The sequence below is a fragment of the Pristiophorus japonicus genome, chromosome 10, assembly GCF_044704955.1.
Source record: "Pristiophorus japonicus isolate sPriJap1 chromosome 10, sPriJap1.hap1, whole genome shotgun sequence".
Classification (NCBI taxonomy): Eukaryota; Metazoa; Chordata; class Chondrichthyes; family Pristiophoridae; genus Pristiophorus; species Pristiophorus japonicus.
Window position 1 is genome coordinate 91,526,159 of NC_091986.1, and position 144,179 is coordinate 91,670,337.

Consider the following 144,179-nt stretch of genomic DNA (forward strand, 5'->3'; position numbering starts at 1 on the left):
GGTACTTATCGCTGGAACTCTTGGGTTGATCCATTTTCAGGACTTTGAATTTTTTTCAAAGTCCTGCAGGAAATGGATTATAATGGGGACGGGCCTTAGACTCCAAACCAGGCTGACTGGCTGAAAATGGTTTGGAAGGCTTGCCCGCCGCTGTCAATCAGTGTGGTGACATCACAGCGTGTGTGCGTTAAAGGGGAGAGATGCTGGCTATTTTTTAACTTTGGTCACTGGGCCACCAGGCAGGGTTTCGGCCAGACCAGCAGCCTGGCACCCAAGAGCGGATTCCAGGCTGTCCATTGCTGGCCGATCGGCAAGTCGGCTGGCAAAAATTCCTGAACTGCGGCTGAGGCAGTGGGCCCTCCCCTTTAAAGGCCGCCGAGCTGACAGGCCCACAGTCATTCTGCAGAGCTGCATTGACAGAGAAATATGCCAGGGGCACCGCACAGCGGGGAAATCCACGGAGTGAGGTGAAAATCGCTCGGTAAGTATTTTTATTGTTGTTTTATTCATTTTATTGGTGGTGATAACACTTGGGCGATATGAGGTCCAGGCCCAAAAATCCCCGACCTGAATTTAGGTAGGGTCGGCCTGTTGACCCTTTGAGACCCTGAATTTCGGCCCCTTAATCTCTGTGTTGGGGTTTGACCCAGTACCTTTCAACTCAGAGGTGAGAGGGCTACTCATATGCCAATTGAGTCAAGGCTGATGCCTAAAGGCTATCTAGGAGCTATGGAGGAGCAAAAGGATTTGGTCCTCCATGTGCACAGATCATTAAATGCTAGTGCATAGGTACAAAATGTAGTCAAATAGGTTAATGGGATGTTGGCTTTTATGTCAAAGGGATTGCAAAACAAAAGTTAGAAAGTTCTGCTTTGGTTGCACAGAGCCTTAGTCGGACCCCATCTGGAGTAGTGCGTTTACTTTTGGGCACCGCACCTCAGGAAACATATAGTGGCCTTGTAGATAGTACAGCATAGATTCACCAGAATTATACCAGGGCTTAAAGGGTTAAATTGTGACGACGGATTGTATAAACTTGGTTTGTATTCCTTCGAGTTCAGGAGGTTGAAGTCTTTAAAATGGTAAAGGGATTTGAAAAGGTAGATACAGAGGCCACGATTTTGATGAGCTACAAGGCCCGTCTGTTTTTCAGCGGTCCCCGGCAGCACCTACCCTTTTGGCGCCCGCTGCCGCTGTGTCCCGCCGGGATCCATTTTCGTCTCGGTATTGTGGGCGGCAGCGCCAGCGGCAGGCAGAAGGAGTTGGCGGGCGGTCGTGGGCGTCAGCATCAGTGGGCTGGAGGTGCAGGCCTCTCGAATTGGAGAACTTTGGAGGCACTGCACCACGCATGCGCGAGGTCTGGGTTTTTTTGTCATTCTTTCAGCACACCAATGTCATTTTTGCTGCGATTGAGGCTGCAGAGATATCTGCGCATGCGCATAAATGTTGAACACTCTCTTGCTCTTGCCAATTGTCTAGAGGAGAGTGTAGGAGACACAGAGCTGCAAACTTTTCATTATCCATTCATTAAGTGATTTATCATGAGTGCAAAAAAGGCTTCAAAGAAGACTGTCAAGACCAGGCCTAGAGCTCCCTGGTTTAATGATGAGGAACTGGAGGAGCTTGTATCAGAGGTGGAGTGCAGGTATAAAGACCTCACCTGGGATGGTTGTGGCAAACCTCCACCACCCCAATACAGACGCATTTGGAGGGAGATTGGTGATGCGTGTCCTCAATGGTCAACATTGAGTGAGATGGAGACCAGTGTAGGAAACATTGGAATGATATGGTGGCATCAGCAAGAGTGAGTAAACATTTATGGGACCCCTCCCATGCAACTGCAAAAAGTTTTGGCCCATATGTGTGTGTGTGTGTGTGCGCATGTGTGTGGGGTGGTGGGGGCATGAGCAAAGTGGGTAAAGGCTGCAACGTTTCTTTCTGCAGAAGAAACAAACTTCCAAGGCAGCAAGCCTCAGTGCCATGGGAGGGGGCCCAGCAAAGGTGATAGAGTTGAGCAGCCTGGAGGAGCATGCCTTGGCATTGGTGGGTGACCGCCGCCATGCAAACACAAAGGGTGATGCAGATCCCTTGCTGGAGCATGGTAAGGATATAATAATTTCCGGTGTGAGTAACGCTCATGGCATGAAAGGTCATGCAATATTAAGGCAAATGCGTTTTAACGCACAATTTGCCGCCCATTATTGGTGTGCACATGTAGCGATGTAACTCTTTGATGGTGCATTGTGAGATGAGATGGCTCACATGTCAACTTCACCACCCCCCCCATAGACTGAAATGTTGTCCTCTACTTATAGATGGTGAGTCGGACAGCACCGATCAATGCACACCATCCACCTCTGGCACTCAAAGGAGGAATGCGACCCCTTTGTCTCCCACCCCAACATTGTCCCCATCCCAAGACATGTGCTCCTTCCTCCACCACCGCCCAACCCCCCCCAAGATCACCCATTTTCACCGCATCCACCCCTGCCACCCAGAGTCACGAAGACGAGGAGAGAAAGGACGGAGAAGGGTCCGTCTTTGAGCCCCTTGAGGTGGAGGAGCTGGAAGAGGATGACACCAGCCTCCTGCCATGTGTGCCACCTGTCCAGAGACCCTCGGCATCAGGCTCAGCAGTCATGGGATTTGAACCAGACACAACGTCTCCAAGCGCTACCAGGCGCAGAGGCCGTGGAGCTGACCCAACCAAGGTGCGTCAACCCACAACAACCCAACAAGCTGCTGAGGTTGCAGGACGGCTCTCAGCAATTCCTGAGGAGCTATCGAGGACGAGCATCAACCTAGATCGCCAGCTGCTGCAGACCATGGCTGGGATAGGTGCCAGCATCGAATCCCTTGTTCAACATCTTTCTGACTGAATGAACCGACTCATTCGTGCGGTGGAGCACAACACCCAGTCTGCTGAGGCGATGAGGCAGACAATTGCTTCTGGGTATGTCGTGCAAGCCCCCGACCCCACACCCTCAAGGCACACAGATCCAGAGGAGCCAGAGATGCCAGTGCCTTCAGTGATGCCCTCTACCTTCTCTCCAAGACGTACACGTCTGTAGAGATCCGGCTGCCCTCTGCACAAACTGCTCAAGCAGAGGCGGGGCGGGGGAGGGGTACAGGACACCATCTTCAAGGCGGGGCAAAGAAGAGGACGATGGGCCTCACATCAAGGGGGTGAAGAGAGGTGGTGATAGCAGGTAGAGGGGTGGGAGTTGGTGGTCAAGATGATCGTAGATTCTATAAGGTTATGTCACTTTTGTAATTATGCACTTTTAAATACAGTCATAATATTTACCCTCTCTTGGTCAGTGTCTCATTTCCACGTAATGTGTGATGCCTTGTGAGAAACACACAGCTGTCCCTCAGGTGTTCTGCTGCATCAGGAATATATTGCGCTCCACATATGATTGCACTGTATAATGTGTCCTGTCATCAAGACATCGTGGCACGACAAGTAAGGGCAACCAATGCAGAAAGGCTGCCATTCAATGAGTCACAGGGCATACATTAATGCTTGCAGGTCAAGCCACTTTTTATGACGCCAAACATGGGGGAGTGCCACCCCTGAGATGACATGTTCATCAGCTACAATGCAGTCCATTATATGTATTTTCCCCTCTTCCACACCTCATGTTATGATGTTCTCAGTATCAGTTGCAGCTATGTGCCGTTGCTTGGCATCTCACCCCCAGTCCTTTGATTGCTCCTCTGAGGTTCCCGATTCAAAGTTGAAGTCCCCGATCCCTACTTGCACCCCCCTCCCCCCACCAATCCTGAGAACCTAAACTTGGAGCATCTTCTTCCTCCTGCAATGCCGTTTTCATTATGATGAGGTCTGAGGACCAATATCTGAGGCTCCTCGGACCTTACCATTTGCATGTGGAGAAATAATGCTGAGTGGGGGTGCCCAAAAGTGGTCGGCCCCAAGTTTCACCCCAGTCTATTGCTTCTTTGGTATAGGTTAAATAATTAATAAACATACATTTTACTTCCCAGTTATCTATTAGTGAATAAAGTTTACAATTAACTTACAATTTTTTCACCACCAAATATCTTTCTTTCCTAGAAGATGTTGGCCATTGATGGGGTACAATACATTGCCCAACAATAATTATTAATGTGCGAACCTTTGCAGTGCACATTGGTAAACTATTCTCCACTGGGGGAGCATCACACAGAAATCTGATTCTGTCTTCATTCAATGTCCACAAATGCACATTTCCAATATGAAGCAGGAATAATCTTGACTGACTTTTGCCTCAATAACCCTGGGCTATTGAGGACTTTGTAGTTTCTGCACCATCACTAGCTAACTGAGCAAAGAGTGGGGATCAAACCTGTGACCTGCCTCGGTTGTATTGTTCAGCTGCTTTTTGAGCCACGAGGAAAGACACTTTAACACCCCTTTTATTTATTTAAAATACATCATATGCAGCTTCCTCTATTGCCATGTTTTTTTACTGACTGATAAACAAGAACAACAGTTGCACAAAATTCTGTAATTGTACTCCATCTATTTGTTTTAGACTGCAGATACTGAGCTGTACTTTGTTCCCCCGCATTAGAATACGTGGTACAGGTCGTATAACAGCCATACCCCTGGCACACTGCTGCTCAAATTGTCTCAGTACTCTCACTGCATCACTGGTATATTGGTAATGTTAGCAACTTGGCTTTGTAATAGCTGTCTTATTGCATGCGAACAAGGCAGTGTTTTTGTAATTACCATATATGTAGGATTATCTGCCAGAGGGAACATACCTACATTTAAGAGTAAATGAATGTCAGTCTGGGCAAGTACTTTTTAATGAGTTATATATCCATTTATTCTTACATCATTTCCCTCCCAATTAAAATGCAACCTATTGGTGTAAACTTTCTTTAGCAAGAAATGAATCATCAAGATATTAATTAAATAATTAACTGCCGAAAGATTTCCAGTCCCATCAAGAAATAATTTAGTTCATAGAGATTGACTGTGAAGATGAATTGCCTTTGTTTTTCATTTTCTTTTATTTTAGTGAATATTGCTTTTTCTTTGCCTGTCTCTCTTCATAGTGAAGCTAAGGAAATAACTCAAAGTGACTTGTACGATGCACAGGTTTGATATATTTAACTATCATTTTCAACATTGTTGAGAGGTTGATAACTTGATATTGTGATGATTTTGCCTTTTATAACAATTACAGAATGTGTTTATGAAATAGATTTGGTTTACTCTTTCATTCTTTCAAACAGAAATATATTAAACAGTTCTATACCTTAGGAGATGGCTCTGCAGGTCTCATAGAAAGTAAGGATTCCCTATCAAGAAAGATTAAAGAGGTACAACAATTCTATGGACTGCAGGTAACCGGGAAACTGGACCCTGAAACTGTGGAAACAATGGAAATGCCTCGATGTGGATTTCCTGATCTTGCTCAATATAGACTTTATCCAGGAAAACCTCAATGGAAGAAAGCAATCGTCACTTACAGGTGAATAATTCAAACGGTGTATTTGTTACTATTTTAATTTAAAAACATAAGTACAATGACATAAACCATATTTTTCCTTTCTAAAGAGTAATGAACTATGTACCTCAACTAAGCTACTTTGAGACAGACTATGCCATATGGAAGGCTGTGAATATTTGGCAAAAAGCAATCCCGGTGAATTTGGTCAGAGTTCACAATATTGGAGCTGATATCATGATTTCATTTGAAGGACGTGGTATGTTACTGTTTTTGAACTTATTGCTCATTAGCAAGGAAATATCTTACCTAATAGGTTTCTATTTTATTCATTTTCTTCAAAATTCACTTCACAGTGACAGACTGTTTAGTAGAACATATATGGTTTATGATTTAAATCTATTTGAAATTTAGATTGTGATAATTTAATAGTAGATGTTAATAATATAACAATTGACAGTGTGTACCCATATTCAGTGTTTGTCACGCTCACTTGAGTTGAATTTGAGTAAGTTGTGTCTTTAGAGAGAACTGGCAGCATTTACGAGAACAACAATGCTATTGGAAAGGCTAACTATAGACTCATTGGTGGCTCACCTTATATGATTGGAACAATTCCCCAAGCATAGTGCAGTATTTTCAAGGATCATTGTGATGATCTTGTTGGAAGAAATGGTAACTTTAGGAAAAAAACTCAGCTACCACAGGGAGATTTTCAATAATTAACTGACAATGGCAGTTTCTTAAAGAAGCATAGTCACTTCTGAAAAGTTGTTATGCTACCTTTGGGCCACTGTTTTGATGCTTTTACCGCATTTTTTCCAATTGCAATGACACCATTCACTTTGACATCACTTAATGACTAGAATGTTACCGTGTTGTTTGTAATATAACTGACAAAAATAATTTGCAGCTTCTTTAACCTATTTCCCTTCCTCAAATGATCATCTCTAAGGACATTTAAGCACCCTCATGAGTAATGATGACACCCTTTGAGGAGATGAGAGCAATCTTTGGCTCTGAGCATGTCAATAGTTGATAGACTTGAATGGCCCTGGTACTGTCAGAGGCTGCAAGTGACCTTTTGAAAATCACAGGCACAAAGTGATATTATACCATGTCATAAATCAATTCTGAAATTGAAATTGCCGTACAGTAGCATAATTTTTTGATATTTTCTAATTTTAGTTTCTTATAAGTGTCAGCTGTGGCTCAGTGGATAGCACACTTGCCTCTGAGTCAGAAGGTTGTGGGTTCAAGTCCCACTCCAGGAACTTGAGCACATAAATCTAGGCTGACACTCCAGTGCTGTACTATCGGAGGTGTTGACTTTCAGATGAGACATTAAATCAAGGCCCTGTCTGCCCTCTCAGGTGGACATAAAAGATCCCATGGCACTATTCCGAGGAAGAGTAGGGGTGTTATCCCAGGTATCCTACCCAATATTTATCCCTCAATCAACATCACTAAAACAGATTATCTGGTCATTATCATATTGCTGTTTGTGGGAGTTTGCTGTGTGTAACTTGGCTGCCGTGTTTCCCACATTACAACAGTGACTACACTTCAAAAAGTACTTCATTGGCTGTAAAGCACTTTGAGACATCCGGTGGTCATGAAAGGCACTATATAAATGCAAGTCTTTCTTTCTTTCAATAATAATAATAAAAACCTCAGGGTAGAGTTTCCGCTGGGTTGCGCTTTCACCCGAAATCGGCCAAACCTGCGTAAAAGATAACGGAATTTCAAGCTCAAGTTGCATTCAGTGCAACTCACGTTTCAGCGATCTTTTACATGGGTTTAAAAAAGATTGTGCTGGATGCTGGCCCCGCCCACAAAACTGGCCAAACCTCCAGCTCAGTTTAATGAGCAATTGTGCATATTTGTAGCCCTTCAAGAAGTTTCTTCATAACATAGCTGCTCTTTTAGGTACAAAGGCACATTTGAAAAAAAAAATTAACTGTTAAAGAATATTTAATTTTTAAAGAAATTTGCTAGGGTATACGTATGAAACTGTGGTTCTGTGTGGATTTGAATGTTATTTTCAGTAATTAACATTTTTTTGTGTGAAACCCAATTTCAGCTGTATTAATAAAAATGAACTAGACTACCACTCTTAAATACATCAAGGGATTTTTTTTAATTTGTTCCGGGGATGTGGTATCACTGGCAAGGCCAGTATTTATTGCCTATCCCTAATTGTCCTTTAGAAGGTGGTGGTGAGCCTCCTTCTTGAAGTGCTGCAGTCCTTGTGGTGAACGTACTCCCATAGTGCTTTTAGGGAGGGAGTTCCAGGATTTTGACCCAGTGACGATGAAGGAACGGTGATATATTTCCAATTTAGGATGGTGTGTGACTTGAAGAGGAAATTACAGGTGATGGTGTTCCCATGTACCTGCTGCCCATGTCCTTCTAGGTGGTAGAGGTCACGGCTTTTGGAGGTGCTGTCGAAGAAGCCTTGGCGAGTTGCTGCAGTGCATCTTGTAAATAGTACACACTGCAGCCACGGTGCGCGGTGGTGGAGGGAGTGAATGTTTAAGGTGGTGGATGGGCTGCCAATCAAGTGGGCTGCTTTGTCTTGGATGGTGTCAAGCTTCTTGTGTTGTTGGAGCTGCACGCATCCAGGCAAGTGGAGAGTATTCCATCACACTCCTGACTTGTGCCTTGTAGATGGTGGAAAGGCTTTGGGGATCAGGAAGTGAGACACTCATTGCAGAATACTCAACCTCTGACCTGCTCTTGTAGCCACAATATTTATGTGTCTGGTCCAGTTAAGTTTCTGGTCAATGGCAACCCCCAGGATGTGGATGGTGGGAGAATTCAGCGATGGTAAGGCTGTTCAATGTCAAGGGGCTGTGGTTAGACTCTTGCTTGTTGCTCGTTATTGCCTGGCACTTGTGTGGTGCCAATGTTACTTGCCACTTTTCAGCCCAAGCCTGAATGTCATCCAGGTCTTGCTGCATTCTGCTACATTATCTGAGGAATTGCGAAAGGATCTGAACACTGTGCAATCAGTGAACATCCCCACTTCTGACCTTTTGATGGAGGGAAGTTCATCTACGAAGCAACAGAAGATAGTTGAGCCTGGGACACTGGCCTGAGAAACTCTTGCAGCGATGTCCTGGGGCTGAGATGATTGACCTTCAACAACTACAACCATCTTCCTTTGTGCTAGGCATGACTCCAACCAGTGGAGAGTTTTCCACCTGATTCCCATTGACTTCAATTTTACTAGGGCTCCTTGATGCCACACTCGGTCAAATGCTGTCTTGATGCCAAGGCCTTTCTGACCGGGGGCAGGCGGATGGGCTGACCCATCCGAAATTGCACCGGCCGCGCGAACCCTTACCGCCCAGCGGCAACCCCTTTCTGCCCCACGAGCAAAATTGCCCCACAGGAGCGGAGCCACCGTCACGTTGTGTCCCCGACATGCTTTTCCCGGTGGGAAGCTGCTAGTGGCTGGGGAGGGTGCACCACCTCGGCCGACTCTTAGGTGAGCCTGACAATGGTGGCCACGGGTTCACCCTCTTGGGTGCAGGCCACTGTCCTGACCGAAGCCCTCCCCTGGTAGCCCAGTGGGCATCACTACAATGGCTGCAGATCTCGCAGTGGTCCTCCCCTTTAACTGAAGGGAAGGGACTTTTCTACGCGTCAGCGCGATGCGGTATGTCCGCGCGGCACTGCCCGCCTTCCGCCCCACTCCCAATGCACTTCCGCCCCTCAGCTGCCCCAAACATCGCCCCGACAAATTAAAAAAGTTAAAGAGGCCAATTTCCCTCTATTCTCCACCCCATGGATTTGGGTGGAGAATATTCATTTAATTGAATTCGGAGGGCAATTTCAGCCCCAAGTGCCTTTAGCTTTGACTTTTTTCTATTTTTCCCTGATATCACTTTAGTCACCGATGCTGTATTACCTTTGTTGCTCTTTCTGGTCCTTCCTGACCAACTCTGCTTATTCTTACCAAAAACTCTGCTGTGTTCTAGAGCCTTGGCATTTCTCTTACTGCATTTGAATTTACCCTCTCCTGCAACTTCCCTCCCTCCTACATTCATTTATAGCCCTGTCTACTGCCCTAGTTATTCGATTCGCCAGGACACTGATTAAGTGGAGCCCGTCCCAATGGATCAGCTCTCTTTTTCCCAGTACTGGGGCTGTGCCCCATGAATGAAAACCTCTGCCTCCCAGACCATTCTTTAAGCCACGCATTTAGCCTTCTAATCTTCTTGTCCCTATGCTAATTTTCACATGGTTCAGGTAACAATCCAGAGATTATGTGAAATTCTGCACTTTAATTTAGACCGTAGCTCGTCAATCTCTCTCAGCAGAACTCATTCATAGTTCTATCTCTGTTGTCGGTTCCTATGTTCCCCTTCTCACTCCAATTTCTTCTCCAGCCATGAGGAGATATCCTTTACGCTGGCATCGGGCAGGCAGCGCAGCCTTTGGAATTCCTAGTCACGGCTGCAGAGAACAGTATCATCCCCCTGACTATACTGCCCACTACCACAACTACATTAATTTTCACTCCCCCCTTTTGAATGGCCTCTTGCACCATGGTGCCATGGTCAACTTGCTCATCCACCCTGCAAACTTTGCCCGCAACCACTCAGGCAGCAAGAACTTCATATCTGTTGGGTAAGGGAAAAGTCAAGGCTCCTACTGCATTGATGGGTCCCCTTACCTGCCTGAATGACAGTCACATCCTGCTGTCCCTGACCACTATCCAGACCTGTACCACTATCTAACCTCAGGGCTGTGACTGCTTCTGGATCAAGGTGTCCAGGTTACTCTCCCCCTCCCTGATGCCCTGCAATGTCTGCATCTCAGACTCCAGTTCAACACCTCGGAGCTGAAGTTCCTCAAGATGCAGGCACGTATTGCAGATGATCCGTGATTGAGATGGTTGCCACAAACTCCCACTTGCTGCAGTTGTGGCACACCACCTGCACTGCCATCCCTATATAACTGTGTTTTATTTATTTAATTAATTAAAGTTTAAATATTTAATTAACTTAGCTTATAGTTTAGCTTTTTAAACTAATCACTTGATCTTGTTTAAGTTATAGGTCGAGTAAATATTTCATCATCATCACAGGCAGTCCCTTGGGATCGAGGAAGACTTGCTTCCACTCTTAGCATGAGTTGTTAGGTGGCTGTACAGTCCAATATGAGAACCACAGTTTCTGTCACAGGTGGGATAGATAGCCGTTGAGGGAAAGGGTGGGCATGGAGCCTGGTTTGCCGCACGCTCCTTCCGCTGCCTGCGCCTGATTTCTGCGTGCTCTCGGCGACGATGCTCGAGGAGCTCAGTGCCCTCCCGAATGCACTTCCTCCACTTAGGGCGGTCTATGGCCAAGGACTCCCAGGTGTCAGTGGGGATGTCGCACTTTATCAGGGAGGCTTTGAGGGTGTCCTTGGAACGTTTCCTCTGCCCGCCTTGGCTTGTTTGCCGTGAACAAGTTCCGAGTAGAGCGCTTGCTTTGGGAGTCTCGTGTCTGGCATGCGAACTATGTGGCCTGCCCAGTGAAGCTGATCAAGTGTGGTCAGTGCTTCAATGCTGGGGATGTTGGCCTGGATGACGACGCCAATGTTTGTGCATCTGTCCTCCCAGGGGATTTGCAGGATCTTGGGAGACATCGCTGGTAATCGATCTTACAAAGGTCTTTGACACTGTCAACCGCGAGGGTCTATGGAGCGGCCTCCTCCATTTCGGATGCCAAAAAAGTACGTCACCATCCTCCACCTGCTCCATGATGACATGCAAGCCGTGATCCTTACCAACGGATCCATCACCCCAGACCCAATTCATGTCCGGACTGGGGTCAAGCAGGGCTGCGTCATCGCCCCAACCCTCTTCTCAATCTTCCTCGCTGCCATGCTCCATCTCACAGTTGATAAGCTCCCTGCTGGAGTGGAGCTAAACTACAGAACCAGTGGGAAGCTATTCAACCTTCGCCATCTCCAGGCCATGTCCAAGACCACTCCAACCTCTGTCATCGAGCTACAGTATGCGGATGACGCCTGCATTTGTGCACACACAGAGGCTGAACTCCAGGACATAATTGATGTATTTACCGAGGCGTATGAAAGCATGGGCCTTACGCTAAACATTAGTAAGACAAAAGTCCTACACCAGCCTGTCCTCACCGCACAGCACTGCCCCCCAAACATCAAGATTCATGGTGTGGTCCTGGACAACGTGGACCACTTCCCCAATCTTGGGAGCCTCCTATCAACAAGAGCAGGCATTGATGATGAGATTCAACACCGCCTCCAGTGCGCCAGTGCAGCCTTCGGCCGCCTGAGGAAGAGTGTTTGAAGACCAGTCCCTCAAAACTGCCACGAAGCTGATGGTCTACAGGACTGTAGTAATACCTGCCCTCCTGTATGGCTCAGAGACGTGGACCATGTACAGTAGACACCAAGTCGCCGGAGAAATACCACCAGTAAATATTTACCTGTAACACAAACCACTACATTGGAGGCAAAAGCAGCACCTCATTCCCCATCTGCACCGAATTCTCACTTTCTCCAAATTCTCAACTTTTATACTCTGTTTAAGACCACTCTGTGCAGACCACCCTTGCCTTGCTACTTCTTTTACTCTGACATCTTCGTTTCTCAAGATTTTAAGAGGGTCCTCTTCATGATGCTGAGAAGGCAGACATTTGGGTCGCATCAATCTCTTTCTCAGCTAGCATGAGCTGTCTTGTCCTTGAAAATATTGCAAAAAGTGAGAATTAGCTTTGTTTAACATAAGATGCAGCAAAACATGCGGGCCAACGTATATTTGATGTGTGGAGTCAGAAATGACATTTCATGTGAGGTTTTTACTGAGTGAATGTGTGTCAGGTTGTGAGTGAAGAAACACTTCCAGACAAGGGTTTGGGTGTAAAGGCCTCCTGATAAGCAATTCAAGCACTGCAACACAGTGAGGGGATGGTCACAGAAATGACAGACGTGCTTATAACATTGCATTCTTGTGAGATATGGCTATTTTCTTTCACCTTTCTAGACATGGAAAAGTCATTCAACTTTTTCTGCCATTGAATACTATACGTGAAGTGTTTAATTTGGTACTGCCTTGGCCAACTCCTTCCATTGCTGCTATCCTTAGGGGCCTGCATCACTATGTGGCAAACAAGACCTCCCTCCTTTGCTTTACTTTACTCTGAAGCAATTTAACAGCTAGTCTGAGCACTAGGTGGTTCCTGCCCTACATTAGCCTGCCAGACATGCCAGCAACCTTCCTAATGTGCTTACAAGCCATTTATTTAGATCCATTAAGATGCTGCCGGCATTAAATCCCACAATAGCATTCGAGTTCCTACCCACCCCAAAGGGAAAGCTCTGAATCACTAACATTCTGAATGCTTGGATTTCATGCCAAATCTGTTATTAGTTTGACCCCAAATCAATTGTGGAGACAACCCACCTGATATTGGGCGGGTGCAAATTGTGGTGTACCTTTGCTTGGGACTCCACCCGAATGGAAAATCTAAGCTATTTTGTCCCTTTTGCAGTTGGCTATTGCCACATTTCTAAAGGAACAGACCAATTGAAATCCTGAAGGGGATGAATTTCCAAGAGGCCTCTCTTACCATAATTTCGACAGATGTGCAGAAGCCTCGGAGAAACGGCACAAACTCCACTTAGGTTGTTTCTCCAGGCTTTCCATGGATCTTCTACTGAAATGATATTGGATTAGCAGGAGAGAATACCCAGGGAAATTTGCCCCCAAAGTGCATAAGTTGGGGCAGATTTAACTATTTGATTAAATATCTAATTTGACTCATTAAGGCCGAAATTCAGTAGCCCAATAAAGCTGGCGCACCTAGGATTTTTTTAATGTACATACCGCAGGGATCCATGATGTGGTCGGATGAGTGATTTTCAGGACTTTGAAATGTTTTCCCTTTGCAGTTGGAGTCACCACGCTCTCTCCCCTCCATTAAAGGGGAGAGCATCTGTCACTTTTCTATCTTCGGCCACTGGGCCACCAAGGAGGGTTTCTGCTGGGTCAGCGGCCTGGCACCCAAGAGGGGGTGTCAGACAGCCCATTGGCGGCCCAGCTGAACCTAGGGGCACTATTTTTCCAGCTGATCGGGATGTTGGGCAGAAAAAATGAATACATCGCGGCCGCGGCAGTGGGCCCTCCCCTTGAAGGGCCGCTGCGCTGCCCGGCCACACTGAGTGTGAAAAGGTGCACCGACACAGAAAGCTATTGGGGACACATCGCAGCGTGGCAACGAGTTTTTGACCTGAATTTCGGTTGGTGCATTTTTAAGGTAAAGGAAAGCGCCGGTGCGCATTCTGATGACTCGCTTGTGGCGGTTTTCAGCATTGGCCGATTTTGGGTCTAGGCCAAAATATCCCCGACTTGAATTTGGGTCGGGTCAGCCAATTGACCCCCTAGCTGCGGCCATGGGATTCCGGCGAATCGCCGTCGCAAACGACAGTATCGGGTCTCTCTGAGACCCTGAATTTTGGCCCCACTAATTCTTGCATTTGGCTTGAATTGGCTTTTGGTTCAGGAAGTAAGGAATTTTGTTTCTATTTCTGTACAAGTAAAAATACAGTCGTTCCAAAATGTGGTTGTCTTTATGGAGTTTTTAATCAATAGATGCTGTCATCTAAAATTGCAGTTTCAAAAGGCTGGCACAGTTGCTGAAATTTAAAATGCTGTCAGCAATTTCAGAAACGTATGCAATACAGTGCACAGCAGGGTTTTCTTTTAAATTACTTAATGGTATCAGCCAAAGGACTCACAATTGGATACAATGCAGACGAGGGTGCAACAATAAATCAAAAGTGGCAATTGGAACTGTTGTGTATGCAATACCTTGTAACCAGCATTCTATCGCCACCAGAGGGCGGATCTTTTGGAGTACCAAGGAATCCCAGCATCCCTTGGGAGCACTGCATATAAGCAGGCCTCCCATGCTGTGCTGGCACTCTGGAGTCAGAATAAAGAGACTAAGATCACACTTACTCAAGTCTACAGTACTCAGTCAAATTGCTTTATTTGAGACATAACAACTGGTGACGAGTAATAGATAACGAACCATCACGTGAAAATGCAGAGAACTGTTGGTATCCTGGAGAAATTCTCAGGAGGTGATGATTGGGAAGCCTTCGTGGAGTGACTCGACCAATATGTCATGGCCAATGAGCTGGAAGGGAATGTGAACACTGCCAAACGAAGGGGGATCCTTCTTACCGTCTGCGGGGCAACAACCTATAGCCTCATGAAGAATCTTCTTGCTTCGGTGAAACCAACAACCAAATCATATGAAGAACTGTGTACGCTGGTCTGGGAGTACCTGAACCCGAAGGAGAGCATTCTGATGGCAAGTTATTCATTTTACACATGTCAATGGTCTGAAGGCCAGGAAGTGGTGAGCTATGTTGCCGAACTAAGGCACCTTGCAGGACATTGCGAATTTGAAGGATTCCTGGAGCAAATGCTAAGAGACTTCTTTGTGCTTGGCATTGGCCATGAGGTTATCCTTTGCAAACTATTGACTATTGAAACATCGAACCTGAGCAAAGCCATAACGATAGCCCAGGCATTCATGTCCACCAGCGATAACACCAAACAAATTTTGCAGCATAAAGATGCATCGGCAAGTACTGTACACAAAGTAATGTCATTTTCAGGCAGGAATGTACTTGGCAGAGCATACACGCCTGCAGCTGCACGACCTCAGATGACCCAGAGTCCACCATCAAGCGTAAATGCGAGGCAATTAACACCTTCTTGGTGCTGCAGAGGTGATCATCGAGCCCATCAATGCCGCTTCAAACACTGCGTGCAAAGGCTGTGGAACAATGGGACACCTCCAGCGAATCTGCAGACGAGCTGCAAACCCTGCAAACCAGCACGTTGCAGAGGAAGATCGGCCCATGGTGGATCAAACTGAATTAGAGATTCGAACCGAGGAGGCAGAAGTGTACGGGGTACACAACTTCACGACGAAATGTCCACCGATCATGTTAAAAGTTGAATTGAACGGAATTCCAGTATCCATGGAATTGGACACGGGTGCCAGTCAGTCTATCGTGAGAAAAAAGGCCTTCGTGAGGCTGTGGTGCAACAAGGCGCAAAGGCCCAAGCTGAGCCCTATTCAAGCGGAGAACTTACACTAAAGAGCTGATCTCTGTAATTGGCAGTGCAGCAGTAAAAGTCTCCTATGATGGAGCGGTGCACGAACTACCACTATGAATTGTACCAGGAGATGGCCCCACACCATTCGGCAGAAGCTGGCTGGGAAAAATCCGCTGGAACTGGGACGACATCCGAGCGCTTTTGTCCATCGACGACGCCTCATGTGCACAGGTTTTGAGCAAGTTCCCGTCATTATTTGAGCCAGGCATTGGCAATTTCTCTGGGGCGAAGGTGCAGATCCACTTGGTTCCCGGTACACAACCACAAGGCACGTGCTGTGCCATACATGATGCGAGAGAAAGTGGAGATCGAGCTGGACAGGCTGCAATGAGAGGGCATCATCGCGCCGGTTGAGTTCAACGAGTGGACCAGTCCGATTGTTCCGGTTCTCGAGGACGATGGCACGGTCAGCATTTGTGAGGACTATAAAGTAACGATTAACCGTTTTCTGCTGCATGATCAGTACCCGCTACCCAAGGCAGATGACCTATTTGCGACGCTGGCAGGAGGGAAGACGTTCACCACGTTGGACCTGACCTCGGCCTACATGATGCCGGGGCTGGCGGAATCTTCGAAAGGCCTCACCTGCATCAACACACACACATGTCTGTTCACCTACAATAGATGCCCATTTGGAATTCGATCGGCCGCGGCTATTTTTCAAAGGAACATGGAATGTCTGCTAAAGTCGGTTCCGCGCACCATGGCATTCCAGGATGATATATTGATCACCGGTTGGGACACCATCGAACACTTGCAAAACCTGGAAGAGGTTCTAAGTCGGCTAGATCGTGTGGGACTCAGGTTGAAATGCTCGAATTGTTTTTTCCTGGCACCAGAGATCGAGTTCTTAGGGAAAAGAATCACAGCAGATGGCACCAGACCCACCGATGCCAAGACAGAGGCCATCAAGAATGCGCCGAGACCACAGAACGTGACGGAGCTGGGGTCGTTCCTGGGACTCCTCAATTATTTTAGTAATTTCCTACCCGGGTTAAGCACCTTGCTAGAACCCCTACACATGTTGCTACACAAGGGAGATGACTAGGTATAGGGGAAATCACCAGAGATTGCTTTTGAGAAAGCCAGAGATCTGTTATGTTCCAACAAACTGCATGTTCTGTGTGACCCATGTAAACGTTTAGTGCTAGCTTGCGATGCGTCTTCGTACGGGGTCGGGTGTGTGTTACAACAAGCAAACGAATCGGGAACATTGCAACCGGTCGCTTATGCATCCAGGAGTTTGTCCAAGGCCGAAAGGGCCTACAACATGATTGAAAAAGAAGCTCTGGCATGCGTTTACGGGCTGAAAAAATTGCACCAGTATCTGTTTGGGCTTAAGTTTGATTTAGAAATTGACCATAAGCTGCTCATATCGCTATTTGCAGAGAGCAAAGGTATTAATACGAATGCCTCTGCTCGCTTCCAAAGATGGGCACTCACGCTGTCTGCATATAACTATGTAATTTACCACAGGCCAGGCACAGAGAACATCGCTGATGCTCTCAGTTGGCTACCATTGCCCACCACCGGGGTGGAAATGGCACAGACTGCAGACTTGCTCTTGGTGATGGATGCATTTGAAAACGAAAAGTCACCCGTTACGGCCCACCAGATCAGGACCTGGACCAGACAGGATCCTTTACTGTCCCTTGTAAAAAAAACTGTGTCCTCCATGGGAGCTGGTCCAGCATCCCAACGGAGATGCATGAAGAGATTAAGCCGTTCCAGCAGCACAATGACGAAATGTCCATACGGGTGGGCTGTCTTTTGTGGGGTAATCGCGTGGTATTGCCTAAGAAAGGCAGGGAAATGTTCATACGCGACCTACACAGTACCCACCCAGGCATAGTATTGATGAAAGCTATAGCCAGATCCCATGTGTGGTGGCCTGGCATCGACTCAGATTTGGAATCTTGCGTGCGCCAATGCAACACTTGCTCTCAACTGAGCAATGCACCCAGGGAGGCACCGCTAAGTTTGTAGTCATGGCCCTCCAAACCGTGGTCTAGGATCCACGTTGATTTCGCTGGCCTGTTTCAAAATGTTTTTGGTTGTTGTGGATGCTTATTCAAAATGGATTGAGTATGTAATAATGTCTGTAGGCACGTCCACTGCCACCATTGAAAGCCTACAAGCCATGTTTGCCACACACGGCCTGTCTGATGTCCTTGTCAACGACAATGGGCTGTGCTTCACCAGCGCTGAATTCAAAGAATTCATGACCCGCAATGGGATCAAGGCCAGCTGCACAGCAGCCCAGCGAAGGCCCAACCAACTCACCTGCACCTGTGTTCATACCGAGACGATCGACTAGGGAGCGGAAAGCCCCAGATCGTCTCGCCATGTAAATAAATGTACTATTGACTTTGGGGGGGGAGTGATGTTATGTATGCAACACCTTGTAACCATTATTCTACCGCCACCAGAGGACGCATCTGTTGGAGTCCCAAGGGATCCCAGCATCCCTTGGGAGCACTGCATATAAGCAGTGCTGGCACTCTGGAGTCAGAATAAAGAGACTAAGGTCACACTTACTCAAGTCTACAGTACTGAGTCATGTTGCTTTATTTGAGACATAACAGGAACATTGATAATAGAAAAAATGACAGGAATAGGAGGGAAATAAACAGAAGGGAGGAAAAGAGGAGAGTAAAGAGAAATAAACAAAAATGATATACATTTTATCTAGTCTAATGGTTTATAGAGCACTTATATCACATTGACTCTGAAAATCCATGGCTCTCTGCATCAGGGGTTCCTGAGATTTGGGCCCTATGCTCAGGCATATGATCGCCTGCCAAGAGATGGAAGTGGGTTGTAGCCTGGACTTCCGAAGGCGTTCAGGGATGGCAGGGGAGCATTGGAGATTCACAATGTAGCACGCTCAAGATGTATCCCTAATGACATGAGCAAACACTATTGGCAGAGAAACTGTCACTAACCCTGAAAGGTCAGCTGGGGCTAGCAGAGATTCCCAGTGGACATATCTTGGCACTTGCACTGAAATGTGGCAATCGTAGATTTTCAGGGCCATTATCTTTTACGCTGCTCATTAATGTTCACTTAATGCAGCAAACTCTACCGTTAGATGAAGTCCTTACTACTCGGGGGATCAAGGGTTATGGCGAGAAAGCAGGAAGGGGGTACTGAAGTTTCATGTTCAGCCATGAACTCATTGAATGGCGGAGCAGGCTAGAAGGGCTGAATGGCCTGCTCCTGCACCTATTTTCTATGTTTCTATGTTTCTAATCTATTTCCGTTTAACACTCTTGTGTAGCCAGTTCAGAGCCTAGACCAAGTCTGAAAGCATTACTGTGAATCATGAGTTATTTCCAAATGTTTTCGCATTCTATTCACACTTCTGTAGACGTGGAAAAATAGACAGAAAATACAGGATAAAATTGACAGGTTGTGATACAGGATTTATCATTGATCAAGCATTTTCACCAAATTCTCATTTCAGTCATATATCAGGCACCTGATTGTAACTATTAATCTCATAACTGTACTCAAAATGCTGTTTAGTCCACATTTTAACTCTATAATGAGGTCGCCTGAGGAAAAGAGTTTGAAGCCCATGACCTCAAACCCGGCACCAAGCTCATGGTCTACAGAGCAGTAGTGATACCCGCCCTCCTATATGCTTCGGAGGCATGGACTATGTACTGCAGGCACCTTTAAAGCACTGGAGAAGTACCACTAACGCTGCCTCCGCAAGATCCTGCAAATCCATTGGCAGGATAGGCGCACCAACGTCAGTGTTCTCGCTCAGACCAACATCCCCAGCATCGAAGCACTGACCACGCTCAATCAGCTCCGCTGGATGGGACACATCACCCGCATGCCCGATACTACACTCCCAAAACAAGCGCTCTACTCAGAGCCCCGACACGGCAAGCGAGTCCCAGGTGGGCAGAGGAAACGCTTCAAGGGCACCCTCAAGCATCCTTGAAAAAGTGCAACATCCCCATCGATACCTGGGAATCCCTGGCCCAAGATTGCTCAAAGTGGAGGAGAAGTATCCGGGAAGGCGCTGAACACCTCGAGTCTCTGCAGCAACCCAAGCACCCCATCCACCCATCCCTTCAACCACCATCTGCCCCACCTGTGACAGAGACTGTAGGTCCCACATTGGACTCAGCTGAGAACTCATATTAAAGTGGAAGCAAGTCATCCTTGACTCCGAGGGACTGTCTAAGAAGAGAGAATGAAAGGGAAAATAAATGTGGAGCAATTTGAAAGCTATTCAGACCAAAAATGTGTATTATATACAACTGGGGATGAAATTCCAGGAGTCACGCGGTAGAAGTGCGGCAGAGTGGGGCTCCCATCCACCCAGATGCTACAATACAGACCCTGTCCCAAATACCACGATGGGGTCATATGCAAACTCAGGATGGGTCACTGGCACATGTGTGGCATTTGTCTTAATGGAAGCTTGGAAAATCATTCTGCTCCAATGGCGGGAGAAAGGCCCAGGAAGGGCCCATAATCCAGGTTGATTTTTTCTTTTTTAACTTTCAATAGAACTAGTGGCACTTCTGGTCAGGGTAATTGATTCCTTCCAAGATAATGGCGCAAAATTTGCGGCCGAAGGCTTCCCATGGGCGGCTGCCTCCGACATGAAAAAAATCAACGAATTTACCTGGTGGTCCAGCTAGTTCATAGATTCACAGTCCTGGGCCTCTCGGGGTAACCGGGGGTAGAGGCCCACATATCCTAGGGGTACAAGCAGTTTGCAAGCATCCCTGGGATCATGTGGGCTTGCCCAACCAATAAAAGAAGGGAATCCCCATTCATACTTATGGGGATTCCATTTGTATGGAATTCCCATAAGTATGAATGGGGATCACTTAAAAAATTCACCAGCACATGAAATAAATTTTTTAAAAAACATTACATTTAAAATTAATTAAAATGCCATTTAATTCATTATTTTAAACAAAATTTTAATTTTTTGAAAAATAATTTATTTAAACGGCTAAAAATTCAGTATAGCCCGGTTTGAGGCGGTGATACCGCCTGGTTGCTAACTTTAGCGCCTGGCGATGTTTACCGCCTCCAACCCGGATATTCACTTTTAGCGCCCCAAGAGGGCACTAACCCTGATTTTTGGGGTGCTATCGTAGGAGCGTTATTGAAGTTCTGTGCTAGGAAACTGAAAGAGGAGATAAGCTGGACTATCCAAAAAGTTAAAGAAAAGCCAAGGCAGCTAAACAATAGTGTCCAGCATCTAGGAGAGATGCATTAGTGGGGAAATAATTTTAACTGCCCACCTGCTCCCTCTTGGACATATTGCCGCGGCAGCTTTTCCCTGATGCCTGCTTTCCCTGTCAGAAGTAGTGCCAGGTGCTATGGCAGGCGAAAGCCGTCAACTTTGCGACTGCGGTGCTAAGGGGGCGTTGCACACTAGGTGACATCACCAAGTGGGTGGCGCTAGAGTGCACAGCACTAACTCTTAGCACCACTGGTAGACCTCCACTGTAGGTCGTGGGAAGCACTGCCAGTGCGGCACTCAGTAGGTAAGAGCTTAGCAGTCCATTAGCATCGCCCTCGGGTGCAAACGGGTGGTGTTAAGCAACCAAATATGTTTTATTGGGGCTAAAAATGAACTTATCTTATTGGACAGGGTTGTTAATGTATAAATGAGTAATAACATTTTATTTATCCATTTTTTAAAACTATTTCACTGGTAACAGGAGGCCTTATGTAAATAGCCCAACTGTCCACCCACAGAGGCCAATTTCTTTCGGATTCGTACGAGATTGCAAGATCTGGGTTTTTGCACACACACTTCACATGCCTAAACCCAGAACTGACACAGCCCCTATGGGCACGGGCACACTTCATACACACACATAGGGGCTGCAAATTACACCCTAATTTACTTTTTCATGCTGAGCAAATTGGTACTCATGCCAATTCTCAGCTGACGAGATCTGTTGAGGTTTACCAAGGGCATACTGGGTTGAATTTCAGGGGGAGCCTGGGAACTTCCTCATCATGACCCCTAGACATCGGGAGATGAACAGAAGATATATCCACTCCCTCTCCCACTAGAATTTCTGCTACAGGTGCAAATAGGGAAGAATCCCAACCAAACCGAGATCCACCCCATTTTCCCGTTCTCCAACCAGAGATCTGCTCCATTAACATGTTGGATCTCATCAGAATTTTGGGGTTGTTAGAATTATTCAAAGAAACATTTTCAACTTACAGCTCTAACTAAGTGCATAATACTGCAATGCAAGCATCACAGCTGAAGATCAACCTCACATTAAACTTATTCCTAAGCATTTTGGCTCTGCTAAGTCAGATTTGGCATCAAATATAATAGAACAATGCTGTGTGAAGTTGAATAAACTCAATGCAATAGCAATACTCACTGTGTTCTTCTTTCACTTCTTTATTAGCTCATGGTGACAATTTTCCATTTGATGGGCGTGGAGGGATTTTGGCTCATGCATTTTCACCTGGACCGGGTATTGGAGGGGATATTCACTTTGATCGGGAGGAAAACTGGACAGTGAGACGCTATGGTAAAGAGTACTGAATACTCACTAAATGCAGATGAAATCTAAGACTTATGTTGAAGGCTGTCCAACTTGCACAGGTATAGATTGGCCTAATTGATTCTGCTAATCTATTTAGGTCTTCTTTAATATAGGCACCTCCACAATGAAACTTGAATTTATCCCTGGCCTAGATGAGTAGATAGTTTCTTTCTTGGAAGCACTATTAAGTGTTAGAAGAAATTTTAATTCACTGCCTCCTTCAATCTGTGATTACCCTGAGGGCATTACTCTAAAATTCAAGGAAAATATACTTTAATGTCCAATTTGAAAATCTTTTAATTGGGTTTGGCCCAGTTAGGAGCAAATTCCTGTTAATTTAGAAAACTTACAGTTTTACACTGCAGTCTTTTTCATGAGCGCTAATTGGGGTAGGTGTCATGTTTAGCGGGAGAAATAAAGAAGAAAAATGAGAAAGCTAGTGAAAATTCCAAGGCGTAGCTGTATGACAATACAATCCATGTCGCATATTAAACATGATGCAAATAAAGTTACAGCATGAACAAAACATAAATTTTACTATTAGAACTCGCTACCAGAAGGGGTAATTGAGACAAATAGTAGAAGGATATGTTGATGGGGATGGATGAAGAAGGATGGAGGGGAGGTTTGTGTGGGGCATAAACACTGGCATGGACCTGTTGGGCCAACTGACCTGTTTCTGTACTGAAAATACTATATAAGACTATGTAAGAAAATACCATACACGCTTAGGTTTTTGTTAGGATTTAATTTTCATAAAATGTGAGTTGCAAGAATTTATTTTACATATTTTTAATTGTCAGATAGTGCCAAAATTAAACATTAGTCATTCTACTTCAACAATAGGAATAGCATTATTTCTTAAATAATTAAATTATCTACATTATTTAACTTTAAATGATGATCGTATACTATTTAAATAAATGACTGTGGAGTGGCGTGTTTTAAAAATTAGTTTTTTTCCTTGTTAAAGGCATCTTTAAAAATGTGTACTCTAATTATCAACTCACTAGCCTAGAAATTACAACCAGCATAATTGGACTAAATCTATTTCAAAGAAATGCTTGTGTTAAAATAGCAGAGAAACTTCGTATGATATGTTCAACGGCTGATATTGGCAGTAGCAACGTCTAGGCTATTACTTCTTAGCTACATTTATCTATTTTAAATTTGTTCGTAACCCAATTAACAATTTTCTTTGCAGGTGTCAACTTATTTCGTGTTGCTGTCCATGAATTTGGTCATGCATTGGGACTTGGTCATTCCAGTGATCGATCGGCTGTGATGTATCCCACATATTCATACCATCAATCAAATATAGTCTCTCTTTCATGGGATGATATTAGAGCAATACAAAATCTGTATGGTATGTCTAAATATTTTATGATATAACAAATAGAGAAGGTATGACACTGGTTAATTGAACAGCTTTTTCAAAACTATAAAGTAGATTTTCCCATTGTTATTGCCCGATTTTATATATTAAGTAGGAATAACTAATTGGGAAACTGGATGGACACTAGTTACAATAGATCCCTACTGATTTTTCATCTCGTCCAAACTTACTAACAACATTTTCATGATTCCAGGAAGCATGCTGTATGCTTTGCATATGTTCCCTATTTGTGGAGAGATGCAAGTAAGTGAGGTGAAAATAACATCACAATATCATGGACTCTATTTCTGTCATTTTGCTTGGTTAGTAAAATGGCAGAATTCAGCATCTAGAAACCTGAATGTTCCATTTATTTGGGTGAGTAATGTTTCCATTAGATGCTGAATTGTATATGAAAGTAAGTTTAAAGAAGCCCAGTGAGAAGACTGTTAAATTGCCAGGTTATATCTCAACTGTTTTTCTTGCATTTTTTTTCTGGATACATTTGTGGCAATTGTTGTGGTGCTGGCTTTTCCTCAGTTGCTTCAATAGAGCCAAAATGCACTTTCACATGGGAATCCCCTTATGTCTGTGCTTTTTAGAGGAGTAAAATTAGGATCAAGGGAGGGATGCTAGGCAGGTCAGTTTATATCAGTACGGTTTTTCACCCCTCAACAAAGTTCCTCATAACAGAACCTACAGGCAGAAGAGCACTTTTGTTAGAGGAATGGTGCTTGTGGAAACTGTGATTTACAAGGGATACCAAAATGGAGTTATATCACATGCTCCAATCAGATCTGCAGCTAAATTATTCCACAGCCAAGGCACTGTCAATGGCTATCAAGGTCTGAACCATGTTGTACTTTTAAGCTTTCGGATCATTTCAGATTGCCATTAAGAATATCAGCAATATAATCCAATCGGCTGTTCACAGATATGTAAAACAAGTGTCTGATTCTTTGTTTGCTCGAGCAAGCATTTTCATTTCCTTCCTCATGGATATCCAACAGCATCATGAGTGTGCTGTGCAGTGTTATAGAGTGATTGGGCTCCTGACGGACGAGAGGTTATAGAATGCATCCACGTGGAACTAATGAACAATGCCACTACCTACGTGAATAGGAAAGGATTACATGTCACAATATGCAGCCATTTGTTTCCGTCAGCACCTGATTGTGCAAATCCATGCTCACATCTCAGACAATTCTCACAATTCCTTCATCTTAAGGCAGGCCACCATCCCAGAAGGGCAAATATCAGGGTAGCTCCTGGGTGATCAAGGCTATCAGGGCCATGGATCATAGCACCTGTGTGGTATTCCAGGACACCAGCTGAAGACAGCTTTAATGAGATGCTGACCTCTATCAGAGCGCTCACCGAGCATACAATTGGCATGTTGAAGCACTCCATGTGCCTCAGTAGAATTGGGAAAAAACTTCAATACAGCTGGGCAAAGGTTTCAAGAATTGTGATTGTTTGCTGCATGCTGTACAACTTCATCTTGCAAAGAGACTTCATCATGGAAACCCCAGAGGTACATCAAGAGAACTGCCTAGATGTGGTGTCTCTGCACCTTGTTACAAACACTCACAAGGCATGGATATATCAGACACGGTCACTCTGTGACCTTCACTTTATTCCCAGGACTAAAGAGTGCTGATCCTGGGTGGGACTTCCCCTTTTATATCTGGAAGCCCAGGTGAGGAGCTCACTCCCTGTGGTCAGGGTGTGCATTACAAGGCTACAGGTACAGTATGCATGAATTACAGTTACATACTTAGTCATTGCAAGATGGTGAAATACATAACACTAGAGAAGCAGAAGGAGTGTGAAGATGTTGCAGAGCCGAAACCATTGTCACTACAAGAACCATTTGGGAATTCCTCAGACTGAAGATCATGTCTTAGTTTGCCAATATGACCACTATATTAATAGTCCTATCTGCATCTTACTCATGCTCTCAACAAATCTGTGTTCACCTGCAGTGCCTTAATTCTTTCCAGGCAACTTACAAATAACACATTTATGCCACCTGATGAAACTTGCACAAAATGTTTTGCATGGACAATCTCTTCACACAGCTTTGGGCTATGAGATTTTTAAAAAGATTTACTGCCATATCAGATGTGACATAGCTGCTCTTAACCATAGCCTAGCTGCATCTGCATCCAGCTGCTGTCTTTGCAGCAGGAATATATGAACTGGCTGGCTACTCTATTGTGCAGAGGTGTATTTTGGAGAACTCCCAGCAACTAAGTCCTGAGATGGCTACAGGCTACACCTCTTCCACTATTGCATGGAAAGCTTTATTGTGTGTGGTTAAGGCACGTGTAGAGGCATCAGAAGGGACTGATGGGAGAACCCAGATGCGCTGACATCCTTAGAGATAGTGCCATTGTTGTGTTGCTGGGCAACTAATCAAAGTGACAGCAAACCTGGGGCTAGAAGTTGCATAGTGCCCCGGGTGCTACACAATTCAATCGGGTGCGAACTTCCAGTTTAGCGCTCCAGGAAGAAAGTGCAGCACTAAATCAAGGGCTACCACTTCCCTTGGAGCGCTAAACGGAGCAAGAAGAGCCGTAGCGGCAGAGCGCTGCCCAATGTCCAATGCAACACTGCCGAATTTACAGGCTCCTTCCCTCCCTTAAAGGGAAGAGCCAATGCTGAGGTTGTTTAAAGGTAAGGCTTCAACCGGTCGGCAGCAGCACCTGCGATCCGCGAAGATCAGCCCCAAGCACTCTAACAGTTCAATCGCGACATGGGAAAAATTCAAAATGCAGCACAATGGGGTGAAAATAAAGTTTTGGCCTATCTGGCGACCAATGCCTTTAATTACTGCTCCCTAAACCGCCATCCAAGCTCACAATTGCTCCTGCAGCTGCCGTTGTTGAAGACCGGTGATGCTGCAGGGGGCAGAAGCGAATTTAAGATCCGGGGCGATAATACACACTGGATAACATCAGCTATCTCCGGAGCGCAGGAGATCGAGGTGGTAAAGTATACCGCACGCGTTAACCCACAAGGGAAGTTCACCACGCCTGGTCGATAAGCCGTTAGCATCCCGTTATCGTCCACTAGAGGTGTGAATGGGAGGTGCAAAGCAAGACCATTTCTCCCCCTAATGTTATCAGTTAGATTTTTGAGTCCCTAACTCATTGTTCTTTTTAAGAAATCCAAAGGCCTATAAAAGAGACAGCCCATTCCACAATGGAACCTCTGATCTCTGTGGTATTATGAGCTCTGGCATGGAAGGGCTCTGCTGCAGATATTCCTGTCGTTGACATGTGCTGCATGGTGGGCTGCAGTACTGAGAATGCAAAGCCACACATGTGTGGCTAGTGGGCCCCTCCACCCAAGCCACTGTCTGCTGTACATTGCTTGATATGGTTCGTACTGACTGCACCAAAATGTGTTTCTCAGAAATCATTCTTTTGATAACAAGTTCAGTAAAGTCCAGATTCCCAGGCTCATCACTGGGACAGAAGTTGGCCCTTCAGACAGCATGTTTCTCCTTCTCCTCTACCACCGCCATCTGCTGTTGTTCAATCATGATATGTGACTCACCCCTCTAGCTAAATCTCTTAATTTCTAGGATGGATATATCTCAGCTGGTACTTGGAGTGAAAGAGTGAGTGATAGTGTGTGCTGTGAAGTACTGGCAGACCTGGATGTGCTGAGAACTGGCTTGCTTTTCTCTGACACATCTAGAAAAAGAAAAGAGGAAGATATTTTACAGTTGTGTCCTGATGAGCAACCTTCACATATAGCTTTTTGTAGAAGAAGTGATGTGGTAAAGAGTTTTAGTATATTCTTTCCTGGCAGTTAATTAATGAGAGAATAGGATGACAAGATAAAGCAGCAGAATTTGGTATTAAAGCCCAACTTGGCAGCAAACCTCTTATTTTCCTATATCTTTCTACCTTCCACTTCACTTCCAGTGAGAAAGAAAGAATTTAAGAGAAGGATGAACCATCCGTGGCTGCAAAGGAAGTAAAGGATGGTATCAAATTGAAAACAAAGGCATACAATGTTGTGAAGAACAGTGGAAGGCCAGTGGATTAGGAATTTTTTAGAAACCAGTAAAGGACAACTAAAAAAATGATAATGAGAGAGAAGGTAGCTTATGAAAGTAAACTAGCAAGAAATATAAAAACAGACAGTAAGAGCTTCTATAGGTATATAAAAAGGAAGCGAGTAGCTAAAGTAAACATTGGTCTCTTAGAGGATGGGACTGGGAAATTAATCATGGGAAACAGAGAAATGGTGGAGACTTTGAACAAATATTTTGTATCGGTTTTCACGGTAGAAGACACTAAAAGCATCCCAATAATTGATAATCAAGAGGGCTATGGGGGGAGGGGGGGATTTAAAACAATCACTATCACCAGAGAAAAAGTACTAAGCAAACTAATGGAACTAAAGGTGGACAAGTCCCCTGGACCTGATGGCCTGCATCCTAGGGTTTTAAAGGAGGTGGCTGCAGAGATAGTGGATGCATTGGTTGTACTCTACCAAAATTCCTTTGATTCTGGAGAGATCTCAGTGCACTGGAAAAACACAAATGTTTAAGAAATGAGGGAGACAGAAAGCAGGAAACTATAGACCAGTTAACCTAACATCTGTCATTGGGAAAATGCTGGAGTTCATCATTAAGGAAGTAGTAGTAGGACATTTAGAAAATCATAATGCATTCAAGCAGATTCAGCATGGTTTTATGAAAGGGAAATCATGTTTGACAAATTTTGCTGGAGTTACATAAGAACATAAGAACATAAGAAATAGGAGTAGGAGTAGGCCATACGGCCCCTCGAGCCTTCTCCGCCGTTTAATACGATCATGGCTGATCCAATCATGGACTCAGGTCCACTTCCCTGCCCGCTCTCCATAACCCCTTATTCCCTAATCATTTAAGAAACTGTCTATTTCTGTCTTCAATTTATTCAATGTACCAGCTTCCACAGGCAATGAATTCCACAGATCCACAATCCTCTGAGAAGAAATTTCTCCTCAGTTTTAAATGGGCGATTCCTTATTCTAAGATTATGCCCTCGAGTTCTAGTTTCCCCTATCAGTGGAAACATCCTCTCTGCATCCACATTGTCAGGCCCCCTCATAATCTTATACATTTCGATAAGATCACCTCTCATTCTTCTGAATTCCAATGAATAGAGGCCCAACCTACTCAACCTTTCCTCATAAGTCAACTCCTCATCTCCGGAATCAACCTTGTGAATCTTCTCTGAACTGCCTCCAAAACAAGTATATCCTTTCGTAAATATGGAAACCAAAACGGCACGCAGTACTCCAGGTGTGGCCTCACCAATACCTTGTACAACTGTAGCAAGACTTCCCTGCTTTTATACTCCATCCCCTTTGCAATAAAGGCCAAGATTCCATTGGCCTTCCTGATCACTTGCTGTACCTGCATACTAACCTTTTGTGTTTCATGCACAAGAGGCTTTCCCAGATCCTGTTACACTCGGTCCCTTCTTCCAAGTCGTCAATATAGATTGTAAATAATTGGGATCCCAGCACTGATCTCTGCGGCACCCCATTGGTTATTGGTTGCCAACCCGAGAATGAACCGACTCTCTGGTTCTGTTCGTTAGCCAATCCTCTATCCATGCTAATATATTACCCCCAACCCCATGAACGTTTACCTTGTGCAGTAACCTTTTATGTGGCACCTTGTCAGATGCCTTCTGGAAGTCCAAATACACCACATCCACTGGTTCCCCTTTATCCACCCTGTTCGTTAGATCCTCAAAGAGTTCCAGCAAATTTGTCAAACATGACTTCCCCTTCATAAATCCATGCTGACTCTGCCTGACCAAATTTTGCTTTTCCAAATGTCCTGCTACTGCTTCTTTAATAATGGACTTCAACATTTTCCCAACCACAGATGTTAGGCTAACTGGTCTATAGTTTCCTGCTTTTAGTCTGCCTCCTTTTTTAAATAGGGGCATTACATTTGCAGATTTCCAATCTGCTGGGACCTCCCCAGAATCCAGGGAATTTTGGTAAATTACAACCAATGCATCCACAATCCCTGCCGCTACTTCTCTAAAGACCCTAGGATGCAAGCCATCAGGTCCAGGGGATTTATCTGCCTTTAGTGCCATTATCTTACTGAGTGATTGCAATTGTGTTAAGTTCCTCCCCCCCCTATATAGCCCCTTGACACTCCACTGTTGGAATATTGTTAGTGTCCTCTACCGTAAAGACTGATACGAAATATTTGTTCTTTGAGGATGTAATGAGCAGGGTGGATAAAGGGGAACAGTAGATTATTTGGATTACCAGAAATCATTTTATAAAGTGCCACATAAAAGGTTACTGCACAAGGTAAGAGCTCACAGGTTTGGAGGTAATATATTAGCATGTATAGAGGATTGGCCAGCTGACAGAAAGCAGAGAGTCGGGATAAATGGGTCATTTTTAGGTTGGCAAACTGTAACTAGTGGGGAGCCTTGGATGAAGGCTCTAAATGTAATGTAGCCAAATTTGCTGATGATACAAAGATAGTTGGGAAAGCAAGTTGTGAGGAGGACACAAATAATCTACAAAGGGATATCGATAGACTAAGTGAGGGGCCAAAAATTTGGCAAATGTAGTATAATATGAGAAAATGTGAGGTTATCTACTTTGGTAGGAAAAATAAAAAAGCTAATTATTATTTAAATGGGGGAGATGACAAAATGTGGTGGTACAGAGGGATACATAAAACACAAAAAGTTAGCATGCAGGTACAGCTATTAGTTAGGAAGGCAAATGGAATGTTGGCCTTTATTGCAAAGGAGATGGAGTATAAAAGTAGGGAAGTCCTGCTTTAATTATACATGGCATTGGTAAGACCACACCTGGAGTACTGCATACAGTTTTGGTCTCATTATTTAAGGAAGGATAGACTTGCATTGGAGGCAGTTCAGAGAAGGTTCACTCTCAGTTGATTCCGGAGATGACGGGTTTTTATATGAATATAGGTTGAGCAGGTTGTGCCTATATTCATTGGAGCTTAAAAGACTTAGAAGACTTAGAGGTGATCTTATTGAAATGTATAAGATTCTGAGGTAGCTTGACAGGGTAGATGCAGAGAGGATGTTTCCCCTCATGGGGGAATCTAGAACTAGGGGGCATAATTTCAGAATAAGGGGTCACCCATTTAAAACGGAAATGAGGAGGATTTTCTTCTCTGAGCTTCGTGAATCTTTGGAATTCTCTACCCCAGGGAGCTGTGGAGGCTGGGTCATTGAATGTATTCAAGGTGGAGATAGACAGATTTTGAAAGATAAGGGAGTCAAGGGTTATGGGGAGTGGGTGGGGAAGCTACTCCTGCTCCTATTTGTTATGTTCTTATGTTATGTTCTGTTAAAGAACTTCTTTCTCATAAGGATTTAATGTTCTAAAGTTAGGGGGTCTGCCTCCTTTAGAGTCTGTCATGGTTGTTGTGGGATGTCTATTCCCAATTGTTAAGATCGCATGTAATAATAACTAAGCATCAGCATACAGTCTAGAATGGCTGTGCTGACATATGCATGCATCTCTTGGTTATATTAGGTGCGAGTCATTTTTTAAATATTTGTTCTCGGAACATGAGTGATGTTGACAAGACCACATTTATTGCTCATCTTTAGTTGCCCTGAGAAAATGGTGATGGGCCTTGTTGAACTGCTGCAGTCCTTATGGTGATGATCCTCACATAATGGTGTTGGTAGGGAATTCCTGGATATTGACCCAGTGACAATGAAGGAATGGCGATATATGTCCAAGTCATGTATGGCTTGAAGGATAACTGTTAGATGATGATATTCCCATAACATTGCTGCTCTTGTTCTTCTCGGTGGTAGTAGTCGCAAGGCTGAGAGGTGCTGTCAAAGGAAGCCTGGTGATTTGTTGTAGTCCATTCTGTAAATAGTATATACTGTAGCCAAAGTGCACCAGTGATGGATAGGGTGGATATTGAGTCTACTGGCAGTGACATTGATGGAGTGAACTGCTCTGTTCTGGATGATGTTGAGTTCCTGAGTATTTTTGTGATCCACCATCCAGTTGAGTATTCCATAACACTCCTGTTGAGGTCAGGAGCAAATGGTTCTTGTGGAACCCAAACTGAACATTGGGTAGTAAGTCATTGGTGAGAAGCTGTTGTTTAGTGTCATTATTGATGACTCCTTCCATCACTTTATTAATGATTGAGAGGAGGCTGATAAGGTGGTAATTGGCCAGGTTAGATTTATTGGCCCTGAAATTCTGGCCTTTATGTGTGCACGCGCCCGAAGAGGCCCCACATGTTCTGGGTTTAGGTGTACGAAGTGCCTGCGCCTGAACCCGCTACTTGCGATCCGGATCGCTCGCATCTCCGGGAGAAGGGCCTTCGCGGGCAGAGCCCAGCGAATGTCCTTCAATATCTTATGCCTGATAAAAATACATTTTTCTCAATTTAATTTAATGCAATTTCTATTAATTTAAAAAAAGTGAAGTGTTTCTTTAATTTTGTTTGTGTTTTATTTGTTTTTAGGGGTATTCTCATTGATAGTAATGGGAGCTCAGACCTTGAGGAGATTACAGAGATAGGGAGGGGTGAAGCCATTGAGGGATTTGAAAATAAGGATGAGAATTTTGAAATTGAGACGTTGCTTAACCGAAAGCCAATGTAGGCCAGCAAGCACAGGGGTGATGGGTGAATGGGACTTGGTGCGAGTTAAGACATTGGCAGCTGAGTTTTGGATCACCTCTAGTTTATGTAGGATAGATTGTGAGAGTGTGTTGGAATAGACACGTCTAGGGATAACAAAGCCATGGATGAGGGCTTCAGCAGCGGATGAGCTTAGGCAAGGGCGGAGACGGGCGAAGTTACAGAGGTCAAAATAGGTGATCTTAGTTATGCTGCAGACATGTGGTCGAAAGCTAATTTCTGGGTCAAGTATGACACCAAGGTTGCAAACAGTCTGGTTCAACATCATAGAAGTTGGGGAGAGGGATGGAGTCAGTGGCTCGGGAATGGAGTTTGTGGCGGGGACCGAAAACAATGGATTCGGTCTTCCCAATATTCAATTGGAGAAAATTTCTGCTCATCAGACAATCAGTCTGACAATTTAGAGACCATGGAGGGGTTGAGAGAAGTAGTATTGAGGTTAGAGCTGGGTGTCATCACTGTACATGTGCAAACTATCATGTTTTCAGATGATGTCGCCAAGGGGCAATATATAGATGAGAAATAGGAGGGGATCAAGCATAGATCCTTGGGGGACACCAGAGGTAATAATGCGGAGGCAGGAAGAAAAGTAATTGTAGGTGCTTCTCTGGCTACGATTAGATAGGTAAGAATGGAATCAGGCAAATGCAGTCCCACCCAACTGGACGCCGATGGAGAGGCATTGGAGAAGGATAGAGTGGTTAACAGTGCAAAAGGCTGCAGACAAGTCGAGAAGGATAAGCAAGGTAGCTTGCCTTTGTCACAGTCACAAAGGATGTCATTTGTGACTTTGATGAGAGCCATTTCGGTACTGTCGTAGGTGCGGAAATCGGATTGGAGGGATTCAAACATGGAATTGTGGGAAAGATGGGCACAGCTTTAGGAGGCGACAATACATTCAAGGACTTTGGAGAGGAAAGGGAGGTTGGAGATGGAGCAGTTGTTTGCAAGGACAGAGGGGCGATGGTTGTTTTTTTTGAGGAAGGGGTGATGATGGCAGATTTGAGGTGTGGGCCTCTGTGCTGGGCTGTGCAGCTAAGCCTTGGAACCAAAGTGTTCATTGGAGTGGTCCATCAGGTACATTCGGATTTTTTCTTTGGTCGGAGGCTTCTGCCCAAGGGAAGTCTCCGACCACAATTTTTAGACCATCGTATATTTGTGGCTATGATATAGCTGGATAATCTTTCACAATGTCAGATTCATACCAGTGTTATAGATGTACTGGAACAGCTTGGCTTGGGAGAAATTTGTTTTTCTGGACAGGTCTTCAGCACTGAGCCACACCTTAATGTCATGTGGAGTGAAGTGAATTAGCTGGACGTTGGTCTGTATGATGATTGGGGACCTTAAGAAAAAGTCTAGTAGGATCTACTTGACACTTTTGGGTGAAGGCACTTGTTTCTTGCACTCGTGTATTAGTCTGCCATGGTTGAGGATGGTGACGTGTATGAAGCCTCCTCTTCTTGTTAGTTGTTTAGTTGTCCTCCAACATTCTTGACTGAATGTGGTCAGGCTAGAGTCATGATCCATTGTGAGTGGGACTCCTTAGCTTTGTATTTTATCTGTTGCTTTTGATGTCTCGCATGCAGATAGCTCTGTTTTGTGGCTCCACTTGGCTGGTACTTCATTGTAAGGCGCTCCAAGTGCTGCTTGTGGCATGCATTTCTACATTCTCCATTCAATCTCCTGGCTTGATGTTGGTATGTGAGCGTGGGATGGGTGTCAGTCCTAAATATTCAAGTTCTGTCTCATTTCCACTAGAAAGCAAGAACTTGCATTTATATGGTGTCATTTACTTCCTCAGGATGTCCCAACTGAGTTGCATTTGAAGTGCAGTCACTGTTATTTTGTAGGCAAAAGCTGAAGCCAAATTGCACATAGCAAGGTCCCACAAAGAGCAATGAGATAAATGACCAGATAATCTGCTTTTGGAGCTGTTGATTGAGAGAGTAATATTGGTCAGGACACCAGGAGAAATTCCCTGCTCTTCTTTGAAAAGTGCAATAGGTTTTTTTTAACGGCCACCTGAAGGGTCAGACAGGATCCAGGTCAATAATTGGCTTTTAATTCCATGGGCTTCAATGTAAGTTAAGACTTTATCAAATGCCTTTTGGATGTCCATATAACTAACATCCATAGACATTCCCCTGTCCACTATTTTAGTCACCTCTGCAAAATATTCAGGCATGACCTACCTTTCACAAATAATGCTGGCTCTCTGTGATCAGCTGAAAATTTTCAAGGTGTTCAGTCACCCTATCTTAATTATAGACTCTAGTAATTTCCTGAAAACAGATGTTAGGCCTACTGGTCTATAATTCCCTGATTTCCCTCTCTCTCCATTCTTAAATAGCAGAGTGAATGTGCAATTTTCCAAGCTAAAGGGACAGTTCCTGAATCGGGAGAAGTTTGGAAGATTATAGTTAGGGTATCTGTAATGTGTTCACCTACTTCATTAATACCCTAGGATGGAAACCATCTGCTCCTGGGGATTTGTCACTCTTTAGTACCATTATTTTCTTCATTACTGCCATTTTGCTATTATGTTAATTTTATTAAGTCCCGATCCCTGATTTAGAGTCCTTGGGATTTCCAGCATGTTATCCTCGTCCTCTACTGTAAATCCTGATGCAAAGTCATTATTCGACATATCTGCCATGTCCTTATTATCATTGACAGGATCGCCAATATCAGTTATCAATGGGCCAACATTGCTCCTGACCACCCTGTTTCTCCTAATATAATTTTTAAAAGTTTTTGGCCGGGATTTTACTAACCTTGGAGGGTCCGTGGTTGGTGATGTTGGTGGCGGGTCCTGACCCTAATACTGGCTTCATCCCACTGTGTACAATGAATTTCCCTTGATTGGGCTTATTAAGCCTGCCCAGCGTGTTTCCCGGCCAATTAAAGGAAGTAGGTCTCGTGACGTCATTTGATGATGCATCAGACGATTTCCTTTAAGGGACCATGGCGAATTTTAATTTGACATTTGTGCTGTCAGTGTTCTGCAGCATTGAGGTGCTGCAAAGGCTGACAATGACTGCACAAAGGCACAGGGCCGCATCCATGCTCTTTCATGACTCCCTCCATATGCTAATCGAGGGAGTCACTGCACACAGGAAGCTCTTCTTCCCTTCTCAAGGGCGGAAGAGACCTTCCCAGGATATCAACACAGCTGGTTGCACATTGCAGAGGAGGGCACAAGCAGGGATGTGGCTGCAGGGTGACTTGGACAGGTTAGGTGAGTGGGAAAATGTATGGCAGATGCAGCATAATGTGGATAAATGTGAGGTTATCCACTTTGGTGGCAAAAACTTGAAGGCAGAATATTATCTGAATGGTGGCAGATTAGAAAAAGTGGAGATGCAACGAGACCTGGGTTTCATGGTACTTCAGTCATTGAAAGTTGGCATGCAGGTGCAGCAGGTGGTGAAGAAGGCAAATGGCATGTTGGCCTTCATAGCTAGGGGATTTGAGTATAGGAGCAGGGAGGTCTTACTGCAGTTGTACAGGGCCTTAGTGAAGCCTCACCTGGAATATTGTGTTCAGTTTTGGTCTCCTAATCTGAGGAAGGACGATCTTGCTATTGAGGGAGTGCAGCGAAGGTTCACCAGACTGATTCCCGGGATGGCAGGACTGACATATGAGGAGAGACTGGATCGACTGGGCCTGTATTCACTGGAGTTTAGAAGAATGAGAGGGGATCTCATAGAAACATATAAAATTCTGACGGGACTGGACAGGTTAGATGCAGGAAGAATGTTCCCGATGTTGGAGAAGTCCAGAACCAGGGGTCACAGTCTAAGGATAGGGGGTAAGCCATTTAGGACCGAGATGAGGAGAAACTTCTTCACTCAGAGAGTTGTTAATTTGTGGAATTCTCTACCGCAGAGAGCTTTTGATGCCAGTTTGTTAGATATATTCAAGAGGGAGTTAGATATGGCCCTTAGGGCTAAAGGGATCAAGGGGTATGGAGAGAAAGCAGGAAAGGGGTACTGAGGTGAATGATCAGCCATGATCTTATTGAATGGTGGTGCAGGCTCGAAGGGCCGAATGGTCTACTCCTGCACCTATTTTCTATGTTTCTATGTTTCTACCCCACTAGTCACTGCCTGCAATTCTGAAAAGGACCTGTTTATTCCTACTCTTTGCTTCCTGTCTGCCAACCAGTTCTCTAGCCACATCAATATATTACCCCCAATACCATGTGCTTTAATTTTGCACACTAATCTCTTGTGTGGGACCCTGTCAAAATCCTTTTGAAAGCCCAAATACACCACATCCACTTGTTCTCCCTTGTCCACTCTACTAGTTACAGCATGGTGAATCTGTTGTTGAAATGCAGTGAGGAAGAGCTTGTGGCTGAGGGAAGATATCTCTAAGTTGGAAGCTTTTACTATACATTTGAAGCTGTCAACTCAACAGTTGAATCAATGGCCACTGAACACCTGTGCTTCAGCTTAACAGACATGCTCCATGACCAGCGTGGACCATGTAGGCCTGCACATAAAGTCAAAAGGTGAGCTTGAATGTATCCTTAATGATCTCCAAACAAGGTCATAATTACTTGAATTGGTCCCCCGCTGCTGCATGTCGGTTCTGCTCGGCCCTGACAGACAAGACATTGGGAATGACGTGGTGGTGGGTTCACAGCGGGTCCTGACCCACTGGGGACAAAAAAACTTTCCCACCTGATCCACCACCCATTGCACCTGCTGACCCCCCGGAACATCTTGAGATTCTTCCTTCCAAACACTATGTTCAACTTGATCATAACATGATCGCTATTAGATAAATGTTCATGTACCATTATTCTAAATCTGGCTCATTACTCATTCCCAAATCTAATATGGTATACTCCCTTGTTGGGTCTAGGACATATTTTTGTCGAAAACTATCCCGGATACACTCAAGTTATTCACTATCTTTCTGACAAGTGCTAGTCTACTTATCCCAATCAACATGAAAGTTAAAATCCCCTATTAAAACCACTCTGCCTTTACTACATGCTTGTCTAACCTCTGTATTTATACAATCCAGCACTTCACAGCTGCTGCCAGGGGGCCTATGCACAACTCCCCCTACAGTATTAAATGCTTTCCTACTTGTTAATTCTACCCATAAAGTCTCCACTGCCTGGTTAACTTTTGTTATATGCTCTCTTATCATTGAAGTGATTTCAATCTTAATCACTAAGGCTAGTCCTTCTCCTCTAACATTTCCCTATCTTTCCTGTAGACCTTATAACCTGGTATATTTAGATCCCCATCCTGCAGCATGTCTCAGTAATGAGTACCATGTCATACCCGTCGAGTTGAATTTGGGCCTGCGGTTCATTCAATTTATTTCTTATAATCCGTGTGTTTGTATGAGGAATGCTTATTTGGTCCACACACCGTAGCCTATCCTTCAGCTCTAGGGGCCGAAATTGTCCCTTTTTCAAAGAGCCATTACCACCTCAAAGAGGCGATGACAGTCCGGAAAGTACTCGCTGCTTGTTCGGCGCAGAGTTGGCGACAATCATTTTTTGGGGGGGCGTTGGACGTTCCTGCTCCACATGTATTGTCGCCACGTCAACTCCTTACAGACCAGCGGCAACCCACTTTCCGTCCCATGGGAAATTGCTTCGTGGGAGCAGATTGGCCGCCGCTCGGTGCCCCCAACAGCTTTCCCCAGCGAGAAGCTGCCTATGGCTGGGTGGCACGTCTGCCCTTAAAGTGGAGGGCGCACTGCTGTAGCTGGCAACTTATTTTAATTGTCACTGACTCTGAGGTTGGGCTGACAATGGCAGCTATGGGTTCGGCCGGGCTGCCAACAGACATCCCCTCTTGGGTGCCGGACCACTGGCCCGTCCGAAACCCTCCCTGGTGGCCCAGTGGATGTCACTAATGTGGCTGCAAAGCTCGCAGCGACCCTCCCCTTTAACCAAACGGAAGGGACGTTGCTACATTTCAGCATGATGCAGGACATACGTGTTGCAGTGACGTCATCAGTGCCATGCTAATGGCACATACCAATGTTTGCCCCACGCACTTCCACCCCGCTGCAACCCGACTTCACTCCCAGTAGTTGGGCATCCAAGAAGTGATGTTGGGCTGCCTGTTGGTCGCCACTGTTAGCCCGACCTCGGCGTCATCCAACAATTAAAATAAATTGGCGGCCATGGATGGGGCGGAGAAAAATCTTCAAGATCGATGAGTGCGCCCTCTTTGTTTCTTATTTATCTCTCCTCGTTTAATCACTTTACATCTTTTAGTTTTCCCTTTACCTGTTGCACCTAAAGCACAATTTCTCACTGTTGCTCTACTCTCTTCCCTTTTGTTTTGTTTTTGAAATATTATTTGTACTACAATATCCAATTGAGCCCTTCCAATTCTCTCCATTTACTAGTTAAATCTCCTAGAGACTGCCCTATTTATCGTTACTGCTAGGACCCTGGTCCCAGAATGGTTCAGATGGAACCCGCCCCAATGGTACATTTCCTTCCTGTCCCAACACTAGTGCCAGTGCCCCATAAAATGGAACCCCCCTTTCCCACACCATTGCTTCACCTCCCTATTTTGCTTATTCCTACGCCAATTTGCGCATGGCTCAGGTTAGAGATTAAAACCCTTAAGGTCCTGTTCTTTAATTTAGCTCTTAGTTCCTGGTACTCCCCAAACAGGACCTTTTGCCTACTCTTCCCTATTTTATTGATCCCAATAGGGACCAGATTATCTGGATCCTCCCCCTCTCTCTAAAATATCCTTTCAAGCCAGTTTGAGATATCCCTCACCCTGGCACCAGGTAGGCAACATACCATGTGGGAGTCTTGATCTTGCTTACAAAGGATGCTGTCACCCTAATTATAGAATCCCCTACAACCACCATATTATGCTTCCTCTCTTCCTCCCCCAGCTCCCCTTAGGACATCCTCCTGCTCACTATAGTCTGCATTCTGGCTTCCATTTCAACAGTCTTTATCCTTATCCTTACAGGTAGCATATACATTGTATCTGTTGGATAGGATCACTTTCTGTGGATCCTCGTTCTCTTTCTTACCTGGGTTCCTCAAACTCTGCACACTATCAGTCACACCAACCATGTTCCGAGCCTGCATCTCTCTTCGCGGTGTGACCGAAGTCTGGAGTAAATTGTCCAGATACTCCTCCCCCTCCCTGATATGTCTGAGCATCTCCAACTCGCACTCCAGCTCAATGACTCTGAGCTGATGAGATTCAAGATGGAGACATCGACTGCAGATGTGTTTGCTCAGGACTGTCTCGCCGTCCACAAACTCCTACATACTGCAGTTCAGACACACAACCTCCTCTGTTGTTTATTTATATTGGGCTGTAAATTGCGGCCCTAACGGGTGCGTACGAGGAGCACACATGCCTGTAGGGACCACGCTAGTTCTGGATTTAGGCATACGAAATGCATCCGCTAAAACCCGGAACTTGCAATTTGACAAGAATCTTCGCATGCATTCCTGGGAAAAGGGCATCCCTGGGTGGAGAGTTGAGCTAATTGCCCAACTTCTGCCCAACAAATGCCTGTGAAATTTTTACGCCTGATCCTGCTTTTACCAGTGTAAGTGTATTAAAGGACAGAAAAATATATTCTTTTCAATAATTTATACATTTAAAAACCTGTAAAATAAGGTAAGTTTATTTTGAGACCCTTTAAAATATGTAAAAAAAATTTAATTTAATATTTGTTTTAAATATTTAATTAAATGCCATTTTGATTTTAAATTGATTTTTATTTTTTTAGATTTTAGGTGTACATGTATTTTTGGGGGTATTTCCATTCATACTTATGGAGATTCCGTACATATGGAATCACCATAAATATGAATGGGGATCCTCTTCTTTTATTGGTTGGGTCAACCCATGTGATCCCAGGGGCACTTGTGAACCATTTGCACCCCTGGGATCACTTGGGCCTCTATGCACAGGTACCAGGAGAGGCCCAGAACCCCGAATCTCCGATCCTCCAGGGCCATCAGGTAAGTTCAGAGATTTTTTGCCCAGCCAAATTTAACAGCAGGGCCTGATTTGCATGGGAAAGCTGACTGAGAGGCTGGCTGGCTTCGGGTGGGCAGGTCTGCAGCACAAGGCCGCAGTGAGGAGGAAGGTAGGGATCACGTGGGGTCCTGGGCGCGTCCGGAAAAGGTCCAGGTCCAGGTTCGCACAAGTTTTCTGACCGCTTCGGAGCCACCCCCATTCCCAACCTGCCTTCCTCATTAAAATTCATCCCATAATGTCTGTAAATGCACTATTAGAACTCATAAGGACAAGTTTATTAAAAAAGCACATCAGCTGAATGCTCCCATTGGTCCTTTGCTAACAGTGTCTTGCAACTTTTGGAAATTCTACTTTCCATGCCTCTTCCATCCTAATGCTTGAGCTGAGCAAAAATGTATCTTTTTTGCCTTCCTATTCTCCTCAAACTTTAACCTTGATATAGAACTACTTCCCATTGCTCTATTTGGTTTTATTATTATATCTAGTGTCAAGTTTGATCCATTCCGTCAGATCCTTTTGGACTCTGGAGACCATTGTTCCCGATGACACCCATATGATGTGTACCTCTGAACTTCCTTCTCCTCTTAATTTAAGATCACTTCCATTTTGCTTTTCCTGTGTTTGGAATTTTGTTTGTGTTTGCCCTATATTTAAATTATGATTCTGTTTGCAGTATTCTGTATATGTTTCAAAACATGGTGAATGTTGGCATTTCAAATTTAGTTCAATCAATTTTGAAAAAAATACACTTAATCTACTAGTTATTTGTATTATAGAACAATTTATTGGTGCCCAAAGCCAGTAATTTTGTGAAAATGTAATTTCCCACAAGTATCAATTTACAAGTGCTCCCCACAAAGAAAATTTGGAATACTACTGTTTTAATAACATTAAAATAAAGGCAGTGAATATGTTTAGATTTGCTTTGAATTAGTTTGTATGCACAACATAGAATTTGTTTCAAGAACAGTAATATCAATTGAAGGGGTATTTTAATGTATTTTATTTGTTAATTTGGAAATAATGAAGATGCTTTGCTGGAATTGGCCACAAGGTGGTGCAATAGGACCGATATTTCAATAACTTGGATAAAACTTTAAACTGAAGTGAATACTGAAATGCACTGGAAATCTTAATTTTCATGTTTTTGCCAGAACTGAAACAAATATCTTCAGCTGCCAACTGGTCAGTTTTTTAAGGCAGGATTATTTTCATACAATATTCTCTAAGATTATTAAGAAGTTGAAATGTAGTCCATTCAAACTGAAATCTAGGTTATAGCAAGTAATAATAACATTGCTGCATTTGCAGAAATATGTAATTATTTAAAAAGTATTCACAATAGGTTTTAGTTTAAATTATGTAGCTAACAAATAAACACAATCAGTATAGGTAAGAAAATTTAGTTTTTCATTTTTGGTATCTATTTACTTACAAATTGTAAGAAGCTGTAGAGAAACATAGAAACATAGAAAATAGGTGCAGGAGTAGGCCATTCGGCCCTTCTAGCCTGCACCGCCATTCAATGAGTTCATGGCTGAACATTCAACTTCAGTACCCCATTCCTGCTTTCTCGCCATACCCCTTGATCCCCCTAGCAGTAAGGACCTCATCTAACTCCTTTTTGAATATATTTAGTGAATTGGCCTCAACAACTTTCTGTGGTAGAGAATTCCACAGGTTCACCACTCTCTGGGTGAAGAAGTTCCTCCGCATCTCGGTCCTAAATGGCTTACCCCTTATCCTTAGACTGTGACCCCTGGTTCTGGACTTCCCCAACATTGGGAACATTCTTCCTGCATCTAACCTGTCTAACCCCGTCAGAATTTTATATGTTTCTATGAGGTCCCCTCTCATTCTTCTGAACTCCAGTGAATACAAGCCCAGTTGATCCAGTCTTTCTTGATAGGTCAGTCCCGCCATCCCGGGAATCAGTCTGGTGAACCTTCGCTGCACTCCCTCAATAACAAGAATGTCCTTCCTCAGGTTAGGAGACCAAAACTGTGCACAATACTCCAGGTGTGGCCTCACCAAGGCCCTGTACAATTGTAGTAACACCTCCCTGCCCCTGTACTCAAATCCCCTTGCTATGAAGGCCAACATGCCATTTGCTTTCTTAACCGCCTGCTGCACCTGCATGCCAACCTTCAATGACTGATGTACCATGACACCCAGGTCTCTTTGCACCTCCCCTTTTCCTAATCTGTCACCATTCAGATAATAGTCTGTCTCTCTGTTTTTACCACCAAAGTGGATAACCTCACATTTATCCACATTATACTTCATCTGCCATGCATTTGCCCACTCACCTAACCTATCCAAGTCGCTCTGCAGCCTCACAGCATCCTCCTCGCAGCTCACACTGCCACCCAACTTAGTGTCATCCGCAAATTTGGAGATACTACATTTAATCCCCTCATCTAAATCATTAATGTACAGTGTAAACAGCTGGGGCCCCAGCACAGAACCTTGCGGTACCCCACTAGTCACTGCCTGCCATTCTGAAAAGTACCCATTTACTCCTACTCTTTGCTTCCTGTCTGACAACCAGTTCTCAATCCATGTCAGTACACTACCCCCACTGTGTAAAATACCTCAGGCTTTGAAGGTCTGAGGCTATTACTTTCATTTAATCAGTTTTATGCCACACAGTGGCTCTATAGTACTATTATTTTACTGTACAGTCATTTCAACAACCTGCATCACATATGGTGCCAGACTTGTGCCACTTTAGGGAGCAGCACGAGCTGCGACCGTAGCAAAGAGTGACATCATCAAGGCCCAGGTCGGTGATTGGAGCATGGGCAGATGCAGCAGGAGCGGCGAGGTCGGGGCGAAGGAGCGGCGAGAGACTGTGGAGGGATGTGATCGGGGCCCAGGAGAGGCGTGAGTTTGGGGCCTGGGGCCCAGGGGCAGCCACGGGCCAGCCCACACTGCGATATGTGTGCACACTAGGTCCGTGCAGCAGAGCTGTTCTCCAGTCGTCTTGGATAATCCTTGCCACTGGACCAAGACCTAGCTCTGTCAAGCCCGTGTGGTGGCTGATGTGCAACGGCCACCCCATGTTAAAAAAATCCACGCACAGGAATCTTCTACCCTTCAGGATGTATGTAGTTCAGGATCTGGAATTTTAGGTCCTTCATTGGAACACCTGTGAACTTATCCTTTTTTTTGGCGTGGAAGCAAGTCATCCTCGTTTCGAGGGACCACCTATGATGATGAGATTTTTTGCAGGTCTGAGGCATCCACCAGCGGGAAGCCTCCGGCTGCAATTTCTGCCGTATTATCTAGTTTGTAGTTAGTTTGTGGTTCTACACACTAACTTGCAATGAGCACTAAAACACTGGTTAAAAAAAAGTTACATGCCTCTTTTTTAAAAAAAAACACTCACCAGCTACTCACCAATAAACCCTTTTGCTGACGTCAATTTAGGTGTTTTTACTCTCACATCGCTCTTTCAAATTCTGTCTGTTGAATTGGTCTCACTGCCTCTGGTCTCAGGCCTGCTCTGCCACCGTGCTTTTTAACCTGCTCCACTCTCGCTCTGCTTCCGCTGGCTCTGGTCTTGTGCCTGCTCTGCCACCACGTTTTTTATCCCACTCTGCTCTTGCTCAGCTCTTGCTGCCTCTGGTCTCAGGCCTGCTCTGCTGCCGTGCTTTTTAACCTGCTCCACTCTCGCTCTGCTTCTGCTGGCTCTGGTCTTGTGCCTGATCTGCCACTGTGCTTTTTATCCCACTCTGCTCTCACTCAGCTCCCGCTGCTTTTCAGCGTTTTCCATGCTTCAAATTTAAAATTAGGCTGACTCCAGGAATTATCATATAGTAAACTACAGCTGAGGCCAGTGCAACTTGTTCTCTGCCTGATTTCTACTCGGGTTTATGCCCAATCCAAAAAGTTATGCCTGTTTGTTCAAGATAAATGCATTACAGTTGAACCTCCCTAATCCGGAACCCTTGGGACCTGGCCTGTTCTGGCTAAAGGATTTTTCTGGAGGGGTGGTCACATTAAATTGAATGATACAGGTACTGGGCAAGGGGATATCGGGGCTGGTTGGCTTGGGCCTGGGAGTGCGGCAAAGAGGTTATGGTGGGACGGCAGCGATGGATCTTGTGGTCAGGCCAGCGATTGCGGGAGTCGGCAGCGAGGAAGGACTTCAATTTGTTTACTTTGTTCATGGTGGAGTTCTGTGCATGCGCCACCCAGTGGCTGGGAATGGTTCTGAACGAGGGGTGGTTCTGGATAAGGGAAGTTCAACCTATATCAGTAAACATGTTCATGTGCTCTAGATAATAACATTCAATGCACAGTATAAATGCACATGCACCTTTGCTCAATCATGTCACCATTTTCATTAACTGTGTGCTAACCTTAATCTTTTTCTTTGTTCCAAACACTTCTTTCCCTCTTTAGGAACCATTCTTATGTATAACCAAGAAGCTGCAGAGCCACTGATACCAGATAAATGCGATCCCTCCATATCATTTGATGCTGCCACCAACGCATATGGAGAAATTTTGCTCTTCAAAAATGAGTAAAGTTATTACTACTTATGTATTTATGTTGCATAATATGGACATTCACACTGTAACTTAACCCAAGTAGTACAGTTGATGACATTTCACTTTTGATTGTTGCTTAGATACTTTTGGCGTAAATACCAACAAGTGACAGATGCCAAGATTTCCTCCATCCAAGATGTCTGGTTAGACCTCCCATCAAATATTGACGCTGCTTGTGAAATTCCTGGAGAAGATACTATTTATTTTTTCAAAGGTAATGCGGGTTATTCAATCTAACTTTCATATTAGAGAGACGAGTTGAAACATTGCAATACGTTGACATTAAGGGAGATCAAGACTGTGATCACAGGATATTATGCAAGAATTCCTATTTAATTGCAATATTTGTTAAATAATTATGTAAGGATTGGCAATAACTACTGTGGTCCATCTGACCAATTCCAAGATAAAACAAAAACTGTATGAGATTATACTCTGGGATAAAATTTAACTTCAGCAAGGTACAAAATGGGCAGTATGCGATCATTCCCTCATTATACACCCACCCCCCTCTGATTTTCCTTGAAAGGAATTCTTAATATAATATATATTTTTTTCATTTTCAGGATCAACCTTTTGGACCTACACACATTATGAACTTAGCCGAAATTCATCTCAGTCTATTTACCTATTTGGACTTCCGTCATATGTGAAGCAAATAGATGCAGTAATATTTATACAACCGACAAAGAAAATACTATTCTTTGTAGGAGATATGTATTGGAGGCATGTATTATTCACATTTATTGCGTTTTTAGTCTTCCATCAGCAATGTCCTCAATCACAACCTCTCCTTTTTGATGCCCTTGTTCCCAGTAAAACCTTTACTCTCTCCCATCCTGGTTGTTCTCTGTGGTACGCACCCTAGTTTTGTTTCCTCAAGTACAAGGGATACAGACTTGGGCGTATCTGCCAAACAACTGGTTCACTTACCCATCATCAAATCTGCCTGTACTACATCAAGCACTATCGGGCCTCACTGTCATCTATGAAAATTACCTGCTACTCCAGGACTATCCTGGAGTGCAGAAATAACCCCTGGCTTTTAAAAAAAATCTCCACTACTGTCTCCTTAAACACCTCTCCATTGTTCTCTGTACCCTCCCCTCCAACAAGAAATGCAAGGACCTCATGGAATTCTTTGTCACTAAGATTGAAACCATCCATTCAGTTTCCTCTGCTGCCTCCCCTCCCTCCTCTTACCTACCAAGCCTACATACCCTAAGCTGGCCACTGCCTTAGCTCTGATCCCTTGTCTCTCAATAGTTTTTCTCTTACCTCTTCATCGCTCTGAGCTATGGAACCCACTTCCTGCTCCCTTGACCCCATTCCCACTATATTGTTGACCATCTCACTTGCCTTAATGGTCCCCATGCTAGCTGACATTATAAATGTATCCCTCTCCTCAGGTGCTGTAGTCCTCCCTTTCAAAAATGGTGCCATTGCTCCCTCCTCAAAAAATCTACTTTAGACCTGTCTGTCCTTGCAAACTTTTACCCATTTCCAACCTCCCTTTCCTCTCCAAATTCCACAATGTTTCATCACCTTTCAAACCTGAGCCCTTCTTACCTGCAACTCCATGTTTGGATCTCTCCAATCAGGTTTCTCCTCCTGCCACAGCATTGAAACAACCCTAAATAAAGTTATAAATTACATCCACTGTCACTGTGTTTTTCTCCTCCCTCCTCATCCATCTTTAACTCTCTGCAACCTTTGACATGGCTGCCAACATCATCTTCTCCAATGCCTCGCCTCCATTGTCCATCCCAGTGGACTGCTATTACATGGTTCCACAATTGCCTATCTGATCATAGCCAGACAATCTCCAGTAATGGCTTCTCATCCCACCCCACTGGAGTACTCCAAGAATCAATCCTTGGCCCTCTTCTCTTCTTCATCTACATGTTGCCCCTTGATGACATAATCCAAAGGCATGGGGGCATCTTCCACATATATGCTAACAACACCTAGCTTTACCTCTCCATCACTCCTCTCTCTGTGCTGTCAAACTGCTCCAGCCTGGGATGAGCTGTAATTTATTTGTTACCATTGTCTTTGGGCTTTGCCATAAACTGTTTACTCTCTACATTTATTTCATCCCCCTCTCTGGCCACAGTCTCTGCTTCAACCATGTTGGCCATGAAATCCCGGTCCTCTGCTTCGCGGGCACTCGACAGAAAATGTTAAAGACCCACACCTACCTTATCCTGCTGTGCCCACCAGCAAACCCCGTCCTGAGGCCTCCTCTCCCTGCGCATTGGAGCGTGTGCATGTCGGGTCATCCGTATGCTGGAGCTGGAGTCACATGGCACTGGGCAGCCAATCGAGGTACAGTAATTTCTCATTCATAACAATGGGAACTCCGTATGTAGGAGTTCTCATTATTACGATTGAGAAACATCCCCGCCAAACACCCAAACACAAATAAAAAATAGAAAAAATACATCACATATGTAAGATTCACTTAAATTAAAGTTAATAAATATCTCAGAAAAAATATATATTTTCCCGATTTAAAAAAAAAGTTTTTAATTATGGTTTAAAATAAACTTACTACAGTGGGCAGGGTTTTTAATGTTAAAATGTGTTTTTAAAATTTTATTTTACTATGTTTATTTATGTTTTAAAACTCTTACGCTAGTAAAGGTAGGCTATGTGCCTGCTTTTATCAGGTGCAAGAGTTTTTAGGACATTCGCTGGGCAAGATATGGGTTAATACTGCAATCTTGCTCATGCGAATGTCCTGGCTGTGGGGTATCTATCAAGCCAGAGCTTGACAGATCGGAAAAGCCGGTTTTCAGCGCATGTGCATTGCGTGCCGAAAACCGACTTTTGCGATGCCTTCCCGGGTCCTACACACTCCGTACAGGCCCGGGGAGGCCTGAATTTCTGGGCCATTGTTTGCAACCTCAACATTATACTTGACTTGACCTATGCTTCTGATCCAATATCCTCTTCATCATAAAGATCACTTACTTCCACCTCCATAACATCAGCAATCTCAGTCCATCTGCTGCTGAAACCATTATTCAAGCCTTTTTCAGTTCATTCAATACACTATTGCTTGTATCTTATTCCGCAGCAAGTCCTGCTCACCCATCACTCCTGCCCTTGCTAACGTACATTGGCTCCTTCCACTGTCTTAAATTTAAAATGCACATCTTCGTATTTAATGTCCTTCATGGCCTTGCCCCTTCCTATTTTCTGCAACATCCTCCAGCCCTACAATCTCTGCAGATCCCTCTGTTCCTCTGACTGGCTTCTTGTACATCCTCTCCTCCCTGCTATCGTCCACCTACCTCTCCCAACATTGGTGGCTGTGTAGGCCCCATGTTCTGGAATTCCCTCCCTAAATCCCTCCATTTCTCCAACCCCTTTCCTCCTTTAATACTCTCAATGGGCTCAATTTTCGCCAAGCCCGTTTTCTGTCATAATGCCAGAGTTGCGCCGCTTATTTAGGTCAAGAAATGCGCCAGAAAAACATGTCCGAACTTTCCCAGATGTTTTTGCTGTAATCTGGAACCGCGCAGCGTGGCCAGTCGCCTCGGAGGGTGGAGCCTGCGGTCAGTGCCGGAAAAAGCAGCCGGGCTTTCTGCGCATGCGCAGGGAAAAAAACTAACGTTCTTGACGTCGCTGGAATGGCCGCGCATGCACAGTAGAGCTCCCCGAGTGAGGTGCCTTTCTGGTCCACTGTGGTCCCTGAGTGCGTGCCTTCCCGGTCTGTGGTCCCCGAGTGAGTGCCGGTCAGTTTTCTCCCTCCCCCGCCGAGCCCCTCCAGTCCCGAGTGAGTGCCGGTCCCGGTCCGCTCTGCTTCCCGCCCCTAGCCCAGGCCGAATGGCCTCCAATTTACTTACCTGCGCCGATTTCTTTAACTCTCCGCAAGGGTTTTCACAAGAGGCCACATACATTGGCCTAAGCAGAAATGGGGTAACTATCAGCTGGCCAAAGTTCCCTAAATGGCCAGAATTGGCTTAGGTGGCTGGTTGCGCCCCCTTTCGAGGAAGAAAAAATTTACCTAAGAAAAATGTAACTAAATGAGTTACGCTGGTGCAAATTGATTGAGGAAACTGGGGATTTTTAAGTTAGGCCAGAAAAAGCAGCATGCTCCAAAGAAAAATGCCGCAAATACTGGGGAAAATTGAGCCCCATAAAGCCAACCTAAAACTAACCAGTTTGACCAAGCTTTTGGCTTCCCTTTGATATCTCCTTCTTCGGCATGATGTTCACTTTTGTCTAGTAATGCCTCTGAAACACCATGGGATGTTTTTCTACATGAATGGCGCTATATAAATGCAAGTTGTTATTGTTGTTTTAAAGATATTTCAAAATTGCTCTACTGAACAAATTGGTATAACTAATTAATAAGAATATTGGGCCTGAATTTGCGGTTGGAATTTTGACTAAAATGAAACTCAACTCATTTTTTTTAGATAGAATGGTAAGTTTCAATATTTTGTGCACAAAAGGAAACTTCTGCCAAAAGCTTGAAATCAATGTGCCAAATAATCAAACTAGTATCATTGCACTCTAAGTGCTATATATTTTTTCTTTCTCACAAAGCAATCTGGGCAAGGTGGCACTCCTGATGATAAACTAATTTTATATTGCATCTGTGCAGTGTAATTTTTCACAGAATTATTGGGCCGGATTTTGTTGTAAACGGCGAATGAACGGCACTGTTAGACTTTCACTTGCCCATAGACTTTCCAACGGGTTTTGGATAGCAAGTTGCTCTCAGTGGGATATCCGAACCCTCTACAGGGGATCTGGGACCTGTGTGAACAGGACAAGCAAATATGTGTCTCCTTAACCAATCAGATTTAAGAATCATAATGAACAACATAGAGTCTGAACTAGGAAGTGTCAGTTAGAATAATGAATTCAATATCAAATCAGGTACAAAAAACAAAATAAAGAAAGGCAAAGAAAGATTGAAATGTACATGCGAACATTCAAACAATGACAGATGGGTAAATACCCACTGGTCCAGCGAGCCAGTCCCACGCATATATATCACAATATATACACCCTCCACCCCACCCAAAACCATGTGATCTCCTGGGAGAGGCAAAGAAACAGATTAAAAAGCCCAGGCCAATTTGGGGAAAAAGTCTGGGAAATTCCTCTCTGATCCATCTAGACAATCGAAATGAGTCCAGGAAATGAATTCCCTGCAGTGTTTATTTTCTGTAAGAGGTGATCTCTGCCCCAGTCAGAATCAGGTCCAGCTCTCACTTGAAGGAATTCAGTGAATCAGTGTCCACCACATGAGACAGCAGCCTTTCCCAGAGGTCCATTATTCTCTGGGAAAAGAACCTCATCCTGTTATCTAACCTCGATCTAACATTATACAACTGAAAATTGTGATCCCTGGTCTTCACTAACCTAGTTAATTGGAACAAATGTCACCTGGAACAGAATCTATTCCCTTCATTATCCTATAAACCTCAATCAGATCACCTCTAAATCTACGCTTCTCTAAATTGTAGGGCGCGATTTCCCCTACCTTGGCTGGTTCGGTGCGGCCGGGGTCAGTGGTGGGTCCCGACCTTGTTGCTGGCTCCAACCCGCTCTGTAGAAGGATTTTACATTGATTGGGCTTGTTAAGCCCGCCTAGCACGTTTCCCGGCCAATTGAAGGAAGCGGGTCTGATGATGTAATTCGATAAAGCGTCATGAGCTGGTTTCCTTAAAGGGATCATGCGCAAACTCATTTTGGTAGTTGTGCTGTCAGTGTTCTACAGCATTAAGGTGCTGTAAACACTGACAAGCAGAGCACAAAGGTGCACGGCTGCACCCAGGCTCTCCCATGACTCCCAGAGTCAAAGCACGCAGTGAGGTTCTCTTCCCTTCCAATGGATGGAAGAGACCTCTCCAGGAGACCAATGCAGCCTAGTTGCACATTGCACAAGACGGTACACCAGGGATGTGGTCAGGAGGACCTGGCTGCAGTAACGCACGATCTCAGTAGATCACGAAACGTACTGCAAAGCCACACTCAACCTCACCCTGCTGTGCCACTCATCACATCTCCATCACTCTGCCTTCCCCTGCCTATTCCTGCACATCCTAACTCACACCAGCTTACTTTGCATCTCCACCCATCACTCTGTATCTACATTATCACTTCCCCATCTCACTAGCCAGCCCTCACACTCAACCACACTTTAGAACAATCATACCAACTAGCAACACATAAGGGTAGGCATTTGGGTGTTTTATGCAACGATCTTGTGATGTTTCTGTTAAGAACATAAGAACATAAGAACATAAGAACATAAGAACATAAGAACATAAGAACATAAGAACATAAGAACATAAGAACATAAGAACAAGGAACAGGAGTAGGTCATCTTGCCCCTCGAGCCTGCTCCACCATTCAACAAGATTATGGCTGATCTGGCCGTGAACTCAGCTCCACTTACCCGCCCGCTCCCCATAACCCTTAATTCCCTTATTGGTTAAAAATCTATCTATCTGTGATTTGAATACATTCAATGAGTTAGCCTCAACTGCTTCCTTGGGCAGAGAATTCCACAGATTCACAACCCTCTGGGAGAAGAAATCCCTTCTCAACTCGGTTTTAAATTGTCTCTCCCGTATTTTGAGGCTGTGCCCCCTAGTTCTAGTCTCCCCGACCAGTGGAAACAACCTCTCTGCCTCTATCTTGTCTATCCCTTTCATGATTTTAAATATTTCTATAAGATCACCCCTCATCCTTCAGAACTCCAACGAGTAAAGACCCAGTCTACTCAATCTATCATCATAAGGTAACCCCCTCATCTCCGGAATCAGCCAAGTGAATCGTCTCTGTACCCCCTCCAAAGCCAGTATATCCTTCCTTAAGTAAGGTGACCAAAACTGCACGCAGTTCCTGTGCAGCTACAGGGAGAAAGCAAAAAAGAAGCAGAAAGGTGACGTCACAGCCAAGGGGGTAAGTGATTGGTTGGTGATTGGTGAGTAGTTTTCTTTTTTCTCTTCTATAACAGTAAGTAACTTTTAACATTGTTGTTGCCAATTTAAGTGTATCTAAGGGTTAAGTCATGGCAGGAGAGCTCGGTCACGTGATATGCTCCTCCTGTACCATGTGGGAACTCAGGGACGCTTCCAGTGTCCCTGACAACTACATCTGCGGGAAGTGTATCCACCTCCAGCTCCTGACGGTCCGTGTTGCAGAGTTGGAGCTGAGGGTGGATTCACTCTAGAGCATCCACGATGCTGAGAACGACGTGAGTAGCATGTGTAGCGAGTTGGTCTTATCGCAGGAGAAGGGTCCACAGCCAGATAGGGAATGGAAGACCAACAGGAAGAGTAGTGCAAGGAAGGTAGTGCAGGGGTCCCCTGTGGTCATCCCCCTACAAAACAGATACACCGCTTTGAGTGCTGTTGAGGGGGATGACTCATCAGGGGAGGGCAGCAGCAGCCAAGTTCATGGCACCGTGGCTGGCTCTGTTGCACAGGAGGGCAGGAAAAAGAGTGGGAGAGTGATAGTGATAGGGGATTCAATTGTGAGGGGAATAGATAGGCGTTTCTGCGGCCACAACCGAGACTCCAGGATGGTATGTTGCCTCCCTGGTGCAAGGGTCAAGGATGTCTCGGAGCGGGTGCAGGACATTCTAAAAAGGGAGGGAGAACAGCCAGTTGTCGTGGTGCACATTGGTACCAACGACATAGGTAAAAAAAGGGATGAGGTTCTACGAAGCGAATTTAAGGAGCTAGGAGCTAAATTAAAAAGTAGCACCTCAAAAGTAGCACTGGGATTTCTACCAGTGCCATGTGCTAGTCAGAGTAGGAATCGCAGGATAGCGCAGATGAATACGTGGCTTGAGCAGTGGTGCAGCAGGGAGGGATTCAAATTCCTGGGGCATTGGAACCGGTTCTGGGGGAGGTGGGACCAGTACAAACCGGGCGGTCTGCACTTGGGCAGGACCGGAACCAATGTCCTAGGGGGAGTGTTTGCTAGTGCTGTTGGGGAGGAGTTAAACTAATATGGCAGGGGGATGGGAACCAATGCAGGGAGACAGAGGGAAACAAAAAGGAGGCAAAAGCAAAAGACAGAAAGGAGATGAGGAAAAGTGGAGGGCAGAGAAACCCAAGGCAAAGAACAAAAAGGGCCACTGTGCAGCAAAATTCTAAAAGGACAAAGGGTGTTAAAAAAACAAGCCTGAAGGCTTTGTGTCTTAATGCAAGGAGTTTCCGCAATAAGGTGGATGAATTAACTGTGCAAATAGATGTTAACAAATATGATGTGATTGGGATTACGGAGACGTGGCTCCAGGATGATCAGGGCTGGTAACTCAACATCCAGGGGTATTCAACATTCAGGAAGGATAGAATAAAAGGAAAAGGAGGTGGGGTAGCATTGCTGGTTAAAGAGGAGATTAATGCAATAGTTAGGAAAGACATTAGCTTAGATGATGTGGAATCTATATGGGTAGAGCTGCAGAACACCAAAAGGCAAAAAACGTTAGTGGGCGTTGTGTACAGACCTCCAAACAGTAGTAGTGATGTTGGGGAGGGCATCAAACAGGAAATTAGGGGTACATGCAATAAAGGTGCAGCAGTTATAATGGGTGACTTTAATATGCACATAGATTGGGCTAGCCAAACTGGAAGCAATACGGTGGAGGAGGATTTCCTGGAGTGCATAAGGGATGGTTTTCTAGACCAATATATCGAGGAACCAACTAGGGGGGAGGCCATCTTAGACTGGGTGTTGTGTAATGAGAGAGGATTAATTAGCAATCTCATTGTGCGAGGCCCCTTGGGGAAGAGTGACCATAATATGGTGGAATTCTGCATTAGGATGGAGAATGAAACAGTTAATTCAGAGACCATGGTCCAGAACTTAAAGAAGGGTAACTTTGAAGGTATGAGGCATGAATTTGCTAGGATAGATTGGCGAAAGATACTTAAGGGGTTGACCGTGGATGGGCAATGGCAGACATTTAGAGACCGCATGGATGAACTACAACAATTGTACATTCCTGTCTGGCGTAAAAATAAAAAAGGGAAGGTGGCTCAACCGTGGCTATCAAGGGAAATCAGGGATAGTATTAAAGCCAAGGAAGTGGCATACAAATTGGCCAGAAATAGCAGCAAACCTGGGGACTGGGAGAAATTTAGAACTCAGCAGAGGAGGACAAAGGGTTTGATTAGGGCAGGGAAAATGGAGTATGAGAAGAAGCTTGCAGGGAACATTAAGGCGGATTGCAAAAGTTTCTATAGGTATGTAAAGAGAAAAAGGTTAGTAAAGACAAACGTAGATCCCCTGCAGTCAGAATCAGGGGAAGTCAAAACGGGGAACAAAGAAATGGCAGACCAATTGAACAAGTACTTTGGTTCGGTATTCACTAAGGAAGACACAAACAACCTTCCGGATATAAAAGGGGTCAGAGGGTCTAGTAAGGAGGAGGAACTGAGGGAAATCTTTATTAGTCGGGAAATTGTGTTGGGGAAATTGATGGGATTGAAGGCCGATAAATCCCCAGGGCCTGATGGACTGCATCCCAGAGTACTTAAGGAGGTGACCTTGGAAATAGCAGATGCATTGACAGTCATTTTCCAACATTCCATTGACTCTGGATCAATTCCTATCGAGTGGAGGGTAGCCAATGTAACCCCACTTTTTAAAAAAGGAGGGAGAGAGAAAACAGGGAATTATAGACCGGTCAGCCTGACATCGGTAGTGGGTAAAATGATGGAATCAATTATTAAGGATGTCATAGCAGCGCATTTGGAAAGAGGTGACATGATAGGTCCACGTCAGCATGGATTTGTGAAAGGGAAATCATGCTTGACAAATCTTCTGGAATTTTTTGAGGATGTTTCCAGTAAAGTGGACAAGGGAAAACCAGTTGATGTGGTATATTTGGACTTTCAGAAGGCTTTCGACAAGGTCCCACACAAGAGATTAATGTGCAAAGTTAAAGCACATGGGATTGGGGGTAGTGTGCTGACGTGGATTGAGAACTGGTTGGCAGACAGGAAGCAAAGAGTAGGAGTGCATGGGTACTTTTCAGAATGGCAGGCAGTGACTAGTGGGGTACCGCAAGGTTCTGTGCTGGGGCCCCAGCTGTTTACACTGTACATTAATGATTTAGACGAGGGGATTAAATTTAGTATCTCCAAATTTGCGGATGACACTAAGTTGGGTGGCAGTGTGAGCTGTGAGGAGGATGCTATGAGGCTGCAGAGTAACTTGGATAGGTTAGGTGAGTGGGCAAATGCATGGCAGATGAAGTATAATGTGGATAAATGTGAGGTTATCCACTTTGGTGGTAAAAACAGAGAGACAGACTATTATTTGAATGGTGACAGATTAGGAAAAGGGGAGGTGCAACGAGACCTGGGTGTCATGGTACATCAGTCATTGAAGGTTGGCATGCAGGTACAGCAGGCGATTAAGAAAGCAAATGGCATGTTGGCCTTCATAGCGAGGGGATTTGAGTACAGGGGCAGGGAGGTGTTGCTACAGTTGTACAGGGCCTTGGTGAGGCCACACCTGGAGTATTGTGTACAGTTTTGGTCTCCTAACTTGAGGAAGGACATTCTTGCTATTGAGGGAGTGCAGCGAAGATTCACCAGACTAATTCCCGGGATGGTGGGACTGACCTATCAAGAAAGACTGCATCAACTGAGCTTGTATTCACTGTAGTTCAGAAGAATGAGAGGGGACCTCATAGAAACGTTTAAAATTCTGATGGGTTTAGACAGGTTAGATGCAGGAAGAATGTTCCCAATGTTGGGGAAGTCCAGAACCAGGGGTCACAGTCTAAGGATAAGGGGTAAGCCATTTAGGACCGAGATGAGGAGAAACTTCTTTACCCAGAGAGTGGTGAACCTGTGGAATTCTCTACCACAGAAAGTAGTTGAGGCCAATTCACTAAATATATTCAAAAGGGAGTTAGATGAAATACTTACTACTCGGGGGATCAAGGGGTATGGCGAGAAAGCAGGAAGGGGGTACAGCCATGAACTCATTGAATGGCGGTGCAGGCTAGAAGGGCCGAATGGCCTACTCCTGCACCTATTTTCTATGTTTCTATGTCTATGTTTCTATGTTCTCCAGATGCGGCCTCACCAATACCCTGTATAGTTGCAGCAGGACCTCCCTGCTTTTGTACTCCATCCCTCTCGCAATGAAGGCCAATATTCCATTCGCCTTCCTGATTACCTGCTGCACCTGCAAACTAACTTTTTGGGATTCATGCACATGTGCCAGGGTGTCCTTGGAGATGGAGCACGCGGTGTCCACCGGTACGCTCGCGGCCTTCCGCGAGAGGTGGGCACCGGAGGGACTGGAGTGCATCATCACGCCCGGCAACCAAATTTTAATTTGATTTTACGTTTTAAAGTTTATTTTGTTTTAATTGCCGGTGCTTTTAGTGTCCCCTTCCCTTTTTTAGGGGGCACTGGAAAATTGTGATTTTAGTGCCCAAAAAAAAAAAAGAAAAACTCAAAAAAAACAAAAAAAGGAAAAAAAAAGGGCCTTGTAAATGTCTGGCGTGTCACCCAGGTTGGGTGGCACGATTTAATGTTTTATGTTTTTGCAGGTAGACTCTAAAAGAGTTTCATGCACATGTGCTGTCAAACATTGAAATCTTTATTTTCAACCCTTTGTGTTCTTGGACAGATTAGTGTGCACCTTTGGAGGTGGTTTAGTGAGTTGCAATCAATGGTGAGACATAATGGTACCCCCTGCAATGGTCATGAGTGTGAAAGTAATGACTTGGGCATTGTAGGGATGCTTTATGGTGTTGGTGCGGGTTGGTGTCAACCTGGTCCATCTAGTGACAGCCAGGGTGTACAGCGTCAAGTGAAGTCAATCTGGCCATGGTGTGACCATCCCGGGCAGCAATGTGGTCGGGTGCTGAGGCCTGTGTCCTGTGCAGCATCAGTTGATTATGGAAAAAGTTGATGTTGTTGTTGATGCTGCTGGTGTGCCTGGTGCTGCTGGTTTTGGAACTGATCATGGTGGGATTCTGAGGACCAAGGTGAGATAGTTTCAAGGATGCTGATGTAATAGCAGGTGAAGTAGAGATGACAGAAGCGATCTGTCAATGGTGAAACAGGTTGTTCCATTGGATAGAGAGTTTACTCCAAACACTTGCAACCTGCATAAAGCTCAATCTGTCTTCCAAATGCAGTAAGCAACAGCTTCTGAGCTTGGAAAGTGAATAGTGAGAATGTGGCTTTTATAGCACATTTGCAGCTATCAATGATTAGGTGGTAACACAACTCTCAACGTCCTTACCTGACATGTTCCCTGAGCAGCGTAGACCTTGTGGGCAATTTCGTAAAATGGTAAGGTGAGATCAAAATTTTAAAGGGCTGTTAACAAGGTCATAATGACCTAAATTGCCTCCCCCGCCGTTGCAAGTCGGGTCTGTTCAGCATTAACCGACCCAACATCTGGGACAGTAGCATGGCGGCAGGTTCCCGACCCACTGTCAGTAAAAAAAAATTCCCAGACAACCCGCCATCAAACGCGCCCGCTGACCCCCCCCCCGAAAAATTCTCCCTGTCATGTTCCAACTCTTTTGGCCTTTCTTGATAACTAAAATGCTTTAAACTTGGAATTAGTCTAGTGGCCCTCCTCTGCACCCTTTCCAAAGTCTAATATCACCCATCATGTGAAGAGACTGAAACTGGACACAGTATTCCAAGTGAGGTCTGACCAAGGTTGTGTACAAGGACAAAATAGTATGCCTTGTCTTGTACTCAATTGTCCTACAGATCCACCCCCAGACCCTATTTGCTCTAGCTATTGCTTCACAGCATTCCTCATGTACTTTTAAATATGTATAAACTAGATTGTCTAAATCTCATTCTAGCCCCACCTTCTTAAATGCTTTTCCTTGCAGGGTGTATGAATGATTAGCATTGCCCTGGCCACATGCATAACACTGCATTTATCCAGGTTATACATCATTCGCCAGTCATGAGCCCAATCTTCCAGCACCTAAAACATCATCATCATCATCATCATCATCATCATCGGCAGTCCCTCGAACCCAGGATGACTTGCTTCCACGTCAAAAAGTTCACAGGTGTTTCAATAAAGGATCTAAAATCCAGGTCTGAACTAAATCTTGAAGGGTGGAAGATGCCTGTGCGTGAGCATCGACTACAGTTCTAATACTTGCACAGATCTTGGTATCATTCACAGATCGTGCCCCAACAACTACATCCAGATCATGAATAAAAATTGTAAAACGCAACGATCCCAACACCGATCCCTGCGGGACACCACTGGTGACAGGTCTCCAAACAGATCTAAATCCATCTGTAATTATTTTTTGCCTACATCCTGCCAATCCAGTTCTCAATCCAGCTCAACATACTACCGCTAAATCCAGAAGCTTTGAACTTATAAAGAACTCTCTTGTGCAGTATCTTTTCAAAAGCTTTTTGGAAGTCTCATAGGCAGTGCCTCGGAATCGAGGAGGACTTGCTTCCACTCCCAAAGTGAGTTCTTTGATGGCTGAACAGTCCGATACGAGAGCCACAGACCCTGTTAGAGGTGGGACAGACATTCGTCGGGGGAAGAGGTCGGTGGGTCTGGTTTGCCACGTGCTCCTTCCGCTGCCTGCGCTTGGCTTCTTCATGCTCTTTGTGTTGGGACTTGAAGAGCTCAACGCCCTCACAGGTGTACTTTCTCCACCTCGGGCGGTCTTCCAGGTATCAGTGGTGATGTTGACTTTACCAGGGAGGCTTTGAGGGTTTCCGCTGTCCTCCTTTGGCTCGTTTACCACGAAGGAGCTCCGCATAAAGCATTTGCTTAGAGAGACTCGTATCTGGCATGCGAACTATGTGGCCTGCCCAGCGAAGCTGATCGAGTGTGGTCAGTGCTTCAATACTGGGGATGTTAGCCTGGTCGAGGACACTGATGTTGCTGAGCCTGTTCTCCCAGGGGATTTGCAGGATCTTGCGGAGACATCGTTGGTGATATATCTCCAGCGACTTGAGGTACCTTCTATACATCGTCCATGCCTCGGATCCATACAGGAGGGCGGGTATTACTACAGCCCTGTAAACCATGAGCTTGGTGGTAGATTTGAGGGCCTCGTCTTCAAACACTCTTTTCTTCAGACGGCCGAAGGCTGCACTGGCACACTGGAGGCGGTGTTGAATCTCCGCATCAATGTCTGTCTTTGTTGATAAGAGGCTCCTGAGATATGGGAAATAGTCCACGTTGTTCAGGGCCATGCTGTGGATCTTGATGAATGGAGGGCAGTGTTGAATGGCAGTGACAGGCTGGTGGAGGACCTTTGCCTTACGGATTTTAAGCATAAGGCCCATGCTTTCATATGCCTCAGTGAATACATTGACGATATCCTGGAGTTCAGCCTCTGAATGTGCGCAGACGTAGGCGTTGTCCGCATACTGCAGCTCAACGACAGAGGTTGGGGTGATCTTGGACCTGGCCTGGAAGTGGCATAGGTTAAACAGCTTCCCACTGGTTCTGTAGTTTAGTTCCACTCCAACGGGGAGCTTGTTGATTGTGAAGTGGAGCAAGGCAGCGAGGAAGATTGAGAAGAGGGTTGGAGCAATGACGCAGCCCTGTGTGACCCCGGTCCGGACGTGGATTGGGTCTGTAATGGAACCGCTGGTAAGGATCTCGGCCTGCATGTCATCGTGAAACAGGTGAAGGATGTTGACAAACTTTTGGGGGCATCCGAAATGGAGGTGGACACTCCATAGATGCTTACGGTTGAGAGTGTCAAAGGCCTTTGTAAGATCGAAAAAGGCCATGTGTAAGGGCTGGCGCTGCTCCCTGCATTTTTCCTGCAACTGTCGTACTGCAAAGATCATGTCTGTTGTGCCCCGTAGGGGACGAAATCCGTGTTGTGATTCCGGGAGGAGCTCCTCGGCCACAAGGAGAAGACAATTGAGGAGAACTCTAGCGACAACTTTCCCAGTGGCTTATAGCAGGGAGATTCCCCTTTAGTTGCTGCAGTCGGACTTGTCCCCTTGTTTAAAAATGGTCGCAATCACTGAATCTCTGAGATCTCTCGGCATGCTTTCCTCCCTCCAGATGAGAGAGAGGACGTCATGTATCCGTGCCAACAGCGCCTTTCCGCCATACTTTAGTACCTCAGCAGGGATTCCCGTAGCCTTGTTATTCTTGAGCTGTTTTATGGCTTTGCCTACCTCGTGCAACATTGGAGTTTCACTGAGGTGGTGGTGGGTCGCATGCTGCGGGATGGAATCGAGAACACTCGAGTCAAAAGCAGAGTCTCGATTGAGGAGATCTTCAAAGTGCTCCTTCCATTGGGCCCTGACAGTCTCGGTGTCCTTGATGAGTGTTTCCCCGTTCTTGGCCAGGAGTGGGGTGGGGCCTTGGGAGTTTGGGCCGTAGGTGGCCTTGACTGCAGTGAAGAATCCTTGCATATCGTGGCTGTCAGCCAGTTGTTGTATCTCCTGTGCTTTCTCCATCCACCACCTATTCTCTAGGTCCTGGGTTTTTTGTTGAACCTGAGCCTTGAGCCGTCTGTAATGTTGTTTTGCAGCTCCTGAGTTGAGTTGTTGCTTGAGGCTCAGAAATGCTTTGCGCATGCAATCTTAGTTTTTCGATCACCTGATCATTCTCATCAAACCAGTCCTGGTGTTTTCTGGTTGAGTGACCAAATGTCTCGTCACAGGCACTGGTTATAGAGGCCTGGAGGGCAAACCAAGCGCTATGGGCATTCAGCATCTCAAGGTCATCAAGGCACGCCAGATTAGCTGTGAGGCGCTGGCTGTATAGGGCTCTCTTAGCTGGGTCTCTAAGTGCCCCGGCATTAACTTTTTTGCGGAACTGCTTCTGCTGTCCCCTCTGCTTTGGGACAATGTTAATGTTGATGATGGATCGCACCTCCCTCATCCACAAACTTTGTAATTATTGTGTCTGTTCGGACTCTAGTGATGACTCCATGAGGTAAGGTATTGTATTTGAATTGTGGTGGCATTAGTCCATTTATTGCAGCTCCTGAGTGAGGGTACAGCATGATGAGCTCCCTTTTATACCTGGTTACCTGTCGTGTACAGGTGACCCCTAGGTCTCCACCAGCTGCACCCTCTGGTGGTACAAGCATAGTGTATACAGTGTGAAGGTACATCCAGTAGTCTTATGTAACTGTACATTGAGTGTACAGGGATTATACTTATGTTATATATACACAACATCACTCTCCCCTAAGTCTTGTGCCACTAGCCTTTGTATTGTGTGCTCTGGCCCTAGACTTGAGTGCCCAAAGCCCTTGCACCTTGTCTATGCTTTGGCTTGGCTCTCTCCCTGTTGACCCCCAAGTCCTTATTGGCACAACATTGGGAAATGGTCAGCAATGGACGGTTTGAGGTTACAGTGGGGGGTTGAGTGGATTCTGGGTGTGATCCATGTGTGTCCATGGCTACATACATCCATTCCCCCCCCCCCCCCCATACATAGACCATGTGTGTGGCTCAACACCTGCATGTGCATACATGTACAGAAAGAAAGAACAAAAAAAACATAGGAATAATTACATCACTGTTTGGGTTCTGCAGTAGTGGGACAAGTACATTTTACAGGTAAGGTACATACGTGGTATCACAGTCTTGCCCCTGGGTTGTGTAGGTGCAGGTGGGTGAGGACGCTAGTTCCAGAGTGACTGGACTGTGTCCAGGTTGTCTGATGGCGGCGCTGCGCCCCCTGCCAGCTGGGTGGGATCGGATCGCTTACCTGGCTGAGTCTCAGGGCCTTTGCCGTTATCTAGTGGTGGGCAGAGCCACAGGGGTGTGTGGCCTCCCTGTCTTCCTTTGAGGGCTGCGGTGGCTCCCTGCTGCCCTTCAGCGGTAGTGGGAACCTGGTCATCCCAGGTCCCATTGGGAAAGCTGGAGGGTGCTAGCCTCTTGCTCCCGGTGCTGACCCTGGTGGCCAGAGAGGTAGAGCCGATCAGGGGCAGGGTACCGATAGTTGTGCCTTTGTCATCTGCTGATCGCTGGCCCTGCAGCTGGTATGCTCCCTCTGTGCGTGGCCACGTTCCCTGGGGCATCACATTAGTCCCGGAGGCGCAGCTACATAGTCGGGTAGCTCGCTGGACCTGGGTGCTTCTGACGGGAGGTTGCCCTTGGTTTTGTCGGCATACATGTAGAACCCGGCATCGCACATCATTACTTCATTTACTTTCACAATACATTGGTTCCGACCGCAATCGCCCAACTTATCATGGTTAGTTAAATTTACAAACTTGAATTTGTCAATTACATCTCTTACATATGTATTACCGGTATCGTTGTATAACGAGTGGAACTGTCCCTTTATTTGTGATTGGTTGCCGGTCTCCTTTAAGAGGGCCTTGCAATCTTTACCCCAATCTGGTTCGCTGCTCGGCATCACGTGTTGCTCCATCAACGCTGCTCCTCGTGGCCTACCGCCGCCATCTTTACTTCAGACGCTTCACCTCATGGTTCAGGCGCCATCTTCTTTCTCTCCACGAGGTAGGCTGTGGTGATCCTTTTCTCCCCAGGTTCTGCCATGGAAGCAGGGAAGTTGCCTTCTGCGCCAATTTTCTTCCTCCGGAGTCTTGCCGCTGGAGCCTGGAAGGTGAGGTCGGGTCGTTTCGGCTGGATCATCTCGCAGTTGGGTTGAGCGGTCTGTGTCATCTCCACGCAGTCAAGTTGCGCGTCTGGTTTTTTACGTGCAGTGCTGGATCCAATTTCGGGGCAGCGGAGGACATCGATCGCCGGAGGCTGGAGGTTTTCCCAGCTCCAACGGATCTTTTTCATCCATCTTCTTTCTAGCAGCGTTGGACCATCACCAGCAACGATCCACAAAAGTAACTTGTGCATCGCGCCGTCATGGAACACCTGGACATCCATGCTGCCAACGACTGGGATGATGTCGCTTGTGTAGGTGAGCAGCTTCACTTGGATCGGGATCATTTTAGGTCGTTCGACTGGATTGTCCCAGAGTTTCTCAAAGGCCGCCTGATTCATCAGTGACTGGCTCGCCCCTGTGTCTACCTCCAGCGTAACTGGTACATCGTTGATTTCGACTTCCATTTTCAACGGGGAACTCTCGGTGGTGCAGGTAAACATTCCCTACACCTCATCGTGGGGCTGAACTGCCTCATGGACTCTCTCTTCATCGTCGCTGGAGTCCGGGTGATCGGCTAACTCTTCATCGACTCGGTGAGTACAATTTCTCTTGCACATTCGCTGGAGGTGGCCATGTTACAGCCTTTGCATTTGTAGTCTTTATAGTAGCACTGGTGGGCCCTGTGATTTCCTCCACAGCGCCAGCATGGGGTTAGCCGGTTGGCCCCATGTGGAGGACTCGGGATTGCGTGTCTCGGGATTCTGTTCTCTCTCCCCTGAGGGAGACTGCTTGCAGCAGCCCTGCCTCCAACAGGTGCTAGTCGGTTCACAGTCCTTGCTGGGTTGGAGTCCTGAGGGTGAGTCATCTGCTTGGAATCACAGGCTGATATCATGAACACCTGGCTCACTTTAATTGCCTTCTGCAGGGTGACAGTGGTTACTGCAGAGAGCAGCTTGCGGAGAAGGCCCTCGTGGCTGATTCCAATAACGAAGATGCCTCGCAGCGCTTCGGTGAGGTGGTCGCCAAAATCACACGGTGCAGCCAATCGTCTGAGGTCTGCAGCATATTCTGCGATTCTTGGCCTTCGGGCCGCCGATGGGTGTAGAACCAGCTTCTGGCTGTGAGGATGCTCTCTTTAGGTTTGAGTTATTCCTGTATCATCGTTATGAGCTCCACATATGTTTTGGTCGTTGTCTTCTCTGGGGCTAGCAAGTCCCTGACGAGGCCATAGATGGTGGGCCCACACTGCTGAGCAGGATGGCTCTGCGCTTATCAGCCAGCGAGGTCAGGTTGTCTCCCGCCAGGTCGTTCACAATAAAGAAGTGTTCAAGCCTTTCCACAAAGGCCTCCCAATCTTCTCCATCGCGAATTGTTGAAATGTGCCAAGGTTAGCCATTTTCGCATGGAAATTCGTAATCTCGTCGCCAGTTATTTTGTCTATAGCACACTAGTGATGACTCCACGAGGTAAGGTATTGTACTTGAACTGTCGTGAACTTAGTCCATTTAGTACAGCTCCTGAGTGAGGGTACAGCATGGTGAGCTCCCTGTTATACCTGGTTACCTGTCGTGTACAGGTGACCCCTAGGCCTCCACCAGTTTCACCCTCTGGTGGTACAAGCATTGTGTATACAGTGTGAAGGTACATCCAGTAGTCTTATGTAACTGTACATTGAGTGTACAGGGCGTATACTTATATTATACATACACATTAGTAATGTTTTCAAAAAATGCAATTTTATTTGTAAGACCTTTTTATGAAGCCATGTTGAGTGTCCCTTATATGTCCCTCTCAATTCAAACATTCATATATTGTGCCTCTAATGATTCCCTCAAGCATCTTACCTATGACTGATGTTAAACTAATGGGCCTATAGTTACCCGAATCTGTCTTGGCACATTTTTAAACATTAGCTCCTTCCAGTTTACAGGAAACATTCTAGAGTGCAGTGAGCTATTAAAAATACAGGCTAGGGGCTCGCACAGCACATATCCGATCTCTCTAATAACTCACCAGGCCCGGATGAAATGTATCCCAGACTGTTAAGAGAAGCAAGGGAGGAAATAGCGTAGGCTCTCACCATAATTTGCCCATCTTTTCTGGCTACAGGTGTGGTGCCGGCGGACTGGGTAACAGCTAACATTGTACCATTATTTAAAAAGGGAGAAAGGAATAGATCGATGAATTACAGCTTGTGGCCAACACTTCGCCGTAGGCAAGTAGGCTTATAGAGTTGTGCCTGGTCTCCAGTTGTCTTGGACCCCCTTGCCACTGGACCAAGACCTTGTTCAGCTAAGCCTGTGTGCTTGCCGGTGTGCAGTGGTCACCCCACGTTAAAAGAACTCACGCACAGGCATCTTCCACTTCGTCAGTATGAAGTTCGGGACCTGGAACGTCAGGACCCTCATGGACAATCCCAACAGCAACAGGCCAGAACGCCACACTGCTACAGTTGCCCGGGAACTCAGACATTTTGACATTGACATCACCGCCCTAAGTGAGACCCGGCTGGCAGGGGAAGGCCAGTTGAAAGAACATGGTGGAGGTTACACCTTCTTCTGGAAAGGGAAACCAGAGGCAGAACGCCGCCTTAATGGAGTCTGCTTTGCCGTCAAGAATGAGCTGGTCGACCGCCTCAAAGACTCCCCCTGCGGGGTTAACGAAAGCCTCATGACTCTTCGTATTACCCTATCCCGGAACCAATGCGCCACAGTCATCAGTGTGTACGCCCCTACACTCGATACAACGGATGAGGCTAAAGAGGGTTTTTATTCCAACCTCGAGACATCCTTGTCCCGCATCCCCACGGGCGACAAATTGATTCTCCTGGGTGATTTTAATGCCAGGGTCGGCAAAGACACAGCTCTCTGGGGAGGCGTGATTGGCAGAGAGGGGATAGGGAAAGCCAACTCCAGTGGTACCCTACTCCTGACAAAATGTCTAGAACATGAACTCATTACCAACACCCTGTTCTGCCAGAGGGACAAATACAAGGCATCGTGGCAACATCCTTGCTCTAAACACTGGCACCTGCTCGACTACGTCATCGTCCGAGCCAGGGATCGCAAGGATGTGCGCAACACCCGTGCCATGACAGGAGCTGACGACTGTTGGACGGACCACCGCCTAAACTGATTCATCATCAACATTAACATTGCCCCAAATCAAAGAGGACAGCAGAAGCAATTCAGCAAAAAATTTAATGCCGGCCACTTAGAGACCCAGTTAGAGAGTCCGATACAGCCAGCGCCTCACAGCCAATCTGGCGTGCCTTGATGACCCTAAGATGCTGAATGCCCATCCCGCTTAGTCTGCCCTCCAGGTCTCCATAACCAGTGCCTGTGAAGAGACACTTGGTCACTCAACCAGAAAACATCAGGACTGGTTTGATGAAAATGATCAGGAGATCGAAGAACTAATAGATCGCAAGTGCAAAGCATTTCTGAGCCTCAAGCAACAACCCAACTCTGGAGCTGCAAAACAACATTACAGACGGCTCAAGGCTCAGGTCCAACAAAAAACCCGGGACCTAAAGAACAGGTGGTGGATGGAGAAAGCACAGGAAATACAACAACTGGCCGACAGCAACGATATGCGAGGATTCTTCACAGCAGTCAAGGACACCTACGGCCCAAACTCTCAAGGCCCCACCCCACACCTGGCCAAGAATGGGGAAACACTCATCAAGGACACCGAGGCTGTCAGGGCCGGATGGAAGGAGCACCTTGAAGATCTCCTTTGACTCGAGTGTTCATGACTCCATCCCGCAGCATGCGACCTGCCACCACCTCAGTGAAACCCCAATTATGCATGAGGTAGGCAAAGCCATAAAACAGCTCAAGAATAACAAGGCTATGGGTGTGGATGGAATCCCTGCTGAAGTGCTAAAGTATAGTGGAGAGGCGCTGTTGGCACGGATACATGACCTCATCTCTCTCATCTGGAGGGAGGAGAGCATGCCGGGAAATCTCAAAGATGCAGTGATTGTGACCATTTTTTTAAAAGTTGACAAGTCCGACTGTGGCAACTACAGGGGAATCTCCCTGCTATCAGCCACTGGGAAAGTTTTCGCTAGAGTTCTCCTCAATCGTCTTCTCCCTGTGGCCGAGGAGCTCCTCCCGGAATCACAATGCGGATTTCAGGGCACAACAGACATGATCTTTGCAGCGCGACAGTTGCAGAAAAATGCAGGGAGCAGCGCCAGCCCTTATACATGGCCTTTTTCGATCTTACAAAGGCCTTTGACACTGTCAACCATGAGGGTCTATGGAGCGTCCTCCTCTATTTCAGATGCCCCCAAAAGTTTGTCAACATGTTTTGCCTGCTTCATGATGACATGCAGGCCATGATCCTAACCAATGGATCCATTACAGACCCAATCCACGTCCAGACCGGGGTCAAACAGGGCTGTGTCATCGCTCCAATCCTCTTCTCAATCTTCCTCGCTGCCATGCTCCACCTCACAATCAACAAGCTCCCCGCTGGAGTGGAACTAAGCTACAGGACCAGTGGGAAGCTGTTTAACCTACGCCGCCTCCAGGCCAGGTCCAAGATCACCCCAACCTCTGTCGTTGAGCTGCAGTATGCGGACGACGCCTGCATCTGAGGCTGAACTCCAGGATATAGTCAATGTATTCACTGAGGCATATGAAACCATGGGTCTTACACTTAACATCCGTAAGGCAAAGGTCCTCCACCAGCCTGTCACTGCCGCACAGCACTGCCCTCCAATCATCAAGATTCTCAGCGCAGCCCTCAAACGTGGGCCATTTCCCATATCTCGGGAGCCTTTTATCAACAAAGGCAGACATTGATGTGGAGATTCAACATTGTCTCCAGTGCGCCAGTGCAGCCTTCGGCCATCTGAAGAAAAGAATGTTTGAAGACCAAGCCCTCAAATCTACCACCAAGCTCATAATCTACAGGGCTGTAGTAATACCCGCCCTCCTGTATGGATCTGAGGCATGGACGATGTATAGAAGGCGATGGGGGTGGGGGGAGAGAAGGAGATTGGTGGGAGAAGGAGATTGGGGGGGGGAGAAAGAGATTGGGGGGGGGAGAAGGAGATTGGGGGGGGAAGGAGATTTGGGGGGGGAAGGAGATTGGGGGGGGGAAGGAGAAGGGGGAGGGAGGCTGAATGGGGGGGGCGTAGGAGAAGGGGGAGGGAGGCTGAACGGGCCGGGCCCGAAACTTCGGGCAGGGCCCGTCCCCAGCACCAGATTTACAGATAGGTAGTGTTGGGTTGGGTCGGGGGGGTGGTGGGAGGGAGGTCGGTTCGGTTCGGGTCGGGGGGAGGGAGAGAGGGAGGGAGAGGGAGGTCGGATCCAGTCTGGAGGCGGGGGGGGTGGGGAGCGGGTGTCGGGTCCGGTCCGGGGGCGGGGAGGGGAGCGGGTGTCAGGTCCGGTCCGGGGGTGAGGGGGGAGCGGGTAGTGGGTCCGGTCCAGGGGCGGGGGCGGGGGGCGGGAAGCGGGAGTCGAGTCGGGTCGGGAGGAAGCAGGAGCTGGCCGTGGGAGGAGCCTTATCCATGCAGCCCCAGTGAGGCCATTCGGCCAGGGCTAGGGTCTGCGTGCTTCGGGCCCCTCCCACACAGTTTCGGGCACCTGGAGCTACTGCACTTGCGCGCCCACTGTAGCGCGCATGTGCAGAGGTCCCGCCACTGTTTTCAGCGCAGGGACCTGGCTCCGCTCCCTACAGCTCCTGCTGCGCTGCGCCGAGAGCCAGAGGACCTGCAGGAAGGTGGAGAATACGGAGGGTTTTTTTAGGCGCACTTTGTGGCGCGAAAAACAGGCGTCCAGGTCGGGACTACGCCATTCTAGGCGCGGCTCGAAACTTGGGCCCAATAAATGGTAGGATACTGAGAAGTGTAGGGGAACAGAAGGACCTTGGAGTGCATGTCCACAGATCCTGAAGGTAGCAGGACAGGTAGAAAAGGTTATTAAGAAGGTATACGGGATACTTTCCTTTATTAGCCAAGACATAGAATATAAGAACAGTAAGGCTATGCTTGAACTGTATAAAACACTAGATACACCAAAGCTAGAGTACTGCATACAGTTCTGGTTAGCATATTACAAGAAAGATGTGATTGTCCCAGAGCGGGTACAGTGAAAATTTATGAGAATGTTGCCAGGACTGGAGAGTTTTAGCTGTGAAGTAAGATTGGATAGGCTGGAGGTATTTTCTTTGGAACAGAGGAGGCTGAGGGGAGACTTAATTGAGGTGTATAAAATTATGAGGGACCTAAATAGAATGGATAGGAAGGACCTATTTCCCTTCATCATCATCATAGGCAGCCCCTCAAAATCAAGAAAGACTCTAAAAGTAAGTTCTTAGGTGGCTGTACAGTCCAATATGGGAATTACAGTCTCTGTCACAGGTGGGACAGACAGTCGTTGAAGGAAAGGGTGGGTGGTGAGTCTGGTTTGCCGCAAGCTCCTTCCGCTGCCTGTGCTTGCTTTCTGCATGCCCTTGGCGACGAGACTCGAGATGTTCAGCACCCTCTCGGATGCTCTTCCTCCACTTAAGATGGTTTTTGACCAGGGACTCCCAGGTGTCACTGGGGATGTTGCATTTTATCAAGGAGGCTTTGAGGGTGTCCTTGAAACGTTTCCTCTGCCCACCTGGGGCTCGCTTGCCGTGTAGGAGTTCCGAGTAGAGCACTTGCTTTGGGAGTCTTGTGTCAGGCTTGCAAACAATGTGGCCTGCCCAGCGGAGCTGGTCGAGAGTGGTCAATGCTAAGCAGAGAGGTCAATTACCAGGGGCATAGATTTAAAGTATTTTGGTAGAAGGATTATAGGGGAGTTGAGGAGAACTTTTCCCAGAGTGTGGTGGGGTCTGAAAGGGTGGTAGAGGCAGAAGGCCTCATCACATTTAAAGGGACTTGGATATGCACTTGAAGTGCCGTAATCTACAGGGCTACGGACCAAGAGCTGGAAAGTGGGATTACGCTAGATAGCTCTTTTTCGGCTGGCACAGACATGATGGGCCGACTGGCTTCCTTCTGTGCTGCAATTGTCTATGATTCTATCCTTCAATAGCCCAATACAGTCTTTGTCAGTTTCCTGACTCTTCATATAACTGAAAAAGCTTTTACCATTACTTCCACAGTTGCCTATGATAATTTTTTCCATTTGCCTTTTTGCTGATCAAACAGCAGCCTTTGTTTTTTTTAGTTGTTACTTGTACTCAACTCGGTTTAGTGGAGCATTAAATGCCTTTAATATATAGATACATTTCTGTTTATATCTTATTTGTCTTTGTACATAACCAGTCAGCCATCTTGGTTTTTCATACCACTCTTCCTTCTTTTGACGTTGGGTACAATATTTGTTTTCCACATTTTTTGTCTTGTCCTTAAAAACTTTCCATTTGTATTCTACATTGGTCTCATCACCACCAATTAGGATTAGCCAATTTACCCATTCCAAATCAAGAGCCTGTTCAGTGAAATTTGCTCTTCTGAAATCTGGTACGAGTTGCAGAATATCAGTACCTTTAGTTCTGCCAGCCACTTGAAACTATACAATATTGTGGTCACTGTTGGCCAGATGTTTCCCTACATGGAAGTCCCTTACAAGGTCTGGCTCACTACTAAACACTAGATCCAGTATATGATTATCCCAAGTTACGTCATTAACATGTTGAGTTACGAAACAGTCCTGTATATTTTCGACAATTTTTTCAGTTGCACTTCCCAACACAACAGAGGGTCAGCCATTGTGCCAATGATTAAGAGAGAGAGAGAGAGAAAGAGCCAGAGAGTAAAACTTTAAAAGAATGTATTTACATTTTTTAAAATCTCAACAATAATTAAAACCTGAAGGAATGAGACACCACACTTGTTAAAGTTAATTTTCAGTGCCAGAAAGGTTGTTTGGCAGTAATTAAGACTTATCACACTGTTAAAAGGGTAATTAGATAGGAATGGACAAGCCCCAACTTTTTGTGGTGAGTTCAGTCCGCATCTACGATATAGGTACAGGAACTTCATACCATTCAATACATTTGAATGGAGGGCCAGATGGCGAGATGCCGTTTTTATGGAGGAGCAGCACAACTTGGACAACAACTTCCAAATTTTCCATTTAACATGTGTGATATTGCTGTCCAATTTGCAAATAAATAATTGTGATGCTGTTAGTCTCACCAGTATTTTACTGCGAAATCTGACAAATTACTTCAGAAATAAAAGTGCAATTATATAACACATTATATAACGCAGGGACTGTATCATCTTTGAGTGTGCACGGAATTTATCAACCTGATTTATCCTGCCATTCCAAGTCCGTGGAATGCCAGCATGATAACACATTTCCATTTGTGTGCATATGTGAAAAGCAGAACAAATAACATGGTACAATGCATTGAATACTGATCCTGCCATGCAGCTGAACTCCAGGAATACAGTGTTACATTGCCACCAATGAATTCATATTCAGCCAGAGTCAGAGATAGATCCTTGCAATGGGCCACCTCATTGAAGAGGCAGCAGGATTCCGAAACAGCAGAAAACGCCAACCATTGTGTTTATTATTTCTCACACTATTTAAAAAACAAAGCTAGGTTCAGTGATCCCACTCTCCCAATAGAGAATTGCGCTCAAATGGAGCATAGGGTGAAGATGGGCTACAACACTACAGAGTAATTCTCTAAGCTATGCTCCCTGCGATCACTGAATTTAGCCGATGGTTATAAGAAGGAGGTGGTATAATTGGTGAAGTGGGGTCATGGCTGATGCACGCCGTCATAATTGTTGAAATGAGAATTCAAGTAATTACACCATTAATCCTGTATTAAACCTTAAGCGCAGAGTTAATAGAGTAGATCAATTCACAAAACCAAACCTGGATGGCATTAATTGTGAAATGCTAATAAAAAATTCCTGCATTTTTAAATAAATCATTTTTGGCACTAGAGTTTTCTCAAGCAAGGGTCTTCAAATAATAGGGAATATGCAATATTATTTATCGACTTAGTAAGTTTACACAGTATAACATGAGCCATTTTTACTAAATGTGTTTCATTCTCTTCTGTTCAGTTACAATGACAAAATAAAGACTATGGACTATGGCTACCCAAAATGGATAAATAGGAGCTGGCCAGGAATCAATGACAAAATAGATGCTGCCTTTCAGAATAATGGTGAGTGCACCCATAGTAGCAGGAGTTTATTAAAACCTTAAAATGTCACAGGATATACTGCCACATACTCAAACTTGGCAGTTACTAATTTAAATTCTGCTGGATAACAGAGTTATGTACAATTAGCTCAACAAACGGCATGATAAACATTTTGATGGTTGATGAAACAGAGAATATTGCTGATAGAATTACAGAACCAATTCTATTCTTATCCCAGATTTATTAACATAGTGCTCTTCTGTCTTTTCTTAGGCCTATTTTACTTCTTCAGTGGGTCACGGCTGTATGAGTACGACTACTGGAGAAAAGAAATTGTTCGCACTTTAAACTCCAATAACTGGCTGGGATGTTAAGCATCTGAATTAAGGCCCACTATATAATGTATATTTTCGTCTATCATCCAAGCTTCTGTGTCAAGAACCTTCCAAGAAGAGAAAGCAGTTGCGGAATTTGAGTTCAGTAAACAATATCTGAATATTACAAGTTCTTTTACTGCATTTAACTTTATACCATTTTAACAAAATGATTAAGCAATAATAAAAACATTCGAAAACATGGAATGTGAAATGGCCTTTCAGCCCCTTGAGCCTGTTTCTTTCACAGACCACCTACCAGACCAATAAATTGAGACTTTTTTATAAGAATTTAACAATTAGGTGCAGGAGTAGGCCATTAGCCCTTTGAGCCTGCTCTGCCATTCAATAAGATCATGGCTGATCTTCGACCTCAACTCCACTTCCCCCCTGATCCCCATGTCCCTTGATTCCCCTAAAGTCCAAAAATCTATCTATTTCAGCCTTGAATATATTCAATGACTCAGCACCACAGCCCTTTGGAGAGAGGATTCCAAAGATTCACAACCCTCCAAGTGAAGAAATTCCACCTCACCTCAGTCTTAAATGACCAACCCCTTATTCTGAGACTATGCCCCTTAGTTCTAGACTCTCCAGCCAGGGGAAACAATGGGCTGGATTTTGTGGGGTCAGCGGGTGTGATTGGTGGCAGGTTAGGTGGGAAAGCCTTTTTTTTCCCCCAGCGGATTGGGACCCCACTGTCAACCCGCCACCACGCGCCTTTACCAAATGTCGGGTGTGCCAGTGCTGAGCAGACCCGACATGCAATGCTGGGGGAGGCAATTAAAATCATTAGTGGCTTGTTTACAGCCACTTATCAATGGTTTTATCCTGTTGTGCCTGGACCTCATCTGTGAAGCTGAGGCGGGAGGTCAGTGGCCACTGATTCAGCAGATGAGTTGACAGCTTCAAATGTCAAGTCAAAGCTCCCAGCTGATTGAGAAATGTTCCCTTAACCACTAGCTTCTCTAAACTGCATTTACACTACAGATTCAGGATGCTGCAATTCTTTACACAAGTCTCGATGCAGTCTGACCTCATTATCTCTCTCACCACTGACAGATCGCTTCTGTCATCTTAACTTCACCTTCCATCTATTCCATCAGTATGGGTGATCTTGAAACATTCTCACCTTGGTCCTCAGAATCCCACCACAATCTGCCCCAACACTAGCATCACCAGGCACACCAGCAGCAGCACCAACAACACCAACCTTCTCCGCAATCAACTGATGCTGCACAGGACACAGAGCATCAGCACCCGACCACTTTGCTGCCTGGGAGGCCAGGAATGGCCTGACCATGGCCAGATTTACTTCACTTGATGCTGTACACCCTGGCTGCCACATGGAGCGCCAGGTTGGCACCACCCCACATCAGCACCATCCCACATCAATACCATAAAGCATCGCTACAAAGCCAAAATCATTCCTTTCACACTCATTACCATTGCAGGGGGACCTTTATATCTCACCATTCACTGCAACTCACTAAGCCACTTCCAAAGGTACACACTAATCTGTCCAAGAATGCAAAGTGTAGAAAAGGAAGGTTTCAATGTTTGACACCAGATTAACAGAAACTTTACATGAAAATTACATAAAACACCTAAGTGCCTACCCTTGTATGTTGTTAGTTGGTATGATTGCACTAGGATGAGGTTGAGTGTGAGGATTGGCTGGTGAGATGGGGATGTGATAATGCAGATAGAGAGGGATGGGTGGAGGTGCAAGGTAAGTTGGTGTGAGTAAGGATGTGCAGGAGTAGGGTAGGGAAGACAGAGTGATGGGGATATGATGAGAGGCACAGCAGAATGAGGTTGAGTGTGGCTTTGTACTAACATTTTGTGATCTACTGAGATCATTGAAACGTTTGCGCCACTGAAGCCAGGCCCGCCTGACCACACCCCTGCTTGTGCTCTCCTGTGCAATGTGCAACCAGGCTGTGTATTGGTCTCCTGGGGTAGTCTTCTCCGCATGGGAAGGGAAGAGAATATCCCTGCGTGCTGTGACTCCCTCCATAAGTATATGGAGTCATGGGAGAACCTGAGTGCAGCCCTGCACCTCTGTGCAATGCTCGTCATTGGTTGCAGCACTTCAATGCTGTAGAACACTGACAGCACAAATATCAAAATAAATTTGGCCAGGGCCCCTTTAAGGAAACCGGCTGATGTTGTGTCACCAAATGATGTCCTCTAATTGGCCAGCAAATGTGCTGGGCGGGATTAATAAGCCCAATAAAGGGAAATTAATTTCAGATGCTGGGATGGAGGCAGCAGTGGGGTCGTACCGCCACCGACAGCACCCGCCATGGACCCACCGAGGTTCATAAAATTGCAGCCAACCTCCTAGCATTATCCCTCCCTATCCCCCTCAGAATCTTATATGTTTCAATGAGGGCACCTCTCATTGTTCTGAACTCCAAAGAGTATAAGCCCAATCTGCTCAATCTCTCCTGGTAGGACAGCCCTCTCATAATAATAATAACTTTTATTTATAAACCGCCTTTAACGTAGTAAACTGTCTCAAGGTGCTTCACAACATCGTATCCTGAGACTGTGCCCCCTAATTCTAGACAGTCCAGCCAGGGGAAACAACCTCTCAGCATCTACCCTGTCAATCCCCTTCAGAATCGTGTATGTTTCAATGAGATCACCTCTCATTCTTCTAAACTCCAGAGAGTATAAGCCCATTCTGCACAATCTCTCATCATAAGACAGCCCTCTCATCCCAGGAATCAATCTAGTGAACATTTGTTGTACCATCTCTAAGACATGTACGTCCTTTCTAAGATAAGGAGACCAGAACTGTGCACAGTACTCCAAGTGTGATCTCACTAAAGCCCTGTACAATTGTAACAAGCCTTCCTGGGGCCAGAATTGTCCCTTTCTATAAGGCCTGTGACCGTCTGAAAGTGGCAGCCATGGATCGGTGTGGCTGGCCGGCGAGTCTGCACGGAAGGGTCGCCATTTTAGGAATTGCCCTTCCTCCATTTTGGAGTGGTGTAGGGGACCGCTCTGCTCATTTTCCTGCTGCGACGTGCACGGTCTGACCCCTTACCGACCTGCGGCGACCGCTTCCTGAAATTGGTCCGCGGGAAATTGCCCCGCAGGAGCGGCGCTGCCGCCGGTTGGTGCCACTGACAGCTTTTGCTGTCGGTTCAGAGTTCGCAGCAGCCCTCCCCTTTAACTGAAGGGGAGGGCGTTGTGATGCATCAGCATGATGTGGCATGTCCGCATCGCGCTACATCATCAGCACGGTCCTGATGACTGGTTGGGGCTGCCGACCCGCTGCAAAGACATTTCTGCCGCGCAGCCAATTGGAACACTGCCCCGAGCCAAAAAAAAATTTCAAAGATGGACTGGCGTGGAAAAAAGCGTTCAAAAATGGTAGGTGCACCCTGTTTGGGGTAGGGCTCAATTTCAGTTCCTCTTACTCTTCTACTCCAACCCCCTTGCATGTTCATTATCGAGTCCTTCTCTATGGAGGAGGAGCCAACAATGTCTTTTGGAAGCTTTGCACTGGATATTTGACAAGCTATTATTTCTATTGTTAAGCAAATCTTCTTCTGTGCTGATAATTCTATGGCCTGGAATCAAATCACACTCGAAAATGGGCACACAGGGACAAGGTGTAGACTGCCCGCATCAGTTACTATCAATGCAGGCAGCACACATTATCCATGCTGCCTGCTAATTACAATAATTCATGCTTGCAGCTATACTTCATTGACTGCCGCCTATTGGGAGGGGCCAATATCAGGAGTCCAGGACACTACTTAAATGCAGCCAGCATCTCTTAAAGGGAAGGTGCATTCTGGCTGCAGAGACATATAGATTGTACATGAAAAGGCCTCGATGTGTGTTGATGGTGGTGAGTAGCTTGGATTCCTCGGTCAATTCTTGCAACATATACGCAGATGTGAGGTCTAGTTTTGAGAAAAGTTTACCTCCAGCCAATGTGGCAAATAAGTCCTCCGCTCTGGGCAGCGGGTTCTGGTCCTGTGGGGAGACTCTGTTTATGGTAGATTTGTAGTCCCCACAGATTCGTTCGGATCCATCAGGCTTCATTACTGGGACGATGGGACTTGCCCAGTCGCTAAATTCCACAGGTGATATAATGCCTTCCCGGAGAAGCCTGTCTAGTTCGTGTTCAATCTTTTCCCTCATCACATAGGGTACAGCTCTGGCCTTGTGATGGACCGGTCTAGCATCCTGTGTGATGTAGATTTTGACTTTGGCCCCTTTGAAAGTGCCCACACCTGGCTGAAAGAGATGTTCAAATCGCTTTATAACTGTTGAGCAGGAGGTCTGTTCCTCTAATGACATGGCATGGACATCATCCCATTTCCAGTGTAGTTTTGCCAGCCAGCTTCTCCCCAGCAATGCTGGGGGGTCTCCGGGGGCAATCCACAGAGGAAGTCGGTTCACTGTCCCTTTGTGTGTGACAGAGAGCATGGCGCTGCCGAGGACTGGTATGATTTCTTTGGTATAGGTCCTTAGTTTGGTATCGATCCTTGTGAGTTTTGGTCTGTCTCTTTTATGCAGCCACAGTTGTTCAAATTGTTGAGCGCCCATGAGAGTTTGACTCGCTCCCGTATCCAGCTCCATGTTGACAGGTATCCCGTTGAGTAGGACCCTCATTATTATAGGAGGCATCCTGTTGTAGGAGCAGCGGCCATTGATTGTGTTGACCCGCTGTACATCGGTGTCCCAGGTACTGTCCCCACCGTCTTCTGGTCCGCTTTCCGACCCATCCGATTCATATACCAGCCAAACTGCCGTTTTTTTGCACATGCGGGCCAAATGCCCTGTATATTCACAGTTCCTGCAAACAGCCTGCTGAAATCGACATCCCCTTGATGAGTGCCCACCCCCACACCTCCAGCACAGACTGCTTGCAAAAAATGAGCTGTGTCTGGCTGATCTCTCTTGAGCTTCTCTCAGTTTGTAGTTGATTGCTCGCATTGTGGGTTGATGAGGTGTGAACGGCCGTTCCTGTGGCCCTTGATGGCTTCTGGCGCCACTGCCTGCTGTCGAGAGCCTGTTCTCCCGGTTTTGTCTGTGTGTGGGGGTAGCAGCTTGTTTAATGCTGTGAACATCTTGTTCCGATATTTCGTTAGTTGTCGTACCTGAATTGTAAATCAACCTCGTTTCTTCTTCCGCTACCAAGAATGTCTGTGCAGCCAGTGCTGCTGCCTCTAAGGTCAGGTTCTTGGTCTCTATGAGCTTTCGGAATATGCCTGCGTGGCCTATTCCTTCAATGAAAAAGTCTCTCACCATTTCTCTCCTCAGTTCATCGGAGAACTCACATAAAATAGCCAACCTCCGAAGTTCCGCCACGAAGTCGGGTATGCTCTGGCCCACACAGCGTCTGTAGTTGTAGAACCTGTGTCTGGCCATGTGTAGGCTGCTCGCTGGCTTCAGGTGGTCTCTTACCAGTGTGCTCAATTCTTCAAACGACTTGTTTGCTGGTTTCTCGGGTGCCAGCAGATCCTTCATTAAAGCGTATGTTTTCGAGCCACAGCTGGTCAAGAGATGGGCTCTTCTCTTGTCTGCCTTATCATCGCCTAACCAGTCTTTGGTTACAAAGCTTTGCTGGAGTCTTTCTATAAAGTCCTCCCAATTGTCTCCAGCATTGTACTTTTCATCTGATCCGTTGTTCGCCATTCTGTGGATTCTGTAATCCCGTAACTCGTTGCCACTGTAAAGTCCTGTCCCCTCAGTACAGATTCACATGAGGCATATAGTGAAGTCAAGGTCACTCTGGACCTGCACCTTTATTTCACAGCTCTGGAGTGCTGCACTTGCCTGAGACCTGTCCTTATATATCTGTCTCTTGCAAGTGCACCCCTGGTCGTAAGGTATGCTGGTGGTTACAGGTCATATCTTATTACAGTCATGTATAGCATGTTAGGATACAGTTATATATAATAATGTAAGATACATGACAGAAAGATTTTTGAGAGATAAGGGAATAAAGGGTTATGGGGAGCGGGCAGGGAAGTGGAGCTGAGTCCATGATCAGATCAGCCATGATCTTACTAAATGGTGGAGCAGGCTCGAGGGGCCTAATGGCCTACTCCTGCTCCTATTTCTTATGTTCTTATGATCTTATGCTCTTAAACTGTTAGCTATTCATCCATGACAGCCATATTCTACAACTACCTCACTAGACTCTCACTGACATACTTCCCTCTTTCATGCAGGAAAAGGTTGCACATAATACAAGGAGGCTACTACTGGACGAGGAAGGGCCCATCTGCACACCCTCTCCCTTCTTGAAAAGAGCATGCTGACAATCATGGGAAGGGGCAATATAGGGGCCAGGCCCACTGGCAATGCTGGAGGACGCATCACAGAGGACTTCTTTATACTTCATCCTCTTTGTCTCTTCTGACTTCTCCCTCACACCGCACACTCTGCAAGACCAGCTGCAGATGTTTTCAACACCCACCTCTTTGTTCACTCTCACACCAAAAGTTAATCCTGTGTCCTTTCATTTCAGCTGCTGAGAATGTCAATACATCTCTAGCAGTATTTCTGAAGATGCCCATCGATTGATCTGACTCTTGCAAGCACCAGGTCAGATAGTGACACCATGTGGACTTTAGAAGCTAAGTTAGAGGAGGGATCTGCAGGGATCTGAACCTCTAGGTCCAGAGCTGCTTGATGTCGTGCTACTAGGCCATCTGCAGTCTCCTGAATGGAAGCTCAGCAGCCTTGAACCTCTCAACTTGTAACCACTGGGAAAACACCTCATCGGAGCACCAGAATAGGAAAACAAGCATACAAGATAGGCACTAAGGGCTTGCACAAGGTTGATTAGTTATTTTTCTGTCAATGCTGACATGATTTGTTTGATAAATTTGTTTTTTGATCTGGAATTGATGTTGGTATTGTCGTGAAATGTTATATAGAATTGACAAAACACCCAAGTGAGAGCAAGACCATACGTTTGAAGTGAAGAAAGAGAATTAGATGATGATTCTGAGAAGAGTAGTAATGATTGTGGTGAGCTTGGGCTGATTTAGTTGAAGCGCTCCTCAATGAGCTTGTATCTGAAAGCATAGCCATATAATGGCTCTGAGGGTTGCTGTCACTCCTCCTCCTCTTCCCTCTCATCCTACTCTCCGTCCTCATCCTGCTCCTCCCCCTGTACTTATTGCTGCCTAGGTGATGGTAAGGGCTGGTCCCTTATGAAGGTGAAGTTGTGGCGCATACCCAGGAGATGACAACAAACCAGCTGTACGTTGAGAGAGTGGAATCCCATTTGAATGATAAAGGTGCCAGGCTGCTAATAAGCAGAACGCAAGGCATTGTGGGTGCAGTCAATGGCACCTTGCACCATGGGGAAGCCTGCCTTATGTGTGAAATCTAATGTTCTCATGTCCTGCTTCTCTCCGTATATAAGGAAGGAGATGTTGCTATTTTTCTTGGTGTAGATAGCCTCGGTGACCTCCCTGTTACATTGGTGTACTGCAAACTGTGACATGTTACTGATATCGCCTGTTGCAGCCTGTGGCATAAAAGTTGAAGGTGACTGTGACATTGACAGCCATAGGCAGTGCTGTCCGTGCCCTGGGTTGAAGCTCAAGTTGTGGCTGCAGCAGGTGACATAGCTCGGTGACAGCCTTCTTGGGGAAACGATGGAGACTCATACATTGATCCGCAGTGAAGTTGAGGTTGGAGAAGAATGCCCTGAAGGCACCTGCAGCTTGTCATAGGCTTATGATTCTAAGTGAGTCTAAAATATGTCAAAGTGTTGGGGAGAGTTGCTTCCCTAAAGAGAAAGGAAATTGGAGGGCAAAGTAACCCGATCTGATCTTTTATCATATCTATCTAAAAGGAACAGGCAGAGATATGCAAATATATCAACCAGATATGTTGTTGTGCAAGAAATAATTTCAACAATTTGTATTTATATAGCACTGTTAATGCAGTAAAACATCTCAAGGCGTTTCAGAGGAGCATTATCAGACATAATCTGACACTGAGCCACAAAAGGAGATATTTGGTCATTAGAGATGACCAAAAGCTTGTACAAAGAATTAAGTTTTATGGAGCGTCTTAAAGGAGGAAAGAGAGGTAGAGAGGTGGGGAGGTTTAGGAAGGGAATTCTAGAGCTTAGGGCCTCAGCAGTTGAAAGCAGTTCAAATGGGCATGGCCAAGGGTGCCATTAGCCGGTCCAGGCAGCGGGCGGTCAAGGGGGTCGTTCAGCCTGACTGCCTGCCTCTCTTCCATGCTTACATCCGGGCCAGGATGTCCTTAGAGATGGAGCACGCGGTGTCCACCGGTACGCTCGCGGCCTTCCGCGAGAAGTGAGCCCCGGAGGGACTGGAGTGCATTATTACCCCCGGCAACCAAATTTTAATTTGATTTTATATGTTTTTAAAGTTTAAATTGTTTTAATTGCGGGTTCAAGTGACCCCTCCCTTTTTATAGGGGGCACTTGTAAAATTTATGGTTTTACTGCCAAAAAAAAGCAAAAAAAACCACAAAAAAACCCCCCCAAAAAAAATCAAATGAAAAAAGGCAGTTGGAAAGTGTCTGGAGTGTCCCCCAGATCGGGGGACACTTGATTTAATGTTTATTTTTGGTTTCTTCAAAAGAGTTGTGGAGCTGTTGTGATCTCTATGTGGGAGACCCCCTTTATCTATTGGGAACTTGACCTGGAGGGTGTTACACGGAGCAGTCCCGTACAATCGGTTTATAAGTCGGTTCATGGGGTTCCAGGCCGCCTGCAATTTCTGCGGTCTGGAAGAGTCCGTGTTCCACGTTTTTATTGAATGTGCGAGGTTGCAGCCTCTGTTTCATTATTTAAAGGGGCTGCTCCTCAATTTCTGGTTGCACTTCAGTCCCACACTCCTGATCTTTGGGCACCCTGTGCAGAGGGGAGCGGGTAGGTCCGAGTGCCTCCTCGTAGGACTGCTCCTGGGCACGGCCAAGGGTGCCATCAGCCGGTCCAGGCACCGGGCGGTCGAGGGGGTCATTCAGCCTGACTGCCTGCCTCTCTTCCGAGCCTACATCCGAGCCAGGGTGTCCCTTGAGATGGAGCACGCGGTGTCCACTGGTACGCTCGCGGCCTTCCGCGAGAGGTGGGCACCGGAGGGACTGGAGTGAATCGTCACCCCCGGCAACCAAATTTTAATTTGATTTTATATGTTTTAAAGTTTAATTTGTTTTAAATGCCAGGTTTTTAGTGTCCCCCTTCCCTTTTATAGGGGGCACTTGTATATATATCTCTGGTTTTACTGCCCAAAAAAAAAGGGCACATGAAAAGTGTTTGGAGTGTCCCCCAGATCGGGTGGCACTTGATTTAAATGTTTAATTTTGCTTCCCTAAAGCGTTGTGGAGCTCTTGCGATCTCTATGCAGGAGTCCTCCCTTTATCTATTGGGAACTTGACCTGGAGGGTGTAACACCGAGCAGTCCCGTACAATCGGTTTATAAGTCGGTTCATGGGGTCCCAGGCCGCCTGCAATTTCTGTGGTCTAGAGGAGTCCGTGTTCCATGGTTTTATAGAATAGAAACATAGAAACATAGAAAATAGGTGCAGGAGTAGGCCATTCGGCCCTTCTAGCCTGCACCGATATTCAATGAGTTCATGGCTGAACATGCAACTTCAGTACCCCATTCCTGCTTTCTCGCCATACCCCTTGATCCCCCTAGTAGTAAGGACTTCATCTAACTCCTTTTTGAATATATTTAGTGAATTGGCCTCAACAACTTTCTGTGGTAGAGAATTCCACAGGTTCACCACTCTCTGGGTGAAGAAGTTTCTCTTCATCTCGGTCCTAAATGGCTCACCCCTTATCCTTAGACTGTGACCCCTGGTTCTGGACTTCCCCAACATTGGGAACATTCTTCCTGCATCTAACCTGTCTAAACCCATCAGAATTTTAAATGTTTCTATGAGGTCCCCTCTCATTCTTCTGAACTCCAGTGAATACAAGCCCAGTTGATCCAGTCTTTCTTGATAGGTCAGTCCCGCCATCCCGGGAATCAGTCTGGTGAACCTTCGCTGCACTCCCTCAATAGCAAGAATGTCCTTCCTCAGGTTAGGAGACCAAAACTGTACACAATACTCCAGGTGTGGCCTCACCAAGGCCCTGTACAACTGTAGCAACACCTCCCTGCTCCTGTACTCAAATCCCCTCGCTATGAAGGCCAACATGCCATTTGCTTTCTTAACCGCCTGCTGTACCTGCATGCCAACCTTCAATGACTGATGTACCATGACACCCAGGTCTCGTTGCACCTCCCCTTTTCCTAATCTGTCACCATTCAGATAATAGTCTGTCTCTCTGTTTTTACCACCAAAGTGGATAACCTCACATTTATCCACATTATACTTCATCTGCCATGCATTTTCCCACTCACCTAACCTATCCAAGTCACTCTGCAGCCTCATAGCATTCTCCTCGCAGCTCACACTGCCACCCAACGTAGTGTCATCCGCAAATTTGGAGATACTACATTTAATCCCCTCGTCTAAATCATTAATGTACAGTGTAAACAGCTGGGGCCCCAGCTGGGGCCCCAGAATGTGCGAGGTTGTAGCCTCTGTTTCATTATTTAAAGGGGCTGCTCCTCAATTTCTGGTTGCACTTCAGTCCCACACTCCTGATCTTTGGTCACCCTGTGCGGAGGGGAGCGAGTAGTTCCAAGGGCCTCCTCGTAGGACTGCTCCTGCGCACGGCCAAGGCTGCCATCAGCCGGTCCAGGCAGCGGGCGGTCGAGGGGGTCGTTCAGCCCGACTGCCTGCCTCTCTTCCGTGCATACATCCGGGCCAGCGTGTCCTTGGAGATGGAGCACGCGGTGTCCACCGGTACGCTTGCGGCCTTCCGCGAGAGGTGGGCGCCGGAGGGACTGGAGTGCATTATCACCCCCGGCAACCAAATTTTAATTTGATTTTATATGTTTTAAAATCTAATTTGTTTTAATTGCCGGTTTTAGTGTCCCCTCCCCTTTTATAGGGGGCACTTGTATTATATGTTTTAGTGCCAAAAAAAAAAGCAAAAAAAACACATAAAAAAACACACAAAAAAAACAAAAACAAAAGGCACTTGTTTAATGTTTGTAGTTTCCCCAGATCAGGGGGCACTTGATTTAATTGTTTAATTTTCTGTCCAACAAAAAGAGTTGTGGAGCTGTTGCGATCTCTATGCAGGAGTCCTCCCTTTTTCTATTGGGAACTTGACCTGGAGGGTGTTACACGGAGCAGTCCCGTACAATCGGTTTATAAGTCAGTTCATGGGGTCCCAGGCCGCCTGCAATTTCTGTGGTCTGGAGGAGTCCGTGTTCCATATTTATGTCGAATGTGCGAGGTTGCAGCCCCTCTTCCATTATTTGAAGGGGCTGCTCCTCAAATTCTGGTTGCACTTCAGTCCCACACTCCTGATCTTTGGGCACCCTGTGCGGAGGGGAGCGGGTAGGTCCGAGGGCCTCCTCGTAGGACTGCTCCTGGGCACGGCCAAGGGTGCCATCAGCCGGGTCCAGGCAGTGGGCGGTCGAGGGGGTCGTTCAGCCTGACTGCCTGCCTCTCTTCCGTGCCTACATCTGAGCCAGGGTGGCCTTGGAGATGGAGCACGCGGTGTCCACTGGTACGCTCGCGGCCTTCTGCGAGAGGTGGGCGCCGGAGGGACTGGAGTGCATCGTTACCATCGGCAACCAAATTTTAATTTGATTTTATATGTTTTAAAGTTTCATTTGTTTTATTGCCGGTTTTAGTGCCCCCTCCCCTTTTATAGGGGGCACTTGTAATTTTATGGTTTTAGTGCCCAAAAAAACCCAAAAAACCACAAAACCCCCCCCCAAAAAAAACACACAAAAAAACAAAACAAAAAAAGGGCACTTGTTTGAAAGTGTTTGGAGTGTCCCCCAGATCAGGGGGCACTTGAGTTAATGTTTATTTTTTTCTCCAATCAAAAAGAGTTGTGGAGCTGTTGCGATCTCTATGCGGGAGTCCTCCCTTTATCTATTGGGAACATGGCCTGGAGGGTGTTACACAGAGCAGTGCCATACAACTCGGTTCATGGGGTCCCAGGCCGCCTGCAAATTCTGTGGTCTGGAAGAGTCCGTGTTCCATGTTTTTATGGAGTGTGCGAGGTTGCAGCCCCTGTTTCATTATTTAAAGGGGCTGCTCCTCAATTTCTGGTTGCACTTCAGTCCTACACTCCTGATCTTTGGGCACCCTGTGCGGAGGGGAGCCGGTAGGTCCGAAGGCCTCCTCGTAGGACTGCTCCTGGGCACGGCCAAGGGTGCCATCAGCTGGTCCAGGCACCGGGCGGTCGAGGGGGCCGTTCAGCCTGATTGCCTGCCTCTCTTCCGCACCTACATCCAAGCCAGGGTGTCCTTGGAGATGGAGCACGCGGTGTCCACCGGTATGCTCGCGGCCTTCCGCGAGAGGTGGGCGCCGGAGGGACTGGAGTGTATTATCACCCCCGGCAACCAAATTTTAATTTGATTTTATATGTTTTAAAGTTTAATTTGTTTTATTGCCGGTTTTAGTGTCCCCCTCCCCTTTTATAGGGGGCACTTGTAATTTTATGGTTTTAGTGCCCAAAAAACCCCCCAAAAATCACAAAAATAGTTATTGAAAGTTGGCATGCAGGCACAGCAGGCGTTGAAGATGGCAAATGTCATGTTGGCCTTAATTGCGAGAGGATTCGGAGCAGGGAGGTCTTACTACAGTTGTACAGGGCCTTGGTGAGGCCACACCTTGAATATTGTGTACAGTTTTGGTCTCCTCATCTGAGGAAGGACATTCTTGGTATTGAGGGAGTGCAGCAAAGGTTCACCAGACTGATTCCTGGGATGGCAGGACTGACATATGAAGAAAAACTGGATCGACTGGGCTTATATTCACTGGAATTTAGAAGAATGAGAGGGGATCTCATAGAAACATATAAAATTCTGACGGGATTAGACAGGTTAGATGCAGGAAGAATGTTCCCGATGTTGAGGAAGTCCAGAACCAGGGGACACAGTCTAAGGATAAGGGGTAAGCATTTAGGACTGAGATGAGAAACTTCTTCACTCAGAAAATTGTGAACCTGTGGAATTCTCTACCACAGAAAGTTGTTGAGGTCAGTTTGTTAGATATATTCAAAAAGGAGTTAGATGTGGCCCTTACGGCTAAAGGGATCATAGGGTATGGAGAGAAAGCAGGAATGGGGTATTGAAGTTGCATGATCAGCCATGATCATATTGAATAGTAGTACAGGCTCGAAGGGCAGAATGGTCTACTCCTGCGCCTATTTTCTATGTTTCTATGTTTCCCTCCCTAGAATAGCCTGAAAAAACTTCACTTCCAAGCAAACTCTGAGCCCTTTACACCTCTCACAGCTTGCCTAGTGCTCTGGTTACCGGCTTGGGACACTCGCGACCATGCTCAACAGTTGGTCTCGATCGCTCATCTGGTCCTTCTTCTTGTCACATCAGTCTTGGTGGAACGAGAGAGAGAGGGAGAATGCTCGAATGCTGGAGAACACTCCAGAATGAGAGAGAATGGTGGAAAACAGTCTATCTTTAAAGGAGTCCTGCTGCCCTTATCTCTCCCGCCACTCTTTGAAATCCTTTTGCTTCTAAGTACTCCGTTGCTTCGTCAGTGATGGGCCATCAGACCCATGTGTATTGACCTGATGGCCCTGTGTATGGGACATTTCTCGGCTTGGTGTATGGAAGAACTGGCCCCTCTTGGTCTGGCCAGGCTAGTGGGTCCATTGTTCTGATTCTCTTCGGAGATAGAGGTGAGAAGTGCCTTTGCATATTAGAGTGGTTTTCCAATAGTTAATGCATGCCTCAGATATTTGACCCCCTTTCCTTTTGCTAGGGCAAACCCGTACATTCTGGATGACTGACAGTTCTTTGTCACAGCCAACTGCCATGCGGTCTCTGGAGTTTTAACAAATCAGCCTTTTCATGTATCTGCACAGGGTGACCCATTCACAGGGAAAGTACCCTCAGTGAAAAAAAAACATAAAGTCCACGAAATATTCTCGACTGAGTCCATTCTTTAAACAGAGACTTTGCGATCTCTTCAGTCCCCCGTTTGATGCTTTTTCTTTCCATAAAATATCACTCGATGAGAGAGCAAAGGCCAAAGTCTCCTACAAGTGAAGCTGTTCCCCGGATTTTATGTTTTAAAACCCCAGAACTATGGGGCCAAGTTTCAGCCTGAGTTGCTCCTGTTTTTTTTGAGCAACTGGTTTAGAATGGAGTATCTTAGAAATTTGAATTCACGGCATTTAGTTTGCTCCAGTTCCAGTCAGTTAGAACAGTTTCACTTTGGAACAGAATTTTTTTTTCAAAAGGGGGTGTGTCCGGCCACTTACGCCTGTTTTCAAAGTTTAGGCAGTGAAAACTTACTCCAAACTAACTTAGAATGGAGTAGGTGAAGATTTTTGTACGTTCGATAAAACCTTGTCCCTTGTCTACACTTTAGAAAATCAGGCGTGGGTTACAAATCAGGTGTAGGGAATGGCGGGGGGGGGGGGGGGGTTTAAAGGGAAGTTTACAAACATTAAACACTTCAGTTTTACAAATAAAGAGCCATCATCAATAATAAATGATAAATCCATCAATAAATCAACCAATAAATCAATCAAAAAAAATTTATAAAAAATAAAAAAAATTTAGAAAATCAATAAATAAAACATTTTCTACTTACCGACTGCAGCACCGGGAGTCCTCCAACAGCGTGCTGGGACGGCCCCCCCAGTGTGTCTCTGTCAGTGTCTCTATCTCTCTGTCTGTCTGTGTGTGTGTCTCTCACTCTCTGTCTGTCAATGTCTGTGTTTCTGACAGCGAGGGGAGGGAGAGAAGGGGGGTGGGAGGCGGAGGGGGAAAAGGGGGGTGGGGGGAGGAGGAGGAGAGGGGTGGGAGGAGGGGAGGAGGAGGGTGGGGGGGTGGGAGGAGGAGAGGAGGGGCGAGGAGAAGAGTGGGAGTTGAGAGGGAGAAGGGGGGAAAGGGGGGGAAGAGGGGGAGAAGGGGGGAGAGGGGTAGAAGGGACAGAGGATGGAGGGAGGGAAGGAGAGAGGATGGAGGGAGCGAAGGAGAGAGGATGGAGGTAGGGAGGGAAGGAGAGAGGGAGGGAAGGAGAGAGGAGGGAGGGAGGGAGAGAGAGAGGGAGGGGGGTGAAGGAAGGGAGAGAAGGAGGCTGAATGGCCGGGCCCAAGACTTCGGGCTGGATTTACAGGTAGGTGGTGTCGGGTCTCGGGGGGGGGTGGGGGGGAGTCGCGGAGGTCCGGGGGGGGTGGTAGAGTCGCGGATGTCCGGGGAAGGGGGCAGGGGGAGTCGCGGAGGTCGGGGGACGGGGGGGGAAGAGTCGCGGAGGTCAGTGGGGGGGGGGGGGGAAGAGTCGCGGAGGTCGGGGGGGGTGGGGGAGAGAGTCGCGGAGGTTTGGGGGGGGCGCGGAGGTCGGGTTGGGGGGGGGGAAGCGGAGGTTGGGTCGCCGGGGGGGTCGGGGGTCGGGGGGAAGCAGAGATCGACTCGCCGGGGGGGTGGTTAGAGCGGGGGTCGGGTCGGGTGGGAGGAGCCTTATCCACGCAGCCCCAGTGAGGCCATTCGGCCAGGGCTAGGGGCTGCGTGCTTTGGGCCCCTCCCACAGTTTTGGGCGCCTGGAGCTACTGCACATGCGCGCCCACTGTAGGGCACATGTGCAGAGGTTCCAGCACTGTTTTCAGCGCAGGGACCTGGCTCCACTCCCCACAGCTCGTGCTGCGCCGCGCCCAGCTCCAGAGGACCTGCAGGGAGCCGGAGAATAGCTAAGATTTTTTTAGGCGCACTTTGTGGCGCGAAAAACGGGCGTCCAGGTCCGGGCTGTGCCGTTTTAGGCGCGGCCCGAAACTTGGGCTCATTATCTCTTACGGCGTGTCACAGTTCCCTTCTACAGAGTCAAAACATAAGAGAACGGCTTCTTCACACATAAGATCCACAAGACGTTACCAAAAAAAAATAATCACTGCGCGCATCACACAGTGCAGCATTGACAGGTGGTAACACATTACAAAAACTACAACAGCGCACATCGTGCAATACAGAGTGTGAAACTATGACCAGAATATAATACACTTGCTTACAGAACTTTGGTACATTACAAGTTTTGGCAGGGAGAAACCATCATCAACAATTACACCTCTCTGAATCGATCTAACATCCCTTGCCACTGTGTTCGGAGCATCTGTCTCCGTCGCCTGCAGCTGGTGTACAACAAATAGCTTACAAGCAACAATTGTATGATGACTAATGCACGGGAATAGATGCAGATCCAGGGGGGAATCTCTGCATTCAGACTGGTGTCCCACCACAGTGGCAAGACAATCCCCTTGACCCACCTCCCCCATTTCCACTGTCTTTTGCTCTAAAGTGTAAAAATGTTTCTGGGAGAGCTCAACGGCCTTTATTAACTCAGTGAGGTGTTCCGGCAGAAAAGGAATCAGGTATGCAAAATGTTTCACATAGTCCTGGAGATGCGTGAAGGTGCTATTTACAGTGAGGGTCGAGGGTTCAGGGATGGGAATAATTCGCTCTTGTGCCACTTGAACCTCTGCCTTGGGTTTGAAACAAAAACTGCTGTCGCTCACCAGACACCACATGTCCTGGCTGTACCGGTAACGGAGCGCACTTGTGGTGACACAGTATGTCCCACTCCCCACGTATGCTACCTGTGGAGGTACGTGATCTGGTGCCATCACTTCCATGGTGCAATTGATGAGTTCCGCGCCTGCAGAAGCAAACCCACATTCTGATCGAGCAAAAGCAGTCAAGTGTTGGGGACACAGTATTACGTGTGCACCCCGGCTCTGGCATCCGGAGAGGTCAGTGCCTGTCATAGCATGCTCTCACTTCATGACCTCTTTAAAACGAACATGCACTACTCCACGAATGACCCCGATATTCTCAATCCGGTGCGGGCCGGATGAACCGCCCATTACTAGCATCCTCACTACAATTCCCATCATTGTATGGTTGGACCGCCCGCAATCTACAGGGACAGGGTAAGCTTCAGAGGCTAAACGAAGCTGGCATGGGCTCAGCGAATTGCTGTACGGGTGCAGTGCGGCGAGATGCTTTTTGCTTATCCATGAAGGGACGTGACCTTGCCTCAGGTCCTCCAGGTTGCTGCGGCCCTCGCTTAGCAACCATGCTCCATACAGCACGCACACCTCATTCCGTGCAGTCTGCTCCGAGGCGTTCCTGTCCTCCCGTATTAAATCATTAACAGCTTTAGCGCGCCTCTCCAGCTCTGCAATGGCCTCCTTTAAATGAACGGTCATTGCCTGGTCCTCATGAAGCTCTGAACCCACCACTGTGTTCTCTTCCCCTACAATCTTATGCAGTTGGTTCTTTAACCCAGTGATCTGCATCTGGAGTTGTACATCATCCATACTATTAACAATACCTGTTCCTGTACTGAACGCTGTGGCTACATCGTTCCAAGTCCCTCTTCTCTGCCTCCCGGACCCCACACTATTCTCAACATTCAGATAATAAAGCTTTTCTTTATCTACATTTCCATAGTCCAGTTCATAAAGCCCTGAGACATCACTTTTAACAGAGCTTCATAAAACTTCTCCGTCTTCTTCGGGCACCACACAGGCAGGTGGACTTCAGTCAGGTTCAGGATCATGGATGCCATGGAATAGTGCACGTTCTGAAACAAAACTTTTTCAGTGGGGATTAACACCAACCCATTCCCTGGACCCCTGGTAGTGGTGGGACACCTATCTACAGTCGTCTGTACTGTTGGGGCTCTGGGCAGGGGCTTCCAGGTGTATGAGATGAGCTCTGTGGCGTCCTGCCACCGCCTGCTAAACGCAATCGACGCACCAGTTGAGCAGATCTTTTCCAACCCCCACATACATACATAAATCCCTTCCTCAGATTCCCACCACTTATCCCAACACACATTCACTCCTCCCTGAGAACCCGTGATCGTCCGGTACGTGTCGTTACTTAGTCTTTCCCAGTCAGCTGTCCGGTCCCCTGTGTCCGTGTTGAGTTTCCTGAGCCACCACCACCTGCCCAGTGGAATGTGTCCCCTACAACTAAGGCACACCCGTTTACCCTCCATTACCCTAACACGGGAGGTGGTGACCCCTGTTCTCGGGCATGGGATGGACGCTTCACCATAAGTGAACTTGACATGGCTGGAATACTGGGTGGAATTCGACCCCAGCCATCCCGGCCATCTCCCCTTGTGGAGATAGACGCTCGCCCCATCCTTCGAGTTACCTCCAGTAGTCACGGTCAGTCCATCTCCGCCGGTGCAGCCGAAAACAACCGATTCCTCGGTGTCACCCCTGTGACTCGTGCTGGCTTCAATCATGACGATCAGAATTACTATGACTGGCTTCATCTTGTTCTGAGGCATTCCCTGAAAATACACAGAATGCAACGTTGTCCTTGGGGTGATGCCTCACCTTACAGCTACACATGATTACCTTTGGTAACCGGAATATACAGACAAGCTGAGGCAACAGACAGGAGAGAACGAAGTTATGTACAGCGCCACCCGTCTCCAGGTGACCACACTAGGTCTCCTCAACTCTGGGCCTCTTACAACCCCGGCTTCCTTCATTCACCGGTGTGTAAGGAGGCGTCCACAGCGCCCTTGGCCGTGGGATCCTGGCACTCCTCCTCACTCCTGCCCCCACAGGTGGAACGGCTGGTCCCTCTGAGCACAGTGCCAGATTATGGGCTGGAGATCCACACCTGTAGTGCAGTTCACCACTCCCTGCTGTTTTCCCAGGGTTGAAAAGTTTGCTCTGATTGATATGGAACCACTTAATGCATCGGGGCATTTTGATCGCATATACCATCGGACTTGCTTAATTCATGATACTGTACAGTCCCATGTATAGCGGTTCAAAAGTCCCTACCCTGGCGAAGTTTCTGACCATTACTTGATCCCCGATCTTCCACTCATGGTGCTTCTGAGGCTCAAACAATAAACAATTTCTACGATGTTGCTTCCCCATGTTACTGGCAGCCTGCCAATGGATCTGTTTGAGATGTTCAAACAGATTCTTAACAAACCTTTCCCGGTTCACCTCTCTCAACTGACCTTCCATGAGAACTGGTGCCAGTACATGGCTGGACATTCTCATGACCCTGCCAGTCACGAGCTCATGCGGAGAATACCCTGTGCTTCTAGACTGGCTGGCTCGGACCCCCATCAGAACTAACGGCAAGACCTCCACCCATTTTCTAGGCGAGTCATCCATTTCCTTTCTTAACCTTTCCTTGATGGTCCTATTCATTCGCTCCACAATCCCTGATGACTGCGGGTTGTGGGCGACGTGCCATTTACCCTCTACACCTAGGCTAGAAGGGGAGGTCGGGTCGTTTCAGCTGGATCATGTCGCCGTTGGGTTGAGCGGTCTGAATCATCTCCCCGAAGTCGAGTTGCGCGTCTGTTTTTTTACGTGCAGTGCTGGATCCAATTTTGGGGCCGCAGAGGACGTCGATCGCCGGAGGTTGGAGGTTTTCCCAGCTCCAACGGATCTTTTTCATCCATCTTCTTTCGAATAGCGTTGGACCATCACCAGCAACGATCCACAAAGGTAACTTGTGCATCGCGCCGTCATGGGACACCTGGACATCCACGCTGCCAACGACTGGGATGGTGTCGTTTGTGTAGGTGAGCAGCTTCACTTGGATCGGGATCATTTTAGGTCGCTCGACTGGATTGTCCCAGAGTTTCTCAAAGGCCGCCTGGTTCATCAGTGACTGGCTCGCCCCTGTGTCCACCTCCATCGTGACTGGAACGCCGTTGATTTCGACTTCCATTTTCAACAGGGAACTCTCGGTGGTGCAAGTAAACACTCCCTACACCTCATCGTGGGGCTGAGCTGCCTCATGGACTCTCTCTTCATCGTCGCTGGAGTCCGGGTGATCGGCCAACTCTTCATCGACTCGGTGAGTACGATTTCTCTTGCACATTCTTTGGAGGTGGCCCTTCATGTTACAGCCTTTGCAAATATAGTCTTTGTAGCGGCACTGGTGGGCTCTGTGATTTCCTCCACAGCACCAGCATGGGGTTAGCCGGTTGGCCCGATGTGGTGGACTCAGAATTGCGGGACTTGGGGTTCTGTTCTCTCTCCCCTGAGAGAGACTGCTTGCAGCAGCCCTGCCTCTAAAAGGTGCCAGTCAGTTCACAGTCCTTGCCGGGCTGGAGTCCTGGGGGTGAGTCATCCGCTTGGAATCGCAGGCCGAGATCACGAACGCCTGGCTCACTTTAATTGTCTTCTGCAGGGTGACCGTGGTGTCCGCAGAGAGCAGCTTGTGGAGAAGGACCTCATGGCCTGCAGCGCTTCGGTGAGGTGGTCGCCAAAATATGGTGCAGCCAATCGTCTGAGGTCTGCAGCATATATTGCGATTTCTTGGCCTTCGGGCTGCCGGTGGGTGTAGAACTGGTTCTGGCTGTGAGGATGCTCTCTTTAGGTTTGAGTTGTTCCTGTATCATTGTTACGAGCTCCACATATGTTTTGCTCGTTGTCCTCTCTGGGGCGAGCAAGTCCCTGACGAGGCCATAGACTGTGGGCCCACAACTGCTGAGCAGGATAGCTCTGCGCTTATCAGCCAGCGAGGTCAGGTTGTCTTCCGCCAGGTCGTTCACAATAAAGAAGTGTTCAAGCCTTTCCACAAAGGCCTCCCAATTTTCCCCATCGGCAAATTGTTGAAACGTGCCAAGGTTAGCCGTTTTCGCATGGAAATTCGTAATCTCGTCGCCAGTTATTTTGTCTGTAAGCACTCTAGTGATGACTCCACGAGGTAAGGTATTGTACTTGAACTGTCGTGAACTTAGTCCATTTAGTACAGCTCCTGAGTGAGGGTACAGCATGGTGAGCTCCCTGTTATACCTGGTTACCTGTCGTGTACAGGTGACCCTTAGGCCTCCACCAGTTTCACCCTCTGGTGGTACAAGCATTGTGTATACAGTGTGAAGGTACATCCAGTAGTCTTATGTAACTGTACATTGAGTGTACAGGGCGTATACTTATATTATACATACATATTAGTAATGTTTTCAAAAAATGAAATTTTATTTGTAAGACTTTTTTATGAAGCCATGTTGAGTGTCCCTTATATGTCCCTCTCGATCCAAACATTCATATATTGTGCCTCTAATGATTCCCTCAAGCATCTTACCTATTACTGATGTTAAACTAATGGGCCTATAGTTACCTGAATCTGTCTTGGCACATTTTTAAAGATGGGGACAACATTAGCTCCTTCCAGTTTACAGGAATCATTCCAGAGTGCAGTGAGCTATTAAAAATACAGGCTAGGGGCTCGCACAGCACATATCCGATCTCCCTGATAAATCACCAGGCCCGGATGAAATGTATCCCAGACTGTTAAGAGCAGCAAGGGAGGAAATAGTGGAGGCTCTCACCATAATTTGCCCATCCTTTCTGGCTACAGGTGTGGTGCCAGCGGATTGGGTGACAGCTAAAATTGTACCATTATTTAAAAAGGGAGAAAGGAATAGGTCGATTAATTACAGCTTGTGGCCAACACTTCGCCGTAGGCAATTAGGCTTATAGAGTTGTGCCTGGTCTCCAGTTTTCTTGGACCCCCTTGCCACTGGACCAAGACCTTGTTCAGCTAAGCCCGTGTGCTTGCCGGTGTGCAGTGGTCACCCCACGTTAAAAGAACTCACGCACAGGCATCTTCCACTTCGTCAGTATGAAGTTCGGGACCTGGAACGTCAGGACCCTCATGGACAATCCCAACAGCAACAGGCCAGAACGCCGCACTGCTATAGTTGCCCGGGTACTCAGATATTTTGACATTGACATCACCGCCCTAAGCGAGACCCGGCAGGCAGGGGAAGGCCAGTTGAAGGAACATGGTGGGGGATACACCTTCTTCTGGAAAGGGAAACCAGAGGCAGAACGTCGCCTTCATGGAGTCGGCTTTGCCGTCAAGAATGAACTGGTCGACCGCCTCAAAGACTCCCTCTGTGGGGTTTTCGAATGCCACATGAGTCTTCGTATTACCCTATCCCGGAACCAATGCACCACAGTTATCAGTGCATTTGCCCCTACACTCGATGCAATGGATGAGGCTAAAGAAGGTTTTTATTCCAACCTCGAGACATCCTTGTCCCGCATCCCCATGGACGACAAATTGATCCTCCTGGGTGATTTTAATGCCAGGGTCGGCAAAGACACAGCCCTCTGGGGAGGCGTGATTGGCAGAGAGGGGATAGGGAAAGCCAACTCCAGTGGTACCCACTCCTGACAAAATGTCTAGAACATGAACCCCTCATCATCAACACCCTGTTCTGCCAGAGGGACAAATACAAGGCATCGTGGCAACACCCTCGCTCTAAACACTGGCACCTGCTCGACTATGTCATCATCCGAGCCAGGGATCGCAAGGATGTGCGCATCACCCGCGCCATTACAGGAGCTGATGACTGCTGGACGGGCCACCGCCTAATCCGATCCATCATCAACATTAACATTGCCCCATAGCAGAGGGGACAGCAGAAGCAGTTCCGCAAAAAAGTTAATGCCAGGGCACTTAGAGACCCAGCTAAGAGAGCCCTCTACAGCCAGCGCCTCACAGCCAATCTGGCGTGCCTTGATGACCCTGTGATGCTGAATGCCCACAGCGCTTGGTCTGCCCTCCAGGTCTCTATAACCAGTGCCTGTGAAGAAACACTTGGTCACTCAATCAGAAAACATCAGGACTGGTTTGATGAAAATGATCAGTATATCGAAGAACTAATAGATCGCAAGCGCAAAGCATTTCTGAGCCTCAAGCAACAACCCAACTCGAGAGCTGCAAAACAACATTAGACGGCTCAAGGCTCAGGTCCAACAAAAAGCCCGGGGCTTAAAGAACAGGTGGTGGATGGAGAAAGCATAGGAGATACAACAACTGATCGACAGCCACGATATGCGAGGATTCTTCACTGCAGTCAAGGCCACCTACGGTCCAACCTCTCAAGGCCCCACCCCACTCCTGGCCAAGAACAGGGAAACACTCATCAAGGACACCAAGGCTGTCAGGGCCCGATGGAAGGAGCACTTTGAAGATCTCCTCAACCGAAACTCTGCCTTTGACTCGAGTGTTCCCGACTCCATCCCGCAGCATGCGACCCGCCACCAACTCAGTGAAACTCCAACGTTGCACGAGGTAGGCAAAGCCATAAAACAGCTCAAGAATAACAAGGCTACGGGTGTGGATGGAATCCCTGGTGAGGCGCTAAAGTATGGCGGAAAGGCGCTGTTGTCGCGGATACATGACGTCCTCTCTCTCATCTGGAGGGAGGAGAGCATGCCGGGAGATCTCAGAGATTCAGCGATTGTGACCATTTTTTAAAAAGGTGACAAGTCCGACTGCGGCAACTACAGGGGAATCTCCCTGCTATCAGCCACTGGGAAAGTTGTCGCTAGAGTTCTGCTCATTTGTCTTCTCCCTGTGGCCGAGGAGCTCCTCCCGGAATCACAATGCGGATTTTGGGGCACAACAGACATGATCTTTGCAGCGTGGCAGTTGCAGGAAAAATGCAGGGAGCAGCGCCAGCCCTTATACATGGCCTTTTTCGATCTTACAAAGGCCTTTGACACTCTCAACCATGAGGGTCTATGGAGCGTCCTCCTCCATTTAGGTTGCCCGCAAAGGTTTGTCAACATCTTTCACCTGCTTCACGATGACATGCAGGCCGTGATCCTAACCAACGGATCCATTACAGATCCAATTTACGTCTGGACCGGGATCACGCAGGGCTGCATTATCGCTCCAACCCTCTTCTCAATCTTCCTCGCTGCCATGCTCCACCTCACAATCAACAAGCTCCCCGTTGGAGTGGAACTAAAATACAGAACCATTGAGAAACTGTTTAACCCATGCCGCCTCCAGGCCAGGTCCAAGATCACCCCAAACACTGTGGTTGAATTGCGTCTGCATCTGCGTACATTCAGAGGCTGAACTCCAGGATATAGTCAATGTATTCACTGAGGCATATGAAAGCATGGGCCTTACGCTTAACATCTACAACACAAATGTCCTCCACCAGCCTGTCACCGCCGCACAGCACTGCCCTCCAATCATCCAAGATTTACGGCGCGGCCCTCAAAAATGTGGACCGTTTCCCATATTGCGGGAGCCTCTTGACAACAAAGGCAGACATTGACGTGGCGATTCAACATCGCCTCCAGTGTGCCAGTGCAGGCTTCGTCCGTCTGAGGAAAAGTGTGTTTGAAGACCAGGCCCTCAAATCTACCACCAAGTTCATGGTCTACAAGGCTGTAGTAATACCCGCCCTCCTGTATGGATCTGAGGCATGGACGATGTATAGAAGGTACCTCAAGTCGCTGGAGATATATCACCAACGATGTCTCCGCAAGATCCTGCAAATCCCCTGGGAGGACAGGCACACCGACATCAGCGTCCTCGACCAGGCTAACATCCCCAGTATTGAAGCACTGACCACACTCGATCAGCTTTGTTAGGTAGGCCACATAGTTTGCATGCCAGATACGAGACTCCTGAAGCAAATGCTTTATGCGGAGCTCCTTCATGGTAAGCGAGCCAAAGGAGAACAGCAGAAATGTTATAAGGACACCCTCAAAGCTTTCCTGGTAAAATGCGACATCACCACTGACACCTGGGAGACCCTGGCCGAAGACCGCCCGAGGTGGAGAAAGTGCATCCGGGAGGGCATTGAGCTCTTCAAGTCCCAACGCAAAGAGTGTGAGGAGGTCAGACGCAGGCAGCGGAGGGAGCGCGCGGCAAACCAGCCCCACCGTCCCCTTCCCTCGACGAATGTCTGTCCCACCTGTAACAGGGTCTGTGGCTCTCGTATTGGACTGTTCAACCATCAAAGAACTCACTTTGGGAGTGGAAGCAAGTCTTCCTCCACTCCGAGGGACTGCCTATGACAGACCAGTTAGTCTAACTCGGTGGTAGCAAATTATTGGAAAAGTTCTGAGAGAAATTATTAATTGTTATTTAGAAAGCCAAGGCTTAATCAAGGACAGTCAGCATAGATTTGTTGAGGAAAGGTCGTGTCTGACTAACTTGATTGAATTTTTGAGGAGCTAACAAAGATGAGGATAGCGCATTTGATGTAGTCTACATGGATCTTAGCAAGGCCCCAAGGTCCCACATGGCAACCTGGTTAGAAAAGTAAAAGCCCATGGCATCCAAGCGAAAGTGGCAAATTGGATCCAAAATTAGCTCAGTGGCAGGAAGCAAAGGGTAATGGTCGATGGGAAGTTTTGTGACCAGAAGGCTGTTTCCAGTGGGGTTCCACAGGGCTCAGTACTATGTCCCTTGCCTTTTGTGGTATATATCAATGATTTGGACTTCAATGTAGGGGGCATGTTTAAGATGTTTGCAGATGAGAAAAATTGGCCCTGTGGTTGATAGTGAGGAAGAAAGCTGCAGACTGCAGGAGAGATATCAATGGACTGGTCAGGTGGGCAGAAAAGTGGCAAATGAATTCAATCCAGAGAAATGTGAGGTAATGCATTTAGGGAGGGCTAACAAGGCAAGAGAATACACAATAAATGGTAGGATACTGAGAAGTGTAGAGGAACAGAGGGTCCTTGGAGTGCATGTCCACAGATCCTGAAGGTAGCAGGACAGGTAGAAAAGGTTATTAAGAAGGCATACGGGATACTTTCCTTTATTAGCCAAGACATAGAATATAAGAAGTGTAAGGTTATGCTTGAACTGTATAAAACACTAGATACACGAAAGGGTACAGTGAAAATTTACGAGAATGTTGCCAGGACTGGAGAATTTTAGCTGTGAGGTAAGATTGGATAGGCTGGAAGTATTTTCTTTGGAACAGAGGAGACTGAGGGGAGACTTAATTGAGATGTATAAAATTATGAGGGCCTAAATAGAATGGATTAGAAGGACCTATTTCCCTTCATCATCATCATAGGCAGCCCCTCAAAATCAAGGAAGACTCTAAAAGTAAGTTCTTAGGTGACTGTACAGTCCAATATGGGAATTGCAGTCTCTGTCACAGGTGGGACAGACAGTCTTTGAAGGAAAGGGTGGGTGGTGAGTCTGGTTTGCCGTATGCTGCTCCCGCTGCCTGTGCTTGCTTTCTGCATGCTCTTGGCGAAGAGACTCGAGGTGCCCGGATGCTCTTTCTCCACTTTGGACGGTCTTTGGCCAGGGGCTCCCAGGTGTCGGTGGGGATGTTGCATTTTATCAAAGAGGCTTTGAGGGTGTCCTTGAAACATTTCCTCTGCCCACCTGGGGCTTGCTTGCCGTGTAGGAATTCCTAGTAGAGCGCTTGCTTTGGGAGTCTTGTGTCAGGCTTGCAAACAATGTGGCCTGCCCAACAGAGCTGGTCGAGTGTGGTCAATGCTAAGCAGAGAGGTCAATTGCCAGGGGCATAGATTTAAAGTATTTTGGTAGAAGGATTAAAGTGTAGTTGAGGAGAACTTTTCCCAGAGTATGGTGGGGGTCTGAAAGGGTGGTCGAGGCAGAAGGCACGCACGGTCAGCCCGAGAAATTTTACTTCCTGCTGGCCGATCTGTGCATTCCTGGAATTAAACTTGAACCCAGCTTTCTTTAATAGACCCATCAGCTCAGCCAGCAGTGGGCCATACTCCTCCCCCTTGTCGGAGAACAAAAGCAGGTTGTCCACGTACTGCACAAGCTGCTGTGGTCTGCTGAATACTTTTAAACAGTTGGCCAAACATTGGTGGAAAATACAAGGACTGTTATGAAACCCTTGGGGAAGGCAGGTCCATATGTACTGCTGACCCTTGAAAGTGAAAGCGAACTTATACTGGTCCTCCCTTTTGTGAGGGATAGACCAGAATTCATTCGAAATGTCCAGCACCATGAATGTTTTCGCAGATGCTGGGATACTCCTGATCAGGTCGGCTATGGCTGCGATGGTGAGGGCACAGGCTGGAATGTTCTTGTTAACAACCCAATAGTCCACAGTGGCTCTCCAGGAATTGTCCAGTTTCCAAACCGGCCAAATCGGAGAGTTCACATGAGCCGCTATGGATCTCAACACACCCTGCTCACCCAGTGATATCAATGCCGTCTCTAAATCCGTCTCTGCCTCTCTGGGGAAGTTGTACTGTTTCTGTGGTCGGGCCATGGGGTCTCCTTCTCTGACCTCCCCCCCTGCTACCCTCCCGCAGTCGTGCTTGTGTTTAGCGAACACCATGAGGTTGGCTCGCACATCCGCTCTCTACTCTGCCTGGGTAGAAGTGACCAAAAGTTCGAGGTCATAACTACCCTTGGGCTTCATTGTACACGCGGTTCCCTTGCCTTGCTTCCCTGGTATAACTACCACCTCCTTCTCCTTTCCCTCGCATACTGCCCCCCATAGACAGTGATTCCGGAAATCCATCATTATCTTGTGGGCCAGTATGAAGTCTGCTCCCAAAATGCCTATTTCCTCCTGCTCCCACCGCATCAGGACACATTTCCACTCCATATGGAGTGTCCCCAGATCGATGGTTAGCGGGATGGAGAAAGACTCAGTTCGTTCATTCCCGGTGAACCCTACTAAGTTATATGGGACCCCGTTTGATAGAGGTGATGTGGCCGAGTTATCCGCATCGACAATAGTGCTTGAAGCTCCAGTGTCCAGCAGATAGGTCCCTGTGATATATTCACAGAGCACAGCAAACACAGCTTCCTAACATGGCAGGCAGCTCTCTCGGAAGTCTCCGGAAAATCTACCTGGTTCTGTTTATTATTAACACTGTACTTGCAGTACACAATACGTCCACATCCATAGTGTGGAGCTACAAACATTACAAGCTTACAGACATTACACTTCTCCCTCCTTAATGAAGAAGCCATCATAACCAACATCATACATAACTTTCATGTTTATACATAACACAGGATATAACTTTTTTTTTTCCTATTTACAAATTTAACTTTACCACTTGTTTTCTGTTTCGAAGAGGATACCTTTGCTCTCGAACAGAACCTTCCAAACATGGTGTCGAATCGAAACTCATTCGAGGCTGTTCGATCTCTTAATTTTCAATGAGATGTGAACTCCGGTGATAGATTTAAAGTAATTTTATTGTGGCAGCTACAACAAACTGCTGGCTTTGTCCTTCTGAAACACATGGCAAAAAATTGCTGTACTTATCCTGGATCAATTTACAATCGTGAACTCGCCCCCTTTGACCTTATTGGCTCAATTGAAATGTTGTTAGCCCATAATTGGCTCCCAGCCTAAAGTCCTGAAATGTCAAGTTGATTGATGCTTAAGGCATCATGCTATCTTTCACGTAGGCAGCGGTCTGTGTTTTCTCAACTTTGCAGCCTGCTTGAATTCTCTATCAGAGGCTCATCCTGAGGAATGTTTTCCTCCATGGAATTTCCTTGATTTTCATTTGAACTCACTCTAACTTCAGGCTCTTTGTTTTCCTGGCTCAGACTCAGACCTTCATTCTGATTCTCTCCTGGATTTGTTTCCTGTACATTGGATTTAGGATTTCCTACTGGTATATCAAAGCTACCTGATGGGTCAGAAATAATTGAATCATTTCCACCTTCAACTCCTTCCATGTCTGTAGGTGAAATATGATCAATATGAACAAACCTAACCTGTCCATTATCAAACATCTTTACCAAATATGTGCGAGGACCACATAACTTCACCACTCTTCCTGGTAACCACTTTACCCATTTATGGTGATGGTTCTTCACTCTCACCTTCTGGTTTAATTTCACACTTCTCTCTTTTACTCTACCTTCATCATGATTCTCTTTCTGTCTTAATTGTGTCTCTTCCACGGACTGTGCCAAATTTGGCTTTAACAACGAGAATCTGGTTCAAGGCTGTCGTTTGAGAAACAACTCTGCTGGTGTTCTACCAGTAGTTGTATGAGGAGTATTTCGATATGTAATCAAAAAATTAGCCAATTTGTGATCCAATGACAACTGTCGTTTCCTTGGATTTGGATCTAACATTTGTTTTATGAGGACACGTTTTACAATTTGTACAGTGCGCTCTGCTGCACCATTCGAAGCAGGATGGTATGGTGGAACCTTGGTATGTTACACACCATTTTTGCTCGTGAATTGTGCAAATTCTTCTGAACGAAATTGTGGTCCGAAACAATCTCCTCAGGGAGGCCAAATGAGGAAAATAATTTTTGTAAAATGTCCAATGTTTTACTTGTTGTTATTTTCCACATTGGAAACACCTCAACCCACTTCGAATGGCTATCAATCACAATGAACAATTGTCATCCTTCTAATTCAGCAAAATCAATATGTAGCTTTTGCCACACCCTGGGAGGCCATTTCCATGGCTGTAATGGTACTGGTGGTGGTTGCTTGCTTACCGATTGACATGTCGTACACTGACTCATGATGTACTCTATATCTTTATCAAGACCTGGCCATCATAAATAACTGTGTGCAAAACTCTTGGTCAAGCACATTCCCAGGTGCTGGTCATGGAGGCCTCCTAATAATTTGGATCTGAATTTATTTGGTATAACCACTCTTGCACCCCATATGATACAATCTTTATCGACTGATAATTCATCCCTACGAATGAAGAATGTCCTTGTCTGTTACCTGGTTTGCCCATCCATTTGCAATATACTCATACACCTTTGAGATCACTGCGTCACATTTGGTTGCTCTACCAATCTCTTCAGCTGTGACTGGCAATTCATCAATGTATGAAAAATAAAACACTTCTTCCCTATCGGGTGTAGCTTGTGATGGGGAAGAATGTTCCCGATGTTGGGGAAGTCCAGAACCAGGGGACATAGTCTTAGAATAAGGAATAGGCCATTTAGGACTGAGATGAGGAGAAACTTCTTTACTCAGAGAGTTGTTAACCTGTGGAATTCCCTACCGCAGAGAGTTGCTGATGCCAGTTCACTGGATATATTCAAGAGGGAGTTACATATTGCCCTTATGGTTAAGGGGATCAAGGGGTATGGAGAGAAAGCAGGAAAGGAGTACTGAAGGAATGATCAGCCATGATCTTATTGAATGGCGGTGCAGGCTCGAAGGGCCGAATGGTCTACTCCTGCACCTATTTTCTATGTTTCTAGACTTTGCATCAGCATTACTGTGATCAGCTGATCATCTATATTCAATATCATATGTATATGCTGACAAAATCAAAGCCCATCTCTGCATTCGGGCTGCAGCTAATGTTGGAACTGGTGACTTTGGATGGGGAATTGCTGTTAGGGGCTTATGGTTCATAACGATGGTAAACTTACGACCATTTGTGAAACTTCTTGACCCCAAAATTAATGACAAAGCTTACCTTTCAATTTGTGCATAATTACTCTCACTGGTACTGAGAGTGCGTGAAGCAAAAGCAATTGGTCTCTCCTCCCCACTACTTAATACATGAGAGATTACTGCCCCAACTCCATATGGAGAGGCATCACATGCTAGCTTAATCTCCTTAGATATGTCATAGTGAACATGGAGCTCTCTACCAATTTGCTTTTACACTCCTTGAAGGCTGTATCGCATTCTTTTGACCACTTCCAATGGACCTGTTTTTTCAAAAGTTCATTCAGTGGATGTAATACTGTAGCCAAATTTGGTAGAAACTTCCCATAATAATTCAAAAGACCCAAGAATGAACGAAGTTCAGTGACATTTCTGGGAGTGGGTGCATTTCTGATCGCATCCAATTTTTCCCTGGTTGGATGTAAACCATCTTTGTCTACTCTGTACCCTAAGTACTCCACTGAGTTTTTAAATAACTCACACTTACGAGTAGACACTCGTACTCTGTGCTTCTCTAGCCGTTTGAGGACTTCATTCAATATGTTATTATGAATTTGCCTATTTGGTGCTGAAATTAGTATGTCATCCAAATAACATACTACCCCTTCAATACCTTGCAAAATCTGGTTCATCACCCCTTGGAATATGGCAGGGGCGGAAGACACTCCAAACGGTAGCCTATTACATTGATATAGGCCTAGATGAGTATTTATAGTCAAACATGACTTGGACTCCTCATCTAGTTCAAGCTGTAAGTAGGGATTCGGACGATCCAGTTTTGAGAAGATCGGACCACCTGTCAGTGTTGTGAACAAATCTTCTATATTCGGCAATGTACTGGGGACATTATCCTCTAGAACCTGGTTTACAGTTACTTTATAATCACCACACAATCTTACCTTATCATCAGACTTAGGTACCACAATAATGGGTGTAGCCCAATTGCATCGATCTATCTTAGAAATAATGTTCTCAGTCTCTAATCTGTTGAGTTCTTGCTCAACTTTCTCCTTGAGTGCATATGGTACGGAACGTGGCTTGTAGTAAACTGATCTTGCGTCCTTCTGTACCCTGACACTCGCCTTGAAGCCTTGGATCGGACTGCCCCATTTCGCAGAACACCTTTGGATAACCTCATCCGTTGATGAAAATCTCGCTTCCACACAGAAAATCTTACTCCAATCCAGTTTCAGTGAGCTCAATCAATTTCTTCCTTGTAAGGCAGACTTGTCTCCTTTCACTACTACTAGAGCCAAGTTCTGAAATTGAGCTTTGTATTTCACCAGTACGGTGACACGACCTACCACAGGATTTTTCTCTCCCGAGTAGCCCCGCAGCTCTATCTTGGATTTCTCCAGTTGGAAATCACGCAATTTGTCGAGGTACAGTTCCGGTACTACACTCACTGAAGCACCCGTGTCGATTTCCATTGGTGTCTTGAATCTCGCAACATCTATGTGGATTTTGATGCTTCCCGAATCGCTGTCCGTTAACCTCGTGCACCTGATGATGTGTAACTCTAACATCTTCTCGTCCTGTTGTTATTCTTCTATGCTATGTAGTCTCTTGGGATTTCTACTCATAGCTTTGAATGCTGGGCTCATAGCTTTGAAAGCTGGTTTACCCTTCAGTCGGCATGCCTTTGCAAGATGCCCAGTCTTCCTGCAGAAGAAACACTCTGCTTTCATGTATGGACAACTTTGAGCAATGTGCTGTCCCAGGCACCTATAGCACGACTTCGACGCTCTGTTAGAATTTCCAGTTTCTGAGACTTTCGGCCATGCCCGTCTTTTACTTTGAACCTGCACGTAATTTACCTCGGTTGACTGACGACCGTAATTATTATTTAATTCTCAGAAATATTGTTCGGCCATGCTCATCGACCTCGCTGTCTGACAAGCAATCTCAAAAGTCATGTCATCCGTCGTCAATAACTTCCTTCTGATCGCATAATTTTTCACCCCACAAACAAAACGATCCCATAATGCTCGGTTTTGAAAGTTTCCAAAATTACAGTGCATCGATAGCTTTTTTAATGCTACAACGTAATCACTGATACATACATCAGCCTTTTGATTCTGAATCCTGAAACGAAAGCTTTCAGCAATTTCTAACAGTTTGGGGTTATAGTGCTGCTCCAGCTTCGTTAAAATCTCTTTAAGCGTTGTGTCTTTTAACTCGTCAAGCACAAGCAGATTTACAAGAGTGTCATATAATGCCGGACCTGCCTCCGATAAAAAGATCGCTTTCTTATGTTCCAACACAGCCTGGTTCTGGACTGCATTGTCTGGAACTTCGATTATGATATTTGCAGTGAAATACATTTTTAGCCGATCCACATACGCTTTAAAACGTTCCCGGCCGTATCTATATTCACCCACATGTCCCAATACACCTGCCATTTTAATCTCTAGCTGTTCACACCGTATGCTGTATTTTACCTCGGATTTTGTAGCTTTTTCCAAAGACAGAAACTTCCAAAGTCTCTCTGTCGGCTGGCTGAATCCTTCACCAACAAAATTTAAGCTTTAAATCATCCGAAAAATCCCATCTTCCATCGCCAAATGTGATATATTCACAGAGCACAGCATACACAGCTTCCTAACATGTCTGGCATCTCTCTCGGAAGTCTCCGGAAAATCTGTCTTGTTCTGTTTATTATTAACCCTGCACTTGCAGTACACAATACGTCCACATCCACAGTGTGGAGTGACAAACATTTTAAGCTTACAGACATTACAGTCCCTTGCACCTTCCCCAACCCCATCTTCACGCACGGACTTTTCCAAGCACCATAACTGAGTGGACACAGGTAAGCGGGCTGAGAAGCCCCTAGTCATGTGTCAGGATTATTCGGGGCGGATGGGAGTACGCTGCTTGCTGCCACATCGATGCTACCCTGCCCTGCCGGAAAGACTGCGCGGAGAGCAGCCACTAATACCGCGAATGGATCAGTGCTGCTTCCCGTCACAGCTGTGGCTTTCCGCGCTGGCGCTGGAGGATCCCCTTTCCCGCTCCCTTTGTCAGGGACTGGACAGTCTTTCCTCCAGTGCCCTTTACTCCCGCACCCATGACAACCCTGCTTCTTCTCTGAGTTACCCCCTTCCTGGCGACACTCTTTTCTAATGTTGCCTCCACTAGGTTTTACCTCGTGCACTCTGCCCTTTGATTTGTCATCCTCTCCCCTACCATTCTTAAAAGAGAGAGTTAACTGCCGGATCACCACCTCGTCTGTGGTCTGGGGATCCCTGGAATTGAACTTCTTCTCTGCTTTGGCCTTGATCCTGGGCAGGCTGTTTGCCACCAGGGCCCTCAGCCAGTGAGCCCTAGGCTCCCCTTGCAGCTGCGCCCGGTCGGGCACCCCCGCCAAAGCCTGTCCGTGAAAGCCTGCGGTGCCTCCTCAGCTAACTGCAGTGTGCTTTCCACTCGGGAGAAGGGACTTCCATCATTGAGGCCTATAGCCTCTAGAATGTCATCCTTTATCCCCTCTAACGTATCCTGCCCCCTCTTGCTACCTGCTGAGAGCGACTGGTACAATCTGCTATCCAGGGAAAACAAAAGTAATTTGGCTGACTCAGCCTCATTACAATTATTGATCCCCCCCACCTGCTCCACATCCATAAAATGAACAGATTGGTCCCTTTTTGTTATGTATGCAATAAAGGTACAGGTCGGCAACAAATTCCACCGCTTCTGGCCCTCCAATCGAATGTGGGTATAAAACTCATATCTCGAGATGATGATGCCGTCGTCTGGCTTGAGGTGCTCCTGTACCAATATACACAACTCCTCATACGTTTTCTCTGTTGGATCACTAGGCATGTGATCCTACAGAGAAAACGTACAAGGAGTTATACACTGTCCTTTTTTGGCGTGGAAGCAAGTCATCCTCATTTCGAAGGACTACCCATGATGATGATGACTAGGCATGAGTAGATTCTTTATCAGACTAGATCTTTGAACCGCACACAGTGAGGAACACGGCCCGGCACCAATCTGCATCGTCAGCCCCCTTCATTTTGTTGGCCACGAAGTACTGGTTCAAATGGCTCACAAAGTCTGCCCAATCTTCTCCCTCCACGAATCACTCTAAAAATCCGATTGTGCTCATTTTGCAAACAAAGCTTCTTGTATTCTCGTCGCCAAATGTTATGTATGAAATAAAGGTACAAACTGAGTACTGTTTAACTGAGCAAGGTACGACCTAGGCTCTGCTTTATTACGGGCCAAAGTGTCTGACTCACAAAATGGCTGGCCTTTTATACCAGAGCAGCACCATGTGTGTGCTGCTCAGTGGCCTCCAACAATGACACCATCTGGTGGCTACAAACAGCATGTACATACATGACACCTTTGCTGGTCAGTTTGGTCAGGTTAGAGACCATTGCCTGTAGCTGGGAGGTCGTATACGGGACCACAAAGTCACTCTGTAGTGGTCCTTGCTCTTGACTGCCTACGGGTGTACCGTATTTCCGCTGCCAGACAGGGCACATGGATCCTGGTCCCGGCACTTCAGCCGGTGGTGGAGCGTCCTCCTCTGCCTCACAGTCCTCCTTATCTTTCCCCTGCTCTTCCTCATCTACCCAGGCCATTCCCGGAGCTACCAAGCAGTCCATTTGGTTAAATTCCGGATTTGCTGCTGGCAAGGACCATTATTACCCGTATCAAACCCTCTAGTGCTGGCGACTCTGTATGCCACCTGAATATCCTTCAACTGCTCTTCCAGCGGCTTTACTTCACTCGACAAGTGAGCGTTCTCCTTCCTAACTGCCCTCTCGTTTCCCTATGCCTCAGTTATCTGGCATTGCCGGAACTCCTTATGGTTACAGAAGGTTTCCTCCTGGCTTATTCTTCCCCTCTTCTCATCCCTTAGGTCTGTGCATAAACTGCTCCCTACTACAGCTCTTGCGTCTGACTGTGCCTCGGTCTCCCTGAGCTCTGCCTCTAACTTACCAACCTGCTCATCTAGCAGTTGGACTTGTTTTGTAGACAGACGAGCCATATCGTCTCTTCAATACTGAGCCTATGCTCCTTGCCCTCCGTCCATTCTGCTGCTGCATCCATTGGATGCTCAGCACGCAACAAACCTCGCACCCACTTCTTAAATAAATATGAAGAAATCCCTTCCTCCATTTGGGATTTTTCGCTAGAAGCGCTGTCAATGACTGATTTACATTCTTTTAACCCAGGTCCCTTTGTGGTCGCCATGAGATGTAAACGGTTTTGATCCTGGCCCAATGGCTAGATGGACGGTTCAAATCACCCCTGCCTTACAAGAATTCTATACCTGGGGATTATTATTCAGAGTGTAAATGGAATATGTCACGGACAGGAATGCTTCGGTGAAAAATCACACTTATTTATTTGGTCTAACATACACTGGCTAAAACATACACTACTAAACAAAATCACTGTCTCAGTGGAGAACAAGATCCAGGTTAAAACAACATACAGTACAACACTGAGGACCGGTGACATGCAGTAATTTCCTTGTTGCTATGGTGGAGTCTAACTCCCCCCACTACCAGCGAATTACCCCGTCACATGAAGCTCCCTACCCAGAATAGGTCGAAATAGCTTCACTTCCAAGCAAACTCTGAGCCCTTTACACCCCACACAGCTCGCCTGACGCTCTGGTTACCGGCTTGGGACACTCGCGACCATGCTCAACAATTGATCTCGATCGCTCAGCTGGTCCTTCTTCTTGTCACGTCGGTCTTGGTGGAGTGAGGGAGAGAGGGAACGCTCGAACGCTGGAGAACGCTCCAGAATGCTGGAGAATGGTGGAAAAGAGTCTATCTTTAAAGGAGTCCTGCTGCCCCAATCTCTCCTTCCCATTTTTGAAATCTTTTTGCTTCTAAGTACTCCGGTGCTTAGTTGGTGATGGGCCATCAGACCCATGTGTATTGAACTGATGGCCCCAGGTCTGGGATATCTCTCGGTTTTTGTGTAGGAAAGAACTGGCCCCTCTTGGTCTGGCCAGGCTAGTGGGTCCATTGTTCTACTTCTTTTCTGAGATGGAGGTGAGAAGTGCCTTTGTATATTAGAGTGGTTTTCCAATAGTTTATGCATGCCTCCGATATCTGAGCCCCTTTCCTTTTGCTCGGGTGAACCCGTACATTCTGGATGACTGACAGTTCTTTGTCACAGCCAACTGCCATGCGGTCTCTGGAGTTTTAACAAACCAGCCTTTTCACGTATTTGCACAGGGTGACCCCATCACAGGGAAAATACCCTCAGAGAAAAAAACCCATAAAATCCACAAAATATTCTCGACTGAGTCCATTCTTTTAGCAGAGACTTTGCAATCTCTTCAGTTCCTAAAGTTTGTTCATTTGTCAGTTTTGGTGCCCCCTTTAATAAGAGGGCATTTGATTTGCATTTGATTTATAGGTTCTACCAAGATAGTTGTGGAGCTGTTACGCTCTCTATGTGGGAATCCTTCCTTTATCTATTAGGGACTTGGCCTGGAGGGTGTTGCATGGGGCAGTCCCGTGAAATAAGTTTTTAAGTCGGTTCATGGACTCCCAAGCCACCTACATTTTCTGCGGTATTGAGGAGTCCGTGTTCCATGTTTTTAGAGTGTGTGAGGTTGCAGCCCTCTTCCCTTATTTGAAAGGGCTGTGCCTCGATTTCTGGCTGCACTTCAGTCCCATGCCCGGGATCTTTGGGCACCCTGTGCAGAGGGGAGTGGGTAGGTCGGAGGGCCTCCTCGTAGGACTGCTCCTGCGCATGGCCAAGGTGATCATTAACAGGTCCAGGGAGCGGGGTGGTTGAGGGGGCCGTTTAGCCAGACTGCTTGTCTCTCTTCCACGGCTACGTCCTGGTGTGACAGGTGGGCACCGGAGGGACTGGACTGCGTCATTACTCTTGGAAACCAAATTTTGACTTGATTTGTAAGGCTTTCTTAAACATTTTTGGTTAGTTTGCAGTTTGTAGTTGCTGTGTTCCTTTAATCAGGGGGCACTTGATTAAAGTTTACAACTCAAAATAGCTGTAGAGCTATTGCACTGTGAGTTTCTTGCCCAGTCACGTGATGGTCACAAGATGCACTAAAACCCCAGTTAAATGAGTTCAGGTCCCCCATGATGAGCTGACTGTTTTGAGCCTGGTGGATGAACCGGTAGTGTTCAGTTTTATTGTTAAACCTTTGCTAATAAACCAGCTAGTTCTTTACAGCAAATGTGTAGCTATGAATTGTTAAGCAAAGATCCCATGAAGCAAATACACTACAAAATCAGTGACGAGGATGGGATTTTCTTTATGAAGAAATTGTGGTGGATTTTCCTTTTATGAGGAGGTAACTGCAAGTGGTACACGGTGAGAAGATATATCGGCAGTGTGTTTCCTGAATGAGAATCTGACAGTACCATTTTTTTTGTGAGTATTGACAGTGTTGAACAGATAAAAAGCCAATTGGAAAACAATTCAAAATTATTGAGAGTGATTAATGGCTGTTAAGCTAAGCTGAGAAGGTGACATGGATGTGATAATGAGCTATGTCAATAATTTGGGAGCTTTAGACAAGAATAAGGAATTGTTAGATCTTACAGTGAAAGATTACAAATGTTTTTTTAAAGCTAATGACATCAATTAATTATCAGCAGACGTGTCAGGTTTTGAATTAAGCAATCAAGCAGTTCAGGACAAGATGAAAGCTATTTTGTCAGTTATGATTGGAGCAGAAAATTATAATATCTTATTGAATCGGTTAACTCCAAGAAAGATTAAGGATGCTTTATTCTCAGACATATTACACATATTGAAGAATCATTTTGATCCACAGATTTAGAAATAGCAGAGAGCTATAAGTTTGCAATGAGAAACCAAAGGCCTGATGAAACCATCAATGAATACATTGTTTCCAAAAGAAAATTATCTCTACACTGCAATTTTGGAGGATTCCTAGATGGGGCTCTTCGAGACAAATTTGTATGTGGACTAACGGATGAACGCATCCAGTCAAAATTGTTAGGTATGGATAATCTCTCTTTTGAGAAAGCTTGCAAGATAGCTACCTCCAAGGAGATGGCAGAGAAAAATTTTAAGGAATATCCCCCATTACCGGCAGTAGTAGCAGTTCATAGCTACCGGGTTGTAAGAACGCCGAAGAGGGTGGGCCCTAGTCGGAGGGAGGGTTATGAAACCAAGAAGAATCGATGTCATAGGTATAATGACAACAATACTGCACAACAATGTCGGTTCAAGTGGGAAAGATGCTATCGGTGCCAAGTAAGGGAACACATTGCAGCCGCATGTAAATCCAAGGACAGGCCCAACAATAATCAAAGACTTCACTGGGTGGAAACCGATTGGAACAGTGTAGGTTTTGTTGTATATGCAGTGCAGGTCAAGGCAGTACATTCAGTAAGTCGGGATTTCAGAACGATAGCACTGAGTAATAATTGATGGATTAATATGACAGTAGATACAGTGGCTGATTGCTGAACAATGGGTCAGGATGTGTATTAAAATAATTTTAGCAGCATACCACTACAACCGAGCCCCATGGAGCTGAAAACATATTTCGGGGAAAATCTGCAGACACTTGGACAAATGGAATGTATAATACAATACCAGGGGCAATAAGCATGATTTCTATTATAATAGCGAAATACATCAATCGGCCGGCACTTATGGGCAAAGATTGGCTAAGAGTGCTTTGTTTGGATTGGTACAACAACTGCAGTACAAAAATGGTTAAGTCTCGGCTAGATACTCTGCTGGAGAAATATGCTAACATGTTTCAGGACTCATACAGGGGTATCAAGGGATATAAGGCGCACATAGATCAGGAAAGGCAATATATTCAGTGAGTCAGGAGTCAGGAAAGAGTAATTTTAAAGCAGCAAGAGAAATGTCAAGGCTCTAGAGCAGAGCTGAATTTTGGATAAAACTAAGCAGCGTGGGTCAGGAAAGGACATAGAGAGTAACAAAGGTAATCGGTGATATCAGGGGAAAAAGGAAAAAAGTCAAAGCTAAAGGCAACATATCTGAATGCGCGAAGCATTCGCAACAAAATAGATTAATTAATAGCGCAGATAGAAATTAATAGGTTTGATCCAATAGCTATTATGGAGACATTGTTGCAAAGTGACCAAGGTTGGGAACTAACCATTCAAGGATACTTAAATTTCAGAAGAGATATGCAAAATGGAAAAGAAGGAGGGGTATCCTGAAAATAAAGGATAGGATAAAGACAGTAGAGAGAAAGGACCTTAGCTCGGAAAATCAAGAAGTAGAATCAGTTTGGATGGAGCTAAGAAACAGCAAGGGGCAGAAAACATTAGCTGGAGTTGTTTATAGGCCCCAGTGGTAATGTAGGGCATAATATAAATCAGGAAATTAGAGGTGCATGTAACAAGGATAATACAGTAATCATGGGGGACTTTAATCTACATAGACAGGGCAAACCAAATTTGCAGTAGTAGTGTGGAGGACGAATTCATGGAATGTATACAAGATGGTTTTCCAGATCAGTATGTTGAGGAACCAACAAGGGAACAGGCTTTTTTAGATCTCGTATTGTGCAATGAGAAAAGGTTAATTAATAACCTTGTAGTAAAGGGGAAGAGTGACCATAATGTGACAGAACTTTATATTGAGTTTGAAAGTGATTTTGTTAAATCCAAAACGAGCGCCATAAATCTAAACAAAGCAAACTATGTGGGTATTGTAATATATAATTCCACCGAATGGACTACTGTTTTACCCAATGGACAGCAGCCATTGATGTTTTCACAATAAAGCATCGGGTGACAGGTCACCTAACAAATTCCTGTGTTGAAGCCATCTTGTGAAATCTGTGTGTGTTTGTGAGGTCGTAAAGAATATATCACATTTGTGATGAAGGATAGGATTCCTCGATTCCTTAGCTGAAATTTTTGTTGGTGGATGATTCCAACCAAACAACAGAGAGACTAGAGAGGTCCTTTGTTTGCAAGCTAAAAATCCAAGGTAAATTATAAGCACAACTGGCTGAACTGCCAGAGTCCAGATGGCTGTGTCTATGGGAATAATAGGGTGTTTGGGTGAATTCCATCATGACCGTGAAACTTTCGGAGCATATGTGGAGCGGCTAGAAATATTTTTCACCGCGAATAGTATCATCGAAGTCCCTGATGATATAAACTGTAACCGGGTGGTGTTGGAAAGAAAACACCTGAAGCAGGCCCCGAGGTGCATGAAACCCCGAAAAATGTGCTTGTTCCCATCAAGCCACAGGATACATCACCTATGGAGATGCTGCGAGTGGAGTGGTCACCGACTTTTCGTGGAATGGCTGCTGATAGCCCAATTGCTCTTCCGAGTTTTCCCATCGGTGCCCCGATCCCCCCACCCCCCCCCCACCGCTCCGCTGCAGCCGATCCATTTTAAGTGCGTCATCACCGTGCGCACCACTGATCTACCCATCGAAGGCGGCACATTCCGCTCGGAAAATCTCAGGGCCACCCGGCGGTGCCAAAACCTGTTTTTTCCCGGCGATCCAGTGAGGCTTTGGCTTTCTGTGACAGCGGTGTGGCTTGCCTTAAAGGGGAGGGCTCACTGCCACTGCCACCATGTTTTTTTTTGTTGGCCGACTGTGAGGTCGGCCCGACAATTATGCCCCCGGGTTTGGCTGGGCCGGCAACAGGTAGCCTGGCACCCCCTCTGGCCTGGCCGAAACCCTCCCTGGTGGTTCAAGAGGGCCGAAGTTTTACAATCGCAAAGGCTTTCCCCTTTAAGTGAAGGGGAGAGCCGTGGTGATACGGCAACGTGATGACATCATCACGGCGGTCACTCCGCAACCCTCCCCCCCCCAACTTCTGCCCCTCAGGTGTACTCACCACCCCCGACTTCGGCCCCTCTTGTGTAGTCACTGCCCCGATTAAGTGTGACTTTCGGATCCCAATAAAAAAAAACAACAAAGAGCGGAATTTCGCTCAATAGGCGACCTCCACAACAGCTGCGGTAAAAATCATTGAAACGGGGTGCATGTGCTCGCCCTGTTTTGGGTGGGAGGCAATTTCTACCCCTTTGTGTTTGTCTTCATGGAAGAAGATGCAGAAAACCTCCCGAAAATAGTGGAGAACCAAAGGTCTAGCGAGAATGAGGAACTGAAAGAAATTAGTATTAGTAAAAAAAAAAGTACTGGAGAAATTAATGGGACTGAAAACCGATAAATCCCCATGACCTGATGGCCGACATCCTAGGGTTTTGGAAGAGGTGTCTATAGAGATAGTGGATGCATTGGTTGTCATCTTCCAAAATTCCATAGATTCTACAACGGTTCCCGCAGATTGGAAGGTAGCAAATGTAACTCCACTACTTAAGAACTGAGGGAGAGAGAATATGGGGAACTACAGGCCAGTTAGTCTGACATCAGTAGTGGGGAAAATGCTAGAATCTATAATTAAGGATGTGGTAACAGGACACTTAGAAAATAAGAATAGGATTGGGCAAAGTCAACACAGATTTATGAAAGGGAAATCATGTTTGACAAATCTGAGAGTTTTTTGAGGTTGATGTGGTGTATTTGGATTTTCAGAAGGCATTCGATAAGGTGCCACACAAGAGGTCATTAAACAAAATTAGGGCTCATGGGATTGGGGATAATATACTAGCATGGTTTAAGGATTGGTTAATGGACAGAAAAAAGAGGATAGGAATAAACAGGTCATTTTCGGGCTGGCAGGCTGTAAATAGTGGGGTGCCGCAAGGATCGGGACTTGGGCCTCAGCTATTCACACTCTATATCAATGATTTTGATGGGGGGAACCAAATGTAAAATATCCAAGTTTACTGATGATACAAAGCTAGGTGGGAATGTAAGTTGTGAGGAGGATGCACAGAGGCTTCAAGGGAATATAGACAGGCTAAGCGAGTGGGCAAGAACATGGCAAATGGAATATAACGTGGAGAAATATGAAGTTATCCACTTTGGTAGGAAAAATAGATAAGCAGAATATTATTTAAATAATGAGAGATTTGGAAATGTTGGTGTTCAGAGGGACCTGGGTGTCCTTGTACATGAATCATTGACTGTTAACATGCAGGTACAGCAAGCAATTAAGAAAGCAAATTCGCCTTTATTACAAGAGGATTTGAGTATAAGAGTAAAGATATCTTCCTGCAATTATATCATCATCATCATAGGCAGTCCCTCGGAGTCGAGGAAGACTTGCTTCCGCTCCTGAAGTGAGTTCTTTGGTTGTTGAACAGTCCAATACGAGAGCCACAGACTCTGTCACAGGTGGGATAGATAGTCGTTGAGGGAGGGGGTGGGTGGGACTGGTTTGTCGCACATTCTTTCCGCTACCTGCGCTTGACTTCTGCACGCTCTCGGCATTGAGACTCGAAGTGCTTAACCCCCTCGTGGATGCACTTTCTCCACTTAGGGCGGTCTTTGGCCAGGGACTCCCAGGTGTCAGTGGTGATGTCACACTTCATCAGGGAGGCTTTGAGGGTGTCCTTGTAATGTTTTCACTACCCACCTTTGGCTCGTTTGCCGTGAATGAGCTCCGCATAGAGTACTTGCTTTTGGAGTCTCCTGTCTGGCATGCGAACTATGTGGCCTGCCCAGTGAAGCTGATCGAGTGTGGTCAGTGCTTCAATGCTGGGGATGTTAGCCTGGGCGAGGACACTGATGTTGATGCACCTGTCCTCCCAGGGGATTTGTAGGAATCTTACGGAGACATCATTGGTGATATATCTCCAGCGACTTGAGGTGTCTTCTGTACATCGTCCATGTCTCTGAGCTATACAGGAGGGTGGGCCCTGTAGACCATGAGCTTGTTGGTAGATTTGAGGGCCTGGTCTTCAAACACTCTTTTCCTCAGGTGGCTGAAGGCTGCACTGGCGCACTGGAGGCGGTGTTGAATTTCCACATCAATGTCTGCTCTTGTTGATAAGAGGCTCCCGAGGTATTGGAAATGGTCCACGTTGTCGAGGGCCGCGCCGTGAATCTTGATGACTAGGGGGCAGTGCTTTGCGGTAAGGACAGGCTGGTGGAGGACCTTTGTCTTATGGATGTTTAGCGTAAGGCCCATGCTTTCATATGTCTCAGTAAATACATTGACTATATCCTGGAGTTCAGCCTCAGAATGTGCGCAGATGCAGGCGTCGTCTGCGTACTATAGCTCGATGACAGAGATTAGGGTGGTTTGGGACCTGGCCTGGAGATGGCGAAGGTTGAACAACTTCCCACTGGTTCTGTAGTTTAGTTCCACTCCAACGGGGAGCTTGTTGACTGAGGTGGATGCCCCCAAAAGTTTGTGAGGTGGATGCCCCCAAAAGTTTGTCAACATCCTTCGCCTGCTCCACGACGACATGCAGGCCGTGATCCTTACCAATGGATCCATTACAGACCCAATTCTTGTCCGGACCAGGGTCAAACAGGGCTGTGTCATTGCCCCAACCCTCTTCTCAATCTTCCTCGCTGCCACTATATAGACCCTTGGTGAGACCGCACCTGGAGTATTGTGTGCAGTTTTGGTCTCCTTACCTAAGGAAGGATATACATAGAGGGAGTGGAACGAATGTTCAACAGACTGATTCCTAGGATGGGGGGATTGTCCTATGAGGAGAGATTGAGTAGACTAGGCCTATATTCTTTAAAATTTAAACGAATGAGAGGTGATCTCATTGAAACATACAACATTCTTACAGGGCTTGACAGGGTAGATGCAGGGAGGACATTTCCTCTGGCTGGGGAGTCTAGAACCAGGGGTCACAGTCTCAGAATAAGGGGTCGGCCATTTAGGACTGAGATGAGGGGAAACTTCTTCACTCAGGTGGTGGTGAATCTTTGGAATTCTCTACCCCAGAGGGCTGTGGAGGTTCAGTCTTTGAGCATATTCAAGACAGGGATCGATAGTTTTTTGGATACTAAGGGAATGAAGGGATAAGGGGATAGTGCAGGAAAGTGGAGTTGAGGTAGAAAATCAGCCATGATCTTATTGCATGGCAGAGCAGGCTCAAGGGGTTGAATAGCCTACTCCTGCTCCTAATTATGTTCTTATTTTCTTATGTTCTTGTATTCGGATTAGGTCGGATGTCAATCCTATTCTTTGTTGACCAAGGCTATTCTTTTGTGACCAAGTCCAATACCATATGCATTAAATCACAGGTTGAGCAAGAGCTTGATAAGTTGGAAGAAGGCTGAATTTTAGTGAAGACTGATAGGAATGACTGATTCATCCCGTTCGTTGTAGATCCAAAAGCAGACAAAGTGTTATGGTTCCGTGGGGATTATAAAATTACCCTGAATCGAGCAGTTGATGATGAACAGTACCCTGTACCAACATCACAGGATCTGTATGCAGAACTGGCTGGAGCAAAAATCTTCACAAAACTGGATCTCTCCCATACCTACGCTCAGCTCAATGTTGATAAGGATAATCAGCAGTATCTGACAGTCAACACACACAAAGGTTTATATTCATACACCAATTTGTCATATGGTATCAAGTCCTCACCAAAGATATTTCAGGATCCCATGGATTAGATCTTAGAGGGAATAAATCACTGTTTGTGCAATCAGTATGATGTGTTGATAACCATTGGCACAGAGAAGGAAAACCTGGAAATCTTAGAGGGAGTATTCAGATGGTTCAATGACCATAATCTGAAGCTGAAGCGAAGTAAATGTGCATTGATACAGTGTGAAGTGGTTTACCTGGGATTGCAGATAGATGAAAATGGTTTCCAACCAGTTAACGAGAAAATACAAGCCATCATGATGGCTCCAGAACCGAAAAGCGTTAATGAATTATGATCCTTTTTAGGGGGCATGGTCCAATATTATGCTCATTTCCTTCCTGGGTTAGCGACAGTGCTCACACCATTCCATTATCTATTAAAGAAAGATGTGTGTTGGATATGGGACAAAGAGCAACAGAGTGCATACAACACATGCAAGCGACATTTAAGCAGTAGTGCTCTTCTCATCCATCATACTCTGAATTGTGAACTAAGACTAGCATGTGATGCCTTTGGATATGGTGTGGGAGCAGTGATCAGCCATGTTATGAATGATGGACAGGAAAAAACAGTTGTCTTTATATCACATATGCTCAACAAAAGTGAACAAAATGATGCCCAGATTGACAAAGATGTTTTTCCTATTATATTTGGTATTAAAAAATTTCACCAGTTTCTTTTGGGACACAATTCACACTAGTAACCAATCACATTCCGTTATTAGCTATCTTAGGCCCAGAGGTGACAATTCCATCTATGGCGGCTTCCAGTTTACAAAGATGGGCTAGTTTATTGTCTCAGTATGATTACAGAATCGAGTATCGTACATTGAAGCAGAATGCAGTGGTGGATGCCCTTTCAATGTTGCCTCATGAAGATTCTGAAATTGGCTGTGAACAGTCAATCTTCAATCTAGATGTCATTGATGAGGACTTTCCAGTTACCACCTGTTATTGCAGAGCACACACATAAAGATGCAACGTTACACCAGGCCTATGAATACATCCTGCGATGGTGGCCTGAAGATCAAAAGCATTTAGACGAGAAGACAAAGCCCTTTTATCATCGTCGGCATGAATTATCATGTGAACAGGGTTGTCTAAAATGAAGCCTGAGAGTAGTCATTCCCAGTGCACTATGGGCCAAAGTCTTGACAGAACTTTACGGTGAGCATACTGACATCGTAGGCATGAAAGCGATGGCCCGAAGTTGTGTTTATTGGCCTGGGTTGGATAATGACTTAGAATTATTAATAACCAAGTGAACTAACTGTCAAGACTGCAGGGCCATGCCTTCTAATACGCGGCTGCAAACATGGAGTTGACCAAAGAGACCATTTCAAAGAATACATATTGGCCCTGAAATTGCAGTCGGAGGCTACCCACAGGCGGATGCCTCCAACAACAAAAATATTTACGAATGTACCTGGTGGTCCTGGAGGAATGAACACTTGCACTACAAGGCCTCCATTCGCAGACCAGCATAGGGACCCACCTATTCCAGGAGTGTATGTGCAGCCTGGGATCACGTGGGATGGACCAACCAATGAAAATGACATATCCCCATTCACATTAATGGTGAGTTTCGTACGGAGATTACCATTTCTATGAATGGGGATACCCCAAAAAAACATACATTTTAAATAAATAAGAAAAACCCATCACATTTTAAAAATTAATTTAAATTGAATTTAATTAAATGTTTTGGACAAGAATGTATTTTTTTGAATTTTTTTTAATAGGGGTAAAAATAAACTTACCTTAATGGACAGGGTTTTTAATATAACAATCATTAATTACATTTTATTTTTCCATCTTTTATAACTCTTCGGGCTGGATTTTGATCAAAACCCACCACCATCAGATTACCACCCAAAAAACCGCAATGATTATTCAATTAAGATCGACGGAAAATTAATCAAAAAATGGAAAAAAATCCGCCCGGCGGGAAAAATCGGCGTTCCATGTGGATTCTTGACGGAAAACGCGATCCTGGTCAAATTTAGCCTGCGGCTATGAGTTGGGCCCAGGGAGGGGGGAAACCACAAAAAATATTTTTCAAAAAAACAAAAAATAAAAAATCGGAGAATATTAACAGGATCCTTTTCCAGTGAATCACTGCAAAAGAATTTAAAAAAACTTTCACCTGCCTTTTTCTGCAGGGTTTCATACCTACCGCCGATCGAAGAGCTGCTCCGGCTGGCTTCTCCTCGGCGTTTCTTCCCCTCAACTACAGATCACCGCTACCACCAAACTCGGGCAGAAGCGGTTTTTTCAGTGTTGCACGCCGGCAGTCCGGTTTCCAGTGGTATTTCAAAACACTTTGATGAAATTACCACTGGGTGGTTTTTCCGTCGAAAAACGTGGTGGAAAGGCTGATCAAAATCCAGCCCTTACACCTGGTAAAAACAAGCCTTACATCAGGAAGCTTCATATGGATCAAGTGTTTCTGTACCATGAGTATGTGATTCTGATTCTGACTTGTACGATGATCAGACTACATTGGCAGGTCCAAGTGATCCAACGGACACAAGGGTCACAACTTCCATATCCCCACTGACTCTGAAGCAGCCGATTGAAGACGATTCTGCGGGTATGGGACAATCGCACAGAGACTCTGTATCTTCTGAGGGGGGGAAGTGGAATAGGGGTTCAGTTGAGAAGATCAACAGGAAAACACAAACCAACTGAACAGAACATAATAACTGGGAATATCCAAATCTTAGGACTGATGTAGGGTTTCAAGGAAACTCAAGTGGGCACAGGAAGATAGAGATCAGGAATCCTGGGCCACATGCCCTGAAAACAGAAAATCCTCAAGACAGTCTCCTGAGCCAAAGGAGAATATAGAAACTGGGCATGGCCAGCCTAAATGTAAAGAAATGGAGATCTGAGGGGGAGGAAGCTAAAAGCTTACAAGATACTCGGGCCCAGCAGTCGAATTTGTAAAATTGTAATCGTAATGTAGATAAGTAATCTTTTGAAATATTGCATAAATAACCAACAATAAATACCTTGCTTCTAAAAAAAAAATATGTACCTGTGAGCATGCTCCTAGGTTTGTGGAGCTATTGCTTATTGCCCCAAAAAATCACAAAAAAACCACAAAAAAAGTCAAAAAAACACAAAAAAAAACAAAAAAAGGGCAGTTGAAAAATGTTTGGAGTGTCCCCCAGATTGGGGGGCACTTGACTTAACTGGTTAATTTTGTCTCCTATTAAAAGAGTTGTGGAGCTATTGCTTAGTGCCAAAAAAAGAAAAAAACACAAAAAACCCCACAAAAAATAAAAAGGCACTTGTAAACTGTTTGTAGTGTCCCCCCTTTAATAAGGGGGCACTTGATTTAATGTTTATTTATTGTTTCCTACAAAACGAGTTGTAGAGCTGTTGGAAAGCGCACCTGAAAAGTTTTTCGTGTCCCCCCCTTTAATGAGGGGGCACTTGGATTAACTGTTTATTTATTTGCAACAAAAGAGTTGTGGAACTGTTGCACTGTGAGTTCCTTACCCAGTCACATGATGGTCACAAGATGCAATAAAACCCCAGTTAATTGAGTTCAGGTTCCCCACGATGAGGTAGGCTGTTGTAAGCCTGGTGGATGAACTGGTAGTGTTCAGTTTTGTTGTTGAACCTTTGCTAATAAACCTGCTAGTTCTTTACAGCAAATGTGTAGCTATGAACTCTTAAGCAAAGAACCCATGAAGCAAATAAACTACAAACAGATTAATCCAAATTATATAGGTTTGAACACCAGAGCTAAATCAATTTGTTGATTTTATTAATATTGACCAAGTACAAGCAAATTATACATCTATAAAAAATGCTGGAAATACTCAGTAGATCAATGACCTGCTGAGTATTGCCAACACTTTCTGTTTTTATTTTGGATGTTGCTTTTGTTATACATCTATATACTCACTATAGTAAGATATTTCTTGGGTCTGCATTTAACTCCAACCAATCTAGCCACGTAATCAGCATGGAATACCAAAGAATTACTGAAAGTGATTCAATTTATACACCTAGTTGGAGAAACTCACTCTAAACCTATTCATTCTGAGATTATTGTCATGTGATCCTAATCTGCCAAATGCTACTTCCTCAGTAGATGGCAACATCACACCACATAAATTCCATTCTGACTAGAATGTGGCTTTGTGATAAGACGATTCTGCATGGTAATAAATACCACACCTTAACAAAAGCAAAACACGTTGGAAACACTCAGCAGGTCAGGCAGCATCTGTGGAGACAGAAATAGTTTCAGATCGATGACCTTTCATCAGAATGGTTTCAAGCATTTTCTGCTTTTATTTCAGTCTTTTGATCACAGCTTAACAGCTGGATTTTAGAAATGTTGGCTCTAAACCAACTCTAAAACTTACATATGCTGGCCTGGCATCTCTTGTTACTTAGCATTCACATGTAGATTCTTAACAATCTAATCTAATCTAATCATAATACAAAGATACTAATACCAATTTCTATATTAAGTTATCTTTCTTATTAAATGATACACCATCCTACAATATTTTTGTGTATTTTAGGACAGGTGGACTGTAGCAAAACTCAATTTACAACAGGTGATATTAATGAGCTGAAGGTTGATAATAGAAAAGTTAGCACCTTTATTGCAGATTACACACAGCAGGAGCAGTTTCAAGCTGTTATAGTACCTGTGACTGTCTTAAAGTTTGCTGGGGGAGAGGAAATCATATACAAAATGTATCAATATGAATTATCAACACATATTCACGATTTAAAAACAGGGAGAATCATTGGCAATTTATTAGTGCAAGGATGTATACAATGCCTTTGCAGGGCTGGTATCGATGGTGGGAGGTCCAGGATGTCTCACTTGGGCTGACAGCATTGGTAATATGTCTCATCAAATTTGGCAATACTGAAGGGGATTCCATGGGGCCAAAATTGCTCCTTTCCTTAAGGCCTGTTAACACCGCAAATCGGCGGCCACGCTGCGGAGTGGAGTGGCTGCCGACTTTTGGCGGAATGGCCACTGCTAACCCAATTGCCCTCCTGAGTTTTCCCGGCGGTGCCCCAATTCCCCGCCGCCCCTGCCTACATCTTCTTTGCTGTCGATCGGTGTTAAGCACCTCATTACTGTGCGCACTGCCGGTCTAACCTCTCTTCGGAAAATCTTCAGTCCGCTCAGCTGTGCCAAAACAAGCTTTTCCCTGGTGGTCCAGTGAGGTTGAGGCCTTCTGCAGCGGCAGTGCGGCTTCCCTTAAAGGGGAGGGTGCACTGTCGCTGCCGTCATGTTTTTTTTTTGTCGGCCGAATGCCATGTCGGCCCGACAATTACGCCCCCGGGTTTGGCTGGGCCGCTAACAGGCAGCCTGGCACCCCCTTTTGGGTGCTAGGCCGCTGGCTCGGTCGAAACCCTCCCTGGTGGCCCAGTGGGCCGAAGTTTAAAAAGCACAGAGGGTCTCCCCTTTAATTGAAGGGGAGAGTGGTGGTGATGTGGCGCCACGATCAAGTCATCGTGGCGGTGAATACGCACCGTCTCCAATTTCCGCCCCTCAGTTGCTGTCACCATCGTGTTTTTGCCCCTCTGGTATAGTTACCGCCCCCCACTATGACTGAATTTCCGATTAAAACAAAAAAAATCAAAGAGCGCAATTTCCTGAAAGAGTCGACCTGAACTGCAGCTGGTCGGCAGAAGCTGGCTAGGAAGGATCCGATGGAACTGGGACGACATCAAAGCACTGTCTTTGGTGGATGACGCCTCATGCGCCCAAGTGCTAAACAAATTCCCGTCGTTATTTGAACCAGGCATCGGCAACTTCACAGGCGCCAAAGTGCAAATCCATCTAGTCCCTGATGCACGGCCCGTTCATCACAAGGCCCAAGCGGTTCCATATATGATGTGAGAGAAAGTTGAGATCGAGCTGGACAGACTTCAATGAGAGGGAATCATATCACCAGTCGAGTTCAACGAGTGGGCCAGTCCAATTGTTCTGGTGTTGAAAAGCGATGGGACGGTCAGAATCTGCAGGGACTACAAGGTAACGATCAACCGATTCTCGTTACAGGACCAGTGCCCACTACCCAAAGCGGATGACCTGTTCACAATGCTAGCAGGGGGGAAGTCGTTCACCAAGCTGGATCTAACTTCTGCTTATATGACACAGGAGCTTCAAAAAATTGACCTGCATCAACACGCATAAAGGACCGTTCATATACCACAGATACCCTTTTGGGATTCGCTCGGCTGCGGCCATCTTCCAGAGGAACATGGAGAGTCTGCTGAAATCGGTTCCGCACACCGTGGTGTTTCAAGACGACATCCTGATCACTGGTTGTGACACCACCGAATACTTGCACAACCTGGAAGAGGTTCTAAAGCGACTGGACAGAGTGGGACTCAGGCTGAAACGTTCCAAGTGTGTTTTCCTGGCGCCAGAGGTCGAATGTTTGGGGAGAAAGATCGCAGCAGACAGCATCAGACCCACGGACTCCAAGACGGAGACCATCAAGAATGCACCCAGACCACCGAATGTGATGGAGCTGCATTGGTTCCTGGGACTGCATATAATGGATGTCTACTACTGGAAACCTAGCGATTAGAAAGCACATTTAATCCGGCTAAGTCTTTAAAAAACATTCTTGGTGATGCGTTGTTTCTACGTTCCATTGAGCGGAATGCTTCTTGCCAGTTAAATCTCTTTTATCGTGTGCACTGTTGTTTTCCTGTATTATATTAGGGAGCATTCATTATTGGCAAAAGACTGACGGTGTCATTTGCTAGAGTAACAAACAATTGGAAGATAATGCAGCAAGCTTCCTGTCCTTTGAAAGATATATCAATGTATTTTGAGATGTGAAGCATTCATTTATGCACTATCCTGTATATAAATGTATGCACTATCCGGGCATTAAATAGAGCTGGAGCGCCGGGCCCTGGAACATCATAGGCTGCCCCGACCTATTTCTGGAGACTGCCATGAGGCCAGTACCAAATATTTTTCAACATGTTTTAGGGAGGTGGCGCAGTAAGTCTCCGCCAGAAACGTTGTGGACAGGATTGCCACCCAATGTAGGAAAAAGTTCAACGACCTCACTCGGATAGTCAGGTTAAGTATATTCTTCAAAAACCTCTACATGCCACAATGTCAACCTCACTATTTGCACACACTGTAGAAGCCGCCACATCCCAGCACTTACCCACCAACTGTGCCCACCTAATGAAAGGAACCCACATCTCATGACTTGCATACATAAACAGCTATTCAACTATGGTAGGCGCATCTGACAAACACATAGCTGCACACTCACTCACATGCTTTTTTTTTCTTTTGCAGGCCAAGCTTTCTCATAACAGGCATGAGCAGTAACGGATGGGAGGAGGTCAGGCAGACCTCAGGCCCCTTAAAGTCCTCGAGGAGCGAATCCACTAGATAATTGGGCCACACCTCGTGGGAGCTGCAGCATGCAGGGAGGCCAACACCCTGGGGACAATAATAGTATGTTCTTCACCTCTCCCATTTCTCTCATACCACTTCCCCCTAAAACCACAAGTCTTTCCATCCAAGTCTGCTGTCTCCCTTCCTTGCTCCCTTTCTGCCCCCCTCCCCTATGCCTTTATGCGTTCAGATAATCAGCCACCACCACAGCAGGCTGACCCTCACTGGCAGCGATGCGGGAGAGGAGGAGGAAGGAGACAAGACAGCAGCACCGCCTGTGTCTGCAGAACAAGATGGCTCGGGCACCGGGGCGATGACTTCCCTGGAGGAGACCCTGTTCGAGGGCTCTGATGTAGGTGAAGCTCTGGGACCCAGCAGCATGCAGCAACACCACAGGGCAAGGGAAACTCGGGGGCCATCTCCCCCGAGGGTGAGTTCATGCGTGAGTTCTGCTCAGCAGGACTCAGATGAGGACCTTGATGTGGAGGCTTTGGCCAGACGGTCAATGGGGATGCACAGCGAGCTTCTGGGTACAATGGCAAGGGTGCTCGAGAGCATGGGTGTACTTGCTAGGAGTTTGGAGGAGTCCACCTCCAGCATTGCGCGTGTCTCCCAGCACACCTTTGAGCCCATCTTTGGCAGTTTGCTAAGGATGGTAGACTCGCAGAGAGACGGTGGGGACCTGGACCTCATGCTGGGTATCATGGGTGAGGTGGCAGTAGCTATTGCAGCACAGGCCGAAGCAATGCAACGGTTTAGTGCTGTAGTGGAGTCAGTGCTTGGTGGCATGCAAACTCAGGCTGCTCCCATGCAGACTCAGATTGATGCCATGCAATCACTGACTATTGCCATCGTCTCTGGGTTCCCCCAGTCCAATGGGGCTCTCATGGTGCCGAAGCAGGCCAGCAATCTGTGCTCCAGCAGATTGCTCCAGCTGCTGAGGCGCTGCCCCGGGGGAGTGTCAGTGTGTCAGTTGAATTGGAAGGTGTTGTCCTCTCTCAGGATGACGGCATTCCGGCTCCCACCACTGCCACTTCTCCATTGCACTTGCCGCTGTCTGCACATCAGCCATCTGAGATGGTACAATCTGCAACCAGGCCTTCCAGGCCCAGAGATGGTTGAGAGTGTCCTGCTGGGCCATCTGCGGTCTCTGTGTCGCAGATTGACCAGCCTTGCTGTAGCCACTGGGGACACATTAAGGAGGAGCATTAGGGCTGGGAGGGAGGAGAAGCGAACGGGAGGGAAAGCAATAAAAAAGGGCCAATATGGCACAGTTTCTTTGTAAATGGATTGTTGCTAACATCGTTACTTGAACTGTTTGTAAATATATTGTTGTTGTTGTTTGTCGGTTGTTATATTTCAAGAGCAGAGGATTGTTTGTAAACATGTTGTTGCTGTTGGGTGTGGGTAGTTATGGTTGACATCACAGAGTTGTGGATGACATTAAATGGTTAATTTGACGTTTCAATACTTGTGATGTTTCTCATTTGGCCTTTGCAGGGTGATGGGGGCTGCAATCTGCACAGCGCAATCGGCATGTGATTTATGATTTACTGGAAGCGCTGTATAATGAGGCGCTCACGCACAGCCCTTGCAGAAGCAAGATTGAAAGGCTCCCTCCTCCATTGCTGCTGCTCCTCCACCCCCTCTTCCTCCTCCTGAGGTGGACCTGCAATCCCTGCTGGCAATGGCTGGGCCCTCAGAATGCCAGGTTGTGCAGCATGCAGCACACAACGATGAAAAGGGAGACTCGATCAGGAGATTACTGCAGGGCCCCTCCAGAGTGGTCAAGGCAGTGGGACCATTGTTTTAGCACCCCGATAGTCTGCTCGATCAGGTTCCTGGTGGCGGCATGGCTCTCATTATATGCGTGCTGAGCAGGAGTGTTGGGGTTGTGGAGAGGTGCCATCAGCCAGGTGGCGAGTGGATAACCCTTGTCCCCGAGCAGCCAGCCACAAGTTCCATGTGGTGGTTGGAACAGTGCTGGGACATTGGTCTCTCACAGGATGAATGGATCGTGGCTGCTGCCAGGTGTAAGGGCGAAAAACCTTAATTAGGGATAAAGTAATTCGGTGTAATTAAAATAAAATAAAAAAGACTGAGAGTAAGGTTTAAAATGCGTTCATGGTAGAATAGCTGAATTATGCAGAAAAACTAAGGTCAGAGAAATTCTCTTAGGAGCTAAGAACACCCACATGATTTACATAGACAGCTCACAGAAATAATGAGAAGGCCATGATGTTCCAGACACAGGAGATAAGAGGGATAAAAGCCTCTTTAAAGCAGAGAGTAACCAGACTCTGCCAAAAATATCAAGCCTGGGAAGTCGTTCCCAGGAAAGTACACATAGCCTGCAGGGGATGTTCCCTAGCAACAGCAGTCAGAACTGAATGTACCAATAGAATCATTAGAAATTACTGTAACCAATGAAATTGCCTGTAATCTGTATCAGCCAATGTATTAGTAGTAGGTGGGCGGGGACTGGTGGCAAATAACCAATGGAACACTTCCCTGCCTAGTTTCTGTATTTCGACTCCAGAAACATGTAATTGCACCGCCTGTCCTGTGAGACCGGCGTTGAGAGCACTCAGTAATGGTACTGATACGGCAGATCTCCCTTGATTAATCAGGTTTTAATAAACAACTCTTTTCTCTATAAAAGAGCTTTTGTGTGAGTGTTATATTTTTAATACTCCACAACACTAGCATTAACGGTGAGGATGAGCTGCCTGTAGTCACACACTAACTGAACGTTTAGTGAGTGGTAGCCTTTGCGGTTAAGGAACACCTCTGCATTGTGATGAGATGTCTGCAATGCCACGTGAGTGCAGTCAATAGCGCCCTGAACCATGCGGAAGCCCACTATCCCTGCAAAGTTACATGAGCATTCCTGCTGTTTCTCTCTGATCATGATGAATGAGATGTACTCCATTCTCTGACTGTAGAGAGCATCTGTTATCTCCCGGATGCAGCAGTGGACGGCGAATTGTGAAATGTTTGCTGTATCCCCTATTGTAACCTGGAAGGAGCTGCTAGCCTAGAAATTGAGAGTTACTGTGACCTTAACTGTCACTGAGAGAGAAGTCCTGGTCCTGATCTGAGGCTGCAGGTCTGGCTGCAGGAGGTGGCAGAGCTCTGTGACCACCTCCTTGTTGAAGCAGAGCCTTCTAAGGCACTGTTTCTCTGGGAGATGAATGTAGGAGAAGTGCTCCTGGAAAACCCTGTGAGGGTAAGGCCTCCTGTTGCGAAGTCTGTGGGCCCTCCTCCTAACTCTGGCCACATTTGGCATTATCTGTCTCTGGAGCCGCTGCCTCCGAAGCAGTTGCCGGATGGCAAGGTGGAGTCAGCGCAGCCCCCATAAATGAGACAAACCAACTGGTCTAACTGTTCAGAGAAATACAAGTGAAGAAACTGTCAGAGCAGCAACAAAGCAACGATATACATAATGTGAAATCAGTCAACACACTATCTGACAAGCTAGTGATCAACCTGACTTCCCAATGACCCGGTTGCTGTTTAAATAGTGCCCTGGGAGCGGCAATCCCAGGTATGAACTTTTTCTGGCGTCATCAGCGCAGGCGCTAAGTGAAGCAAAGTGAATGAATTTCGTGACTGGGATTCTAACGGTTGCACGCTCATTGACATCACGATCTCAGTGGCGCTACAGGGCCAGGCACGAAGGGCCCGAAATTGATGGCCTCACTGCCCACTGCCACCGACTGCCTCCCACTGCCGCCGACATTCCTCTTGAAGTTGCGCCCAGTGCCACTTTCCATTTGGGCTGGAGCGGGCGGGAGGGGAGAACCGGTGGGAACCGCCCGCTGATGTCATCGGGCGGCCGAGTGACGCAACTGACCTCCCGCCCGCTGAGATGCCATATTGATGCGGACGGGAGTCGGCAGGAGTCGGTGCCAGAACAGGGAAGGTCCATTGGCTGGAGGCTGTTTTATCCCTAACGGTGAGTATGAAGAGCTGAAAAAAAAGGTTAGTAATTATTTTTAACATTTTTTCTTTACAGCGACTTACCTGGATGGGGTCCCCTGAAGGTGTTCCGATGTTTTTTTTTGATGATTTTCCTTTTCAGATCATCGACCATCCGTGGGCCCGACTCTATCCTCGGCGGCACCTGGGCGGCAAGCACCTTTGCCACTGAGATTGGGAGCTCCCGCCTGCTGCCGCCCAGATTGGAGGCATATGTCCCTCTTTTGTCACCTGCCGCCCTTTCATGGACCTTTTTGATGAAAACCCTGCACAAAGTACCGTCAGGTACCTCGGTGGTGATCGCCGGTCCTTTGGGCGGCACTTTAGTGGGCAGGGGCCTTCACCAATTTTGGTCTCTAAGTGTCAGTGCTGCCACTAAAAGCCTACTGAAGTTCGCAGGTGGCACTAAATTTGTTGCGCCTGGGTAATAAGCCACTAACGTCCCGCCCAAGCGCTAACAGGAGGTACTAAGGTAATGAATGTCTAGCCCCATTTTTTTTTTAATAATTTCCCTAATTGTTTGCATATTTCTTTCTCCACCTCCCTTCCACTATTAGCTGGTCTGTAGTCTTTCTCTATTGGAGTGATTGATCCTTTATTATATTTTATCTCTATCCACATGAATTCTATATCTGCCTTACTGATAGCTGCGTCACTTTTTTCTACTGCTCTTATGTTATCCCTAATAAGTACAGCTACCCGACCTCCCTCTTTTCCCTCCCTATCTTCCTGATTTTTCTGTAGCCATGTTTCAGTAATCCCGATTATATCTGGTTCCTTACAATGTATTATTGCCTCCAGCTTCCCTGTTCTATTATGAACACTGTATGCATTGCTGTACAGTCAGTTTAACTTCTTTTTATAACAGTTCTCTCATTTTATTTGAACCATCTTTTTACACTCCTATTCTGTAACTCCATTTATCCCCTTGCCATCTATTTCCTCTCTTAGTTTAATCTTTCCCATGTTCTCCTTTAGTTTTTATTTAGGCTGGTTTCATTTATTGTAGATCCCTCCCCCTGTCTTACTGGTCACTCAACCAGGAAACACCAGGACTGTTGATGAGAATGATCAGGAGATCCAAGAGCTAATAGATTGCAAGCGCAGGGCATTTCTGAACCTTAAACAACAACCCAACTCAGGAGCAGCAAAGCAGCATTACAGATGGCTCAAGGCTAAGGTCCAACAAAAAACCCAGAACCTAAAGAACAGGCGGTGGATGGAGAAAGCACAGGAGATACAGCAGCTGGCCGACAACCATGATGTGCGAGGATTCTTCATCGCAGTCAAGGCCACCTACAGTCCAAGGCCTCACCCCACTGCTGGCCAAGAACGGGGAAACACTCATCAAGGACACCGAGGCAGTCAGTACCCACTGGAAGGAACACTTTGAAGATTTCCTCAATCGAGACTCTGCATTTGACTCGAGTGTTCTCGACTCCATTCCGCAGCATGCTATCCGCCTCCACCTCAGTAAAACCCCAACACTGCACGAGGTAGAAAAAACCATAAGACAGCTTAAGAACAACAAGGCTATGGGAGCTGACGGAATCCCTGCTGAGGCACTGAAGTATGGCGGAGAGGCATTACTGGCGCGAATACATGACCACATCTCTCTCATCTGGAGGGAGGAGAGCATGCCAGGAGATCTCAGAGATGCAGTGATCGTGACCATCTTTTAAAAAGGGGACAAGTCCGACTGCGGCAACTACAGAGGAGCTCCCTGCTATCAGCGACTGGGAAAGTCGTCGCTAGAGTTCTCCTCCACCGTCTTCTCCCTGTGGCTGAGGAGCTCCCCCCAGAGTCGCAGTGTGGCACAATGGACATGATTTTTGCAGCACGACAGTTGCAGAAAAAATGCAGGGAACAGCGCCAGCCCTTATACATGGCCTTCTTCGACCTTACAAAGGCCTTTGACACTGTCAACCACGAGGGTCTATGGAGCGTCCTCCTCCGTTTCGGGTGCCCCCAAAAGTACGTCACCATCCTCTGCCTGCTCCATGACGACATGCAGGCTGTGATCCTTACCAATGGATCCATTACAGACCCAATCCACGTCCGGACTGGGGTCAAACAGGGCTGCATCATTGCCCCAACTCTCTTCTCAATCTTCCTCGCTGCCATTCTCCACCTCACATTTGACAAGCTCCCCACTGGAGTGGAACTAAATTACCGAACCAGTGGGAAACTTTGTCATCTCCAGGCCAGGTCCAAGACCACCCCAACTTCTGTCATCGAGCTACAGTATGCAGATTGCGTCTGCGCACATACAGAGGCTGAACTCCAGGATATAGTCGATGTATTTACTGAGGCATATGAAAACATGGGCCTTACGCTAAACATCAGTAAGACGAACGTCTTCTAGCAGCCTGTCCTCACTGCGCAGCACTGCCCCCCAGTCATCAAGATCCATGGCGTGGCCCCAGACAACGTGGACCACTTCCCATATCTCGGGAGCCTCCTATCAACAAGAGCATGCTTTGACGACGAGATCCAACACCACCTCAAATGCGCCAGTGCAGCCTTCGGCTGCCTGAGGAAAAGAGTGTTTGAAGACCAGGCCCTCAAAACTGCCACCAAGCTCATGGTCTATAGGGCTGTATCAATACCTGCCCTCCTGTATGGCTCATAAACATGGACCATGTACAGTAGACACCTCAAGAAATACCACCAACGATGTCTCCACAAGATCCTACAAATCCCTGGGAGGATCGATGCACCAACATTAGCGTCCTCGCCCAGGCCAACATCCCCAGCATTGAAGCACTGACCACACTTGATCAGCTCTGCTGGGCAGGCCACATAGTTCGCATGCCAGACACAAGACTCCCAAAGCAAGCGCTCTACTCGGAGCTCCTTCACGGCAAATGAGCCAAAGGTGGGCAGCAGAAACATTACAAGAACACCCTCAAAGCCTCCCTGATAAAGTGCAACATCCTCACTGACACCTGGGAGTCCTTGGCCATAGACCGCACTAAGTGGAGGAAGTGCATCCGGGGAGGCATTGAACATCTTGAGTCTCGTCGCCGAGAGCATGCAGAAATCAAATGCAGGCAACGGAAAGAGCGTGCGGCAAACCAGTCTCACCCACCCCTTCCCTCAACGACTATCTGTCTCACCTGTGACAGAGACTGTGGTTCTCGTATTGGACTGTACAGCCACCTAAGAACTCATGTTAAGAGTGGAAGCAAGTCTTCCTCGATTCTGAGGGACTGCCTATGATGATGATGATGATGATTTACCCTTTCCACTAGGACACGGGTCCCATTCTGGTGATGTCAGAAAATACTTCTTCACACAAAGGAGAGTTGAAAACTGCAATTCATGCTCCCAAAAGCTGTTGAGGCTAGGTCAATTGAAAATGTCAAAACTGTGATTGTTAGATTTTTGAGATTCAAGGGTATTAAGGGTTAAGGAACCAAGGTGGGTAGATGGTTTTAAGATACAGATCAGCCATGATCTAATTGAATGGCAGAACAGGCTCAAGGGGCTGAGTGGCCTACTCCTGTTCTTATGTTCCTATGATTTATGATGCGTTCAGGTGTGTGGTCCTCTGACAGATCTATTCTGAGGAAACACAGGTATTATGTAATATCATGGAGCACAACACCGAGTGGAAAGTTCATCAGAATCCCAAGATTTGAATGTTGAGCAATTGCCCTACATACAAAATGCTGGCTTGATAGCTGCATATTGTGCTCTAAAGCAATTCATGAGATTATGCATTGGTGTGGATAGTGTCGGAGGGACCCTCGAAAATTTATGATAGCAAATGATTTGTGTGCCATCAGCCCATATGATTCTATTGACTTATTACCACCAGGTATATTTTTTGTTTAACTTTAAAAAACATTTGGGCGAAAAATTGAATAGATTAACGCTACCTGTTAGCACATGCGAGGAGTGCTATGGGAGCGGTAAAGGGTTATTGCCCAGGCGCAGCGATATTAGCGCCGCTCGCAAACTTGATTGGGCTTTTAGCAGTTGCGCCAGTGTGCAATGCCCCGGTAGCGCCAAGGAAGCCAACTTCAATGCTTTCGCCTGCCTTACCGCCTGGCGCTAATCACGTCAAAAAAGGCTGGCTCACAGCTGTCCCTGGACATTAATGAAAGGGGATGAGGGTATAAGGTAAGTTTTAGTTATTTCATTAAATTTTTTTGGCATTGATTTCACTTTCTTTGCTCTTGCTAATGTTCTATTAGGCTCCCCTGCACATTTTTTTCAGTTTTTAGGTTTTCCAGCTAACCTCCCCTTTGAGTACTAGGATGCCGGTAATATAGCACCACAACTTCTGTAGCACTATCAGCTTAGTGTTCTAAGAGAATTGTGGAACACTTCCCTTAGCATTCCACTCCACTCTTAGGGAGCTAAAAATCAATATCACTAAGTATCACTCGGCACTAAATTTAGCGACTAAGCGATGTTAATGTCACAAAATCGTCAACAATCAATTTTTAGCTCCTTGTTTTAACAAAAAGAAAAATTTTACACTGTTTTTTACACTGATATAGCAATGATCTATATTCTCAGCATCACAGCTGTGTGGGACAGGCTGCATTGACCTGTCCACAGTTTTAGCATTATGTATTTTTTACACGTTCTTATGCTCATAATACAACATTTACAGAAGGGTACATTGAAAGTTTAATTATATATATTTTACAGTGATTTAGCATGCTTCAAATCCTAGGCCAATGCTGGGGGGAGCCGGGGGGGGGTGGGTGCGGTGCGGGTGGTGGGGGGTGAAGGGGAGTGGTGTCAGCACAGTCAGACACAGAGGGGCTATTCCAACCCTATTCCACAGGGTGTTTTTGAGTTGGGTCATTATTTTCTCCAAGGGTGGTAACAAGTGCTGCTATGTGTTCCTATTGGCATTAGCTCATACCTAGAATGGGAATTTGGTGCAGAGAAGAAGGAGGTGCTGAGTAGACTAGCTGATATTATACACGAGGGGGAGAAATTTGGTTGCTCTTCTATTGAGCCGTTAATCTAGGTGGAGCGATACTTTTAGTGCCTTGAAAAAGTTTGTGACTCCCTTCCAGAAATTCGTCTGAATCGGTTGAAGAGTTGATAGAGCCGATAAATCAGCCATTACAAACCAGAGTTGGGGGGCGCGATAATGAAAGTTATTTTGCGGGTCCATTTGCATGCGTGGAACTCTGAATCCTATCCCGAGAAAAGCCAAGTCTTAAAGGCACTGCATAGTAATACACCCATTAAAGTTTTCAAAATCACTTGTTTTCAACCTGTACTGTTATGTCTGTCGGCCGCTGCAAACTCGGAGGCTCATGCACCATGCTCTGTGTAAATGTTGCACTGACTGTGGCCTCCAAGGGAAATGCTTCCTCATCTCTTTAAGTAGCCACCAGTTATCGACTCTGCAAGACTGTACCGACTGTTTTTCCAGACGTTGTTATTGGCAGGTGCTCAATGAGGCGCATGTACCGAATTTAGTGACTGGGGCGCAAGCGTGCTCATTGCACCAGGAATACGTCATGATCGGAGTGATCATCTGCAGCCAGGCGCGAGCAGTTTGTGCCCCCGGTGAGCCGCTAATGAATTTTCCATTGGGGCACGAAAAGCTGCGCGCCCTGTCGCTAAGCTCTAACGCTCACATTAATGCCCCCTCTGTCTGCTAACTGAGTCTATAGACAACCGAAAATCCAGCCCAAGTACTTTAAAGTAAAACAAGCTAAATAAATCTAAAAAGAGCAGCACAGGAAGGGACAGTGATGTGGCATTCCTGCAAGATGTGAACATTTCAAGCATCAGGTGATAACCTGGGCAAATATGTCTGTGGGAAGTGTCACTAACTCACATGGCTCAAGCTCAAAATATGAGAACTCGAGAAGGAAATGTAAATAATCCAACATGTCAGGAGGGAGAGCAGTTTTTGCAGCAAAAGATTGTCAGGGTAATCACACTGATGAGAGAGAGGGAGTAGGCAGTGGAGGAAGAAAGCTAGATGACTACACAAGGCGCAGAGAAAGGTTAGAACAGGAGTGCCCAGAGAAACTATTCTTCTCAAACAGATTTGAAGCTCTAGCTTCCTGTGGGTAAAATGAGCACTCTCTGGGCTGGGCCGGGCCATCAAATAAATATCAATGCCACCAACAAATAGGTAAAGAGGGAGAGGAATTAGTAACACAGCATAAATAGAGTTGTGATGGGAGATTCATTAGTTAAAGGATCTTTTGCACTCCAGATGCTTTGTTGCCTCTCAGGTTCTAGTTAAGGAGTAGGACTTTATGGGTGGTAATCTCAAGATTACTTCCCAAACATGTGCTACAATAGGGAAGGACAGGCATAATACAGAAATCAATGTAAGACGGTTGAGGGGGGGATGTATGGTGGCAAATTTGGACTTGGTGGTGCCCGTTTTTTGGATGCGACGAGTCTCCTTATGATTCCAAAATGGCGCTCATGGGGCACGCATGCACACTTCTGATGTGAAGCACGCCAGACCCCATCTTGTTAAAGGAGTTAGCTCGCACACACTTAACGTCCATAGGAAATATGCAGAGCAGGCAGATTACATTTGATGGCAGCGCTGACACTTTTGGAGCGAAATGCTCCAGCTTGTTATGTCCTGGATAAAGAGTCAAACTAGACACTGCAAGCTCAAAGTAAGTGTGACTGTAGTCCTTTATTACAGATCTCAGAGTGCCTCTCCCAGCCTGTGAGGCCTCCTTATATACAGGTGCTCCCAAGGGATTGTGGGATCCCTTGGGACTCCAGGGGATAAGCCCTCTGGTGGTTAGACATGGTAATTACAGGTTTACATACATAACAACACTACCCCCCAAAGTCAGTAGTGTAACTATTTACAATGTGAGTCAATCTGGGGCCTTCCTTTCCCTGGTTGATCGTCTCGGTGCAAATGCTGGTGATGGTGGGTCGTTTGTTAGACCTTCGCTCGACTGCTGCGCAGCTGGTCTTGCTGGACTGCTGGCGGTGGTGAGTCTTGCTGGGCTGCTGCGGGTGATGGGTTCTGATTCATGGTCAACCGCTGGGTCGGTTGCCACTTGTGTGTATGTTGGAGGATCGAAAAAGGTAAAGTCTATTGTGAGTTGTTCTGGATAGTCCATAAATCTGAGTTTGGTTTGGTCCAAGTGTTTTCTGCAGGTGAGCCCATTTGTGAGTTTGACCACAAACACCCTACTCCCCTCTTTGGTCAAAACAGTGGCAGTAATCCACTTGGGACCTTGTCCATAGTTCAATACAAATACAGGATAATTTACTTCAATTTCGCGTGACATGTTTGCGCGATCATGATATGTATTCTGGTGAAGCCGCCTGCTCTCTACCTAGTCGTGTAGATCAGGGTGGACTAACGAGAGCCTTGTCTTAAGTGCCTTTTTCATGAGCAGTTCAGCGGGAGGGAGCCCGGTGAGCGAGTGGGATCTTGTGCGGTAACTAAGCAGGACTTGGGATAGGCGAGTCTGCAGTGAGCCTTCAGTTACCCTTTTCAAGCTCTGCTTGATTGTTTGAACTGCTTGTTCTGCCTGACCATTGGACGCTGGCTTAAACTGGGCAGACGTGACATGTTTGACCCCATTGCGGGTCATGAATTCCTTGAATTTGGCACTGGTAAAGCACGGCCCATTGTCACTTACAAGGACATCAGGCAGACCGTGCGTGGCAAACATGGCCTGTAGGCTGTCAATGGTGGCAGCAGACGTGCTTGCCGACATTATCACAGATTCAATCCACATGAAGTATGCATCTACAACCACTAAAAACATTTTTCCCAAGAGTGGGGCTGCACAGTTGACATGAACCCTAGACCACGGTTTGGAGGGCCAAGACCATAAACTTAGTGACGCCTCCCTGGGTGCATTGCTTAACTGGGAACATGTATTACATTTGTGCACACAGGACTCTAAATCTGCATCAATACCGGGCTACCACACGTGGGATCTGGTTATCGCTTTCATCATTACAATGCCTGGGTGGGTACTGTGGAGATCATTGATGAAAGTTTCCTTGCCCTTTTTTGGCACAACTACCCGATTATCCCATAGGAGGCAGTCTGCCTGTATAGATATTTCATCTTTGCGCTGCTGGTATGGCTTTATTTCTTCCTGCATCTCTAACGGCACACTAGACCAACTCCCGTGGAGCACACAGGCTTTTACTAAGAACAGTAAGAGGTCCTGGCTCGTCCAGGTTCTAATCTGTCGGGCAGTAACAGGTGATTGCTCAGTCTTGAATGCTTCCACTACCATAAATAAATTTGCAGGCTGTGCCATCTCCACCCGGGTGGTGGGCAATGGTAGCCTACTGAGAGCATTGGCACAGTTTTCTGTGCCTGGCCTGTGGTGGATGGCGTAATTGTATGCGGACAACGTGAGTGCCCATCTCTGGATGCGGGCCGATGCATTCATATTTATCTCCTTATTTTCAGAAAAGAGGGATATAAGCGGCTTATGGTCGGTTTCCAATTCAAATTTGAGCCCGAACAGATATTGATGCACTTTCTTTACCCCGTAAATACAGCTAACGCTTCTTTTTCAATCATATTGTAGGCCCTCTCAGCCTTAGACAGACTTCTGGATGCATAAGCAACTGGTTGCAATTTCCCAAATTCATTAGCTTGTTGCAATACACACCCGAACCTGTACGACGACGCATCACATGCTAGTACCAAACGTTTACATGGATCGTACAACACAAGCAATTTGTTTGAACATAACAGCTTCCTAGCTTTCTCAAAGGCATTTTCCTGGCTTTTGCCCCATACCCATTCATCTCCTTTATGCAGTAAAGAGTGCAGGGGTTTAACAATGTGCTCAGACCCGATAAGAAGTTACCAAAATAGTTCAGGAGTCCTAGAAATGACCGCAGCTCCGTCATATTCCGTGATCTTGGTGCATTTTTGATTGCCTCCGTCTTCGAATCGGTGGGCCTGATGCCGTCCGCCTCGATTCTTCTCCCCAGGAAAACCACTTCAGGTGCCAGGAAAATGCACTTTGAGCATTTTTACCTGAGCCCCACGCGATCAAGCCGACTAAGAACCTCCAGGTGCTCGACGGTGTCCCGACCTGTAACGAAGATGTCGTCCAGGAAGACCACGGTGCGTGGGACCAGCTTCAGCAAGCTTTGCATGTTCCTCTGGAATATCGCCGTGGCTGATCGAATCCCAAATGGGCATCTGTTGTAAACGAAAAGACCTTTGTGCGTGTTGATGCAGGTGAGGCCTTTCGAAGATTCCTTCAGCTCCTACGTCATGTAGACTGAGGTCAAGTCCAGCTTCGTGAACATTTTCTCTCCTGCCAGTGTCACAAATAGGTCGTCTGCCTTTGGTAGCGGGTATTGATCCGGCAGTGAGAAACGATTGATAGTTACTTTGTAATAACCACAGATTCTGACGATGCCGTCTCCCTTGAGGACTGGAACAATCAGACTGGCCCACTCATTGAGTTCGATCGGCGAAATGATGCCCTCTCGTTGCAGCCTGTCCAGCTCGATTTCCACCCTCTCTCTCATCATGTAAGGTACCGCTCTTGCCTTGTGATGGATGGGTCACGCCCCCGGAATCAAATGAATCTGCACTTTTGCTTCTTGGAACTTCCCATTCCTGGTTCGAACAGCGAGGGGAACTTGCTTAGGACCTGGGCACATGAGGTGTTGTCGATGGACGAAAGCGATCAGACGTCATCCCAGTTCCAGCGTGTCTTTCCCAGCCAGCTCCTGCCGAACAGCATGGATCCATCGCCCGGTACCATCCAGAGTGGTAAACTGTGCACCACTCCATCGATGGAGACCTTTACGGTAGCACTGTCAATTACGAGAATCAGTTCCTTTGTGTACGTTCTAAGTTTGGTACGAATGGGAGTCAGGACTGGCCTTGAAGCCTTGTTGCACCACAACTTATCCAAAGTCTTTTTACTCATTATGGACTGGCTTGCACCCGTGTCCAGCTCCATGGACACCGGGAGTCCATTTAATTCAACCTTCAGCATTATTGATTACACTTTGTGGTAAATGTGTGCACCCCATATACCTCTGCCTCCTCAGTCTGAGGCTCTGGTTCATCATGATCCACTGTGGACCTGTCCTCCTCTGCAACATGGTGGTTTGCAGGATTAGCAGGGTTTGCAGCTCGCCTGCACATACATTGGAGGTGTCCCATTGTTCCATAGCCCTTGCAAACGTATTCTTTGAAGCGGCATGAATGGAATCGATGATCACCCCCGCAGCACCAACAAGCTGTTAATTGCCTTGTATTCACCACCCTTGATGGCGGACTCTAAGTCATCTGCGGATGTGCAGCTACAGGCGTGCAATTCCTGCCATGTACATTTCGATTCGAAAACAACGCTATTTTGTTTACAGTACTTGCAGCAGCACTAATGTGCTGGGAAATTTGTTTGGTATTGTCACTGGTGGAGATAAACGCCTGGGCTATCGCTATGGCTTTACTCAAGGTTGGGGTCTCTACAGTCAAAAGTTTGCGAAGTATTACTTCATGGCCAATGCCAAGTACAAAGAAGTCCCTGAGCATATGTCCTTCAAATTCGCAATGTCCTGCAAGGCGCCTTAGCTTGGCGACGTAGCTCGCTGCTTCCTGGCCTTCAGACCTCTTGTACATGTAGAACCGATACCTCCCCTTCAGAACGCTTTCCTTCGGGTTGAGATGCTCTCGGACCAGTGTGGACAACTCATCGTACAACTTTGTCTGTGGGTTTTGCTGGAGCGAGCAGGTTTTTCATGTGGCCATACATTGGTGCCCTGCAAATGGTGAGGAAGATCACCCTTCATTTGGCAGCGTTCCTTTCTCCTTCCAATTCATTGGCTGCCAAGTATTGGTCAAGTCGCTCCACGAAGGTTTCCCAATCATCTCCCTCTGAAAATTTCTCCAGGATGCCCACAGTTCTCTGCATTGTTGCATTGGGGTTTGTCATCTGTATCTCATCGCCATTTGTTATGTCTTGGATAAAGAGTCAAACTAGATACTGCAATCTCAAAGTAAGTGTGACCGTAGTCCTTTATTACTGATCTCAGAGTGCCCCTCCAGCCTGTGAGGCCTCCTTATATACAAGTGCTCCCAAGGGATTGTGGGATCCCTTGGGACTCCAGGGGACAAGCCCTCTAGTGGTTAGACATGGTAATTACAGGTTTACATACATAATACAGCTGATGCCCTTTCTTAACCTCACACAGCTGGACCCAACATAAGCAGCATGAAAAACACCCCATCACTGCGATCCCAGTGCCTGTTTTTGGGGGCTATCCAATTTAACCCCGAGGGTGTCAGGAAGAGGGATTCCACTATGTTTGACAATGTAATGATAGAATGTATAGTGCCCTCCAGCTAGAAGGTATAGCACCCTCCATGCTGTATGAGGCTCACCATTTTAACTGCACATGGCTTACTGAGCTCCATAATAAAGAGAGTTAAATTGAACTTATGAGGTGTTCAAGAGACTATAAAATACGATGTCAGAAGTGTGGACTTCCAATCTTTTGTCGAACGCATCTATGATCGAAATATTGGAAGTGTGAGACTTTTTCGAGCTAAACAAAATCAACTTACACATCGCACGTATATCTGTGAAAGGTGATAGTCATAAGCTTGTAGAGTAATCTAGAGGTATTAGTAAAGTAAACTTAAGGTAGCATAAGCTATTGTAGAGCATTGATTGAAAAAGTATTTCTACAAATACATTGTCACAATATTTTACCATTTAGACTTGTTCCAGTCCTCTGGTTATTTGACCTCTATAGATTAATGTGATATAAACTGTAACAAGTTATCATGACCACCACGGTGCCAACTCACGGCACATTCCTCTCCCACCTCCATTGCAGGTGACTGACGATTTGAAAGCCACTGGGAAAAATTCAAACAGCTGTGGGACAGCTATGAAATTATCACAAATATTGTGGAAAAAACAGATAGAATTAGGGTTGCAACAGTTATCATTGTCATTGGCAGAGATGCCCTAGATATCCACAATAAACTTCCCTACAAATCAGAGGAAGACAAACAGGAAATTGAGATTATTTTAAAGCTCTGGGAAGAGCACTGTAAAGGTAAAACCAATATTATCAATAAACGGTACCAGTTTAACAACTGTGTACAAGGGGATGAGCGTTTTGACAGATATCTCGTGAAATCATCATCATCATCATCATCATCATCATCATAGATGGTCCCTCATAATCGAGGAAGACTTACTTCCACTCTAAAAGTGAGTTCTTAGGTAACTGAACAGTCCAATGTGGGAATTACAGTCTCTGTCACAGGTGGGGCAGACAATCGTTCAAGGAAAGGGTGGGTGGGACTGGTTTGCCACATGCTCCTTCCGCTGCCTGCGCTTGTTTTCTGCATGCTGTAGGCGACGAGACTCAAGGTGCTCAGCGCCCTCCTGCATGCTCTTCCTCCACTTAGGGCGGTCTTTGGTCAGGGACTCCCAGATGTCAGTGGGGATGTTGCACTTTATCAAGGAGGCTTTGAGGGTGTCCTTGAAATGTTTCCTCTGCCCATCTCAGACTCGCTTGCCATGTAGGAGTTCCGAGTAGAGTGCTTGCTTTGGGAGTCTTGTGTCGGGCATGCGAACAATGTGGCCTGCCCAATGGAGCTGGTCGAGTGTGGTCAGTGCTTCGATGCTGGGGATGTTGGCCTGGTCGAGGACACTAACGTTGGTGCATCTGTTCTCCCAGGGGATTTGCAGGATCTTGCGGAGACATCGTTGCTGGTATTTCTCCAGCGATTTGAGCTTTCTACTGTATATGGTCCACGTCTCTGACCCATACAGGAGGGTGGGTATCACTACAGCCCTGTAAAGCCTAACAATAGATAAATGTGTGATGCTCTGTAAAGCTACAGAGGCCCCAGTGGTGCAAATGAAATCTATGAAGCACATTAAAACAGATTTAGACTCTGAAGATGTCAAAGCTGTCAGACAGAAACTACGACCCACAAAGAAAGAATTCATAGACAATGAGTTCACAAACAATTATAGATGTCGCGGCAACAGACATGAGCTGTCAAAAACTAAATGCCCAGCATATGGGAAAACCTGCACAAGTTGCAGCAAACAAAACCACTTTTCTCAAAAGTGCAGGTAGAGTGGATCGAAGCTGTAGTCTATACATAAGCCTAAATATAAGGGCAAGTCAAAAGTTTATGCACTACATGAATGATTCTGATTTTGAAGTCATGGCAGTAAAGATGCTTGGTAAAGTTGATCACACAATCGAGGACAAAGCTGACACAAAGTATACTAACAAGATTATGGCTACCTTCTCCATTAAAGGCCAAATGGTAAAAATGCAAAAAGATTGTGGGGTCACATGCAATGTGCTACATAAGAACATAAGAAATAAGAGCAGAAGAAGGCCATTTGGCCCCTCGAGCCTCCTCCGACATTCAAAAAGATCATGGCTGATCTGATCATGGGCTCAGCTCCATTTCCCTGCCTGCTCCCCATAACCCTTTACTCCCTTATCACTCAAAAATATGTCTATCTCCGCCTTAAATATATTCAATGACCCAGCCTCCACCACTCTCTGGGGCAGAGAATTCCATTGATTTATAACCCTCTGAGAGAATAAATTTCTCCTCATCTCAGTTTTAAATGGGCTGCCCCTTATTCTAAGTCTATGTACCCTAGTTTTAGTTTCCCCCATGAGTGGAAATATCTTTCTGCATCCATCTTGTCGAGCCCCCTCATTATCTTAAATGTTTCGATAAGATCACCTCTCATTCTTCTAAACTCCAATGTGTATAGGTCCAACCTACTCAACCTATCTTCATAAGTCAACCCCCTCATCTCTGGAATCAACCTAGTGAACCTTCTCTGAACAGTCTCCAATGCAAGTATATCCTTCCTGAACTACGGAGACCAAAACTGTACGCATTATTCTAGGTGTGGCCTCACCAGCACCTTCCCTGCTTTTATACTCCATCCCCTTTGCAATAAAGGCCAAGATACCATTGGCCTTCCTGATCAACTGGGATCAAACAGGGCTGCTTCATCGCCCCAACCCTCTTCTCAATCTTCCTCGCTGCCATGCTCCACCTCACAGTCAACAAGCTCCCTGCTGGAGTGGAACTAAACTACAGAATCAGTGGGAAGCTGTTCAACCTTCGCCGTCTCCAGGTCAGGTCCAAGACCACCCCAACCTCTGTTGTCGAGCTACAGTACACGGACGACGCCTGCGTCTGCGCACATTCAGAGGCTGAACTCCAGGACATAGTCGACGTATTTACTGAGGCGTATGAAAACCTCACCAATACCCTGTATACCTGTAGCAAGACTTCTCTGCTTTTATACTCCATCCACTTTGCAATAAAGGCCAAGATTCCATTGACCTTCCTGATCACTTGCTGTACCTGTATACTAACATTTTGTGTTTCATGCACAAGTACCCCCTGTACTGTACTGTAGCGCTGTACTGCAGCACTTTGCAATCTTTCTCCATTTAAATAATAACTTGCTCTTTGATTTTTTCTGCCAAAGTGCATGACCTCACACTTTCCAATATTAAACTCCACCTGCCAAATTTTTGCCCACTCACTTAGCCTGTCTATGTCCTTTTGCAGATTTTTTATGCCCTCCTCACACATTGCTTTTCCTCCCATCTTTGTATCGTGAGCGAACTTGGCTATGTTGCACTCGGTCCCTTCTTCCAAGTCGTTAATATAGATTGTAAATAGTTGCGATCCCAGCATTGATCCCTGCGGCACCCAACAGGTTATTGATTGCCAACCTGAGAATGAACCATGCTAATATATTACCCCCAACCGCGTTAACTTTTATCTTGTGCAGTAACCTTTTATGTGGCACCTTGTCAAATGCCTCCTGGAAGTCCAAATATACCACATCCACTGGTTCCCCTTTATCCACCCTGTTCATTACATCCTCAAAGAATTCTAGCAAATTTGTCAAACATGACTTCCCCTTCATAAATCCATGCTGACTCTGCCTGACTGAATTTTGCTTTTCCAAATGTCCTGCTACTGATTCTTTAATAATGGACTCCAACATCTTCCCAACCACAGATATTAGGCTAAGTGGTCTATAGTTTCCTACTTTTTGACTGCCTCCTTTTTTAAATAGGGCCCTTACATTTGGCAGTTTTCCAATCTGCTGGGACCTCCCCAGAATCCAGGGAAATTTGGTAAATTACAACCAATGCATCCGCTATCCCTGCCGTTATTTCTCTTAAGACTCTAGGATGCAAGCCATCAGGTCCAGGGGATTTATCCGCCTTTAGTCCCATTATCTTACTGAGTACCACCTCCTTAGTGATTGTGATTGTGTTAACTTCCCCCCCCTCTATAGCCCCTTGACTATACACTGTTGGAATATTGTTAGTTTCCGCTACTGTAAATATTTGTTCAAAGTTTCTGCCATCTCCATGTTCCCTTTTACTAATTCTCCAGTCTCATCCTCTAAGGGACCAACATTTACTCTAGCCACTCTGTTCCTTTTTATATACCTATAGAAACTCTTGCTATCTATTTTTATATTTCATGCTAGTTTACTTTCATTGTCTATCTTCCCTTTCTTAATCATTTTTTTAGTCATTCCTTGTTGGCTTTTAAACACTTCTCAATCTTTTGTTCTCCCACTAGTTTTGGCCACATTGTATGCTCTTGTTTTTAATTGGATACTGTCCTTTATTTTCTTAGTGAGCCACGGATGGCTATCTTTTCTCTGATGCCCTTTCCTCCTCACTGGAATATATTTTTCTTGAGAGTTGTACACCACTATTCATCAACCATCCTACACTGTAATCTATTTTCCCAGTCCACTTTAGCCAACTCAGCCTTCATACCTTCATAGTCTCCTTTATTTAAGCTTAGTATGTTGGTTAGAGATCCAACTTTCTCATCCTCCATCTGAAATTGAAATTCAATCATGCTATGTTCACTCATTCCGAGGGGATCCTTTACTAGGAGATTGTTTATTAATCCTGTCTCATTACACAGGACCAGATCTAAGATAGTCTGCCCCCTGGTTGGTTCCGTTACATACTGCTCAAGGAACCTATCCCTTATGCACTCTATGAACTCTTCCTCAAGGCTACGCAGACCAATTTGATTTGTCCAATCAATATGGAGGCTAAAATCACCCATGATTATTGCTGTTCCCTTTTTACAAGCCCCCACTATTTCCTGGTTTATGCTCCGACCAACAGAGTTGCTATTGTTAGGGGGTCTACAGACTATG

The 144,179-nt window shown here is 46.2% G+C and overlaps 1 protein-coding gene across 1 annotated transcript; it reads left to right on the plus strand.

Annotated features, from left to right (window-relative positions):
* The first annotated feature begins 4,996 nt into the window (after positions 1 to 4,996).
* LOC139274765 (collagenase 3-like) lies at positions 4,997 to 71,887 on the plus strand. The gene is made up of 10 exons (XM_070891452.1): positions 4,997 to 5,113; positions 5,251 to 5,489; positions 5,576 to 5,724; positions 22,053 to 22,178; positions 23,398 to 23,559; positions 44,683 to 44,803; positions 44,912 to 45,045; positions 45,398 to 45,557; positions 71,431 to 71,534; positions 71,787 to 71,887. The coding sequence occupies exons 1-10, from the start codon at positions 4,997 to 4,999 to the stop codon at positions 71,885 to 71,887; spliced, it is 1,413 nt and encodes a 470-aa protein (XP_070747553.1).
* The last annotated feature ends 72,292 nt before the right edge of the window (positions 71,888 to 144,179 follow it).

Coding starts and splice junctions, on each gene's coding strand:
- LOC139274765 (XM_070891452.1), top strand. CDS start 4,997: ATGAATTGCCTTTGTTTTTCATTTTCTTTTATTTTAGTGAATATTGCT. Junction 22,179..23,397: donor CTGGACAGTGAGACGCTATG/GTAAAGAGTACT, acceptor TTTTCTTTGCAG/GTGTCAACTTATTTCGTGTT. Junction 45,558..71,430: donor GTAGGAGATATGTATTGGAG/GCATGTATTATT, acceptor TCTTCTGTTCAG/TTACAATGACAAAATAAAGA.